Consider the following 144179-nt stretch of genomic DNA (forward strand, 5'->3'; position numbering starts at 1 on the left):
CCCACACCCCGCCCTCCTCCCCTTCCATCACCCCTAGTTTGTTCCCCAGAGTTAGGAGTCTTTATGTTCTGTCTCCCTTTCTGATATTTCCCACACATTTCTTCTCCCTTCCCTTATATTCCCTTTCACTATTATTTATAGTACCCAAATGAATGAGAACATACAGTGTTTGTCCTTCTCCAATTGACTTACTTCACCCAGCATAATACCTTCCAGTTCCATCCATGTTGAAGGAAATGGTGGGTATTTGTCATTTCTAATGGCTGAGTAATATTCCATTGTATACATAAACCACATCTTCTTTATCCATTCATCTTTCGATGGACACCGAGGCTCCTTCCACAGTTTGGCTATTGTGGACATTGCTGCTAGAAACATTGGGGTGCAGGGGTCCCGGCATTTCATTGCATCTGAATCTTTGGGGTAAATCCCCAACAGTGCAATTGCTGGGTTGTAGGGCAGGTCTATTTTTAACTCTTTGAGGAACCTTCACACAGTTTTCCAGAGTGGCTGCACCAGGTCACATCCCCACCAACAGTGTAAGAGGGTTCCCTTTTTTCTGCATCCTCTCCAACATTTGTGGTTCCCATTTTCCCCATTCTCACTGGTGTGAGATGGTATCTCATTGTGGTTTTGATTTGTATTTCCCTAATGGCAAGTGATGCAGAGCATTTTCTCATGTGCATCTTGGCCATGTCTATGTCTTCCTCTGTGAGATTTCTTTTCATGTCTTTTGCCCATTTCATGAGAGGAGAACACAGGCAACACCCTTTTTTAACTCAGCCACAGTAACTTCTTGCAAGATACATCCACGAAGACAAAAGAAACAAAAGCAAAAATGAACTATTGGGACTTCATCAAGATAAGAAGCTTTTGCACAGCAAAGGATACAGCCAACAAAACTAAAAGACAACCTACAGAATGGGAGAAGATATTTGCAAATGATGTATCAGGTAAAGCGCTAGTTTCCAAGATCTATAAAGAACTTATTAAACTCAACACCAAAGAAACAAGAAATGGGTTAAGGACCATCCTGCTAAAAGATGAAAGGGTCAACTAGGAAATTAGAGAAGAATTTAAAAGATTCATGGAAACCAATGAGAATGAAGATACAACAGTTCAAAATCCTTGGGATACAGCAATAGCAGTCCTGAGGGGGAAATACATTGCAATACAAGCGTCCATCCAAAAACTGGAAAGAACTCAAATACAAAAGTTAACCTTGCACTTAAGGGAGCTGGAGAAAAAAACAGCAAATAGATCCTACACCCAGCAGAAGAGAGTGAATAAAGATTCAAGCAGAACTCAATGAAATCGAGACCAGAAGAAAGGTGGAACAGATCAACAAAACCAGGAGTTGGTTCTTTGAAAGAATTAGTAGGATAGATAAACCATTAGCCAGCCTTATTAAAAAGAAGAGAGAAGACTCAAATTAATAAAATCATGAATGAGAAAGGAGAGATCACCACGAATACCAAGGATATACAAACGATTTTAAAGGATTATTATGAGTAGGTATACACCAATAAATTAAGCAATCTAGAAAAAATGGACGAATTTCTGGAAAAACACAAACTACCAAAACTGGAACAGGAAGAAATAGAAAACCTGAACAGGCTAATGACCAGGGAGGAAATTGAAGCAGTCATCAAAAACCTTCTAAGACACAAAAGTCCAGGGCCAGATGGCTTCCCAGGGGAATTCTATCAATCATTTTAAGAAGAAACCATACCTGTTCTACTAAAGCTGTTCGGAAAGATAGAAAGAGTTGGAGTCCTACCAAACTCGTTCTATGAGGCCAGCATCACCTTAACTCCTAAACCAGACAAAGACCCCACCAAGAAGGAGAATTATAGACCAATATCCCTGATTAACATTTATGCAAAAAATTCTCATATAGGTACTAGCCAATAGGATCCAACAATATTTTACGAAATTATTCATCATGACCAAGTGGGATTTATCTATGGGATGCAAAGCTGGTTCAACACTTGTAAAGCTATCAATGTGATTGATCATATCAGCAAGAGAAAAAAGAACCATATGATCCTCTCAATTGATGCAGAGAAAGCATTTGACAAAATACAGCATCCATTCCGGATCAAAACTCTTCAGAGTGTAAGGATAGGGGGAGCATTCCTCAGCATCTTAAAAGCCATCTACGAAAAGCCCACAGCAAATATCATTCTCAATGGGGAAGCACTGTGAGCCTTTCCCCTAAGATCAGGAACAAGACAGGGATGTCCACTCTCACCACTGCTATTCAATATAGTACTAGAAGTCCTAGCCTGAGGAATCAGACAACCAAAAGAAATAAAAACATTCAAATTGGCAAAGAAGAAGTCAAATTCTCCCTCTTTGCAGATGACATAATACTGTACATAGAAAACCCAAAAGACTCCATGGGATATTACCCTCCTTAAAAGGAAGAAAATCCCAAAGTTTGTGATAACATGGATGGCCCTGGGACCCATATGGTTAAGAGAAATAAGCCAGGCATAGGAATACAAATAATGCATGAAGTCAGTTATATGTGGAGCATAATCGTCAAAGACATAGAAGCAGAAAGTAGTTAGGGCTTGGGAGGAGGAACAAAATGGGGAAATGTTGGTGATAGGGTATAAAGTTTCAATTATAGAAATTAAATATGTTCTGGAAAGCTACCCTGTAACTGTTAATCAGACCCGAATACAACATTTTAGTATATGCTTGAAAATCAGTGAGAGGTGCCCAGCCAAAGGCAAGATGGCATGGGGTGGGGTCATCAACTCACCTGGTCCCAAATACTTACCTACATGACTTTGAAACCATCCTGAAAACCTACAAATTAGATCTGAGATTTAAAGAGAGAACAGCTGGAAGGCTTTAGAAAGAAGGGTTTTCACTTCTAACAAGATAGGAAGTCAGAAAAAATTAAAAAAGTAGAAAAGAATCAAGTGGGGAGGGGCACCAGAAGGAGCCAGACTATAACCTATGGAGAAAGCCTCCAGGAAAGGAAAGCGCATCCTGGAGAGAAGCTGGAACTTTAAAAAAAATCTGCACCAGTTTCATCTCGGTTGGAGAAGTGTTCAGCAGGGAAGTCAGGCAGAACCGCAGGAGGGGCAGTGGAGCCTCCAGGTTCCCTGAGTCACAAATAGAGGAAGTGCCCCTAGGGGAAAGCGCACCACATACCTAGGGCTGATCTCAGTAAAGGGCTGGAGTGCACACATAGTGGGGCCTGGTGGAGAGGCCAGTTGGTCAGGCGGGGGCTCAGGATGGATGGGTCTGCGCCCTGTTGCCTTTGGGTCCAGAGGCTCCAGGTGTACAAGCCCTGGATCCCAGGGGACCTAACGGACACACCCCAGGATCCCGCACTCCCCCCGGGATGTAAAGAGGCAGGGAGGGCACAGGACAGCGAGGACTCTCCTGTCGCTGGGTGCCCCAAAGCTGTGCGGACCAGTGCCCCCACCTCCAGGGAGCACCCAGGCCAGTGTAGACTGGGAGACTGAGATAGGTACTGGGTGAGCTGACTCCAGAGCTGGAGACCTGACTGTTGCCAGTGTTGTTTTCATCCTTATGTCACTTTGTGCCTGGAAGAGGGAGGCCGCCAGGGGACAGAGTCCTTACAGAACAAACAGCTTCCACTAAGCCTGGTACCTGGTAAGGGGCGGGGCAACTCTCCCCACGTGAGAAACAGCACAGAAGCCCCTCCCCAAATGACCAGCCCGAAGGACAGGGAAGAAGCAGTTTCTTGACCAAGCAGCACTGGAAAGTCCAGGGGAAGTCAGATAGGTTTACAGTATATAGAAGTAGAGGGTGCCCTTCCTATTTTTTTCTTCCTTTTTCCAGTACAACTGATTTTATATCAGACTGTAAATTTCCAATTTTTTTCTTATTTCCCACCTTAACTACAGTATTTTACTAGCTCTTCATTTTTAAGTTTCTTCTTTTTGATTTTGAAATTTCTACAATTACGGTTTCTAGATATATTTTCCATTTCTAGATTACCTTCAACATCCTAAACTTAATTGGGGGAGAAATACAAGATACGTTTGTTTGTTTGTTTGTTTGTTTGTTTGTTTGTTTGTTTTGTGTGTTTTGTTTTCTCTGCCTCATTTTCTTCTGCAATGGCGGAAGTTAATGCCCTCTAAATCATGACCAGCAGCACCCAGAAACAAGCTGTATACCATGCTCGTTCATTCGGTGAGATTTCTCATTCCCAATATGCCCCCCCTCTTTTATCCTATTCATGGTTTGGGGGTCAGTGTTGGGGCCCTCTACAAGTATATCTGGTACATATAAATTTGGGACTGAGAATCTTCAATATACAGAACTAAATATGCACTGAACAAAGAAGATCAACCTCTTGGACTCCTCAGGGAGGCTATAATCTCCCTGAACTGCAACTTCATCACCACCACCAACTCTGAGTCACCCCTCTTTTGTATTTCTTCTAATTGTTTCTTTTTCCTTTATTTTCATCTTTCTTTTATTTTTTTCTCTTTTATCTTTTTTCCATCTTCTTCTTTGGGATTATTGGCCCTTTCTTTTTAACTAATTTGTTTTAGGGAGGAGGGCAAGATGGCGGAAAAGTAGAGTCCCCAAGTCACCAGTCCCCACCAAATTACCTAGATAACCTTCAAATCATCCTGAAAATCTATGAATTCGGCCTGAGATTTAAAGAGAGAACAGCTGGAAAGCTACAGTGAGAAGAGTTTGCACTTCTATCAAGGTAGGAAGATGGGGGGGGGGGGAGAAATAAAGAAACAAAAGGCATCCGGGGGTGGGGGGACCCGCGAGGAGCCGGGCTAAAGCCAGGGCAAGTGCCCCCAGGACAGGAAAGCCCAGTCCCGGAGAAGCAGGAGCTGCACCAACCTTCCCAGACGGAAAGGGGCTGGCAGGGAGTTAGAGCAGGACCCCAGGAGGGCGGGGATGCCCTCAAGCTCCCTGGGACACTAACAGACACCTGCGCCACGAGGAGAGTGCGCGGAGCTCCCTAAAGTGCTGCAGCGCGCGCATAGCAGGACCCTGGAACAGCTTGGGGCGGGGGGGGCGGGGCTCGGGCAGAGGCTCTGCAGAGGGGGATGCACGGCCAGGAGCGAATCCAACAGCGCAGGCCCGGGAGCACAGGGCGCCAGGGATACAGCTCAGGATCTGGCCTCCCCCCTGGACAGGCAGAGGCCAGGAGGGCCCAGGACAGCAAGGATTCTCCTGCCCCGAGCTCAGCAGATCACCGGCCCCACCCCGGAGCATCCAGGCCCCTGCAGAGGGAGAGCTCGGTAGTTACTGCAGGAGCTGAATCCAGGGCTCCAGAGATGGCCGCCGCCACTGTGGTTGTTCATCCCGGGGCCTCACGTAGTAAATAACCCCCACTGGGCCCTGCACCAGGCAGGGGGCAGAGCAGATCCCCCAAGTGCTAACACCTGAAAATCAGCACAACAGGCCCTTCCCCCAGAAGACCAGCTAAGCAGACAAGTTCAAGGGAAGTCAAGGGACTTAAACTATACAGAATCAGAAGATACTCCTCCATGTTTTTTTGTTTGTTTGTTCGTTTTGTTTTTTCATTTCTGTTTGCTTCCCCCACCGTTTTCTTTCTCTTTTTCTTCACTTTTTCTTTTTTCTTCCTTTTTTCTTTTTTCTTATCTTTTTTTTTCCTTCTTTCTCTCATCTATTTTCTCCTTTTCCTGATACGACTTATTTTTTGCCACTCTGCACTGAGCAAAATGACTAGAAGGAAAACCTCACCACAAAAGAAAGAATCAGCAACAGTCCTCTCTCCCACAGAATTACAAACTTTGGATTACAATTCAATGTCAGAAAGCCAATTCAGGAGCACTATTATACAGCTACTGGTGGTTCCAGAAAAAAGCATAAGGACTCAAAAGACTTCATGACTAGAATGTAAATCTAATCAGGCAGAAATTAAAAATCAATTGAATGAGATGCAATCCAAACTAGAAGTCCTAACGATGAGGGTTAACGAGGTGGAAGAACGACTGAGTGACATAGAAGACAAGTTGATGGCAAAGAGGGAAACTGAGGAAAAAAGAGACAAACAATTAAAAAGACCACGAGGATAGATTAAGGGAAATAAATGACAGCCTGAGGAAGAAAAACCTACGTTTAATTGGGGTTCCCGAGGGCGCCGAAAGGGACAGAGGTCCAGAATATGTATTTGAACAAATCCTAGCTGAAAACTTTCCTAATCTGGGAAGGGAAACAGGCATTCAGATCAAGGAAATAGCTAGATCCCCCCCCTAAACTCAATAAAAACCGCTCAACACCTCGACATTTAATAGTTAAGCTTGCAAATTCTAAAGATAAAGAGAAGATCCTTAAAGCAGCAAGAGACAAGAAATCCCTGACATTATGGAGAGGAGTATTAGGGTAACAGCAGACCTCTCCACAGAGACCTGGCAGGCCAGAAAGGGCTGGTAGGATATATTCAGAGTCCTAAATGAGAAAAACATACATCCAAGAATACTTTATCATGATGACACTAAACTCATATCATTTAATAGTAACTCTGAACGTGAACAGGCTTAATGACCCCATCAAAAGTCGCAGGGTGTCAGATTGGATAAAAAAGTAGCACCCATCTATTTGCTGTCTACAAGAGACTCATTTTATTTTTTTTAAGATATTATTTATTTATTCATGAGAGAGAGAGAGAGACAGAGAGAGAGGCAGAGACACAGGCAGAGGGAGGAGCAGGCTCCACGCAAGGAGCCCGATGCGGGACTCCATCCCGGGACGCCGTGGTCACGCCCTGGGCCGAAGGCGGCGCTAAATTGCTGAGCCACCCACGCTGCCCAAGAGACTCATTTTAGATAGAAGGACACCTACAGTCTGAAAATAAAAGGTTGGAGAACCATTTACCATTCAAATGGTCCTGAAACGAAAGCAGGGGTAGCCATCCTTATATCAGATAAACTAAAATTTATCCCAAAGACTGTAGTGACAGATGCAGAGGGACACTATATCATACTTCAAGGATCTATCCAGCAAGAGGACTTAACAATCCTCAATATATATGCCCCGAATGGGGGAGCTTCCAAATATATAAATTAATAATCAAAGTTAAGACATACTTAGATATAATACACTTATTCTTGGTGACATCAATCAAGTGCTTTCTACACTCGATAGGTCTTCTAAACACAACATATCCAAAGAAACGAGAGCTTTAAATGATACACTGGACCAGATGGATTTCACAGATATCTACAGAACTTTACATCCAAACTCAACTGAATACACATTCTTTTCAAGTGCACATGGATCTTTCTCCAGAATAGACCACTTACTGGGTCACAAATCGGGTCTGAACCAATACCAAAAGACTGGGATCGCCCCCTGCATATTCTCAGACCATAATGCCTTGAAATTAGAACTAAGTCAAAACAAGAACTTTGGAAGGATTTCAAACACATGGAGGTTAAGGACCATCTTGCTAAAAGATTAAAGGGTCCACCAGGAAATTAAGGAAGAATTAAAAAGATTCACGGAAACTAATGAGAATGAAGATACAACAGTCCAAAATCTTTGGGATGCAGCAAAAGCAGTCCTGAGGGGGAAATACATCACAATACAAGCAGTCATCCAAAAACTGGAAAGAACTCAAATACAAAAGCTAACTTACACCTAAAGGAGCTAGAGAAAAAACAGGCAATAGATCCTACACTCACAGAAGAAGAGAGTTAATAAAGTTTCGAGCAGAACTCAACGAAATCGAGACCAGAAGAACTGTGGAACAGATCAACAAAACCGGGAGTTGGTACTTTGAAAGAATTAGTAGGATAGATAAACCATTAGCCAGCCTTATTAAGAAGAAGAGAGAAAAGACTCAAATTAATAAAATCATGAATGAGAAAGGAGAGATCACTACCAACACCAAGGAAATACAAACGATTTTAAAAACATATTATGAACAGGTATATGCCAAGAAATTAGGCAATGTAGAAGAAATGAATGCATTTCTAGAAAGCGACACTACCAAAACTGGAACAGAAAGAAATAGAAAACCTGAACAGGCCAATAACCAGGGAGGAAATTGAAGCAGTCATCATAAACCTCCCAAGACACAAAAGTCTAGGGCCAGATGGCTTCCCAGGGGAATTCTATCAAATATTTAAAGAGGAAACCATACCAATTCTAGTAAAACTGCTTGAAAGATAGAGATGGAGTCCTTCCAAATTCGTTCTATGAGGCCAATATTACCTTAATTCCAAAACCAGACAAAGACCCCACCAAAAAGGAGAATTATAGAACAATATCCCTGATGAACATGGATACAAAAATTCTCAATGAGATACTAGCCACTAGCATCCAAAAGTACATTAAGAAAATTATTCACCATGACCAAGTATGATTTATCCCCGGGACACAAGGCTGAATCAACACTCATGAAACAATCAATGTGATTCATCATATCACCAAGAGAAAAACCAAAAACCACATGATCCTCCCATTAGATGCAAAGAAAGCATTTTTCAAAATACAGCATCGATTCCTGAACAAAAATTTTCAGTGTGTAAGGATAGAGGAAATATTCCTCAACATCTTAAAAGCCATCTATGAAAAGCCCACATCAAATATAATTCTCAATGAGGAGGCACTGGGAGCCTTTCCCCTAAGATCAGGAACAAGACAGGGATGTGCACTCTCACAACTGCTATTCAACATAGTACTGGAAATTCCTAGCCTCAGCAATCAGACAACAAAACGACATTAAAGGCATTCAAATTGGCAAAGAAGAAGTCAAACTCTCCCTCTTCGCCGATGACATGATACTCTACATAGAAAACCCAAAAGCCTCCACCTCAAGATTGCTAGAACTCATACAGCAATTTGGCAGCATGGAAGTATACAAAATCAATGCCCAGAAGTCAGTGGCATTTCTATACACTAACAATGAGACTGAAGAAAGAGAAATTAAGGAGTCAATCCCATTTACAATTGCACCCAAAAGCATAAGATAACTAGGAATAAATCTAACCAAAGAGATAAAGGATCTATACCCTAAAAACTACGGAACACTTCTGAAAGAAATTGAGGAAGACACAAAGAGATGGAAAAATATTCCATGCTCATGGATTGGCAGAATTAATATTGTGAAAATGTCAATGTTACCCAGGACAATTTACACGTTTAATGCAATCCCTATCAAAATACCATGGACTTTCTTCAGGGAGTTAGAACAAATTATTTTAAGATTTGTGTGGAATCAGAAAATACCGCAAATGGCCAGGGGAGTCTAATAAAAGAAAACCATATCTGGGGGCATCACGATGCCAGATTTCAGGTTGTACTACAAAGCTGTGGTCATCAAGACAGTGTGGTACTGGCACAAAAACAGACACATAGATCAATGGAACAGAAGAGAGAATCCAGAAGTGGACTTAGCTTTATGGTCAACTAATATTCGATAAAGGAGGAAAGACTATCCACTGGAAGAAGGACAGTCTCTTCAATAAATGGTGTTGGGAAAATTGGACATCCACATGCAAAAGAATAAAACTAGACCACTCCCTTGCACCATGCACAAAGATAAACGCAAAATGTATGAAAGATCTAAATGTGAGACAGGATTCCATCAAAATCCTAGAGGAGAACACAGGTAACACCCTTTTTGAACTCGGTCACAGTAACTTCTTGCAAGATACATACACGAAGGCAAAAGAAACAAAAGCAAAAATGAACTATTGGGACTTCATCAAGATAAGAAGCTTTTGCACAGCAAAGGATACAGTCAACAAAACTAAAAGACAACCTACAGAATGGGAGAAGATATTTGCAAATGACGTATGAGATAAAGGGCTACTTTCCAAGATCTATAAAGAACTTCTTAAACTCAACAGCACAGAAACAATCGAATCATGAAATGGGCAAAAGACATGAACAGAAATCTCCCAGAGGAAGACATAGACATGGCTAACATGCACATGAGAAAATGCTCTGCATCACTTGCCATCAGGGAAATACAAATCAAAACCACAATAAGATACCACCTCACACCAGTGAGAATGGGGAAAATGAACAAGGCAGGAAACCACAAATGTTGGAGAGGATGTGGAGAAAAGGGAACACTCTTACACTGTTGGTGGGATTGTGAACTGCTGCAGCCACTCTGGAAAACTGTGTGGAGGTTCCTCAAAGAGTTAAAAGTAGACCTGCCCTGACCCAGCAATGCACTATTGGGGATTTACCCCAAAGTTACAGATGCAGTGAAACTCTGGGACACCAGAACCCCGATGTTTCTAGCAGCACTGTCCACAATAGCCAAACTGTGGAAAGAGCCTTGGTGTCCATCAAAAGATGAATGGATAAAGAAGATGTGGTTTATGTGTACAATGGAATATTATTCAGCCATTAGAAATGACAGATACTCACCATTTGGATGTGAGGTACTCACAATGTGGATGGAACTGGATGGTATTATGCTGAGTGAAATGAGTCATTCAGAGAAATACAAACATTATATGTTCTCATTCATATGGGGAATATAAATCATAGTGAAAGGAAATATAAGGGAAGGGAGAAGAGATGGGTAGGAAATATTAGAAAGAGAGACAGAACATAAAGACTCCTAACCTTGTGAAATGAACTAGGGGTGGTGGAAGGGGAGGAGGGCTGGGGTGGGGGTAATGGGTTACAGGCACTGAGGGGGGCACTTGACCAGATGAGCACTGTGTGTTATTCTGTATGTTCGCAAATTGACACCAATAAAAAATAAATTTATTATTAGAAACAAAAATGAATAAAAAAATAAAAATGAATTTCTTCCAAAAGAATTAATAAATTTTTTAATAATTCATTTTCCACTTTAGTGGTCCTTTTATTTCATTCTCACCTTTGTTTCCAAATTCTGGTCTCTCACCTTGTCAGAATTATCTACTGTGAAATTTACTTAGGCTGTGTTTGATATTGTTGACTGAGCCTTCCCATACAACCACTTTTCATTCAGAAAAAATGACTAGAAGAAAGAATTCAGCACAAAACAAAGAATCTGAATCAGTACTCTCTGCCACAGTTACAGAATTTGGTTTACAATTCAATGTCAGAAAGCCAATTCTGAAGTACAATTATAAAGGTGGCTCTGGAAAAAAGCATAAAGGATTCAAGAGACATCGTGACTACAGAATTTAGATCCAATGAGGCCAAAATTAATAATCAACTAAATGAGATGCAAACCAAGCTGGAAGTCCTAGTGATGAGGGTTAATGGGGTAGAAGAAAGAGTGAGTGAAATAGAAGACAAGTTGATCGCAAGGATGGAAGTGAGTTAAAAAGAGAAAAACAATTAAAAGAACATGAGGAAATGTTAAGGGAAAGAAATGATCATCTCAGAAAGAAGAATTACATATAATTGGGGTTCCAGAGAACCTTTCCTTCCCTTCCTTCCCTAAGGGAGGGAATCAGGAATTCGGATCCAGGAGATAGAGAGGTTCCCCCCCCCCGCCCGAAAATCAATAAAAACCATTCAACACTTTGACTTTTAATAGGGAAACTTGCAATTTCCAAATATATAGAGAAAATCCTTAAAGCAGCAAGAGACAAGAGATCCCTAACTTATATGGGGAGAAATATTAGATTAACTGCAGACCTCTCCGGAAAGACCTGGCAGGCCAGAAAAAGCTGGCAGGATATGTTCAGGGTCATAAAAGAGAAGAACATGCAGCTAGCAATACGCTATCCAGCAAGGCTCTCATTTAGAATAGACGAGAGATAACGAGCTTCCAAGATAGGCAGAAACTGAAAGAATATGTCACTACCAATGAGCTCTGGAAGAATATTAAGGTGGACCTTGAAAAAGAAAGAGGAAGCCTAAAGAAATAAGCCACGAAAACAGGGACTAGAGAGGTATTATGATGACTCTAAATTCATATGTTATAATCGTTACTTTGAGCCTGAATTGGCTAACTGATCCCATCAAAAGACACAGGGTTTCAGACAGGATAAAAACGCAGGACCCATATATTTACTGTCTACAAAAGATTCATTTGAGACCTAAGGACACCTCCAGCCTGAAAATGAAAGGGTGGAGAAAAATTTACCATTCAAATTGTCATCAAAAGAAATCTGGGGTAGAATACTCATATTTGATAAATTAAAGACTATCCAATGGACTCTAATAAGGGATGAAAAGGGACACTGTATCATACTTAAAGTGTATATCCTACACGAACACCTAACATGTTGAATATGTATGCCCCAAAAGTGTGAGATGCCAAATATATCAACCAATTAATAGCCAAAGCAAAGTCACACTTAGATAATAATACGCTAAAGGTAGGAGACTTCAATGTGACACTTTCTGAAAATGAAAGAGGGAAGCACAGCATCATGAAAGAAACAAGAGGTTGTTTTATGATAAATTTATTTTTTATTGCTGTTCAATTTGCCAACTTACAGAATAACACCCAGTGCTCATCCAGTCAAGTGCCCGCCTCAGTGCCCGTCACCCATTCACCCCCACCCCCTGCCCTCCTCCCCTTCCACCACCCCTAGTTCATTTCCCAGAGTTAGGAGTCTTTATGTTCTGTCTCCCTTCCTGATATTTCCCACACACTTCTTCTCCCTTCCCTTATATTCCCTTTCACTATTATTTATATTCCCCAAATGAATAAGAACATATAATGTTTATCCTTCTCCGATTGACTTACTTCACTCAGCATAATACCCTCCAGTTCCATCCACGTTGAAGCAAATGGTGGGTATTTGTCATTTCTAATGGCTGAGTAATATTCCATTGTATACATAAACCACATCTTCTTTATCCATTCATCTTTTGATGGACACCGAGGCTCCTTCCACAGTTTGGCTATTGTGGACATTGCTGCTAGAAACATTGGGGTGCAGGTGTCCCGGTGTTGCATTGCATCGAAACAAGAGTTTTAAATGATACAGTGGACCACAGAGATTTCACACATACATACAGAACTCTCCACCCAAATGCAGCTGAGTACACATTCTTCTCAAGTGCCCATGGAACCTTCTCCAGAATAGACCACATACTGGGTCACAAAACAGGTCTCAAACACTATAAAAAGATTGGGATTGTCCCCTGACTATTTTCAGACCACAATGCTTTGAAACTGGAACTCAATGACAAGGAAAAATGTGGAAGAAACTCAAATACATGGAGGTAAAAGAGCATCCTACTCAAAGATGAAAGGGACAACTAGGAAATTAGAGAAGGAATTAAAAGATTCATGGAAACTAATGGAAATGAAGGTATAACTGTTCAAAATCTTTGGGATACAGCAAAAGCAGTCCTAAGAGGGAAATGCATTGCAATACAATCATCCCTCAAAAAACTGGAAAAATTAAGTACACAAGCTAACCTTGCAACTAAAGGAACTGGAGAAAGAACAGAAAATAAAGCCTACACCAAACAGAAGATGAGATATAATAAAGATTCGAGCATAACTCAATGAAATGGAGACCAGAAGACCTGTAGAATAGGTAAACAAACCCACGAGTTGGTTTTGAAAGATGATAAGGTACATGGAACAGTAGATAACCTTATTAAAAGAGAAAAGACTCAAATTAATAAAATCATGAATGAAAGAAGGGAGATCACAATCAATACCAAGAGAAAACAAATGATTTTAAAAACGCATTATGAGCAGGTATACACCAATAAATTAGGCAATCTAGAAGAATTGGATGCATTTCTGGAAAACTACAGATTACCAAAACTGGAACAGGAAGAAATAGGAAACCTGAACAGACCAAGAACCAGTGAAGAAACGAGGCAATAATAAAAAACCTCCAAAGATACAAAAGTCCAGGGCCAGATAGTTTCCCAAGGGAATTCTATCAAACTTTTAAAAAAGAAACAATACCTATTCTACTAAAGCTGTTCCGAAAGATAGAAAGAGTTGGAATACTTCCGATCTCGTTCTGTGAAGCCTGCATCACCTTAATTCCAAAAGTAGACAAAGGCTCCACCAGAAAAGAGAATTCTAGACCAATATCCCTGGTGAACACAGATGCAAAAATTCTCAGCAAGGTCTAGCTAATAGAATCCAACAGTACATTATGAAGATTATTCACCATGACCAAGTGGGATTAATCCCCAAGGTTCATGGCTGATTCAACACTCATAAAACTATCAACGTGATAGATCATATCAACAAGAGAAAAAACAAGAACCATATGATCCTCTCAATAGTTGCAGAGAAAGCATTTGAAAAAAATACAGCATCCTTTCCTAATCAAAAACTCTTGAGAGTGTAGGGATAGAGGGAACATTCCTCAGCATCTTAAAAGCCATCTATGAAAATCCCACAGCAAATATCATTCTCAATGTGAAACAATAGGATCCTTTCCCCTAAGATCAGGAACAGGACCAGGATATCCACTCTCACCAGTGCTAGAAGTCCTAGCTTCAACAATCGGACAACAAAAAGAAATAAAACACACTCAAATAGAGAAAGAAGAAGTCAAACTCTCCCTCTTCACAAAGGACACTATATTGTACACAGAAAGCCCAAAAGACTCCACCCCAGATTGCTAGAACTCATACAGCAATTTGGCAGTGTGGCAGGATACAAAATCAATGCCCAGAAATCAATGGCATTTCTATACACTAACAATGAGACTGAAGAAAGAGAAATGAAGGAGTCAATCCCATTTGCAATTGCACCCAAAAGCATAAGACACCAAGGAATAAACCTAACCAAAGAGGTAAGGGATCTATACCCTAAAAACTACAGACACTTCTGAAAGAAATACAGGAAGACACAAAGAGATGGATAAATATTCCATGCTCATGAATTGGAATAATTAATATTTTGAAAATGTCTTTGCTACCTCTGACAATGTACACGTTCAATGCAATCACCATCAAAATACCATGGATTTTCTTCATAGAGTTGGAACAAATCATCTTGAGATTTTTGTGGAATCAGAAAATACTCCAAATAGCCAGAGGAATATTGACAGAAAACCAGAGCTGGGGGTCATCAGAGTGCCGGATTTCTAGCTGTACTATAAAGCTGTGATCATCAAGGCAGTGTGGTATTGGCACACATATAGACACATAGATCAATGAAACAGAATAGAGAACCCAGAAATGGGCCCTCAACTCTATGGGTGTCTAATATTCGACAAAAGATGAAAGACTATCCACTGGAAAAAAAGTCTCTTCAATAAATTGTGCTGGGAAAATTGGAGAGCCGCATGCAGAAGAATGAAACTAGACCATTCACTTATGCGTTATAGAAAGATAAATTCAAAATGGACATGTGATGTAAAGGTGAGAAAGCAATCAATCAGAATCCTATAGGAGAACACAAGCAAAACCATTTTTGAACTTGGCCACAGCAATTCTTGCAAGAAACATCTATGAAGGCAAGGGAAACAAAAGCAAAAATTAACTATTGGGATTTACTAAACATAAAAAGCTTCTTCACAGCAAAAGAAACAGTCAAAAAAACTAAAAGACAACCTACAGAATGGGAGAAGATATTTGCAAATGACATATGAGATAAACAGCTAGTATCCAAGATTTAGAAAGAACTTATTAAACTCAACACTCAATAAACAACAATCCAATCATGAAATGGGCAAAAGACATGAACAGAAATTTCACAGAGGAAGAAATAGACATGACCAGCAAGCGCATGAGAAAATGCACCCATCACTGGCCATAAGGGAAATACAAATCAAAACCACAATGAGATACCACCTCACACCAGTGAAAAGGGTGAAAAATAACAAGACAGGAAACAAAGTATTGGAGAGGAGAAAACCAGGCCTGCGAATGGTGGCAAATAATGCAAAGCTTCTCAACCAGCAGTAGGAGAGTCAGTCTCTGGGATGAGGGCATTTAACCACAAATGGATGCACATTGTCCACATCTCTACTTTGTGCTGGGTAGACCCTAATTTTCTACATTAGTCTTGGTATCAGTAATACTCTTTTTTCGGTATTTTTAAGATTGAAGTTCAATTTTCCAACATATAATATAACATCCAGTGCTCATCCTGTCACAGTCCCCGCTCTGTGCACGTCACCCAGTCTCTGCATCTCCCCACCCACCTACCCTTCCACTACCCCTTGTTAGTTTCCCAGACTTAAAAGCCTCTCATGCTTTGTTACACTCTCAGATTATTCTCACTGCTTTTCTCTTCTTTCTCTTTGATACCTTTCATTATTTTTTATATTCCTCATATGAGTGAAACCATATGATGATTATCCTTAAATTGACAAAATTCATTCAGCATAATACCCTCCATTTCCATCCACATCAAAGCAAGTGTTGGGTATTCATCCTTTCTAATGGCTGAGTAATAGTCCATTGTATATGTAGACCACATCTTCTTTATCCATTCATCTTTCAATGGACACCGAGGCTCCTTCCACAGTTTGGCTATTGTGGACATTGCTGCTATAAACATTGGGGTGCACGTGTCTTGCTGTTTCACTGCATCTGTATCTTTGGGGTATATCCTCAGCAGTGAAATTGCTGGGTCATGGGGCAGTTATATTTTTAACTCTTTGAGGAACCTCCACAAAGTTTTCCAGAGTGGCTGCACCAGTTCACATTCCCACCAACAGTGCAAGAGGGTTCCCCTTTTTCCACATCCTCATAAGTCCAATTAATACAGCCTGTGTCTTTGTTTTGATGTAATCAACCATACTATGCCAAGGGGACCATAAAGACTGATTTAACCTTGAATTTTATTATCCCAAGAAGACTTAGTGACACGGTAAGAAGTGGGTATGTGACAAAAGGAATCCTCACTTGAGATGGAATTGGTGGGTCAGAGAGGAAGCTCTCCTTGAACCCTTTTGCAGACCCAGGAGTAAGAAAAAGAAGTATAGCAGCATGAAGAAAAATGTTTTCCTACTATGGCAACAGTCTAACCAATGATCCACTATGATGACTGAGCCAATGAAAGGCCACTACACCTGAAACTCCCAAGTCATTCCAATGGGTTTTGGTTACCAACAGCCTGCCTACACTCTGCACCCACTTCCTCCATAAGGGAGAGATTCTCTTCTCTTTTCTCACTTCTTGCCCATGGCTTGTCATAGTTTCCCTGTGCCTAGTTGCAATTCCTCTGATAGTGATGAGTCTAACCATTTTCATGGTAAAATAACCAGTTCTTCAGCGAGTGAAATAGGATAGTGAAATTCCAGTTTGTCCATTTGGAACTCAACATATTCCTGAGATGTGATGGTATTCTATTCCTTGGATTTCTGGGGTGGACCTGGTAGACAGTATAGTGCACTTAATTAAGGTTTACGATTCAATGAATTTTGATGTATGTAGTGTAATGGAGATTCTTTTTTGTCTCTTTGGTTATTTGCACATTGATTCAACCTCACACCAGTGGCAAATAATGCAAAGCTTCTCAACCAGCAGTAGGAGAGTCAGTTTCTGGGATGAGGGCATTTAACCACAAATGGATGCACATTGTCCACATCTCTACTTTGTGCTGGGTGGACCCTAACTTGGGTCTCCTAAGTGATCAACCTGCCCATTCAATGCCAGCGAGGTGTCTTGTCCTGGGCCCCTAGTAAGGGAAAGACCAAGTGCAGGAAGAGGTGCTTGTAACATGAGCCCAACTAACCTGCAGAGAGAAGAGTGGCTGTAAACCCTCTCAGGGCACACCTGGGTGTGTCTTTGTAATACAATTGACAGTGTAAATAGAGCAGTTTCCTTAGTTCCATAAATTAGTTCTGGGAAGTACTGAAACTGAGAAACTCCTGAATATATAGCAAGCCTGTCAGAGACTGTGGGGGTGGCACCAAATACATCTGGTGCCTGTTATTAGGACCATCTTCTGGGGCATTTGCCCTTATCTTCTGGGGTCTCATGCTAACACAATGCTCAACACAGAATCTACTGGAGTATGCCAAGATGGGGGGAGACAGCAGAATACTTTATGTCAGAAATTGGGGATGCTCACGGACTGACTCACTGACGCATGTGGTTTAGAAGTAGGGATGAGACTGTGGGTAGGAGATACCTTTGATTTCTGTGTGGTCTGAATGTCTAAGATGGTACTGACAAGCAGCTGTGTCTCAGTCATTTGCATACATCCAAAGTTAAAATGAAAAGTAGAGTAAAAAATTTGGAAATGATGGGCCCAACTCGTAGGGAGCTGGGCTAGTGGAAAAGTGTAAGAAAGGTTGAATGATAAGGAAATAATAAGTATGCAATCCCTTGCTCATGATTATCACTAGTAGCTCAAAGGACCCAGAGTGCTGGGTCAGATCTCAAAGTCAGACAAAGCTCAGATTTCCCTCATTCTCAAACCTTCCCCTCAAGGAAATAATAAACTTGGACAACACGGAGCACCTCTGAGACCTCTGGGCTGCTAAAGGCATTCCAGTTTGGGGGGATGACCAAACCAAGAAATTACTGAAAGTAGGAGGTAGGCTGTGATGAAGATGTTGCATTTTAAGCATGGGAATCATCAGGTCCCTGAAAACATTTATTAAAATGGGATGTGAGAGTGACTCATTTGGGGGCTGGGTCCTGAGTTTGGAAGGCTACAGTGTGGAAGGGAATCTTTGGGCTCATACATTACACACATCTCACTGCAGAACAATCACAGGTGGCTGTCAAAGATCCATACACAAGTTACTCTTAAGGAAACCACCCAGGGGTTTTCCTGGGGACTGGACAAAAGGCACTGTTGGTTTTGTGTACTTTGAGGATACGGGGGCTGCATTCAGGGCACCAGAGCAGACAGAAGCGGGCTATCCTCACTTCCTTCTGGAACAGGTGGAAGCTGGAAGGGCTCAAAGCAGTGGAAGCTCTCCTGCTGCTAGGCACCCTTCAGTTTGAAAAATCAGAGCCTCCACACTGGACTCCAGAAGATCTAAGCCAGTATGCGCTTGGAGCCTACAGTTCGGTACACATGGAGCGCTCCTGGCTTGAGGGTTGGGAATGTGGCCATAGCCATTTTTTTATTTTCTTCTTTCATCTGTGAGAGTTGCAGCCTCTATGGAATTAAGGTGTCACAGGACAAACAGCTGTATGTGGAACCTTCCACCTGGCAAAGGACTGGGCATCTCACCCCAGGCACAGGCACATGAGAATCACTGCAGCAGGCCCCTCTCCTCAAATGGACAGCTGGAAGAACAGGGGAACAGGAAGTTTACTGAGCAGCACTGCAAAACTCCAGGGCTGAGGGAAGATAGTATAGAGACCTCAAAGGTTTGTCCTTATAATTCAATTACCTGTCAGGTTAAAACTTTCCAATATTATTTCTCTTTTCCTGCCTGAACTATAATATAATAACAAATCTTTGTTTTAAGACTTTCCTTTTTGTGTTTCATATTTCTACAAGTACCTGTCTTAGATATATTCTTCATTTTCAAATTCCTTTCGATGTACCTAATTGATTTTTATAGATATATGAGTTATGGGTTTGGGTGGGTTGTCTTGTTTCATTTCATAATTGCTGAAGTTATTAGCTTCTAACATACTTATCAAAATACACTCAGAGCCATGTGGAGCCCCATGTTTGTTATTCTTCAGGTTTAACTTCTCTCTTACTTTTGATTCCACCCCTCTCTTTTATTTTGGTTCTGCCTTTGTGGTTGCTGTTGTGTCTCTATGTACATCTTGCCTATTTATATAAATTTGGATTTAGCAACTACTATAATACAGAACATACACTCAAAATGGAAAGATCAACCTCTAGGTCCACTCTGTGAGATTATATTCTCTCCCATGCACCACGGCCTCCCCACCTTTTCTTTTTAAATTTATATGAAGAAATCCGCCCCCCCCCCCTTGTGAGTAAAACCAGGCCTGACCCGGAGACAGCCCATCCAGCACCTTCTTGGAATCTAAACAACGGAAAACATTCTGTTTTTCCGAGATAAGAAAACCATCCCCTACACACACATCCTGACTAGAAAGTCCCTGAACAAGTTCGCGCTGACCTTCAAAGGGATCAATCATGTCATAAACCCGAATCCTATGCTACTCCCGCGTTTTCTTTGCCTTTAAAAGATGCCTGTAATTGCTAATCGGGGCTCTCTTCCTGCTCTGAGGCGGAGAGCCCGTTTGCGCAAACGTTCAATAAACCCTCTTGCTAGTTGCAGCTGCCTGTCTGGGGTCTGAGTCTCTGGGGCGTCCACCGGGACATGTTGGCACCTGTGAGCCAGGGTCCAACATTTGGGGCTCGTCCGGGATCCGAGATGCCTCCAGGCTCAATCCTAAGACCGGTAGGAGGTAAGACCGAGCTTGCTAATGTCATATCTGTCTCGTCCGTTTGTCTCACTGGCCGGGTCCGAATTGTGCCGGGTCTGAATTGTGCCTGCAGGACTCTGTTTTCTGTTTTTGGACCAGTGGGGGAGGCAGACGTGCCCTGAAACCCCTGGTCCCGCTCCGGAGTCGGACTCCGGAGTGGTCTGGAAGAGGGAGGGAGCCCCGGCACTCCTTCCTCTTCAGGGAGGGTCGTTGTTCGCAACCGCTCCCATTCGTATCCGCCGCGCCAGTCCTGTCATTCGTGTGCGTCTGTTTGTTCTGTGTCTTTCTTTCTGTCCTCCTCACCGCTCACCTCTTTTCTACACCCATGGGGCGAACTGTAACCACCCCTTTAAGCCTCACTCTAGATCACTGGAAAGAAGTCGCGGGCCGGGCACACAACCTTTTGGTCGAAGCCAGAAGACAAAAATGGGTCACCTTCTGCTCCTCAGAATGGCCGACTCTCAACGTCGGGTGGCCCAGGAACGGAACTTTTAATATTGGTATTATCTTGCAGGTGAAGGCCCTGGTCTTTCAGCCAGGACCCAATGGGCACCTTGATCAGGTGCCGTACATCATAGTATGGGAGGATCTCGCTAAAAACCCACCCCCCTGGATAAAATGCTTCACCCCTTCTCAGGGGGAGCCGGCCCGAGACCCCCACCCCCTCCCTGTGCCACTCCCCTTATTCCCCGTCCTTCCTCTCCCTCCACTCTTTGCCCCCTAAAATTTCCTGAACCAAAACCTAAGGAGCCGCCTGTGCTCCCAGGGGATCAGGACAGTCTCCTTCTCTTGGACTCCTCCCCTCCCCCTTATGCCCAACCCCCAACGCCCCACCTGGAGGCCCCTACCTCTCCCTCCGCTCGCTCAGCTCCGTCCCCGACTCTACTGGGGTAGAGAGGCAACCCCTCCTTTCACCCCCGCTCTCCAGTCACCTCTGCTTTCGACGAGAGCGGGAGGGGGAGTCGGAAAACGTCTGGACCTCCCGGGCACGTCCCCTCCGATCAGTAGGCGGCCAGATGCAATACTGGCCATTCTCTGCCTCTGACCTTTACAATTGGAAAACTCATAACCCCACTTTCTCCCAAGACCCCCAGGCGCCAACCGGGTTAATTAAGTCAATTCTGTTAACCCACCAACCAACCTGGGATGACTGCCAACAGCTCCTGCAGACTCTCCTCACCACGGAGGAGAGACAGTGCGTCTACCTCGAAGCACGGAAAAATGTCCCCAGGGCAGATGGGAAGCCGACCTAGCTGCTTAATGAAATTGAGGATGTTTTCCCCTTGGTTCGCCTGACCTGGGACTACAACACTGCTGCTGGTAGGGAGCGGCTCCATCTCTATTGCCAGGTACTCCTAGAGGGTCTTAAAGGGGCAGGGCGACACCCCACCAATTTGGCAAAGGTACGTGCTATAGTGCAGAGAAAAGATGAGATGCCAGCAGGTTTTCTGGAAAGATTAATGGAAGGCTATCGTATGTATACCCCCTTTGATCCCTTGGCCGACAATCGCCAACCAGATGTAATCATGTCCTTCATTGGACAGTCGGCCTCGGATATTCATAATAAGTTACAATGGTTGGAGGGACTTCAGGGATACACCTTACAGGACTTAGAAAGAGAGAAAGAGAGAAAAAGAGAGAGAGAGAGAGAGAGAAAGAGAGAGAGAGAGAGAGAGAGAGACACCCAGAGGAAAGGATCCGTAAAGAGCAAGAGGAACGAGAAAATAAAAGAGATAAAAGAAATGCAATAAAGAACTGACTAGGATACTGGCCACCGTAGTACAGGGCTCAGGGCAGAGTAAGTCAGGACAGAGTAAGGACCTGGGAGACAAAAGAAAACCACGGGTTGAACGAGACCAGTGTGCCTACTGCAAGGAAAAAGGACATTGGGTTAAAGATTGTCCAAAGAAGGGCCAAACGCAGGGACCTAAGAAGAAGCCCATTGCCGTTCTGTCCCTAGAAGATAAAGATTAGGAGTGTCAGGGCCAGGAGCCACCCCCCACCCCGAGCCTCAGATAACCCTTAAAGTGGGGGGCCAACCAGTGATCTTCCTGGTTGATACGGGAGCTCAACATTCAGTTTTAACTGAGGCAGAAGGACCCTTGAGCTCTATTTAAAAGATGTATTCTTTTGCCTAAAGTTAAGCTCTCAAAGCCAGCCTATTTTTGCCTTTGAATGGAAAGATCCTGAGATGGGATTCTCAGGACAACTCACTTGAACAAGGCTACCACAGGGATTTAAAAACTCCCCCACCTTGTTCGACGAAGCCTTGCATCAGGACTTGGCTGACTTCTGAGTTGGCCATCCGGACCTCGTTCTCCTGCAGTACGTGGATGATTTCCTCATAGTGGCTAAGACAGAACAGGATTGTGTAAAAGGTACGGGGGCCCTGCTCGAGAGACTGGGAGGACTGGGGCATAGGGCCTCCGCCAAAAAGGCCCAAATAGGCCAGAGACAAGTGACCTATCTGGGATATCCCCTGGAAGGAGGCCAGAGGTGGCTGACGGAGGGCCGCAAAAAGGCCGTAGCCCTGATCCCAGCACCCACTAATGTCAGAGGGCTACGAGAGTTCCTCGGCAGTGCCGGGTTCTGCCGCCTCTGGATACCCGGGTTTGCAGAGCTGGTGGCTCCCCTATATCCTCTCACGAAATCCAACACCCCCTACCACTGGGGAAAGGAGCAACAATTGGCTTTTGACAAAATAAAAAGGGCCTTATTGACTGCCCCTGCCCTGAGCCTCCCAGATGTAACCAAGCCATTTATGCTATATGCTGATGAACGCCGAGGAATAGCCAAAGGTGTCCTAACTCAGAAACTGGGACCCTGAAAAAGGCCCGTGGCATACTTTTCAAACAAAAATTAGACAGCATGGCTGCAGGATGGCCTCCATGTCTCCGAATAATAGTGGCTGTGGCAGCCTTGATTAAAGACTCAGATAAGTTGGCCTTTGGCCAACCCCTCACTGTGGTGGCCCCCCATGCCATAGAGACAGTCATCCGCCAGCCCCCTGATTGATGGCTCTCAAACGCTCGGGTCACCCATTATCGAGCCATGTTACTGAATTCCGAGCGGATACGGTTCAGAACGGCTACATCCCTAAACCCGGCCACCTTGCTTCCAGAAACCAAGTCCCCCTCCCTGGTAATGCATGATTGCCACCAGATCCTAGCCGAGGTCCATGGCACTAGAGGGGACTTGACGGACCAGCCCTTGCCAGATGCTGAAGCAACCTGGTACACCTATGGGAGCAGCTTTCCTGAAATGGTGAACATAAAGCTGGGGCGGCCGTGGTAGATGAAAAAAAAAACTGTCATCTGGGCCAGTGCCCTAAAGCCTGGGACTTCAGATCAAAGGGCGGAGCTTATAGCTCTAACTCAGGCCCTAAAAAAGGCTAAGGACAAAAAGGTCAACATTTATACTGACAGCAGAAAATTGAGTATAATTCACTGTCCTGGGCATCAGCGAGGCAACGACCCAGTAGCAGAGGGAAACAGGATGGCCAATGAAACAGCACGAGCCGCTGCACTAGGCCCACAGGAGGATGGACAGAAGCATTCCCCACCAAAGGAGAAACTGCCCAGGTGGTTGTCAAGAAAATCTTAGAAGAAATTTTCCCCCGGTTTGGACTGCCCAAGGTAATAGGGTCAGACAACGGCCCTGCCTTCGTCTCCCAGGTAAGTCAGTTGGTGGCCAGATTACTGGGGATAAATTGGAAATTACATTGTGCATACAGACCCCAGAGCTCAGGACAGGTAGAAAGAATGAATAGAACAATTAAAGAGACCCTAACCAAATTGACATTGGAGACTGGAACTAGAGACTGGGTCCAACTCCTCCCCTTGGTCCTGTTCCAAGTCCGGAACACTCCCACGTGCCATGGACTAACTCCTTACAAGATTCTCTATGGAGGTCCCCCACCAGTGACGGACTTACTAGATTCTGCTATTGACCCTCTTGCTAATACTCCCCGTTTACAGGACAGGCTAAAGGCGCTCCAGATTATCCAGCACCAGATCTGGAAACCCCTTGCAGCTGTCTACTGCCCTGGAGACACAACTGGCCCACACCTGTTCCAGATCGGTGACTCTGTCTACGTCAGGAGACATCAGTCCAGGACCCTTGAGCCCCGCTGGAAGGGCCCATACACTGTACTACTAACCACCCCAACTGCCTTAAAGGTAGACGGCATTGCTGCTTGGGTCCATGCCTCACACGTCAAGCGTGCCCCATCAACGAGCACCGCTGACGCCAGCCAGGACGGACCGGGCGAGCCACTCCAATGGAAGCTCCACCGCACCCAAAACCCGTTCAAGATAAGACTTTCAAAAATTGTTCAATAACAATTGTTATATTCCTACCTCTCCTAGCGCTTTTCACCCCCGCCAAAGGTAACCCTGATGCCCCCAAAAGGTTAACCTGGCAGGTACTAACGTCTGGGGGTGACGAGGTCTGGTCCACAACTAAGACTGCTCCCGTGGGAACCTGGTGGCCTAACCTATATCCTGACCTATGTATGCTAACCATAGGGGCCCCCCAGCCCATGGGACCTAGAGGGATACTTCGACACCTCTAGGGCCCCCAATCGAGAAAGCACCCCAGGGCGACTGGGATTAGACCCATGGGGAGGATGTGGCACGCCTGACAGAAGGGCCATGCTAAGCACTCTTCCCTTTTATGTCTGTCCCGGGCACCACAGAGACCGTAAGTTAAATCCCACTTGTGGAGGAGAGGAACACTTCTACTGTAAAAATTGGGGGTGTGAGACTACAGGAGACACAGGATGGGAGGCCCTTCTCCTCCTGGGATTACATCACTGTCAAGGCTAACTATACTCACCCAGGGTACCAGGAACTCTGCAATACTACCGCCCCGATTTTAGGGACTGACTTTTACCTGGTGCCCCAGCCGGGAACCTGGTGGGCATGCAACAAAGGCCTCACCCCCTGTGTATCTGCTCAGGTCCTGAGGACTTTTGTGTTATGGTGCAGATTATGCCCAGGGTATTCTATCACCCTGCTGAAACTCTAAAAAATCAGTATGACAGACATCCCACCCGTTTTCGGCGTGAGCCTATCTCCCTAACCCTAGCTGTTATGCTGGGACTAGGGGTCGCAACTGGGGTGGGTACTGGCGCAGCTGCTCTGATCCAGGGCTCACGAGGTTATTTAGAACTCCAGGCAGCTGTAGATGAAGATCTATGGGCACTAGAGCAGTCCGTTTCTAAGTTAGAGCAATCCCTTACCTCACTTTCAGAAGTAGTACTTCAAAACAGGAGAGGCTTGGATTTACTATTCCTGAAAGAGGGAGGACTGTGTGCGGCCCTGGGAGAAGAATGCTGTTTCTATGCAGACCATTCTGGAGTCATCAGGGACTCCATGGCCAAACTCAGGGATAGGCTAAATAAAAGACAAAGGGACCGAGAGGCCCAGCAGGGCTGGTTTAACCAGTCTCCCTTGATGACCACCCTAGTCTCTACCATTATGGGCCCTCTAGTTATCCTGCTCCTACTGCTAACTTTTGGCCCCTGCATCATCAACCGGCTGCTCCAGTTCATCCGAGAAAGATTGTCTATTACCCAAGCTCTGGTATTAACTCAACAATATCGGGCCCTCCAAACTGAAGAAATAAATTTTCCCTAAGATTTTAAGGTTAAAATCAGCCCAAACAAAGAGGAGGGAATGAAGAAACCTGCCCCCCTTGTGAGTAAAACCAGGCCTGACCCGGAGACAGCCCATCCAGCACCTTCTTGGAATCTAAACAACGGAAAACATTCTGTTTTTCCGAGATAAGAAAACCATCCCCCACACACACATCCTGACTAGAAAGTCCCTGAACATGTTCGTGCTGACCTTCAAAGGGATCAATCATGTCATAAACCCGAATGCTATGCTACTCCCGTGTTTTCTTTGGACCTTCAAAGGGATCAATCATGTCATAAACCTGAATGCTATGCTACTCCCACGTTTTCTTTGCCTTTAAAAGATGCCTGTAATTGCTAATCGGGGCTCTCCTCCACCTCTGAGGCAGAGAGCCCATTTGCGCAAACGTTCAATAAACCCTCTTGCTAGTTGCAGCTGCCTGTCTGGGGTCTGAGTCTCTGGGGCGTCCACCAGGACACGTTGGCACCCGTGAGCCAGGGTCCAACATATACTATCCTTGAAATTAGTTTTTCCCTCTTGTGGTCTTTCTGTTTTCTTTGGTTTTGTTTCTCTTTTTCCATTATTTTCCAGTCCTAGATATCTTCAGAATTATCTGGGTGCATTTTACTTAGGTCCTGGTTGATATTTTTGACTCTGCTCACTCATATAGCCATTCTGCACTACACAAAAGGAGGAGAAGTAGAATTGACAAAAACAGAAAGAACCAGAAGTAAAATTCTCTGACACAAACCTAAGGAATATCTATTTCAGTAACATGTGTAACATGTCAAGGGTAAAATTCAGAGACACAATGTTAAACCTAATGGTGGCTCTTCAAAAAAGCAAAGAGGACTCCTGGTATTCCCATACTGCAGAACTGGGAAAATCAGGGTGAAATTAAAAGTACACCCCTGACTTACAGTTTAAACTGGATGCTACCACTTAGGGATAAAGAGGTAGCAGGGACAGTGAGTGATGTGGAAGACAAGTTCATGGAAAGGAAGGAAAGACAGGAAGAAAAAGACAATTCAAGTTCATGGAAAGGAAGGAAAGACTGGAAGAAAAAGACAATTCAGAAATCACAAGGGCATATATCAGGATACAAGTGATATTTGGAGAAGGAATGATATTCATCTTACTGGGATTCCAGAAGTTATGGAGCGCGTGCGAGAGAAGAATAGAGGGCATATTGGAATGAATCATAGCTGAAAACTTTTCTGAATAGACATTCATATCCAAGAGACAGAGAGGAATCCCCCCCAAATCACACAAATGTGATCAACACCTGGACATATAATATTGGAGCTTGAAATTTCAAGTATCAATAGAAAGTTCTTAAAAAAAAATGTTGAGACAAGTGATTATAAACTTCTATGGAGAGAAGTGTCGATTAAAAGCACACCTATTCAAAGGGATCTGGCCTGCCAGAAAGGGCCAGCGAGTTATATTCGGGTACTAAATGAGAAAAACATGTAGCCAGGAATCCTTTACCCAGCAAGTCTGGAATTGGGCAGAAGACATAAACAGACATTTCAGTGAAGAAGAATTACTATTGGCTCACAAGCACCTAACAAAATGCTCCACAACCCTAGCCATCAGGTACATATAACTCTAAACCACAAGGACATACCAGCTCTCACCCCTGAGAATGGCATTATTCACAAGACAGGAAACCACTAATGCTGGCAAGGATGCGGAGAAAGGCGACCACTTTTGTACTTCTGGTGGGAATGTAGGCAGGTGCAATCACTCTGGAAAACAGAATGGAGGTTCCTGTGGAAGATAAAAATAGAGCTAATCTATGACCCAGCAATTGCACTAGTGGGTACTTATCACGAAGATACAGATGTGGTGAAACGACAGGACACCTGCCTCCCAATGATTATTTTATGGCACCAATGTGTAAAATAGCCAAACCATGGAAGGAGCCATGATGTCCTTCAACAGATGAAGGGATAAATAAGATGTGGTATATATATATACACACACTAACAACTTATTATTACTCAGGACTCATAAATGTTGTATACCTATCATTTGCTCGACATTAAAGGATGAGGAGGGTATTCTGCTGAGTGAAATAAGTCAATCAGAGAAACGACAATCATCGTGGGGAGCCTGGCCTGGGACTCAATCGCCAGATCCGAAATCATGCCCTGTGCTGAGGAAATTCCTCAACTGCTGAGCCACCCAGATGTCCCAAAAAAGACAGAATATAAATACCTTTTATTCAGTTATGTCAGATTAGGGATAGGTGAAAATGACAGATAGAAATGGAAGGTACACCTGATATATTTATCCAGCTCAGATAGACAAAGAAATGTAATGTGTAAATAAAGTAGTTAAACAACATGAAACCTGAATTAGAAGGTTGAAAGATTTAACTTTGCTCCAAGAAGAAAATATGGAGAATGGAACAGACACAGCATTTGAAGACAGAACAGTGGAACATTTCCTGTTTTTCAAAACCATGTATGGTTTCTCAGGATTATGGGACATTTTTTGGATGAACATTTTGGAAACCTATACTAGGAAAAGCCTAGTGAACAAGAAACATAATCGAGGCATTTAAATAAATAGTAAGCCGGATATACATGGAGTCCTAAGCTGTCTTCTGTCCTTAGAAGTTCAATACCACATAATAGTTTGTTCGCATAAAGGGAAGAATTCTGATTCTCACCTCCAAGAACAACTGGATGTGTGGACTCAGACAAATCACTTGCCTTCTCCGGACATTATTTTCCACATCTCTCATCGGGAATAATAACACCACCTATCACTTCGTATGGTGTGCCAAAAGGAGATTCAACATAGCAAGTCCTCTAGCAATTCCACCATAATGATGGGCCATATGAATTGACATGAGATCTCCCCCTGCTACCAGACACCAGTGCGTTGCTCTGTGCCAGGAGGAAGTAGGTGCTCAGATTGCTGAAGGCACCAAATCCATTTCTACTGGGCTCTGGGCTCAGAGAGCCAAAGCATCTCCCAGAACTCCATCCCAGCCTGGGATGTCTATGGGGTGTTTCTCCATTCCACTTCCCGACTAGGTGCAAATGGGGCCGTGACCCTGTCACAGCCTCTGTAATGAGCCTCAAGGAGGTGGGCTAGTAACTACTCCTCCAGGGATCGCCTCTCCACAGAGCCTAAAAAGGAACTAGGGAAATTTGAGTGGGAGTGGAAGTACCTCCAACGTGAGAACTGTTATCCAATGGAAGGAAGCTACACAGAGAGGAGAGTGAGGCTCAGAATAGCATCACTACACCTCGGTTTGTGCCTGTGGACACGTCACTCCACCTCTCTGAATAGGGGTTCCAGGACCAGGGGCTCCCTATGGCACTGGTGTCCATGAAATGGTCGAGAAGGCAATGAAGGCTGTACCATACAGTGTGAAATGGATGAATAGACCAGGCACTGCTGTCTCAGTTATAGGAGTGAAGCTCCTACTTTCAACATAATGCACAAGCTCAGCCTGAGAGAGGCCAGTGACGTGTCCAAATTCTCACAGGTAGTATCTTGCTGGATCCAGGTGTGGCCTTAGCTATTCTTGCTGCTCTGCACTGAGACAACCATCAGGGCTGGGCATCCTGGTAGACCAGACAGGGGTCTTCTAGGCCTGAGGAGACTCTTGGGAGGGGTGTGGATGAGAAATAGTTATAGGCTTTTACCCGAGCCTTGTTTTCTCATTAAATCCTAAGAACTCCAAGTGAGTGCTATTGTCCCCATTTAACAGCAGAGGGACACTGGGCTCAGAAAGTTGACTCTCACTTACCAAGAATACAGTGGAGAAGGGCAATTAATATCTCCAGCTTCAGAAGGCCCTTGCCCACAGCCCCACGTAAGTTTTTGGAAGAATGTGATGAGAGGGTATAATACAGGGACATACAGTGAGTCTTTGGCATCAGGAGATCAGTGGGCCTTCCTCAATCTGGAGATGATAAGAAGTCAAAATGCCCGCATCTCTCAGCCTGGGGAGTCGTTACAAGACTCAAAGCTCTAGAGGGGAAAGCTTCATGCCAAACACCCAACCAAGCCACCTCTGGTTGACAGAAGCCTTCCATGCCTTCGTTCAGGTGGAGCACATTGGCTTCAGGATACCACAGGAGTTCCAGAGACAGGTTTATCTTGCACGGCCTTTCTTCCACCCACTCCACAAGGCAGCACACAGAGGCTCATCTGTCTTTCCCCCAGAGGCCACCAGTTGGGCTCCAGCAATCCACACAGGGATCTAGATAGAGCTTTAGCAGTTCATGTGGTCTTGGAGGGTCCTCTCCTCCCTTCCCGGAGGAGAGTGTGTCTCTCACTTCCCTGGATCTTCTGCACCCTGGTGCTCCAGTGTGGGTCCAGGATTTGGGGCCTGTGTGCCTCCCTCTCTCTAAGTGCACTGTCTCCATTGTGCCCCCCTGAGGAGCCTCCCATCCCCCCAGGGAGGACCTCTATTCCCAAGTTCCAACAGCAGATCCATCCTCTTCAATGGAACCATAGATTCCAGGGAAAGTTGTTTCATGGACAGAAAATTCATTCTCAGTCGTTCTGCTCTTGTATCCTCTGACACCCGGTGAACTCCTGACCCTCTCTGACCCTCAATTTCTTTAACTCAGTTCATGTGGTCTTGGAGGGTCCTCTCCTCCCTTCCCAGAGGAGAGTGTGTCTCTCACTTCCCTGGATCTTCTGCACCCTGGTGCTCCAGTGTGGGTTCATGATTTGAGGCCTGTGTGCCTCCCTCTCTCTAAGTGCACTGTCTCCATTGTGCCCCCCTAAGGAGCCTCCCATTCTCCCAGGGAGGACCTCTATTCCCAAGTTCCAACAGGAGATCCATCCTCTTCATTGGAACCACAGATGCCAGGGAAAGTTATTTCATGGACAGAAAACTCATTCTCAGTCGTTCTCCTCTTGTGTCCTCTGACACCCGGTGAACTCCTGACCCTCTCTGACCCTCGATTTAACTCTGCCATGAGTCATTGGACTTTCGCTTTCCACCCCTAAAGCTCAAAGACAAGACTATATTTCATTGGAAGAAGGCCCTGCTGTGGAATAAGAATCAACTACCGGTCAGGGCGTCTCCTCTCAAGGAAACAGGGTTTCAGAGTCCCTGCTCTGTGCTACTCCCTCCTGCTATCTGATCCCCACAGGAATTCCCAGGGAGGTGCTGTGACCCCATTTTACTGACATAAACAGTGAGAGTCCTATGTGAGCAGACTGGAGTGACAGAAATTGATACCCTCCCCCAAAGAGGTTCATCCACCATCTCATCAATAACTGGCACCACTTCCTGGGCTAGGGATGTCAGAAGGGGCCTCAGAGTAGGTTGTGGTGGACAGAGATTGATTGTATGCTCTGTGGCTGTAGTGAAGCCTCACATTGCTCATCTGTCAAATGGGTGGTCAAGGCCATTGTGCTGGTTGTCTAATGCTGTGTAATATACCATACCAATGAGTAGTAAGTAGATGAGATCCACATTTATTTTGTTCTGCTTTTCGAGTTCTGGCTTGAGGTGGATTTCCTCCTGATTCTCTGGTCAGCTGGAAGGGAAGCTCAATGTCTAGGACGGCCTCCATCCTATACCCAGTGTTTTGGAGGTGTCAATGTAGGTGATGGTGGTGTGGTTGGGCCCTGGGAGTCTCTTCATCCAATAGGCTAGCCTGGACTTGTCCACATGGCAGCTGGGGTGTGAGTGCTGCAAGAGAGACCAAGCTCCACAGTGAGACACTTTTCACATGCAGGAAAAACTCTTCCATACACATGAGATTTGCTCATGTCCCAGAGGCCGGAGCAGCTCATACAAACAAGATTTTGTCATGGCATGTGGCATGGGGACAGGGCAAAAGGCATGACCATATGAACGAAAATGATTTGTGGCCATTGTATTCTACCACAGTGATGTGGAGATAGATTTTGAGTGGAGGAAATGTAAAGCGTCAGGGTTCTAAGTAGTAATAAATAGAAGGCAAACAAATATTTACACATACAAGGGATTCAAAAAGTATAAAATTACAAATTCTCTTTCCTATCAAAGAGGTTGAGAGAGACTAAATCACTTCTCCAGATTGGCACAGCTAACTCGTGGAGGAGCTAGAACTTGCACTCAGAGTGTCTTCTGTCAATGCCGGCATTCATAGCTCCTGTCCGCTACAGACCTACCAGCACATTGTAGACCAAAAGCAAATGCACAAGGTAATCAGAGCAATTAATATTCATAATGTAAGATATCGAATATATAACCCCTGGAAATAAATCGTGGAAGGAAATCAGGATCTAAGGGTCTCTTCGTGCCTTTCTCCCTTATTGCAATAGCATGGATAAACACTGTCCTTGCTTCCTTCACGTCCTCAGGTGAAAAGTTTGCTCTGACCAAAGGAAACTGTAGAAGCCTCACAGTCCTTCAGATTCCATTATCCTTTGTGATGATGCTCCAGTTGTCTTATGGATCATGTGCAACAGGAGGAAACCCCAGGCTCTGAGCCTGTTGTCTCATTTTCGCACTCAAAAACCATACAGAGTTTGGAAGAGGAGAAAAGCAGGAGACATCATTTACCCAGTAAAACACCCCTTTTGAGGTCCTTTTCTTCCTGAGGTTTCAAGAATCTCCCTTGTGCCATTTCACTCCATTCATTAGAAGGCCCTTGTGCATCATTTAGTGTCCAATTTACCTACTGAGGGGATCCTGGATGGCTCATTCAGTGAAGCATCTGATTCTTGATTTCAGCTCAGCATGTGCTTTCAGGAGCCTGAGATCCAGTCCCACCTGGGATTCCTCACTGGGCATTAAACTTTCCTGATTCCCTTCCTCCCTCTCCTCAGCCTATTTCTTTGTCAATTTTTAAATTGGAGTTCAATTTGCCAGCTTATAGCATAACACCCAGTGCTCATCCCATCAAGTGCCCCCCTCAGTGCCCATCACCCAGTCACCAGTCCATGACGAACATGACCAACTGCTAATGGGTACTCAGCGTCCATCTCAAAGCACCCTATGATCCCTTATGAATGAAAGTGTTCATCAAGAACATCACAGAGGAAGATCAAATAAATATTGTCAAAGTGAGCTTGAGTATCTTTTAGGAATGAATGCCACTTTCTTGGTTGCTTTTTACACAAATTCTAATGAAATTCATACAGTGTCCATTTGAGGTGAAATACATCATAGTCCTGCTGGAAGAGTGCTGAGTGGTTGCCTCTTGCCACGATTACCTTATTTGAGGGAAGCTATCATTGGCGACACTAAAGCTGGTTATAAAGAGTGTGATGGGGAACTTTCCCCTCAACAAGAGTTTCTCCTGCTTGTTTGAGGAATTTTGCAGTCACCTTCCTGGAAGGACCTGAGAAACACATTCTTTGGGACAAAGAACTTCATCAAGGTGTCCTTTCACTTACTTTGGTGCCATTATCTCAAACAATATGTTCCATCTGGCTTCCGAAAGTCTTTCAGAGTACTAAAGATCACTTTTATTCTAGGTAATACCATCTATTGATTAAAGTTAGTGGTCAAGGAATTCGGCTTGAGATTTAAAGAGAGAACAGCTGGAATACTACAATGAGAAGAGTTTGCGCTTCTATCAAGGTAGGAAGACGGGGGAAAAAAAAGAAATAAAGAAACAAAAAGCACCCATGGGGGAGGGGCCCCGCAAGGAGCTGGGCTAAAGCCACAGAGAGTGTCCCCAGGACAGGAAAGCCCCATGCCGGAGAAGCAGAAGCTTCACCAATCTTCCCAGAGGGAAAGGCGCTCGCAGGGAGTTGGAGCAGGAGCCCAGGAGGGCGGGGATGCCCTCAGGCTCCCAGGGGCACTAACAGAGTTCCTGTGCGCCAGGGAGAGCACTACACCCCGCGGCCGAGCTCCCTAAAGGGCTGCAGTGTGCTCGGCGGGACCCGGGAGCAGCTCCGAGGCTGCTGGGGCGGAGGCTCTGTGCGGAGGGGGCTTCACAGCCAGGAGCGAGATTCCAAAAACCCAGGCCCGGGAGCACAGGGCGCCAGGGAAACAGCCCAGGATGTGGTACTACCCTGGGACAGGCAGAGGCCGGGAGGGCCCAGGACTGCAAGGATGCTCCAGCCTCTGGGTGCCCCAAGCTGAGCAGATCAGCAGGCCACACCCCTGGAGCATCCAGGCCCCTGCGGACTGAGAGCTCCTTAGTTACTGCAGGAGCTAACTTTAGGGCTGGAGAGCTGGCCACTGCTATTGTTGCTGTTCCTCCTGGGGCCTCACAGGACAAACAACCCCCACTGAGCCTCACAGTGACCTCACTGGATAAACAGTTTAAACATCTTTCACTGATCCCTACACCAGGCAGGGGGCTGAGCAGCTCCCCCAAGTACTAACACCTGAAAATCAGCACAGCAGGCCCCTCCCCCAGAAGACCAGATAGACAGTGGAAAAACAAATTATTGACCAAGCAGCACAGGAAAGTTCCAGGGTAAGTCGAATGATTTACAGTATACAGAATCAAAGGATGCTCCTCCTTGTTTTTTTGTTTTTTGATATCTGTTTCTTCCTCCCCTTTGTTTTCTTTACTTCTCTTATTTTTTTCTCCCTTCCTTTTTTCCCTTTTTTTCTTTTCTTTTTATTTTCTTCTTTCTCTACTCTCTTTTTTCTCCTTTTCCAAATACAACTTGTTTTTGGCCACTCTGCACTGAGCAAAATGACTAGAAGGAAAACCTCACCTCAAAAGAAAGAATCAGAAACAGTCCTCCCACAGAGTTACAAAATTTGGATTACAATTCAATGTCAGAAAGCCAATTCAGGAGCAATATTATTAAGCTACTGGTGGCTCTAGAAAAAAGCATAAAGGACTCAAGAGACTTCATGACTGCAGGATTTAGATCTAATCAAGGAGAAATTAAAAATCAATTGAATGAGATGCAATCCAAACTAGAAGCCCTAATGACGAGAGTTAACGAGGGGAAGAATGGGTGAGTGACATAGAATACAAGTTGATGGCAAAGAGGGAAACTGAGGAAAAAAGAGACAAACGATTAAAACATCGTGAGGATAGTTAAAGGGAATTAATGACAGCCTCAGAAAGAAAAATTTACATTTAATTGGGGTTCCCAAGGGCGCCGAAAGGGACACAGGGCCAGAATATGTATTTGAACAAATCCTAGCTGAACACTTTCCTAATCTGGGAAGGGAAACAGGCATTCAGATCCAGGAAATAGAGAGATCCCCCCCTAAAATCAATAAAAACCGCTCAATACCTTGACATTTAATAGTGAAGCTTGCAAATTCCAAAAATAAAGAGAAGATCCTTAAAGCAGCAAGAGACAAGAAATCTCTAACGTTTATAGGGAGAAATATTAGAATAAAAGCAGACCTCTCCACAAAGACCTGGCAGGCCAGAAAGGGCTGGCAGGATATATACAGGGTCCTAAATGAGAAGAACCTGCAACCAAGAATACTTTATCCAGCAAGGCTCTCATTCAGAATAGAAGGAGAGATAAAGAGCTTCCAAGATAGGCAGGAACTGAAAGAATTATGTGACCACCAAACCAGCTCTGCAAGAAATTTTAAGGGGGACTCTTAAAATTCCCCTTTAAGCGGAGATCCAATTGAACAATCAACAAAAACAGGGACTGAATAGATATCATGATGACACTAAGCTCATATGTTTCAATAGTAACTCTGAACGTGAATAGGCTTAACAACCCCATCAAAAGGCGCAGGATTTCAGACTGTATAAAAAAGCAGGACCCATCTATTTGCTGTCAACAAGAGACTCATTTTAGACAGAAGGACACCTACAGCCTCAAAATAAAAGGTTGGAGAACCATTTACCATTCAAATGGCCCTCAAAAGAAAGCAGGGGTAGCCATCCTTATATCAAATAAACTAAAGTTTATCCCGAAGACTGTAGTGAGAGATGCAGAGGGACACTATATCATACTTAAAGGATCTATCCAAGAAGAGGACCTAACAATCATCAATATATATGCCCCGAATGTGGGAGCTGCCACATATACAAATTAATAACCAAAGTGAAGAAATACTTAAATAGTAATACACTTATACTTGGTGACTTTAATGTAGCACTTTCTACAATTGATAGGTCTTCCAAGAACAACATCTCAAAAGAAACAAGAGCTTTAAATGATACACTGGACCAGATGGATTTCACAGATATCTACAGAACTTTACATCCAAACACAACTAAAAACACATTCTTCTCAAGTGCACATGGAACTTTCTCCAGAATAGACCACATACTGGGTCGCGAATCAGGTCTTAACTGGTACCAAAAGATTGGGATCATCCCCTGCATATTCTCAGACCATAACGCTTTGAAATTAGTACTAAATCAGAAGGAGAAATTTGGAAGGATTCCAAACCCATGGAGGCTAAGGACCATCCTGCTAAAAGATGAAAGGGTCAACCAGGAAATTAGGGAAGAATTAAAAAGTTTCATGGAAACTAATGAGAATGAAAATAAAATCATTCAAAATCTTTGGGATACAGCAAAAGCAGTCCTGAGGGGGAAATAAATCACATTACAAGCATCCATCCAAACATTGGAAAGAACTCAAATACAAAAGCTAACCTTGCACCTCAAGGAGCTGGAGAAAAAAACACCAAATAGATCCCACATCCAGCAGAAGAAGAGATTTAATAAAGTTTCGAGCAGAACTCAATGAAATCGAGACCAGAAGAACTGTGTAACAGATTATCAAAACCAGGAGGTGGTTCTTTGAAAGAATTAAAAAGATAGATAAACCATTAGCCAGCCTTATTAAAAAGTAGTGAGAAAAGACTCTATTAAATCATGAATGGAAAAGGAGAGATCACAGTCAAGGAAATACAACCAATTTTAAAAACTTATTTTGAGCAGCTACACATTAATCACATAGGCAGTCTATAAGAAATGGACACATTTCTGGAAAACCACAACCTAGAAAACAGGAACAGGAAGAAATAGAAAACCTGAACAGGCCAATAAGCAGGGTGGATATTGAAGCAGTCATCAAAAACCCTCTGTGATATAAATTCCAGGGCCAGATGGCTCTCCAGGGGAATTCTATCAAACTTTAAAAAAAGAAACAACACCTATTCTACTAAATCTGTTCAGAAAGATAGAAAGAGACAGAGTACTTCAAAACTCCTTCTACGAGGGCAGAATCACCATAATTACAGAACCAAAGACCCCACCAAAAAAGAGAATTATAGAACAATATCCCTGATGAACATGGATGCAAAAATTCTCCACAAGATACTAGCCAATATTATATAACAATATATTAAGAAGATTATTCACCATGACCAATTGGGATTTATCCCCGGGATGAAAGGCTGGTTCAACACTCGTAAAGCAATCAATATGATAGATCATATCAACAAGGGAAAAAACAAGAACTGTATGATCCTCTCCATAGATGCAGAGAAAGCATTAGACAAAATACAGCATCCATTCTGGATCAAAACTCTTCAGAGTGTAGGAATAGAGGGAACATTCCTCAGCATCTGTAAAGCCATCTATGAAAAGCCCTCAGCATATATCATTCTCATTGGGGAAGCACTGGGAGCCTTTCCCCTAAGATCAGGAACAAGACATGGATGTCCACTCTCACCACTGCTATTCAACATAGTAATAGAAGTCCTAGCCTCAGCAATCAGACAACAAAAAGAAATAAAAGGCATTCAAACTGGCAAAGAAGAAGTCAAACTCTCCCTCTTTGCAGATGACAGGATACCATACCTAGAAAACCCAAATGACTCCACCTCAAGATTACTAGAACCCATACAGAAATTCGACAGTGTGGCAGCATACAAAATCAATCCCAGAAATCAGTGGCATTTCTGTACACTAATAATGAGACTGAAGAAATAGAATTTAAGGAGTCAATCTCATTTACAATTGCACCCAAAAGCATAAGATACCTAGGAATAAACCTAACCAAAGAGGTAAAGGATCTATACCCTAAAAACTATAGAACACTTCTGAAAGAAATTGAGGAAGACACAAAGAGATGGAAAAATATTCCATGCTCATGGATTGGCAGAATTAATATTGTGAAAATGTCAAGGCTACCCAGGGCAACTTACATGTTTAATGCAATCCCTATTAAAATACCATGGATCTTCTTCAGTGAGTTGGAAAATATCATCTTAGGATTTGTGTAGAATCATAAAAGAATGTGTATAGCCAGGGGAATATTAAAAGTGAAAACCAGAGCTGTGGATATCACAATGCCAGATTTCGGGTTGTACTACAAAGCTGTAGTTATCAAGACAGTGTGCTACTGGCACAAAATAGACACATAGATCAAAGAAACGAAATAGAGAATCCAGAAATGGGCCCTCAACTCTATGGTTCAGTAATATTCGACAAAGCAGGAAAGACTCTCCACTGGAAAAAGCACAGTCTCTTCACTAAATGGTGCAGGGAAAATTGATCAGCCACGTGCTGAAGAAGGAAGCTAGACCATTCTCTTATTCCAAACATAAAGATAAACCCAAATTGGATGAAAGATCTAAATGTGAGGCAAGATTCCATCAAAATCCTAGAGGAGAACACAGGCAACACCCTTTCTGAACTTGACCACAGCAACTTCTTGCAAGATACATCTATGAAGACAAGGGAAACAAAAGCAAAAATTAACTATTGGGATTTACTAAAGATAAAAAGCTTCTCACAGCAAAAGAAACAGTCAACAAAACTAAAAGGCAACCTACAAAATGGGAGAAGATATTTGCAAATGACCTATCAGATAAAGGGCTAGTATCCAAGATCTATAAGGAACTCATGAAACTCAACAGGAAAGAAACAAACAATCCAATCATGAAATGGGCAAAATACATGAACAGAAATCTCAGAGAGGAAGAAATAGACGTGGCCAACAAGCACATGAGAAAATGCACACCATCACTGGCCATCAGGGAAATGAAAACCAAAACCACAATGAAATACCTCCTGACACCAGTGAAAATGGGGAAAATTAACAAGAAAGGAAACAAAAAATGTTGGAGAGGATGTGGAGAAAGGGGAACCCTCTTGGACTGTTGGTGAGAATGCTGAACTCCTGCAGTCACTCGGGAAAACTGTGTGGAAGTTCCTCAAAGAGTTAAAAATATAACTGCCCTTCGACCCAGCAATTTCACTGCTGGGGATTGACCCCAAAGATACAGATGCAGTGAAACGCTGGAACACCTGCACCCCAATGTTTATAGCAGCAATGTCCACAATAGCCGAACTGTGGAAGGAGCCTCGGTGTCCATCGAATGATGAATGGATAAAGAAAATATGGTATATACCCAGAGGCAAGGAGCTATGTCTTATTGACCTTTTTTCCTGGTACCTTACTTAGTGACTGATACAAATCGAGGTGTTCAATACATGTATGAGCGAATCAATGTGAAAATACCCAGCACGCATTAGAAATAAGAGTCAACAATGACTAATATATATACAATGGAATATTACTCAGCCATTAGAAACGACAAATACCCACCATTTGCTTCGACGTGGAGGGACCTGCAGGGTATTATGCTGAGTGAAGTAAGTCAATCAAAAATAGACAAACCTTATATGGTCTCATTCATTTGAGGCACATAAAAAATAGTGAAAGGGAAAAAGGGGGGAAGGAAAGAAAATGAGTGAAAATATCAGTGAGGGTGACAGAACATAAGAGACTCCTAACTCTGGGAAACAAACAAGGGGTAGTGTAAAGGGAGGTGGGAGGGGGTTTGTGTGATTGGGTGATGGGCACTGAGGGGGGCACTTGGTGGGATGAGTAGTGGGTGTTATGTATGCTATGTGTTGGCAAATGGAACTCCAATAAAAAAGAGAGAAAGAATTCATTCTCAAAGAGGAGTTTTTGGCTGGGGTCAAGATATTCAGAAACTTTTCCATAGTCTCAGGTTGAAAGTAAGTCCCTTTGTGTAAAGAAAACACGTGAGAGGGAAGCAGCAGAGAAACTAAACCATCTTTTGTTTAAAGGAGACTGAACAGGACTGTGCTCACTAGCGGCGCTCTGGCTCCGGGCTGTGTGGGTTGGAAGGAGAAGTGAACACCGGCTCTGGCTCAGGCTTGAGTCCTGTCTCGGCCAGACATTGCGGTCCTGAAGGTGAGGACCCTGAAGGGGACAGGCCCTGGAAGAGCATGGTTCTAGGAGACATCTCTATGTAGTTGCCTGGAAAGTTTCTACAAACAGGGACTTTAAAGAAAGTATCAGGTACTAACTAAGCAGGTTTTCCAACCACACCAACAAGGCTGATAACTCCAAAATTGTCAGAGAAGGGTCCTGTAGTAAAATACAGTAACCTGGTAAAACATTCTTTAAAATTTGAGAAAAACTGTTAACTGGGATTCTTTTCCCCACACAAAGTTGAGGGGCCCCAAGGTTTATGGCGCTTACCTTTAGGAGTCCGGTGTGCACAGAGTTCTCATCCATAACATATCCACATCGCACAGCGAGGAGCCCAGGTGCCTCCTGGACACTCACCCCACCACACACACAGGGACACACACTCCAGAGCTACTGCAGTCAGAACAGGTACTCCTGACTCCGCCAACACACCTCACCTTCCCTCCTTCCTTCCTCAAGAATGAGGCTGCTCTGGGGGTGATTCACCCTCACCCTGAGGCCTAGGGTTCCTCTCCTGCAGCCTCACAAGGTCTGAGTGATGACATCCATGGGTTCACAGAGACTAAAGCTTCTCTTCAAAAGGGGTATCTTTGGGATTCCTGGGTGGCACAGCAGTTTCGCGCCTGCCTTTGGCCTAGGGTGCGATCTTGGAGACCCGGGATCGAATCCCACGTGGGATCCCGATGCATGGAGCCTGCTTCTCCCTCTTCCTATGTCTCTGCCTCTCTCTCTCTCTCTTTCTCTGTGTGACTATCATAAATAAATAAAAATTTTAAAAAAGGGGTAGCCTTCCCCAGGACTAGTCCTGTAACCTACCTCAGTCACCAAATGGATGTAGGACTATCCTGGCCACTGTATAGGATGCTCCAGCTATCCACAAGACTGGCGCCCGCCACACCTCCCTCATTTCATTTTCAACCCTGCTAGCTCAGCCCCTTCATGTACTGCCTCCATCCTGGCCCAAATGAGGCCAAACTTGATGTGCACCTGGCAGGTTCATAAGGTGCTCTGAGTTTCAGTGGGATGGGAGTGGGTGCTTCCACCTGCTGTCTTGTCCCACCTTACTTAACCCATCGACCAATCCTCAGATTAACCTGCCAGGTGACTGTAGCAAATGAGGTGCCCTTGGAACTCCAGAAACTTGGGCCCTTACCCCTTAATAGTTTAACCAATTCCCAATTTAGTTCCCAATACAACTATATTGTAATTAATGTGATTATCCTTGGATCCAAACCTAGGTTCCTCCCATCATCATCTCCTTGGCCAAGATCCCTATAAAAGGATATCCAGTGATGTGTAAGCTATAGGTATTAGGAGTCATTTTTTTATTTATTTTTATTTTTTTATTTATTTTATTTTTTTAGTCACTTAACCATTTTTTAATAATAAATTTATTTTTATTGGTGTTCAATTTACCAACATATAGAATAACACCCAGTGCTCATCCTGTCAAGTGCCCACCTCAGTGCCCGTCACCCAGTCACCCCCACCCCCCGCCCACCTCCCCTTCCACCACCCCTAGTTTGTTTCCCAGGGTTAGGAGTCTTTCATGTTCTGTCTCCCTTTCTGATATTTCCCACTCATTTTTTCTCCTTTCCCCTTTATTCCCTTTCACTATTTTTAGATGAATGGAAAAAGAAGATGTGGTGTATGTATACAAAGGAGTCATTTTTTTAAAATGATATTTATTGTCTGTATTTTCTGTTGATTGCTTCCAAGTTTCTGTCATTCTTTGAATTTTTTTAAATCACCAATTCGTTTTTATAATTGCATTTTTTGCATTTATATCTTTGATGCACACACTGGATACCCATTTCATTTTTAAATTTTTTTAGTTTAGTTCCAGTTAGTTAGCATACAGTGTTATAGTAGATTCCACTGGACACTCATTTTAATTAAGAAACCTTTTCTTGAATAATCCTAAGCTTGCCTGCTGCTTTGAAGTCCTATCATAATTCTACAGAAAACTGCGTGCTCCCTTAGCCATAATTCCAAACTCAATTCTTCATTGTCTAGTGTGCCAACAACACAATGTTTTGTTTGCTCTATCTGGAAAATATTCTAAAGACTAGAGAAGCCAAATGAAAAAGCATGTGAAAATCCGTGACTATTTATTCAAATGAATTTTAGAGTTATTGCGTTAAGATCCACAATATAATAGATCCTATTGACCTGTTACTTTGAGGTTGGATTGAATTTAGACAATAATTTACTTCTTCTGAGTTGCAGAGCCCTCACTAAGATTTTCCTGTAAAACCCTTGTGCTCATAAGTGCTTCCAAGGATGATGTTTGTGTGTGTCCAGGTTGCTGTATAGATATCACAGTAGAAAATGGCCAAGGTTCCTGCTGGATAGTGGCCATAACTAGTGAGTATTCTGGTTTGTTTAAGATTTTGGTTTCCCTGGACGCCTGGGTGGCTCAGCAGTTGAGTGCCAACCTTCTGCCCAGGGCGTGATTCTGGAGTCCTGGGATCAAGTCCCTCATCAGGGTCCCTGCATAGATTGTGTCAGGCTTAATCTGTTTGATAGTGAAATAAAATAGAGAGGCTAGGCAAAAGTTGGTCTAAACAGGCTTTTAATGGAATGCACTGTTTGTCAAGGTTCCATAACCTGCAAGGGAGGGAGAGAGCATGGACGTCGCGGTCAGGGGACTGCAAGCGGGCTTTTTAAGAGAGGAGGGGGAAGGGGTTGTCTGTCTGTAGGGGATGATAGATATTAGTGTCTGTTGTGGGTGGAATCAGTATCCTTATGCTTTTTTAAGGGGTCTGGGTAAGGTACAGTTTCGGTTGCCTGCATAGGTCCTGTCTCCCACTGATGACCTGTCCTCAGGTGATCTGCTGGCGATTGGAGAGTTCTGAGGTGCGGGCATCAAGGTCAGGAATCCAATGCCATTTTGCTGGTGGCTCCCAATCCCCCTTGATCCTGCCGGCCCAACAGATCCTGCTTCTCTCTCTACCTGTATCTCTACCTCTTTCTGTGTGTTTCTCTCATGGATGGATAGATAAAGTCTTTAAGAAACAAGATTTAGGTTTGCTTGTTGGAGGGCAACCCAGATGAAAGGATGTAGGGAGAAGAGTAGGAGGTCAGAGGAGAAAATTCTGGAATACTAAATCAGATGAGTTGCTCCAAGAGATCACTTGTGAGCTTGTTGAATGTCCTGCCCTGAGGCTAACCCAGTATTCAGATATAAAAGGCTCTTCATAAAGATTTCCTGAAGATGCATTAAGCACACCTGGAATACATCTTTTGGGAAGTACCTACTACCCCTTCATGGCACTTGGAACTCTTTCTGGTAGGTCTTTCATGTGTTGAAAAAAGTTGTACCACTTCCTGCTCACTGGTGTTCCAGGACACGCAATGAATTTGTTCCTGAGCGTCATAGAGTCTACATCACTGTTTATGGTTGTTCTTGACCAGCAGAATTTAAGGGCCTTAAGGAAAGGGGCTTAGGTCTGTTCTTTCCCTGATCCTTCTCCAGAAGATATGATAGTGTCTGGCCAAAACTATTGCTCAATTCACATGTCAAAAGAGAATAGATGGATGCAATGAATGGTTCAATTTGATGATGAATCCAATGGGAAATATGACTGATTTATAACTCTTATAAACACCCCAAAATGCCAGAGTGGATCTGATTACCATGAGGTTCCTGATGACTAGCAGGAATATCCCAGTGTTCTCTCTGGGCAAAAAAAAAGGAAGGGGAGGCGCACCTACCTGGCTCAGTTGGTCAAACATCAGACTTTTGATTTGGGACTTGGGACCTGATGACTTGCAGGAATATCCCAGTGTTCTCTCTGGGCAAAAAAGGGAAGGGGAGGCGTACCTACCTGGCTCAGTTGGTCAAACATTGCACTCTTGGTTTGGGAATTGGGACGGAGCTGTGCATCAGACTCTGAGCTCAGCATGGATTCCTTTGAGATTCCATCTCCCTCTCACTTACCTTTTCGTTTGCCCCTCCCCCTGCACTCACTATTTCTCTCTCTCCCTCTCTCTCTCTCTTTCTCTCTCTCTCTCTCTCTCTTTAAAATAAATATATAGGCACCCTGGGTGGCTCAGGTGCTTTTGCACTGCCTTTAGCCCAGGGTGTGATCTTGGATATTTCAGACTAACTGCACTGAGCTTGCTTCTCACTCTGCCTGTGTCTCTGCCTCTCTCTCTCTCTCTCTCTCTGTCTGTCTTTCTCTGTGTGTGTGTGTCTCTCTTGTGAATAAATAAATGAAATGTTTTTAAAAAAGATAAATATTTTTTAAAAAACGGAGGGGAGGACAGTGGGAGAGAAGGTGGTAACTTTTAGCTGTAAAATTGGGGATACACAGGCAAAATGCGGAGGATAACTAAATGTAATTTGGAAAGTATTTTGTGAATATCTTGGATCTACACCCATATTTATATGAATTTACGTATGTATGTATTTACACTTGCTTTGAGAAAACACAATCACGCGACAAATAAACCTAATGAAAGCCAGATGATGAAAGAGATCAATGAATCTGGAGGTGAAAAAAATACAGACTAAAAAAAGAGGTTTTTATTTTTTAAGAAAGCAAGGTACTTGTTTTCTTGCCAAACCACACTGCATCATAATTAAGACAAAAGGAAAGTGCAGAGACCCTTTGAGAGAATGAAAAAATGATCAAAGAGAGGGAAAAGGGATGATGAGAACATAATTAGCATGCGTCTGCATATTATAGTGAAACTTGGGTAAAAGGAATGGTATTCTATACCACCGTACATAAAATCACCTTGACAACTAACTTTTTTTATTATAGATTTATTTTTTAATGGTATTCACTTTGCCAACATATAAAATAACAACCAGGGCTCATCCGCTAAAGCGCCCACCTCAGTGCCCCTTCCACCACCCCTACTTCGTTTCCCAGAGATAGAAGTCTCTCATGTTCTATCTCCCTTTCTGATATTTCCCACTCATTTTTTCTCCTTTCCCCTTTATTCCCTTTCACTATTTTTTATATTCCCCAAATGAATGAAATCATATAATGTTTGTCCTTCTCCGATTAACTTATTTTATTCAGCAAAATACCTTACAATTCCATCCAGGTAGAAGGAAACGGTGGGTATTTGTCATTTCTAATGGCTGAGCAATATTCCATTGTATACATAAACCACATCTTCTTTATCCAGTCATCATTCGATGGACACCGAGGCTCCTTCCACAGTTTGGCGATTGTGGACATTGCTGCTATAAACATCAGGGTGCAAGTGTCCCCGACGTTTCATTACATCTGTATCTTTGGAGTCAATCCCCAGCAGTGCAATTGCTGGGTCAGAGAGCAGATCTATTTTTACCTCTTTGGGGAATGTCCACACAGTTTTCCAGAGTGGCTTCACCAGTTCACATTCCCACCAACAGTGCAAGAGGGTTCCCCTTCTTCCATATCCTCTCCAACATTTGTGGTTTCCTGCCTTGTTAATTCTCCCCATTCTCACTGGTGTGAGGTGGTATCTCATGTGGTTTTGATTTGCATTCCCCTGATGGCAAGTGATACGGAGCATTTTATCATGTGCTTGTTGACCACATCTATGTATTCCTCTGTGAGATTTCTGTTCATGTCATTTGCCCATTTCATGATTGGATTGTATGTTTCTTTCCTGTTGAGTTTCATGAGTTCCTTATAGATCTTGGAAACTAGCCCTTTATCTGATAGGTCATTTGCAAATATCTTCTCCCATTCTGTAGATTAAATTTTAGTTTTCTTCACTGTATCTTTTGCTGTGCAAAAGCTTCTTATCTTGATGAAGTCCCAATAGTTCATTTTTGCTTTTGTTTCTCTTGCCTTCATGGATGTATCTTGCAAGAAGTTACAGTGGCCAAATTCAAAAAGGGTGTTGCCTGTGTTCTTCTCTAGAATTTTGATGGAATCTTGCCTCACATTTAGATCTTTCATCCAATTTGGGTTTATCTTTATGTTTGTTGTAAGAGAATGGTCTAGCTTCCTTCTTCTGCACATGGCTGATCAATCTTCCCTGCACCATTTAGTGAAGAGACTGTGCTTTTTCCAGTGGAGAGCCTTTCCTGCTTTGTCAGTAATCTGAACCATAGAGTTGAGGGCCCATTTCTAGATTCTCTATTTCGTTTCATTGATCTATGTGTCTGTTTTGTGCCAGTAGCAAACTGTCTTGATAAATACAGCTTTCCACACAAATCCTAAGATGAAATTTTCCAACTGACTGAAGAAGGTCCACTGTACATTGATAGGGATTGCATTGAATGTGTAAATTGCCCTAAGTAGCATTGACATTTTCACAATATTAATTCTGCCAATCCATGAGCACGGAATATTTTTGCATCTCTTTGTGTCTTCCTCAATTCCTTTCAGAAGTGTTCGATAGTTTTTAGGGTATAGATCCTTTATCTCTTTGGTTAGGTTTATTCCTAGGTATCTTATGCTTTTGGGTGCAGTTGTAAATGGGATTCACTCCTTAAATTCTATTTCTTCAGTCTCGTTATTGGTGTGCAGAAATGCCACTGATTTCTGGGCATTCATTTTGTATGCTGCCACACTGTCGAATTTCTGTATGGGTTCTAGTAATCTTGACGTGGAGTCATTTGGGTTATCTAGGTATGGTATCCTGTCATCTGCGAAGAGGGAGAGTTTGACTTCTTCTTTGCCACTTTGAATGCCATTTATTTCTTTTGGTTGTCTGATTGCTGAGGCCAGGATTTCTAGAAGCACAGAAGTTACTGTGCTGAGTGCTATGATGAATAGCAGTGGTGAGAGTAGACATCCATGTCTTGTTCCTGATCTTAGGGAAAGGCTCCCAGTGTTTCCCCATTGAGAATGATATTTGCGGAGGGCTTTTCATAGATGGCTTTACAGATGCTGAGGAATGTTCCCTCTATCCCTACACTCTGAAGAATTTTACTCGAATGGATGCTGTATTTTGTCTCTTGCTTTCTCTGCACCTATGGAGAGGATCATACAGGTCTTGTTTTTTTTCTTGTTGATATGATCTATCATACTGATTGCTTTACGAGTGTAGAACCAGCCTTGCATCCTGGGGATAAATCCCACTTCGTCACGGTGAATAATCTTCTTAATATATGGTTATATACTATTAGCTAGTATGTTGTTGAGAATTTTTGCATCCATGTTCATCAGGAATATTGTTCTATAATTGTCCTATTTGGTGGGGTCTTTGTCTGGTTTTAGAATTAATGTGATTCTGCCCTCGTAAAACTTTTTGTTTTATAATAAATTTGTTATTTATTGGTGTTCAATTTAACAACATACAGAATAACACCCAGTGCTCATCCCATCAAGTGTCTCCCTCAGTGCCCGTCACCCATTCACCCCCAGACACCACCTTCCTCCCCTTCCACCACCCCGACTTCGTTTCCCAGAGTTAGGAGTCTTTATGTTCTGTCTCCCTTTCTAATATTTCCCACACATTTCTTCTCCCTTACCTTATATTGCCTTTCACTATTATTTATATTCCCCAAATGAATGAGAACATACAATGTTTGTCCTTCTCCGAATGACTTATTCACTCAGCAAAATACACTCCAGTTCCATCCACGTTGAAGCAAATGGTGGATATTTGTCATTTCTAATGCTTTAGTAATATTCCACTGTATACATAAACCACATCTTCTTTATCCATTCATCTTTCTTTTTTTTTTTTTTTTTTTTTTTTTTAAATTTTTTATTTATTTATGATAGTCACACAGAGAGAGAGAGAGGCAGAGACATAGGCAGAGGGAGAAGCAGGCCCCATGCACCGGGAGCCCGACGTGGGATTCGATCCCGGGTCTCCAGGATCGCGCCCTGGGCCAAAGGCAGGCGCCAAACCGCTGCGCCACCCAGGGATCCCTCCATTCATCTTTCGATGGACACCGAGGCTCCTTCCACAGTTTGGCTATTGTGGACAACGCTGATAGAAACATCGGGGTGCAGGAGTCCCGGCGTTTCATTGCATCTGTATCTTTGGGGTAAATCCCCAACAGTGCAATTGCTGGGTCATAAGGCAGGTCTACTTTTAACTCTTTGAGGAACCTCCACACAGTTTTGCAGAGTGGCTGCAGCAGTTCACAATCCCACCAAGAGTGTAAGAGGGTTCCCTTTTCTATGAATACTCTCCAACATTTGTGGTTTCCTGCCTTGTTAATTATCCCCATTCTCACTGGTGTGAGGTGGTATCTCATTGTGGTTTTGATTTGTATTTCCCTGATGGCAAGTGATGCAGAGCATTTTCTCATGTGCGTGTTGGCCATGTCTATGTCTTCCTCTGTGAGATTTCTCTTCATATCTTTTGCCCATTTCATTATTGGATTGTTTGTTTCTTTGGTGTTGAGTTTAAGAAGTTCTTTATAGATCTTGGAAACTAGCACTTTATCTGAAACGCCATTTGCAAATCTCTTCTCCCATTCTGTAGGCTGTCTTTGAGTTTTGTTGACTGTATCCTTTGCTGTGCAAAAGCTTCTTATCTTGATGAAGTCCCAATAGTTCTTTTTTCTTTTGTTTCTTTGCCTTCCTGGATGTACCTTGCAAGAAGTTACTGTGCTGAGTTCAAAAAGGGTGTTGCCTGTGTTCTCCTCTAGGATTTTGATGGAATCTTGTCTCATTTAGATCGTTCATCCATTTCGAGTTTATCTTTGTGTATGGTGCAAGAGAGTGGTCTAGTTTCATTCTTCTGCATGTGGATGTCCAATTTTCCCAGCACCATCTATTGAAGAGACTGTCTTTCTTCCAATGGATAGTCTTTCCTGCTTCATCGAATATTAGTTGACCATAAGGATCAGGGTCCACTTCTTGGTTCTCTATTCTGTTCCATTGGTCTATGTGTCTGTTTTTGTGCCAGTACCACACTGTCTTGATGACCACAGCTTTGTAGTACAACCTGAAATCTGGCATTGTGATGCCCCCCAATAAGGTTTTCTTTCTTAAAATTCCCTGGGCTATTTGGGGTCTTTTCTGATTCCACACAAATCTCAAAATAATTTGTTCTAACTCCCTGAAGAAAGTCCATGGTATTTTGATAGGGATTGCATTAAACGTGTCAATTGCCCTGGGTAACATTGACATTTTCACAATATTAATTCTGCCAATCCATGAGCATGGAATATTTCTCCAACTCATTGTGTCTTCCTCAATTACTTTCAGAAGTGTTCTATAGTTTTTAGGGTATAGATCTTTTACCTCTTTCGTTAGGTTTATTCCTAGGTGTGTTATGCTTTTGGGTGCAATGTAAATGGGATTGACTCCTTAATTTCTCTTTCTTCAGTTTCATCATTAGTGTATAGAAATGCCACTGACTTCTGAGCATTGATTTTGTATCCTGCCATGGTGCCAAATTGCTTTATGAGTTCTAGCAATCTTGGGGTGGAGGCTTTTGGGTTTTCTAGGTATGGTATCCTGTCATCTGCGAAGAGGGAGAGATTGACTTCTTCTTTGCCAATTTGAATGCCTTTAATGTCTTTTTGTTGTCTGATTGCTGAGGCTACGACTTCCAGTACTATGTTGAATAGCAGTGGTGAAAGTGGACATCCATATCTTGCTCCTGATCTTAGGGGAAAGGCTCCCAGTGCTTCCCCACTGAGAATATTTGCTGTGGGCTTTTCGTAGATGGCTTTACAGATGTTGAGGAATAATCCCTCTATCCTTACACTCTGAAGAGTTTTGATCAGGAATGGATGCTGTATTTTGTCAAATACTTTCTCTGCATCTAATGAGAGAATCCTATGGTTCTTGGTTTTTCTCTTGCTGATATGATGAATCACATTGATTGTTTTATGAGTGTTGAACCAGCCTTGTGTCCTGGGGATAAATCCTACTTGGTCATGGTGAATAATTTTCTTAAAGTACTGTGGATCCTATTGGCTAGTATCTTGTTGAGAATTTTGAATCCATGTTCATCAGGGATATTGGTCTGTAATTCTCCTTTTTAGGTTGGTTCTTTGTCAGATTTTTGGAATTAAGGTGATGCTGGTCTCATGGAATGAATTTGGAAGTACTCCATCTCTTTCTATCTTTCCAAACAGCTTTAGTAGAATAGGTATGGTTTCTTTAAACGTTTGATAGAATTCCCCTGGGAAGCAATCTGGCTCTGGAGTTTTGTGTCTTGGGAGGTTTTTGATGACTGCTTCAATTTCCTGCCTGGTTATTGGCCTGTTCAGGTTTTCTATTTCATCCTTTCCCAGTTTGGTAGTTTGTGGCTTTCCATAAATACGTCCATTTCTTCTAGATTGCCTAATTTATTGGCTTATAGCTGTTCATAATATGTTTTTAAAATTGTTTGTATTTCCTTGGTGTTGGTAGTGATCTCTCCTTTCTCATTCATGATTATATTAATTTGAGTCTTCTCTCTCTTCTTGTTAATACGGCTGGCTAATGGTTTATCAATCCTATTACTTCTTTCAAAGAACCAACTCCAGGTTTTGATGATCTGTTCCACAGTTCTTCTGGTCTCAATTTCATTGAGTTCTGCTTGAATCTTTATTAACTCTTCTTCTGCTGGGTGTAGGATCTCTCTGATGTTTTTTCTCTAGCTCCTTTATGTGTAAGGTTAGCTTTTGTATTTGAGTTCTTTCCAGTTTTTGAATGGATGCTTGTATTGCAATGTATTTCCCCCTCAGGACTGCTTTTGCTGCATCCCAAAGATTTTGAACGGTTGTAACTTCATTCTCATTAATTTCCATGAATCTTTTTAATTCTTCCTCAATTTCCTGGTTGACTCTTTCATCTTTTAGCAGGATGGTCCTTTACCTCCATGTGTTTGAAGTCCTTCCACACTTCTTGTTGTGATTTAGTTCTAATTCCAAGGCATTATGGTCTGATAATATGCAGGGGACGATCCCAATCTTTTGGTATCGGTTCAGACCCGATTTGTGGCCCAGTATGTGGTCTATTCTGGAGAAGGTTCCATGTGCACTGAGAAGAATGTGTATTTAGTTCAGTTTGGATATAAAGCTTGTAGATGCCTGTGAAATCCATCTGGTCCAGCGTATCATTTAAAGCTCTTGTTTCTTTGGAGGTGCTGTTCTTAGAAGACCTATCGAGTGTAGCAAGCACTAGATTGAAGTCACCAAGTATAAGTGTATTATTATCTAAGTATTTCTTCACTTTGGTTATTAATTGATTGATATTTTGGCAGCTCCCACATTCGGGACATATATATTGAGGATTGTTAAGTCCTCTTGCTGGATAGATCCTTTAATTATGATATAGTGTCCCTCTTCATCTCTCACTACAGTCTTCGGGGTAAATTTTAGTTGATCTGATATAAGGATGGCTACTCCTGCTTTCTTTTGAGGACTATGTGAATGATAAATGGTTCTCCAAACTTTTTTTTCAGGCTGTAGGTGTCCTTCTGTCTAAAATTAGTCTCTTATAGACAGCAAATGGATGGGTCCTGTTTGTTTTCCAGTCTGAAACCCTGCGCCTTTTGAGGGGGTCATTAAGCCCATTCACATTCAGAGTGACTATTGATAGATATGAGTTTAGTGTCATCATGATATCTATTCAGTCCTTGTTTTTGTGGATTGTTCCACTGGACTTCTTCTTAAAGGGGAATTTTAAGACTCCCTCTTAAGATTTCTAGCAGAGCTGGTTTGGAGGTCACATATTCTTTCAGTTCCTGCCTGTCTTGGAAGCTTTTTATCTCTCCATCTATTCTGAATGAGAGCCTGCTGGATAAAGTATTCTTGGCTGCATGTTTTTCTCATTGGGGACCCTGAATCTATCCTGTCAGCCCTTTCTGGCCTGTCAGGTCTCTGTGGAGAGGTCTGCTGTTACCCTAATACTCCTCCCCATAAAAGTCAGGGATTTCTTGTCTCTAGCTGCTTTAAGGATCTTCTCCTTATCTTTGTAATTTGCAAGCGTCACTATTAAATATCGGGGTGTTGAACGGTCTTTATTGATTTTAGAGGGCGGGATCTATTTCCTGGATCTGGATGCTTGTTTCCCTTCCCATATTAGGCAGTATTCTTGAATACATAATGGAAACAAATTAAATGGCAATCACCTGGATCTAAATATTAATAGTATTTTCACTAAAGCCTGGTGACAAAACATGAGAAACAACTAACTCTGAGAAATAAACAAGGGGTAGTGGAAGGGGAAGTGGGTGGGGAGTTGGGGTGACTTAGGTGATGGGCACTGAGGGGGGCACTTGGCGGGATTAGCACTGGGTGTTATGTTATAGGTTGGCAAATTGAACTCCCATAAAAAACTTTTTAAAAAACCTGGTGAGAAAGTAAGAAGAAATGCAGTTGCGGTATACGATGAATCACCTTTCATAAGAATATGCCTTGCTCTGTTTTTTTTGTATATTTTTATACAAAATATAGTGTAAATTTCCACTACCCCTTGTTTGTTTCCCAGAGTTAGGAGTTTCTCATGTTCTGTCACCCTCACTAATATTTCCCACTCATTTTCTCTCCTTTCCCCTTTATTCCCTTTCACTATTTTACAGGAAAACACTGGGAGCCATTCCCCTAACCATATGATCCTCTCATTAGATGCAGAGAAAGCATTTGACAAAATACAGCATCCATTCCTGATCAAAACTCTTCGGAGTGTAGAGATAGAGAGAACATTTCTCAACATCTTAAAAGCCATCTACGAAAAGCCCACAGCAAATATCATTCTCAATGGGGAATCACTGGAAGCCTTTCCCCTAAGATCAGGAGCAAGACAGGGATGTCCACTCTCACCACTGCTATTCAACATAGTACTGGAAGTCCTAGCCTCAGCAATCAGGCAACCAAAAGAAATAAAAGGCATTCAAATTGGCAAAGAAGAAGTCAAACTCTCTCTCTTTGCAGATGACATGATACTCTACATAGAAAACCCAAAAGCCTCCACCCCAAGATTGCTAGAACTCATACAGAAATTCGACAGTGTGGCAGCATACAAAATCAATGCCCAGAAATCAAAGGCATTTGTATATACTAACGATGAAACTGAAGAAAGAGAAATTAAGGAATCAATCCCATTTACAATTGCACCCCAAAGCATAAGGTACCTAGGAATAAACCTAACCAAAGAGGTAAAGGATCTATACCCTAAAAACTATAGAACACTTCTGAAAGAAATTGAGGAAGACACAAAGAGATGGATAAATATTCCATGCTCATGCATTGGCAGAATTAATATTGTGAAAATTGCTCTGTTTTTAGTATTGACGCAAGACTTAACATCTAAATGTTAATGAGCTGTCATTTAAAACAATGGAATATCAAGATTTCAATTATTTATTTCACACACGGTATATCAGTTGTGCACAGAAGTGTTTCAAATTTTTTTCCAGGCCTCTAAATCTGACAATCCTGAATAATTTTCCCAGAGCTGCCTTCATCTTCCTTATTTCAGAGGCTATAGTTCAAGGGGTTGAAAAGTGGAGTTAACACAGAATCCCTGCTGGAGTTCCTGCTGTGGAGCTTCCATATACAACCATGATAGAGCCATGAAACAGGGACACCACAGCCAGATGGGAGCCACACGTGGAGAAGGCCTTATGCCGACCTTCTGCTGAGGGGACCCTGAGCACAGCTCTGATCACCAAGGTATAGGAGCTGGTAATGAAGAATAAGGTGGAGAAAATGAGGACTGAGTTATAGATGGCACTGATGATCTCAGTAGTAGGAGCTGGCACACAGGACAGCTTCATAAGAGGTCCTGAGTCATACAGGAAGTGATCAATCTTATTAGAACAACAAAATGGGAGCTGAGAGATGAGGTAAATAGGCAAGAGGAAGTATAAGAAGCCACATACCCAGCACCCAGCTCCTATTCTGATGCAGCACTGAGCAGTCATGACAGTGAGGTAGTGCAGGGGCCTGCAGATAGCAAGAAGCCTGTCAAAGTTCATGGCAGACAAGAAGAAGGTCTCAGCGGTGCCCTCGGAGAAGAAGAAGTAGAACTGAAGGAAGCAGCCATAGAAGCAGATGGTCCTGGTCTCAGACAGCAAGTTGGCTAGCATTTTGGGGACAGTGGAGGTGATAAAGCAGATCTCCAGGAAGGAGAAATTGGCCAGCAGGATGTACATTGGAGTTTGTAGGCGATTGTCACACCTCACAGCACAGATAATGCACAGATTTCCAGTCAGTGTCAGAATATAAGTTCCACAGAAGATTGAGAAAAGGAGAATCTGAATTTCCCTGGTGTAAGGGACACCCAAAAAGGATGAATTCACTCACAGAGCTAGAACAATTATTTACGTTGGAATATTCTTTTTTTTAAGCTGCAAAAATAACAGATTTCCATATTACAGACAGCCTTAAAGTATTGTTCATTAGCCAGATTCCTTGCTTAGGGACAGATCATTCTGTGTGACAGTAAATAACAAAGTACTATAATCCATTCAGTGATATTCCCATGATTTTCATATATTCCTACGTCTGTTCTGAACATAGTAAATAAAATAAAAAATCTTCTGTCATCCTAATGTTTATAATCAAAGTTATTTTGGAGTGACAGTAGTCAAGTGTGCCAGATATACAATTTTTAGGTTGAGCAGTGAATGAAGAAGGAATGAATAAACACAGCTAAATAATTGTAACATAGAAAGATATTGATATTATTGATATTTAATATTCTTGCTCTATTTGTGAGAGAAATATATCGAGCTTATTTGGGGACAATATAAATAGATACAGATGTTTGTAATTTGACTGATTTTAGTTTTATTGTGTTTGGTTATGTGAAATATTCCTATATTCATTTTAGAATGATTAAATAAAATCTATTATTAAAATAAAAATCTACTAGACATCATGCACTTCAATACCTCTCTTCGGTAAAAATACACTCAAAAAGAGTTACAGTCAATCTGCCTTATTTTACAAAGAAAGTTAAGGAGCTAAGTTCTATTATACTGTTCTTACATCAAACTTTGCCATATACATCATAATCAATTCCTAATCTATGTGATGCTTTTCATGAAGTTCAAAATTGATATGAAATACTAGTAGACAGCAAAGTCAAATATGCATCATTTATAAAGCTACATCAAAGTTGACTGTGCTCACAAAAGCTGTTCCTCAAATTTTGCAATCTCAAGCAGGAATTAAATTTCCTTGTCTTCGATCCCCTACAAGTAACAGAAAGTAACAATAGAGGCAGTCCATCACTTGAAGTTCCATTGAACCAGAGTGTAATCACACTCACTTATTGGGATTTTCCCTGACCTAGGGGCCCCAACTCCTACATAGAGCTCTACATATGGGGAACTGGCAAACTACTTGAAGAGTTCTAATACATTTTAAAGTAACATTTGCTTATAAGCGCTCAGGAAAAAACTAGGCTTTGATTCTGGAGGAAGAATAGTTTCATAATTCACATATTAAGTGGAATTTAAACTAATATAAAACTAGAGAGGGTTAGATGGAGGAAATAGAGGAGCTTTATGAGTCAGGTGAGCTTTACGTTACCTGAAGATACCAGATGAGTATCAGAAAAATCTGCATTTTGAACACCATCTTCTATATCAGAATGAGAACTCTCATCTCAGATTTCAGAGAAAAACAAATATAATACAGTGGGGATGCATGGAACTGCTGACCCTTTCAGGAGAAGAACATGATGAAATCAGTCATGGACTTCTTCAGGCTTTCTCTTTTATAGTTCTCTTGCTTACATAAACTGACAAAGCAAGAGGAAACTTGACAGTTGAAAAGAGAGTCATAGTCTCATGATTTACAAAGAACCAAATGAACAGCTGATATATTAAGCTCTTTTACCTTTCCGTGAAGATCATCTTTGGGGAGTGGCTCTCTAGAGAAGGAATTTATAACACACAGTGGCCCCACTGAACCCAGTTTCCTATTCTGCTCCTTACTCAGCATGCTGAAATTTGTTTCAAATTCAAACATGTTTCCTACTTTAACTCAATAATTGTTATTTGGAACAACAAGAGAAATACAAACACATAAAATGATTTCAGCAGGCATATTTGCTGTTTAGGTGTGATAAGAAATAATCCCTCTGGTGATAAAGGAAAAATGGTGACTCTGGCAATGAGACCTAGTTCCAAGCTTAGAGAAAAGTCTATGGGAAATAGGTTAACACAGAGACTAGGAGTGTGTGCACTGACACATATTAAAGACTCTTTTCTTTTGTTTCATACTATTCATCCTAACTGCAACTTGTTTGCCCCAGCCCAAGCTCATCACCGTTTTGATATATGTATTCTTTAGGTATGAGTAAAATTGTTTTAAGTAAGAAAGACATCTATGAAAACTTCCTATGTATTTAATTACAATTTGATAATACCTTTTAATCGTTTCATGGTATAACATTAGTATATATGGATATACAATCTTTTACATGATTATTCCTTAATTGTTGAGCCTATGGGTATGATAGTTACAAAGATACCTAATATAGGGGATCCCTGAGTGGCTCAGTGGTTTAGTGCCTATCTTTGGCCAGGGCATGATCCTGGAGTGGGCTTCTCCCTCTGCCTGTGTCTCTGCTTCTCTCTCTCTGTGTGTCTCTCATGAATAAGTAAATAAAATCTTAAAAAAACAAAGATACCTAATATAAACTAAAACCATATTCTATCATAAAAACTCCAAATAATACAATATGATCAAGTAAAATTTGCTTCTTTAATGGTCCATCACTATGTACACATGAAAGTATATACTGAAATAACATATTATATTTACTGATTAATAGAGAAAATCATAGGGGTATTTGGGTGCCTCCGCTGGTTAAGCATTGATCTATTCATTTTAGCTCAGGTCATGATCTTTCACTTGACATTTCATTGAAGGAAGGTTTAATGACATTCACTTATTGGAATTTTCCCTGACCTAAGACCCCCAACTCCTACATAGATCAGTACACATGGGGAACTAGCAAACTACTTCAAGAGTTCTAATACATTTTTAATGTAACAATTGTTTATAAAATCTCAAGAAAAAACTGGGCTTTGAAGCTGGAGAAAGAATATGTTAAGTTCTGCATCAGGCTGTGTGCTCAGCACAGAGTCTGCTGGACATTCCCTCTCCCTGTCCCTCTGTTATTACCCCCTCCATCACTTACTATCTCTCTCTCTAAAATAAATATTTTTTAAATACAGAAAAACATAGGAACACTTAATAGTGGCAAACTTCATTCTTGATAAAATAAAAGAGAAATAAAAGGAATTTAACTTAGTAAAGAATCTCTTTACCAGAAATGATTGGTGAAATTATTGTCTAATAGCAAAACACAAAAATCGTTCTAATTAATCAAATAAAAAAGAAAATGAATGTCCTGAATAAAGAGACACCTAAGAGTTTGAAGCTGTCAACATGGCAGGTATTTGGGGAAATGATAATGAAAGAGGAGAAAACTGAAAAGAAAAAGCCTAAAACCTATATAAAAGTAGAAAAAAAATCAGAAAAATATAAGTAATGAATAGAAACCCCAATCCTGTTCAAAACCACAATAGACAAATAGACAAATCATATGGCTTATGTGTAATATTAAACTATTTGACAAAGTTAGTGCAAGTGGGAAAATAGAATCAAAAGATCCTGTTTTTTCCAATTGTTTAGCAAATTTTAAATAAAATTTTAAGTAAACTTTAATACAAATCCATATATGGAATGCATTAAGATAAAATTCAAAAAAATCAAATGCAGGGAAAATTACATTCAAGCTGATAAAAGAGCCCTAATGGGAAGCCAGGGAATAGAAGGGAAGGGAGAAGAAAGGGGTAGGAAATATCAGAAAGGGAGACAAAACATAAAGACTCCTAACTCTGGGAAATGAACTAGGGGTGGTGGAAGGGGAGGAGGGCAGGGGGGTGGGGGTGAATGGGTGACGGGCACTGAGGGGGGCACTTGACAGGATGAGCACTGGGTGTTATTCTGTATGTTGGCAAATTGAACACCAATAAAAAATAAATTTATTATTTAAAAAAAAAACATATTTACCATGGCTACATGAGAAAGCTGCCATGATACAATATATCCTACCATGATATGAGTGTTGTAGATGTTTTCTTTTTTATATTTTTCTGTATTTTTCAATTTTCCTTTAAAAACAAGTTTAATTTAGGAAAAAAGAAATATGATTTGAAAATTTTAGGGGATCCCTGGGTGGTGCAGCGGTTTAGCGCCTGCCTTTGGCCCAGGGCGCGATCCTGGAGACCTGGGATCGAATCCCACATCGGGCTCCCGGTGCATGGAGCCTGCTTCTCCCTCTGCCTGTGTCTCTGCTTCTCTCTCTCTCACTGTGTGCCTATCATAAATAAATAAAAAATTTAAAAAAAAAATAGAAAAAAAAAAGAAAATTTTAGATTTCTAAAGATCTGGAGGATATAGATTCCTGAATGGAAACAATTAAGTTTTATAAATTAAAAATGCAATTTCAGGATAGAAGCAAACTCAAAATTGGTCTGATATTTTGCTCTTTGAAATGATTCCCCAACAGTCTGTCTTATTAAATTTTTTATTCAAATATCTTTTTGCTCTAAGTGTTGGCTGAAGCAATATGAAGGCAAGATGTACAACTCTTTATACAGTTCTCATTAGTATTTTCTAATTTCATCAAACTATTTCTTTTGTTGTTCGTTGCTACTCATCATATACTGTTTACAACCTTTTCAATTGTCTGCAAACAAAATCCATTGCTTTCAAGACAGTGTACTTCTTAAATGCTTTTAGTTTTAATTGCAATATTTTTCATTTTGAATTTGCTTAAGCTACATATTTTGTATTCAAGCAGCTGTTCACGAAATAAATATTCATGTTGAGTTAAAAAAAATAAAATAAAAGCCGCCAAAACCAAAGGCAAGCAGGCAGTTCCAAATACCAATGCTGGGGGAGGAAGATACCACAACACGTTTTAGAAGCCCTAGAAGCTCCCATGAGGTTGAGTGACAGAGATCTCCCCTTGTAAAAAGCCAGTCGCATAGAATGAGATGGTCCTTTTTTTTTCAACTGCCCAAATTCCAGCAAAAAAAAAAAAAAAAAAAATCAAAAGCTATACAAAGAAACAGGGAAGCATGACCCAATTAAAAGACCAACATAAAATCCTAGAACTAACCCTAAAGGAAAGCATTATCTATGAAATGCCTGATAAAGAATCTTTAATAGCTGTCATAAAGATGCTCAGTGGAAAAAAAAAAAAAAGATGCTCAATGAACTAAAAGAAAACGTAGATACACAATCTAAAGAAATCAGGAAAATGATACATGAACAAAACAGCATATCAACAAAGAGAAAGGAACTTTTAAAAAAAACAGCCAAACATAAATTCTGGAACTGAAAAATATAATAACTAGGGGTCACCTGGGTGGCTTAGATGGTTAAGTGTCCAACTCTTGATTTTGGCTCAGATTATGATCTCAGGGTTGTCATACTGAGTCTCATGTTGGCCTCTGCACTAGATATGAAGCCTGCTTAAGATTTCTCTCTCTCTCCCTCTGCTCCTCCACACCCTGCTTGCATTCTTTCTCCCACTCTCTCTCTCTCTCTCTCTAAAATAATTTTTAAAATTCCTATCTCTTTCTATATGTATATATGTATGCATATGGTAACTAAAGTGAAAAATTCATTAGAGGGGCTCAATATCAGACTTGAAAGTAAGAGGAAGTCTGTGAACTAGAAGACACATCATTTTAAATTATGCAACCAAAGGTGTAGAAGACCAAAAATTTAAGAGAACTTTAAAAAGCCTAAGGACCTTATCAACACCAGTAAGTGAACCAATATATGCCTGTGGGAACCCAGAAAGGGGCTTAGCTTATTTGACAAAATAATGATCAAAATTTTCCAAAATCTGAGCAAAGTAATGGACATTTGGATCAAAAAAAAAATTAAAGTACTCCAACTGAAGTAAATCTGAACAGAACTACATTATAATCAACTGTCTAAAATCAAAAACAAAAAAGAAATCTTCAAAAAGGAAAGAGAAAAGCAATTTGTCACATACAATGGAGCTTCTATAAGAATATTAATTATATTTACCATCATTAACTTGCACACTTGCACAAAGGGAGCAAGTGTATTTATTCAAAGTGCTTAAAAAAAGAAAAAATACCCACTATTAATCAAGAATAGTCTATCAATTAAAACTATCAAAACTAAAGGAGAAGAAATGTGTTGAAAATGTTGGCACAGGAAGACATGAATACACCTCTTCCCACAGATACAACAAATTTACAGCTATGTATGGAATAATTTTCCTTTTAGAGAGGTCTGAAAATTAGATAAACACACACAGCAAAAGACAAAAGAGAGGCATCCAGGAGGATAGAAGAGAGACAGCCACAGGTTTAGGAAAACTATACCCCAGAGGCAGTAATCCCAAATTTGGGGGGGGGGGGGAATAGAGAACTCTCCCTCAAGGGGTGAAGGGAATGTACATCATATCAGGCACCCAGTCCTTAGGGTCCAACACTGGAAATAAAAGATGACAAAATGTCCTCTTTTAGACATCTATGGGGATGAAAACTAGGAGAACTGCAGAACAGTAAAGAATGGATACCCAATATTAAAGGGCTTGTATGCAATCCCTCTCACCCTGTAATCCAGCGCAAAAGCAATCCCTAGTTCATAAGCAAGGGAGACCAATTTACTAATTTTAAAGCAGCTGCTGGAGAGGCAGGAACTTGAAGGGACTTTATACAGGAATGGAAGCACTCATTGACAGTATTTTTGCAACCTCACTCTAACTTGTTATGGAAAAAGCACCTGAGAGATGCCATTTTTTTGTGCCTTCTCTTTTAGTCTGCTAGCATTGGAGGACAAATTTCATCCACCCTGGACAGTAAGCTAGCTGCAACCAAGATGGGTATGCATTTGGAGTCCTGCCCCTTTTTTCAGCATTCGATACGTAAACAGAAGGGCTAGAAGAGTGCCCTGAACCCTGCCCATGCCATGTAGTAGCCAAGGTACCACTTGGAAAAGCAAATGACTTAAATCCTGCTCTTCCTGTGCAGTACCGAAGTATGATAATGGCCAGACAAGTGTCCCACACCCTGACTTCCTTGTGCAAGTGTGGCCCTATCACAGAAGGCAGGCATACACAGCCCACACAGAGTGCCTGGCTCTGGTGATCAAGGGAGATTGCACTCTCACCAATGTAGAAAAAAACTTGTACACAAAACAATTCTTTCAGGACTAAGAGAAGTAGTGACTTCACCTAATATATACAGACCAGCAAAGAGTGAGAAACAAAACAAGGACATAGAGGACTATGTTCTAAACCAAAGAATATGGAAAAATCCCAGAAAAAGACCTTAATGAAACAGAGCTAAGCAACCTGCTTGATAGAGTTCAAAGTAATAGTCATAAAGATGCTCACCAATCTCAGGGGAAGAATGGATGAACACAGGAAGAGCTTAAACTGTAAGGTAAAAAACATAATAAAGTACTAAGCAGAAGTTATAACTGAACTGAAAAATATACTAGAAGGGTTCAGCAGCAGAATGGATGAAACAGAATAAATCAGTGAGCTGGAAGACAATGCAACGGAAAACATTTAAAGCATCAAAATAAAAAAAAGAGAGAGTTAGATATACTATATCAGGAAGAAAGGCAAGACAGCAGAAGAGTGTAGGACCTCGCTTCATTTGAATGGATGAAATTCATTCAATGGATGAAATTCATTTCATTTCATGAAATTCCCTTGAATTTACTTAGATAACTATCAAAGCTTTCTGAGCACCCATGAATTCAACCTGGGGTGTGAGAAAAGAATATCTGGAACTCTACAAGTAAAAAAGTGACCACTTTTTGCGAGGTAGTAAGTGCGGAGAAGTGAATCTGAGAGGGGATATCAGAAGATAAATGGCAGGGGCAGGGAGCCTCTGTAACCTGACTACTGGAAAGTGGTATTCCCCTGGAGGACAAAGTGAGAACCCTTAGAAATCTCTCCAGCGACAGATATCCCTGCCTGAAAGGTGCTTAGGTGGTGAAATGGGCAGAACTCTAGGTGGGACGGTGGGGGTCTCAGTATCTTGGAGTCACAGAGTTAACAGGAGTGCCTGAGCTGGTGGAGTTCCCAAGCACTGGGAAGGGGAAACTGGTTGGAATTGGTGAGCCCAAGACGGGGCTCTCAACTTAGTTAACCATAGACCCTGAGCTGGGGCCCAAGTGGATTCAATGGCCACCCTCCACCTGGGGAACCTGCATAGGACTGGAACGCTAAGACCCTTGGCCATCCCATGGGAGGAGCAGAGTGAGTGCACAAGCCACTGACCAATAGCTTTCATGGCAAGAAGGCATGTAAAAGACAATTCCTACCATTTGCTTCAGCGTGGATGGAACTGGAGGGTATTATGCTGAATGAAATAAGTCAATCGGAGAAGGACAAACATTATATGGTCTCATTTATTTGGGGAATATAAATAATAGTGAAAGGGAATAAAGGGGAAAGGAGAAAAAATAAGTGGGAAATATCAGAAAGGGAGACAGAACATGGAAGACTCCTAACTCTGGGAAACGAACTAGGGGTGGTAGAAGGGGAGGAGGGCTGGGGGTGGGGGTGACTGGGTCGCGGGCACTGAGGGTGGGCACTTGGGATGAGCACTGGGTGTTATTCTGTATGTTGGCAAATTGTACAACAATAAAAAATTAATTTATTATTAAAAAAATAAAATAAAAGACAATTCCAGGAGGTCCTCCACCTTCCCTTAAGAGGGGTGGAGCAAGTATGGGGGCATTCCCGTGGCCACTCAGTGTCAGCATCCTGCAGAGTGCAGTGGGATGGGGCACTCCAACTTGCCCCAGGGAGGACTGGTGTGGGCATGCACTGCAGGAGTCTGTGGCCTGTGGCACAGGCAAAATTAAGAACCGTGTGTCCCTTTGAGTTTGCTGAAGAGAGGGGAATATGATCTTTCAGCTCTGGGGATAGGGATGTGAGCTCTGCTAATTTTGTTTGGATTCAGTGTGGAAATCCTTCAGGGAAGAAAATCCAACTGAGGACAAGCTTACAGTGAGCCTGGTCCCCTGACAAGGGGCAGTGTGACTGTGCCCAGGCAAAGACACTTGAGAAGCAGCACAGACATCCCCTCCCCCAGAAGACAAACTGGAAGACCAGGTGCACAGCAAATTTACAGATGCTACAAGACCATAAAACGCCAGGCTAAGGGAAAATAGCATACAGAATTGGAGGTTCTTTCTCATGATACATTTATTTTTCATTTTTTTAAAGATTATTTATTTATTCATGACAGACACAGAGAGAAGGAGGGAGAAAGAGAGAGAGAGAGAGAGAGAGAGAGGCAGAGACACAGGCAGAGGGAGAAGCCGTCTCCACGCAGGGAGCCCAAGGCGGGACTCAATCCCGAGTCTCCAGGATCATACCCCGGGCCAAAGGCAATGCCAAACCGCTGGGCCATCAGGACTGCCCTTATCTTTCAATTTAAAATTTTCCATTTCTCTTTTTGTCTTTCCCTTTTCAACTAGTATCTTATTTTATCAACTCGTTGTTTTTAGATTATAACTTTCATTTTTTACATTTACATTTTTTAGAAATACGCTTCATTTTTGGCTTCCTTTATTCAATTTTATTTTTGTATATTTATAAATTCTGCTTTCTTTACAATTTTGGGATTTAGTGTCTTTTATCACATAGACCAAAACTCAGGAACAAGTGGATTACCCTGTTTTGTCCACCCTGTGAGATTATATTCTCTCTCATCCCTAGTTTTTTCTTTTGCTATTTATTTATTTTATTTATTTATTATTTTTGCTTTTCTTTTTTGCTTTCTGACCTCGTCAGATTTGTCTAGTGTGTATTTTGCTTGGGTTGTGGTTGACAATTTTAAATATATTTTTATTTATTTATTGAGGAGACATACAGAGAGAGGCAGAGGCATAGGCAGAAGGAGAAGCAGGCTCCACGTGGGGAGCCCGATATGGGACTCAGTCCCTGGACTCTGGGATCACACCCTGAGCCTAAGACAGATGCTTAACCCCTGAGCCTGGTTGATATTTTTTATTTTGTTCACTTGTTTATACATTCTTCTCTGTATAAAATAACTCAGAGGAGGAGTTCACAACAAAAGATAGAACCAAAGGTAGTACTCTCTGCCACAAATCTAATGGATATGAAATTCACATGAAACATTATAAAGAAGTGATCCTATTAGACCACAAAACAAGTCTCAATAAATTTAAGAAAACTGAAATTTAAGAACACTATAAAGCATCTTTTCTGACCACAACAGTAAAGGGTAACAAAAGCGAAAATAAACGAATGGGATTACATCACATTAAATACCTTCTGTACAATAAAGGAAACCACTAACAAAACAACAAGGCATGTTACAGAATAGAAGACGTTTATAAAACAATGTGTTTAATTAAGGTTTGATATGCAAAATGTATTAAACAACACACCACTCAATAACAAACAATAAATAAAACAATTAATAAAGCAGCAGGTGATTTGAACATTTCTCCAGAGAAGACATACAGATGGCTAGAAATACACAGAAAGAGAGGGTGAACATCATTAATTAGTGAAATGATAATCTAAACCACAATGAGATATCACTGCATACTTGCTGGAATGGCCAGTATAAAAAAAGACAAGAATAACAAGTGTTGGAGACAATATGGAGAAAAGGGAGCTCTCTTGCACTGTTGGTGGACATGTAAATTGGTGCAGCCACTATGGAAAACAGCATGGGGTATCTTTGCAAAATTAAAAATAGAGCTACCATATGATCCAGTAATTCCACTTCTGGGTATTAATCCAAAGAAAACACACTAAATTGAAAAGATATAGGTACCCTATATTCACTTCAGAATTCTTTACAGTCGCCAAGATATGGAGGTAACTCAATTGTCTATTAATAGATGAATGGATATATATACATAACAGTATTACTCAGGCATAAAAATGAATGAATATCACCATTTGTGACAACAGGGGTGGATCCAGAAGGTATTATGCTAAGTGAAATAAGTCAGACAAAGATAAATACCGTATGATTTCACTTACTTGTGAAATCATAAAAACCACTGAAATAGACAAAAAAGAGACTCTTAAATGAGAAGAAACTAATGATTGCCAGGGGGAGGAGTATGGAGGATAGATGAGACAGATGAAGGACACTAAAAGGGAGCAACTTACAGTTATAAAATAAATGTTATAGGGAAGAAAAAGATATCTTAAAAATATAGTCAATAATATCATAATAATGTATGATGACAGATGGTAACTGCATTTATTGTGGTAAGCATTGAGTACCGTATAGAATTGTGAATTAAGATGTTGTGATCTGAAGCAATATAACATTGTATGTCAATTATATATCAATAAAAATAAAAATTAGAAACAAAAAAAAGGAATAAGAATAGAAGAAGCAAGGTACTTCAATGTAACATTTATGGAAAGCCACAGCTAACATTACAGTGCTGAAACACTAAATCTTTCGATCTGGATCAGGAATGAGGGGAAAATGTCCATTCCCATCACTTCTATTCAACATAATACTGGAAGTATAATCCAAAGCAATTATGCAAAAAGGAGAGAGAAAAAGTATCCACATCAGAAAGGAAAAAATAAAATATGTTTGTACACTACATGATCTTTTATGTAGAAAATCACAAAGATTTCATCAAAACTACTTTTGAACTAAGAAACTAATTCAGCAAATTTGTAGGACATAAAACCAACACACAAAAATCAGTTGCACTTGCTATGATAAGCATTGGGTGATGTATATAAGTGTTGAATCAGTAAATTTTACACCTGAAACTAATATTACACTGTATCTTAACTGGAATTGAAATATAAAAAGGAAAAGAAAAATCCCTTGTATTTCTATAAACTAACAATAAAGAGCCCAAAAAGGAAATTTTTAATAATAAATTTATTTTTTATTGGTGTTCAATTTGACAACATACAGAATGACGCCCAGTGCTTATCCCGTCAAGTACTCCCCTCAGTGCCTGACACCCATTCACCCCCACCCCCCGCCCTCCTACCCTTCCACCACCCCGACTACGTTTCCAGGAGTTAGGAGTCTTTACGTTCTGTCTCCCGTTCTGCTACTTCCTACCGATTTCTTCTCCCTTTCCTTCTATTCCCTTTAAATATTATTTATATTCCCCAAATGAACGAGACCATATAATGTTTGTCCAGCTCTGATTGACTTATTTCACTCAGCATAATACCCTCCAGTTCCATCCATGTTGAAGCAAATGGTGGGTATTTCTCATTTTTAATGGGTGAATAATACTCCATTGTATACATAAACTACATATTTTTTATCCATTCAACTTTCAGCGAGGCTCCTTCCACAGTTTGGCTATTGTGGACATTGTTGCTAGACACATCGGGGTGCAGGAGTCCCAGCGTTTTATGGCATCTGTATCTTTGGGGTAAATCCCTAGCAGTGCAATTGCTGGGTCGTAGGGCAGGTCTATTTTTAACTCTTTGAGAAACCTCCACGCAGTTTTCCAGAGTGGCTGCAACAGTTCACATTCCCACCAACAGTGTAAGAGGGTTCCATTTTCTCCGCATCCTCTCCAACATTTGTGGTTTCCTGCCTTGTTCATTTTGCCCATTCTCACTGGTGTGAGGTGGTATCTCATTGTGGTTTTGATTTGGATTTCCCTGATGGCAAGTGATGCAGAGCATTTTCTCATGTGCTTGTTGGCCATGTCTATGTCTTCCTCTGTGAGATTTCTCTTCATGTCTTTTGCCCATTTCATGATTGGATTGTTTGTTTCTTTGGTGTTGAGTTTAATAAGTTCTTTATAGATCTTGGAAACTAGCCCTTTATCTGAAACACCATTTGCAAATCACTTCTCCCATTCTGTAGGTTGTCTTTTAGTTTTGTTGACTGTATCCTTTGCTGTGCAAAACCTTCTTTTCTTGATAAAGTCCCAATAGTTCATTTTTGCTTTTGTTTCTTTTGCCTTCGTGGGTGTATCTTGCAAGAAGTTACTGTGCTGAGTTCAAAAAGGGTGTTGCCTGTGTTCTCCTCTAGTATTTTGATGGAATCTTGTCTCACATTTAGATCTTTCATCCATTTTGAGTTTATCTTTGTGTATGGTGAAAGAGAGTGGTCTAGTTTCATTCTTCTGCATGTGGATGTCCATTTTTCTCAGCACCATATATTGAAGAGACTGTCTTTCTTCCAGTGGATAGTCTTTCCTCCTTAATCGATTATTAGTTGACTGTAAAGTTGAGGGTCCACTTCTGGATTATCTATTCTGTTCCATTGATCGATGTGTCTGTTTTTGTGCCAGTACCACACTGTCTGGATGACCACAGCTTTGTAGTCCGACCTGAAATCTGGCATTGTGATGCCCCCAGATATATTTTTTTTTAATTCCCCTCGCTATTCCGGGTCTTTTCTGATTCCACACAAATCTTAAAATAATTTGTTCTGTCTGAAGAAGTCCATGGTATTTTGATAGGGATTGCATTAAACGTGTAAATTGCCCTGGGTAACAGCGATATTTTCACAATATTAATTCTGCCAATCCATGAGCATGGAATATTTTTCCATCTCTTTGTGTCCTCCTCAATTTCTTTCAGAAGTGTTCAGTAGTTTTTAGGGTATAGATCCTTTACTTCTTTGGTTAGGTTTATTCCTAGGTATCTTATGCTTTTGGGAGCAATTGTAAATGGGATTGACTCCTTAATTTCTCTTTCTTCAGTCTCATTGTTAGTGTATAGAAATGCCATTGATTTCTGGGCATTGATTTTGTATCCTGCCACACTACCAAATTGCTGTATGACTTCCAGCAATCTTGGGGTGGAGGCTTTTGGGTTTTCTATGAAGAGTATCATGTCACTGGCAAAGAGGGAGAGTTTGACTTCTTCTTTGCCAATTTGAATGCCTTTAATGTCTTTTTGTTGTCTGATTGCTGAGGCTACGACTTCCAGTACTATGTTGAATAGCAGTGGTGAGAGTGGACTTCCCTGTCTTGTTCCTGATCTTAGGGGAAAGGCTCACAGTGCTTCCCCATTGAGAATGATATTTGCTGTGGGCTGTTCATAGATGGCTTTTAAGATGTTGAGGAATGTTCCCTCTATCCCTACACTCTGAAGAGTTTTGATCAGGATTGGATGCTGTATTTTGTCAAGTGCTTTCTCTGCATCTAATGAGAGGATCATCTGTTTCTTGGTTTTTCTTTTGCTGATATGATGAATCACATTGATTGTTTTACGAGTGTTGAACCAGCCTTGTGTCCCGGGGATAAATCATACTTGGTCATGGTGAATAATTTTCTTAATATACTGTTGGATCCTATTGGCTAGTATCTTGTTGAGAATTTTGAATCCATGTTCATCAGGGATATTGGTCTGTAATTCTCCTTTTTGGTGGGGTCTTTGTCTGGTTTTGGAATTAAGGTGATGCTGGCCTCATAGAACGAGTTTGGAAGTACTCCATCTCTTTCTTTCTTTCCAAACAGCTTTAGTAGAATAGGTATGGTTTCTTCTTTAAACGTTTAATAGAATTCCCCTGGTAAGCCATCTGGCCCTGGACTTTTGTGTCTTGGGAGGTTTTTGATGACTGCTTCAATTTCCTCCCTGGTTATAGGCCTGTTCAGGTTTTCTATTTCTTCCTGTTCCAGTTTTGGTAGTTTGTGGCTTTCCAGAAATGCGTCCATTTCTTCTAGATTGCCTAATTTATTGGCTTATAGCTGTTCATAATATATTTTTAAAATCGTTTATTTTCCTTGGTGTTGGTAGTGATCTCTCCTTTCTCATTCATGATTTTATTAATTTGAGTCTTCTCTCTCTTCTTTCTAATAAGGTTGGCTAATGGTTTATCTATCCTATTACTTCTTTCAAAGAACCAACACCAGGTTTTGTTGATCTGTTCCACAGTTCTTCTGGTCTTGATTTCATTGAGTTCTGCTTGAATCTTTATTAACTCTTCTTCTGCTGGGTGTAGGATCTCTCTGATGTTTTTTCTCTAGCTCCTTTATGTGTAAGGTTAGCTTTTGTATTTGAGTTCTTTCCAGTTTTTGAATGGATGCTTGTATTGCAATGTATTTCCCCCCTCCCAGTACTGCTTTTGCTGCATCCCAAAGATTTTGAACGGTTGTATATTCATTCTCATTAGTTTCCATGAATCTTTTTAATTCTTCCTTAACTTTCTGGTTGACCCTTTCAACTTTTAGCAGGATGGTCCTTAACCTCCACATGTTTGAATTCCTTCGAAACTTCTTGTTGTGATTTAGTTCTAATGTCAAGGCATTATGGTCTGATAATATGCAGGGGATGATCCCAATCTTTTGGGATCAGTTCAGACCTGATTTGTGACCCAGTATTTGGTCTATTCTGGAGAAAGTTCCATGTGCAATTGAGAAGAATGTGTATTCAGTTGAGTTTGGATGTAAAGTTCTGTAGATATCTGTGAAATCCATCTGGTCCAGTGTATCATTTAAAGCTCTCGTTTCTTTGGAGGTGCTGTTCTTAGAAGACCTATTGAGAGTAGAAAGAGCTAGATTGAAGTCACTAAGTATAAGTGTATTATTATCTAAGTATTTCTTCACTTTGGTTATTAATTGATTTATATATTTGGCAGCTCCCACATTTGGGGCATATATATTGAGGATTGTTAAGTCCTCTTGCTGGATAGATCCTTGAAGTATGATATAGTGTCCCTCTCATCTCTCACTATAGTCTTCGGGGTAAATTTTAGTTGATCTGATATAAGGATGGCTACCCCTGCTTTCTTTTGAGGACCCTTTGAATAGTAAATGCTTCTCCAATCTTTTATTTTCAAATTGTAGGTGTGCTTCTGTCTAAAATGAGTCTCCTGTAGACAGCAAATAGAATGTTCCTGCTTTTTTATCCAGTCTGAAACCTTGAGCCTTTTGATGGGGTCATTAAGCCCATTCACGTTCAGAGTTACTATTGAAAGATATGAGTTTAGTGTCATCATGATATCTATTCAGTCCTTGTTTTTGTGGATTGTTCCACTGAACTTCTTAAAGGGGAATTTTAAGAGTCCTCCTTAAAATTTCTTGCAGAGCTGGTTTGGAGGTCACATATTCTTTCAGTTCCTGCCTGTCTTGCAAGCTCTTTATCTCTCCTTCCATTTTGAATAAGAGCCTTGCTGGATAAAGTATTCTTGGTTGCATGTTCTTCTCATTTAGGACCCTGAATCTCTCCTGCCAGCCCTTTCTGGCCTGCCAGGTCTCTGTGGAGAGGTCTGCTGTTACCCTAATATTCCTCCCCATAAACATCAGGGATTTCTTGTCTCTAGCTGCTTTAAGGATCTTCTCTTTATCTTTGGAATTTGCAAGCTTCACTATTAAATGTTGAGGTGTTGGATGGTTTTTATTGATTTTGGGGGGGGATCTCTCTATTTCCTGGATCTGAATGCCTGTTTCCCTTCCCAGATTAGGAAAGTTTTCAGCTATGATTTCTTCAAATATGTATTCTGGCCCTCTGTCCCTTTCGGCGCCCTCGGGAACCCCAATTAAACATATGTTTTTCTTCCTCAGGCTGTCGTTTATTTCCCTTAATCTGTCTTCATGGTCTTTTAATTGTCTGTCTCTTTTTTCCTCAGCTTCCCTCTTTGCCATCAACTTGTCTTCTATGTCACTCAGTCGTTCTTCCACCTTGTTAACCCTCGTCGTTAGGACTTCTAGTTTGGATTGCATCTCATTCAATTGATTTTTAATTTCTGCCTGATTGGATCTAAATTCTGCACTCATGAAGTCTCTTGACTCCTTTATGCTTTTTTCTAGAGCCACCAGTAGCTGTATAATAGTGCTTCTGAATTGGCTTTCTGACATTGAATTGTAATCTAGATTTTGTAACCCTGTGGGAGAGAGGACTGTTTCTGATTCTTTCGTTTGAAGTGAGGTTTTCCTTCTAGTCATTTTGCTCAGTGCAGAGTGGCCAAAAAGAAGTTGTATTGGGAAAAGGAGAAAAAGAGAGAAGAGAAAGAAGGAAAGAAAAGAGAAAAAGAAAAAGGAAAAAAAGGAAGAAAAAAAGGAAAAAAGAGAAGAAAAGGAGAATGAAAAAGAAAGAAAGGGGAAAAAAAGGGTGGGGGAAGCAATCAGAAATCAAAAAAAAAAAAACATGGGGGAGTATCTTCTGATTCTGTATATTTTAAGTCCCTTGACTTCCCCTGGAACTTGTCCGTCTTGCTGGTCTTCTGGGGGAGGGGCCTGTTGTGCAGATTTTCAGGTGTTAGCACTTGGGGGAGCTGCTCTGCCCCCTGCCTGGTTCAGGGTTCACTGGGGGTTGTTTACCCCGTGAGGCCGCAGGAGGAACAACCCCAGTGGTAGCAGCCAGCTCTGGAAATCTGGATTCAGCCCCCGCAGTAACTCCGGGGCTCTCCGTCTACAGGGCCTGGAGGTTCTGGGGCGGGGCTGCTGATCTGCTCAGCTCGGGGCAGGAGCGTCCTTGCCGTCCTGGGCCCTCCGGGCCTCTGCCTGTCCCGGGGGAGGCCGGATCCTGGGCTGTGTCCCGGCGCCCTGTGCTCGGGAGCCTGCGCTTTGGGTTTGCGCTCCCGTCCGCGCAGCCCCCTCCGCGGAGCCGCCGCCTGAGCCCCTCCAAGCTGCTCCGGGTCCTGCCGTGCGCGCTGCAGCCCTTTAGGTAGCTCGGCGCACTCTCCTGGGTGCGCGCGTGTCTGTTAGTGTTCCAGGGAGCCTGAGGGCATCCCCCCCTCCTGGGGTCCTGCTCTAATTCCCTGTGAGCCCCTTTCCACTCGGGAAGATTGGTGAAGCTCCTATTTCTCCCGGACGGGGCTCTCCTATCCTGAGGACACTCGCCCTGACCTTAGCCCGGATGCTCGCTGGGCCCCTCCCCCTTGGAGGCCTTTTTTTTTCTTTATTTCTTTTCCCCCGTCTTCCTACCTTGATAGAAGCGCTAACTCTTCTCACTGTAGCATTTCAGCTGTTCTCTCTTTAAATCTCAGGCCGAATTCGTAGATTTTCAGGATGATTTGAAGGTTACCTAGATAATTTGGTGGGGACAGGTGATTTGGGGACCCTACTCTTCCTCCTTCTTACCCCTCCTCTCTGGATAGAGAATCTTAAGCAGGCTCCAGGCACAGCACGTGGCTGTTGCTTGGCTTGAACTAAGATCCTGATGTCATGATCTGTGGCAAAATTCAGAGTCAGAAGCTTAACTGACTGAGACACAGAGGCTCCTTAAGAGCTCGATCACTTTGTTATAAAATTGTATTTCCATGTATGGGTTGAACTGAAGTTTCTCTTTCATTCGTTTATAGAGGGACAGCCTAGTTGTCTCTAGTTTACGTGATCCTAAATAAAGCTGAATATTTGAAAAACAAACTTGAATTTTTTTGGGAAAAGACAGGTTTCATGGACTAATCATCTGAATCAGTTTGGATTAGACCCATTAGAAAACAAATTTCAAATGGATGTAAAATGGTGGGGTAGAGGTCCTCATGTCAGCTAGTCCCCTAAATTTAGCTACATAACTTTCAAGCCATCCTAAACACCAGTGAATTCAAGCTGAAATCTAAACAAGAATGGCTGACTCTGTAAATAAAAAGTGAAAAAATTATGCACAGTGGAGTGTGGAGAAATAAAATGGAATGGATTTATCAGAGGATAATGGGCGGAGTGGGGGTGGGAGCACATGTAAGCCAGCTGCATGAAAGTGAAAGAGCCTTGAAATTCAAAATCTGGACCTTTAGAAATCTGCTCCTCAAGAGACTTTCCTCCCTAAAATGGGCTCATTGGTGAGATGGTGCAGAACCACAAGTAAGTTAGTGGGATCTCTATATTCCCAGAGTCCCGAAAGTACCCATGTGCCTGAGCCAGCAGAGTTCCCAAGTATTGGTTCAAGAAAATGGGTTTAAATCAGCAAGCCTGGGTTTAGGTTGTGGAGCCATCAACCACGATCACCGGCCGGGCCAGATGACCGTGGTCCATGTTGGGTCCATACAGGGGACTGGAATACATCCTCCCCATTCATCTGGGAGAGGCAGAGTGGGTGACCATTGGCGAAGTTGAACCTTCTCCTTGCAGGGGGGCAGCAACCACAAAAAGGGACAAACCTCCACTTCCTCCAGGAAGAGGGGATGAAAGCAAAAACAGCAAAGACTCTGCCTGAGGAAACCTAAACTTTGCATATTTCGGTGTCCCCCCCATGCCTACGAGGGGGTAATTGGAGTCGGCAGGCAATTTGGCATCTCCAGATTTGTCAATCATCGCATCACTCATCTCTGGGGCTGGAGATCGATGTGTGGTCTTTTTTCCTCTCATCCCCAAAAGAGGCATGAAATGTTCTAGGGAACAAAATCCTCACAGAGCAAACAGCTTACAGTGATACTGGCCCCCTGACAAGGTCGGTGAAGCTACCCAGGCAGAGACACCTGAGAATATGTGCAGCAGGCTATTCCAGGGACAATCACCTGGAAGAACGGGTGAACCGCACATTTCCTGACCAAACAGAACTGGAACTTCCACAACTGGGGGAACATAGCATAGCTACTCAAGGTTTTCCTTTTATGATTCATTTTTCTTTCAAGATAAAATTGTACTCTATTTTTTCATATATTCCCAATTCACCTAATTTCTTATTTAATCAACTCTTCTTTTTGAAATCTTTCCTTTTTAACTTTTATATTTTAATGACATATTTTAATATCACTTGTGAAATGGAGAGCATAGGAAAAGACATTTCTCTAAAGAGGACCTACTTGTGGCCAAAAGGCACGTGATAGAATGCTCCACTTGTGAACAGGAAAATACAAATCAAACCCACAATGAGATACCAAATTACACTGGTGAGAATGGCTAAATTTAACAACTACTGTTGGCGAGGATGTGGAGAAAGGGGTACCCTCTGACACTGACGATGGGGATGAGACGTGGAACAGCCGCTCTGGAAAACAGTGTGTAGGGTCCTCAGGAAGCTCAAAATAGAGATTCTGATACAAAGTGTTTCCTCTCAAATACCACCCTTGTCTCCCCAGATATACTCCCGTCTAGACAGCAGAAGTTGGTTGCTGTGCAGCTGCATTCACTGTGAAAGGACTATGATGTCACACGTTCCCATGGTGATGAGAAATATATCTCTGCCTTTCTTCCCAACTCTACTCTTTGAGCTGAGCAGTTCAAAGTTGATATTCAGTGAGTTCTCAGCTCTCTATCTAGCATCTTTGATGATGGGCAATCTAATTGTTGCTCCTGCGAAGGTATGTTCAAAAGGATCTTCTGAAGATGTCTTTGTTACCAACTGGATAGTTAACTGTTTTTCAAACTATTTTTCTTATTGTTTAATGTTTCCTCTCCCCAAATTGTCATGCGGAGTCATACCTATGTGTTTTTGTTAGTTCTAGTCCTCCATTTCTATTTTTTTGTTATTCTACCAAACTAGCTGTCTTAATATTGTGCCTCCATTTCGAAAACATGTCTTACTTCCTATTATATCCTGCATCCCTCACGATCACCTGGAAGAACAGGTGACTCACACCCCTCACCTTTGTCACCACAAAGGTCCTCACAGGGGGAAATATGGCCACATCTATCTCCAGGTTTTGGTACTGTCCCAAATTATATATTCAAATTATTCATTTCAGAAATTAAGTGTGAATCCAGAAAGGTTGATATGGAGGATATTTGACATTGTTTTATCAATGGTTTACAATGTCTTCCTTATTGTTTCTCCCAAAATGGGTATGTAGTTCTGTATTTCCAGGGACATGTTGCTACCTTCATCTAAATGGTTGCCCAAAGTCACCCTGTGAATATGAGTGTCTATGTTTCAATTAATGTCACAAACACACATTACTTTTTACACTTTGGGCATTTTCCAAAGTTACACTTTTTGTAGATACTAGCTTTATTCTAACCCTCATCCCATTTCTCCCCATGTAAGGTGTAAACATGGTGAAAATATGATATTTTTCTCAACTATGTAACAAATAGCCAGTCTACTTGCATTGAAACATGTATATATAATTAGTTAATTATACCCGATCCCGGGTCTCCATGATCAGGCCCTGGGCTGAAGGCAGGCACTAAACCACTGAGCCACCCAGGCTGCCCAAGATTTCCTTCCTCTTAACGTGGGTTAGTATTTCATTGTAGAGATTAATTTTTTTCCTTTTGTTAATCAATAAACATGAAGTCTTTTCCTTTTTCTTGGGTGTTGTGAAAGGTGCTGTAGAATATGTGAAGATATCTCTGTGAAATTCAGAATTCAATTATTTTTGACCTATTTGCCAAAACTCAGATTGCTAAATTATATGACAGATCTTTTTAAATATGGGGGGGGGGGACTCCATGTTGTTTTTCGTCATGCTTTTTCAGTTTATATTCTCTGTTGGCTTCTTTAAGAATATGGCAACTCCAAGGCCTTTCTACAGCCCACTATGACTCAGGTTTCTCTGCAAGTCAATGATGTGTAATGGGGTCAAAAGTTTGAACTCTGATAATGTTATCACTCATTTGGGATGGTCTTCTAACATAAAGATGTCAACAGCTCTTTCTATGGTCATCCATTTCCCAGGATCTACAGTCAGAAACCCAAAACAAAAACTATTTTGAAACCAATTGTGTACACCTGGACTGAAAAGTGGGCGAAAATATTTCAAGTTTGCAGAAAAGAATAATTCATCCATAAAAGGAGTCAATGGAAGGTAGCATGAAAATTCATTCATTAAATTGACTCAAGAAATATTGTTCTAGGGGCACCTGGCTGTTTCTGTCAGCTAAGTTTCTGCCTCCTAGTTTCAGCTCTGGTCATGACCTGAAAGTCATCAGATTCACCCATATTCAGCATGGAGCCTGCATAGTACCTTCTTTTCCTTTCCCTCAGCCCCTCTCCTCCTTACACTTTCCCTTTTGCTCTCTATACAATAAAAAAATCAAAGAATCTTTATTCAATTTTGCTCAGGGTACCATACTAAAGACAAATATACTAAGCCATATTCTTTATTTTTCATGTGTGAAAATCTTAATTTAAATGGCCAGTCATTAGTTTATACCAAAATAGTAAAGTCGCATTAAGAACTCTTATTTAGTCAGATTTAATGGTAGGTGTTGTTAAGCTAACATTTGGACATATTAGTCCATGTTAAATATTAGCAAATAAACCTCTTATGTTTTAATAAATAGAACATATTACTGACTTTAGAGTTAGGGGGTGTCACAATGCAGCATATAATATAAAATATCCCTATCACCTTATTCTTTGGGGCACAATTTCCAGAATTATTCACAACTACATCAGCGTGAAACATTTATCACAAAGTACAGAGCGATGTAGAGATATTATTATCATTGATGTAGACAACTTATATTAAGGACTGCTCTGCATTTGGGTGTGTTTTATATATGCATAATATTAGTATCCCACGACCTAGGGATGATGACCTGAGCCAAAGGGAGACACTCAACTAAAGAAACCACTCTGGTGCCCACATTATTACTGCTTTTAAAATCAGGACAAGATGACACACAAGGTTACATTAGTTTCAGGTGTACCACACTTGATTGAACTTATGGTTATTGAAACTGTGCTCACCCCAAGCATAGAGACTATGTGTCCCCATAGAGCACTATTACCATTCCATTGATCATATTCCTTATGCTGTACCTTTCACCCTGTGACTTTTTTAATGAATATGTTGAAGCCTATCCCCTCCGCTCTTTCTCATAACTATGGCTATTTGTAAATGGTATACATTCAGTATTTAAATCTCTCCCACAGGGGCAGCCTGGGTGGCTCAGCGCTTCAGCGCCGCCTTCAGCCCAGGGCGTGATCCTGGAGCCCCGGGATCGAGTCCCACATCGGGCTCCCTGCATGGAGCCTGCTTCTCCCGCCGCCTGTGTCTCTGTCTCTCTCTGTTACTCATGAATAAATAAATAAAATACTAAAAAAAAAAATAAATAAATAAATAAATCTCTCCCACAATGGATGATTTTTAAAATAACATATTAGTGAAAAAATGCAGTAGAGTAATAGACTGAATAGAACAGAATATAACGATTGCCTAACATTGAAAACACCTACCAAAAGACCGCTGAAATCAAGTGCAAAACCATACAAAAAAGAGGACAGCATATGTGGATCTACAGAGGCAGAAATGGTTTTGGAAGACATCAAGAAGGTAGCAACATTTAGCTGGGCCTCAAAACAAGCTCTATAAGCGAAGGTAACCTATCTTTGGATTCGCTGTGCACATAGGTTGTATTTTACATTGATTATTTCATGTTACTTAAAGTTGTCATTGCTTTTTTTAAAAAAAAAAGTTTTTATTTATTTGAAAGAGAGAGACAGTGAGACAGCAAGAGAAAGCATGTACAAGGGTAGGGCAGAGGGAAATGTGGAATCACAACCCCACTGAACAGGGTGCCCAAAAAGGAGATGGATCCCAGGCCTTTGGATCTTGGCCTAAGCTGAAGGTTTTTCCTCATCCAGCAATGATGACGGCCTAGCAGTAGCTTCCTTTATGCTTATTATCCAGTCATTACCATCCAGTCTTCCCCTGTATCCATATAAACACTGATCTCACTAATACCTGAGCACCACAAACAAAGTACTGATAGTTATCCTGTGTACTCCTAGATGTTGCCTAGGCTGTGGTACCAGGTGTTGTCCACCAAAACTCAGTGAATAACTCTCCACCCACTTCTGAGCTAAGTCTGCCCCATTTTGCCTGAATTAGAAATGCTGCTCTCTTGGTTTTCCTCTTTTTGATGTGAATACACATATAATAAGGAACAGTGTATTTTTTGGTGTAAATACTATTTTGGTGGTGTGTTGGAAGGGAAGGATGTTAACTCTGGGGTAGGGGACATTTACTCAGAAGCACTTTCTCCACCTTGAATTCTGAATTGGGAAATTCTTCTTCAGTCAACTTGAGGGATCAATCCCCAGAAAAAGCTCATGCTTTCTCCATGGGTGTAATCTGTGCTTCGTTTGGGGGCCCATTGCATTACTACTGTTGTTCATTTGGAGTTCAATACTCACCAGGAGAACCTATGACAAAGTATACACATGAACCGACCCCCCAATTTATCCTCTTATGTGTAACTGCAGATCATCTCAGAAAACATCTAAACTGGTATGTATTCTGGGATCAGTCTCTTTCTTGGAAAAATCTCAAATAGTAAGGCAGATAGGGCAACCTTGTTGTACTCAGTCTGGACAGACACCCAGATTCCATGTTCTGAAGCTTTGGGTGTGTGAGATAGGCAGCTTTTCTAGCTAAGAAAACAGGCCCATGTTTCTACAATCCTAGAGAGCCAAAGTATTATCTCTGTGTGGAGTGGGTATGAGTAAAATAGGATTGGGGAGGTGCCTTGTTGACTCTATACAGTGTGTGAGAGTGCGAGTGTATGTGTGTGTGAGAAAGAGAAGATCAGGACAGAGGAAAATAAAGACAGAGACACAGAGAAATGCAGAGATAGGGAGAAGGAGAGTGAAGGAGTGAGGTAGATTCTGCAGCAGATATGTCCCACTGACACCACTCGATGGACTTAGTCAATATTCTCAAAAGAAAAAAACCTCATTACACAGCATATTTTAGAGTCATAAGACCATGGGTGGCCAAACTGTGCATATCAGCCCATTCTGGCTAACCAATTGCTTCATATTCTCCAGTCCTCCATTTATAATGAGCAAGAGTCCCAAAATCACTCTTTAATTTTCATCAAGCTTTAGTATTTGAGAGAAAGAGAGCAGAACAGGGTGAGAGGGGCAGAGAGAGAGAGAGAGAGAAACACACCCTTTGCTGAGCAGGGAGCCCCACACTAGGCTTGATTTCAGGTGCCAGAAGGCTGACCTGAGCTGAAGGCGGACTCTTAAATGCCTGAGCAACTCAGGCACCCCTCCCTGAGTTATTCTTGAGTGGCATGAAAATGTACTGATGGGTACTCTGCGTCCTTCTAGATGCATCCTATGATTCTTTGGTCATTACACTCTTCCAGAAGATCAGAGTGGAAGTGAAATTAATTTTGTCAAGGCGAGCTTGAGGATCTTTAACCGAGGAACGAGTGTCACTTTCTTGGTTTCTTTCCACACAAATTCCAGTGAAAATCAGACAATGTCCATTTGGGATGATACACATAATCTTCCAGCTTGGAAGAGTGTGGAGTGGTTGCCTCTTGTCAAGCATTACCTTATTCGAGAAGATGTTTATGTTGGCGACACCAAAGCTGGAAATAAACAGCAACAGTTTCTCGTGATTGGTTCAGGTTTGTTCAGGAACCAGTCTCTTCCTGTCTTTAGTCAGGAGAACCAATGTGATTCTGGGTTCTCACTGGAATTAGGATCACAGATGTAGAGAAAAAAAAAACAAAAAAATTGTGTGAAAAATCACAGAGGATGACAAAGCATGAGAGACTCCTACCATGGGAAACAAATAGGGGGTTGTGGAAGGGGAGTTGGGTGGGAGGATGGGGTGACTGGGTGATGCACAGAGGGGGGCACTTGGGATGAGTGCTGGGTGTTATATGTTGGCAAATCAAACTCCAATAAAAAAAATATACAAAAAAGAAACCACCGGAAAACCAATCGTCCAGGTGGAGACCCATGGTCAAGTTTTTAGAAGCAAACATGTGGCATTCAGATAAGGAGTTTGTGTCCATGGAGATAAGAGGAAGGGCAGGGACATGGACTCCAGTGCTCAGTGAGTTCGGCAAAGGGATGGAGGCTGATTCCAGAGTCAAGGTGCTCTTTGCAGCTCCCTTTAAAAGGCCCACAGGAAATCATTTTGAGGGTTACCCTGAAATGGTCTTCGATTTCTCAGGTCCAAACTCTATCTGTGTCCTCACACTCAAGGTAATAGGACCACTGCCCCTGATGGTCACTGCAAAGTCATCAACAAAACCTCCCTCATTCCTGTCTCCACAGAATTCAGCCCTGAGCAGCCCCTGTTCTAAAACCCCTGGCCTGGGATCCAGGTCCATTTTGGAAAGTTCCCTGCTCAATTTGTCTGGGATAAGGGAGTCCCACACTAAACTAGGCACCTACCCAGGCTCTAGCCTGCATCGGGAAGGAAAGGAGTATGCTCCTGAAGAGACTAAGGCGCCCCCTCCCCCCGCTTCATTCATCCGAATACAACCAGAACATATGTGTGGAGTCATAGTCTTCTCCTCTGCTTACAAGCAGCCCCTGCTGGGATTCCTCTAGGACCTGAATGTGGAGCTTCCTGTCTGAGTGATGCCAGGACCTCACGGAGTGCCTGCCACATGATAGGAGCCCACAGACCAAAGGAAATGAACAGTCATATCAGGCCAGCAAATTCCACTGTAGGAATCCCCAGGGCAGGGAGGTCACAGCTTCCTCATTTTTGGATCCTAGACCTGAGCTATCCAAGGTGACAGCCAATAGACAGACCGTGGATGCCGACACAGACCCAATCCTAGGATCCGCTCCCAGGGCCGCGCAGCCCCCTGTGCAGGGAGCCGCTGCGGAGCTGCCCCCGGGCCCCTCCTGCGCGCGCTGCAGCCCTTTACCGCGCTTGGCCCACGGGGTGCGACGTGCTCTCCCCCGGGTGCACCTCCTCTGTGAGTGCCCCTGGGAACCGGAGGGTCCACTGCCCCTCCTGGCATCCTGCCCAAGTTGCCTGCGAGAGCCTTTCTTTCTTGTAAGATTGGTAAGGTTCTCGCTTCTCTAGACTGGGCTTTCCTGTCCTGGAGGCTCTTGCCGCCTGGCCTCCCGGACTTAGCCCGGCTCCTCACGGCCCCTCCCCCACTGGATTCTTTTTTTATTTTTTTTTCTGTCCTCCTACCTTGATAGAAGCACAAACTCTTCTCATGTAACATTCCAGCTGATCTCTCTTTAAATCTCAGGCCGAATTAGTAGGTTTTGGGGATGATTTGAAAATTATCTAGGTAAATTGGTGGGGACAGGTGATTTGGGGACTCTACTCTTCTGCCATCTTGCCCCGCCCCCCCCAAGTTTTTTTATAAATTAAATGAGATTCTAAATAAGTATTTATGGAGTTCTAACCATGGATGAAGCACTTTGCCTGTGGTTTCTCTTAACTTTACAACAAAGAAAATAGAGTATATTAATAACGTATTCTCAGTATAAAACTGAGCATTACAAAATTTAATGAAATTGCCACAAGAATTGTAAGTATTATACTGAGAATAATAGCCTCCCTCTAACTTCAAAATCGATAGTTTTATAATAGACTGATTTTCTATCTAAATTTTAATAACGTTCATAAATTTGTTTCCCACCCCTTCCTGTATATGTTCTCAATAAATAACTCTTTTCATCAAGAGGATAAAACAATTACCCATTTATTTGAAGGTCAAAGTTGTCAGCCATATCAGTCTCCTTTTCTTCTGATTTAAAAGAAGACTTTATCAAGCCAACTGAAAAAACTGAACCCAATTATCAAGGTGTACAAGCATTAGAGTAACTCAAGAGGGTAGGGAACTCATGTATGAGACTCAAATGATTCTCTGTGGTGCCTTGCAATATTTGTTTACCAAGTAATAAACGTAAATGAAAATGTTTTCCACAGTGACTGCATCCATTTACCTTCCCAAGAGCAGTGCACAAGGATAATATTGTGCGGTGACTAGGGGTGGCTACATATATTGTGACGAACACTAAGTAATGTATAGTTCTGCTGGGTCAATATGTTGTACACCATAAAATAATATAACATTGTTTATTATACTTCAATAAAAAAGTAAATGATAAGAGCATGAGCCAATAAAATTTTAAATTTAATTCACTCCATCAAGAAACATCATCATTGGAGATAATAGATGAAGGCAAAAGAAGAAAGCAACTGGTAGTAAAGAAAACCACCATAGACAACTGAGTCTCATGACTCATTAATAGGAAAATGATGATTGTAGTAACTAAGAATGTTTTCCTCCTGAGTTGTGTGTTACGGAAATTTTGTGTTTATGATATCTATTAAGAAGATTCAAATTCCTTTTTTTCTTTTATTTTTTCCTCACCAAGGAGATGTGATTAATTTTACCATTTAGTCTCGAGGTTACATAATATTCCTGAGGGATTATGACTAAAGTAGAGGAGATCCCAACACTACACTGAGATGGATACAGTAATCTATGAGAATGTTTAGCTTTCTGCTTGGACAAAAAGGGTAGAATGTCTTAATTAGCATGCAGGATAAATGAATCTTTAGATTGAAGTAACAGTCATTGATTTGAAGTTTAAATAAAAGGGACTCCTGGGTGGCTCAGTGATTAAGCGTCTGCCTTTGACTCAGGGCATAATACCAGAGTTCCAGGATCGAGTCCCACACGGGCACCCTGCATGTAGCCTGCTTCTCCCTCTGCCTGTGTCTCTGACTCTCTTTCTCCCTCTGTCTCTCATGAAGAAATGAAATCTTAAATAAAACAAACAAACAAATAAATAAATAAATTGATAAATAAATAAATAAAAATTTTAAAAAGGAAGTTTAAATAAAGGTGGAGTGTTATGCATGGATGCTGAGTAACCAAATGGAAAAATGATTCTGAATGTTTCTCTTATGACTCTCAGCCCCATATTAGCTCTCCTACAGTCCTCTCTCTAAAGGATGGACTCCCTTGCAAACTTACTCCTATCAGATTCTATCAGTGGCAGGCTCTAAGATGATATTGGACAACAGGAAAAAGGGAGAAACTTTACATTCCTCTGATTCAGGCTCAGGCAGCAGCGGTATTGACAACATGTACTCCAGAAATACATTGGGAAGCTCAGGAGCATCAGTAAGTTTAAAAGGTCCAAGGCTCCTAAAGTGTCACCAAGTGCACGAGCTCTTATCTTCTTACCTGGTAATAGGATAGAGGTTTCAACATCAGTGATGGTGACACTGACCTGGTAGCATTGATGGGTTCTGGGTAATCTCTTCCTCTTGCTCACCCAGCCTTCAAGGTAGTAGTTGTTTCTACATACAGTCGGCAGAATTATTTTCTCCTTTCTCCTCTTCATTTCTGAGATGGAAATTTTTATTTTTAACTTTCTATTGAGCCATTCCTTGAGTATCTCGAAGTCATCTTAAGCCCAAAATGTAAAAACTAAATTAGTTACCTACCTTCCCAAACCTGTTATTTTTCCTGCATTTCCTACCTAAATTAATAAGATCTTGATCAGATTAATGGTCCAATCCAGAAGCCAAATTGTACATCCTTTTACATATATAGGTGCACTTAATGGTGTCATTCTTCTGATGCTCTGTTCACTTTTACTCATTTCCTGTTTTACATCTCTTGAGATTGCAGAATTGCTACAGATGTATGTTCAAGTTCACTGGTTCCTGCTTCTGAATGTTCCCATCAACGGGTGAGCTCCTCTAATGACTTCCACATTTGAGTTACTATACTTTGCAACTCTGGAATCTCCATTTTTAGAAACTATTTCTATATTTTTTGATACCTTCTTCTTGATAAGATAGTGTCATATCTTCCTCTATATCTTTTGGCATGCTTTCATTTAATTCTCAGAATATATTTATAATGGCTACTTTGAAGGTTTTTTTTCCTGCCAAGTGCAACATTGGAGTCCCCACAAAAGCAGTTTCTACTAACCTTTAATTTCATATGTGAGATATAACTTTGTATTTCTTCATGTCTCATCAGTTTTGGCTCAAAATGGACATTTTTTAAAGTTTTATTTTTTAAAGATTTATTTATTTATGATAGAGAGAGAGAGAGGGAGGGAGAGAGAGAGAGAGAGAGAGAGGCAGAGGGAGAAGCAGGCTCCATGCCAGGAGCCCGACACGGGACTCGATCCCAGGACTCCAGGATCATGCTCTGAGCCAAAGGCAGGTGCCAAACTGCTGACCCACCCAGGGATCCCCTCAAAATGGACATTTTTAGAAGATTTCATTTATTTATTTTTGAGAGAGAAATAAAGAAAGTGCATGAGAATAGGGGAGCAGCAGAGGGAGCTGGAGCTCCCCACTGAGCAGGGAGCCCTACACAGGGCTCAATCTCAGGACCCTGGGATTATGATCTGAGCTGAAGGCAGACAATTAACTGACTGAACCACCAAGGCACTCCAAAACTGGACATTTTAAATAATATATTATAGCACTTCTGGTTACTGATCCCTCTTCTTACATTGATGTTAGTGGAATTTTTTGATTGATTGATTGATTGATTGATGATTGATTGATTGATTAGTTCTTTGGTTGAATGAACTCAAGTGTATTGCCCCTCCTGTGTGTAGCCTATCATGTCCCTGCTCAGATTTTTTTTCTTGTTTACAATCAACTTGGTTACTGTTGGGATATCATAAGCCACTTACTGATCAGTGGTTTTGCTTAACTCTCCTAGGCCAAGTAGAATTTTATCCAAAACTAGTAGACATATGTGTGGCTTAGAGGCTGATAACACAGTTCAGAGTTTACAATTTTTGCCCCATATTTATTCAGGGACTAATAGCTGGATGCTCTCTCTCTCTAGTGTTTGCTGAGAGGAGCACAGACTTCGGCATTCACAGTGTCTTCCAGACTAAGAAGATTTTATATGACTTTTTTTTAAGTTGGTTTCCTAGAAATTGCCCGTGGTTTGGTGTTGCTTATTTTTTAGACAATATTTGGCTAGAAGTTGTCCTTAATATTTTTGTGTCATCGAGGCTTCCACCCTTTGTTGATAAAACTATGTGTGGCTTGAAGAATCTTTTCATTTCTGCTCCATGACTGTCTGATTTCTCCTAAGTGGGTGCAGCCACTGCATGCACACAGCCTGACTTATGGGGATAAGGTTGCCTGTGAGCCCATCACTGTTTCTATCTTTTAAACTTCTGTTTGCTATGAGCCCATCACTGTTTCTATCTTTTAAACTTCTGTTTGCTATGCAATGTGGTTTGTTGATACCTGCATAACACTGCTATGAGTGTTTTTTAACTGCCCTTCACCAAGAGCTCCACTATTTCTGAAATACATTGTTACATGGAACTCTCAAAGCTCTGTTCCAAAAAAAGACATCCTCCATAAGATAGAGCTATGGAGTTCTTCATCCTTACAGTGTGCCTGTTCTTCTATGTGGGGCCCGTGTACCTCTACACAGGAGCTGAGGGCAGGGGAAGCCCTCTTCCTAAGTGACACCCCCCTGTCTGAGTGGGCACTAAAGAAAGTAAAGGTCCTGGTCATCTCAACTCACTCCTTCTGGCATGAACTTCCAGTCTAAGTAAGCTGGATGATGGGGGTGCTGAGAGAGGCCATTGCATTCTCTGCCTGCCATGTCTAGCATAGAGTTGCCATCGTCATTATTATTTATTGCTATGCTAAGTACATTTAACATTAGAACCACCCTCTCAATAAATTTTTAAACACTGGAAGCCTGGGTGGCTCAGCGGTTTAGCACTGTCTTCAGCCCAGGGCATGATCCTGGAGACCTGGGATCAAGTCCCACATTAGGCTCCCTGCATGGGACCCTGCATGGGACCTCTGCCTGTGTCTTTGCCTGTGTGTGTGTGTGTGTGTGTGTGTGTGTGTGTGTGTGTGTGTGTGATGAATAAATAAATTTAAAAATCTAAAAATAAGGGATCCCTGGGTGGCTCAGCGGTTTGGTGCCTGCCTTTGGCCAAGGGCACGATCCTGGAGTCCCTGGATCGAGTCCCACGCCAGGCTCCCAGCATGGAGCCTGCTTCTCCCTCCTCCTGTGTCTCTGCCTCTCTCTCTCTCTCTCTCTCTCTCTCTCTCTGTCTATCATGGATAAATAAATCAATCTTTTAAAAATCTAAAAATAAATTTAAACACAAAATATAGTATTTTTACCTATAGGGACACTGTTGTACAGCAGAAAATCCAGAGATAATTATTCTTGCATAGATGAAATTATATACCCATTGAACAGCAACTCCCCATTTACTCCTCTGCCCTGCCTGTGGCCACCACCATTCTATTTTCTGTTTCCATTAGTTTGTCTGATTTAAATATCTTATATAAGTGAAATCTCTGTCCTATAAGTAGTTGTGAAACAGGTAAAGATAGGCTCATTATTTGCTATGTACACCTAGAATAGAACATCTTCAACACTTACCGTTCCAGGGTAAAACCTAAGAGCACATGCTAGACTGGATCATGAAGAGGAGGAATCCTTATTTTCTTCACCACACTTGCCTAGAGCAGAGAACCCTGAGTAGAGCAGAAAAGGGCTTCTACAATATGGAACTGGGAAAGGAGACATGGGGTGGGGTGGGGGGGCTTAATGCCAGACTCACTGTTTTTAAGATTTAGATTTCCTTAAATGATTGTTTCTATATTTTCTGTATGACTTGGAAAATTTCTGGAGACTCTACATTATTATTTTCTGTAAGTTTCCTTAGTGAAGTGTTTGTTTTGTTGGAGAGAGAGTTCACCAGGCTCCTCACTCTACCAGTCCAGAAATTCTTACCTAATTTAATTCTAATGTAGAGAGAATCTACATACAGTATTATGGAACTCACCGCTTACTCTGTTCAATGTGTCATTATTCGTGCAAACTCTGTTACCAAATTTTTACATTTCTACCTGAAAATTTAATCAGAACCTCTTCTCCATTACCCTCCATGACCTTAGGTTAGACTTTCAACATTTTTCCCCTAGATTATTAAAATAGCACAGTAATTACTTTACAGTGCTACTTTGAATACTTGATTATTTTCAGTCTCTACCATTTTGAAATCTCCTCATTAACTACAGAATATGTTCAAACTACTTTGATATTTAAGACCCTTCAAAGTTCTTATTCTAACCTTTCTCTCCTCATCAAAAACTCTCCTTCTTCACCACCCAAGTTATCACATACTTCAAATGTATTAATTGTCACTATGTCAGAATACTCTATGCTTCCATACCTCCCTGCATATAATTATATCTGCTTAGAATTTTCTTCTTGTTTCTCTGTACAGCTAATCAATGCCTATCATTAAAGACACAGTTGCTTCTTTGAGGAAAGGTAGCCTCTTTTAGGAGATAGTTGCAAACTCTATTAAACAAAGTTTGCCTTATGTCATACCTGTATCATCACGCTTAGAAATGGGTTATTTGGGGTCAGTATTGAAAAACTAGATTCTGATATCCTTCAAGACAGGTTCCTGACATACAAGTCACAAGAAAGTTTGAGACTTGCTGAGTTCAATACCTATTTCAAGGCCTCACTTTAGCCACTTGCGATCTAGTTGTAAAGAGATTCCTTATATCTTAGAGCAATATCTGCACTATAAGAACTTATGCTGCTAGAAAACAAATTTAAATTTAGAACACCAAAATTTTGTCTCCAGAATTTTCTTTAGAGGAAATCAAAGGATGGTATATTCAACACTAGTGAGTTGAAATACTTTAGAGAATAGGAGGGAAACTCACTCAATAAATTAGCCAAAAGTAAGAAATTAAATAAAGAGTGAATGCTAAATACAAATCCTACCACCAAGGAATATACAGTAATGTAATAGAAATTGGGAATATTAAGCATGTGAGGACAGGAGGGGAATGCTTGAGACATCACAGAATTTTACCTTGGCCAATAATAGAGGGTGCATATTCATTCAAGAGAAGAACTATCACTGTGGACAGTACAGGACCTGGAGGAGTATTAATTGGGTCAATATTTATTGTTGAACCAAAAGAGAAAACTGAATTAAACAATCATTACAATTTATTTTAACCCATTGCCCCAGAGGAGGATGAATACATTTTAAGCTGAATGTAACCAATTCATGAGGTTGAGGAGGGAAATGTGAATGAGTAGATATTTATGTGTCTTTATTTGAAAAGATAAGTAAGCTTCATTAATATTTAATAATCAGACTATTTTTAGCACTCTAAATTAATCTGTATAATACCTGCTCATATTACATATGATACTTAAATTTGTCTGAAAAAGTATGAGTTAACCAAAAGACAGAGGGATTTAGAAGACTTCTCTTTGCAGTTATTTTCTTTGAACATATTTCTATGTATCATAGCTTATGTGTGCCAAAATTGGGAGAACTGTATGCTGAAGGACTATGTTAGCTTATTTTAACCTGATTTGTTCTCCAGAAATTTATAATGAGCTTAAATATATTTGTGTTAATAAGCATTGCACTGAATATAATATAGTTATTAAAACTCACATGTGATTATAAAATGATAGAGCTGACAATTTTACCATAACATGAACTCCTTGTCAGCTAAATCACAAAGTAAAAGTACAAGTTACCAGACTGACAATAAGCTGGCTGAAAATATTCGAAATTATTAAGAAACGTTATTTTACTATTTGGATTTTTTCCACTATTATTAACATTGAACATAACAATTTATACTGTACCTTGATATATTAGCTGGTCATTATGAAAAGCAAACCATTCAAAGGGTAAATATAAAAATATAAAATAAAACTATAAATCTTTTGCAGTATTAAAACCCACCAGTCAATAAATGAAGGGTTTAAATTTTTCACTAAATGTAATAAAATGTTCTCAGATGTTTCTTAATAGCAAAAGCACAAGAACCACATTCTATTGCAAGAATACTTCTGTTCTCAGCCACTATAAAAATGGCTTACATAAGCGATGTGGCAATATATAAAATGCACCTCTTATAGCAAACAATATCAAAAAGTACACAGAAAATTATTTCTTTTTTTAAAAGATTTTATTTATTTATGAGACACAGAGAGAGAAAGAGACAGAGAGAGAGACGCATAGAGACACAGGCAGAGGGAGAAGCAGGCTCCATGCAGGGACCCCGATGTGGGACTCAATCCCAGGTCTCCAGGATCAGGCCCTGGGGTGAAGGTGGCGCTGAACCACTGAGCCACCTGGGCAGCCCAGAAAATTATTTCTAATGATTTGTAAATTTAAGGTAGAATCAAATTTGTCTTATGGGAAGGAATTTTGCATTATACAAAAGTATGGATGATTTTAACATCTATATATAATAATTTTTCACCCATTGTATTGACTGCAGTAATAAATGTGATGTCTATGACTAAAACCACATTAAGCCCTGGGTTAAGTCATGAATTTGACTGAAATTAAATAAGAACTTCATATAAGTGACAGCAATATAAGCCAATGTGAAATTCATTCATGACACTCTTTATTGGCAAGTTATTCAAACAAACTTTGAAGTCAATGGTGAAAAGTACACCAAGATCCTCAATTATGATTAAGTTTTTAAAAGCAATATCTCATAGAACAACAGTTGATGATAACTGATAGTAAAAGGGGCAATGTGAAATGAAACCATTTTGTGCCTTATAGATATTTGAAAATTACATAAATAAAAAGCAGTTATTAAGTATTACTGAGCATAAAACAGTTGTACTATCAATGTATAATTTGAAATTTTAAATGAAAAAAGAAATTTTAAATCATTTATCATAATTTATTTTAACTTTGTCTTTTAACATTTCTACTCCTGAATATATTAATATTGTACATAATACATGCTGTCAGTAGTAAATTTATAACATATGGATATCTGTATTTATGTTGAGGATGTTATGTTCGGAGAAGTCTGGAGATAATGTATCTACAAAATTACTCAAAGCTGTTCAAAGTAAGGTAAAAGGATAGTTTGGAGTAATGAGAGGGAAAAGAAGTGTCCATTAATTCAAATACCTCTACAATTCCTATAGCACAACCAACCAACCAACACTCTCATGTCTATTGTAATCAAGACAATGCTCAGAGAGAACCACAGCATGTCCAGGGTCAGAAATAAAGTGTAAACACTTCTCCTGGTCATGCTTGGGCAGCAGCCTCTGTGCTCTAACAACTCCCACTGCAATTTGGATTCCCAGAGCTCCAACTCATCTGCCGCCAAAGTGACTCACATTTTTACATAAAAAAGCAGAAGATGGTATATATATTCATATACAGAGAATCACAGAGAGTGAAAAGCAGATTTTCAATTTTGATTAACCACTTGAACATATCTCTCTTCATACTGTGCCTTTAGAACAGGTAAGTGGAAACATCATCAAAAGCTCATTCATTACAGGTTTAACAAACTGAAGACACTATTTTAATTAATTTTCTGTTGGCTGGAAGGAAAAAGCTGTTGCTTTTGAAACATCAAGTCCTCTCTCATTGGGAGATCACATTACTATTTCACAACGACCCAGAACCAAGAATTTTTATACAAATTTAAAGGATATATGCTCTCAAAATGATATTGAAGAGTAAAACTTGGCAGTAGATGATCAGTGATTAAAATTAATGAATAAAATTAAGAAAAGCAAATTATGGGCATTCGGTTAACTCATACTAGCATTGAAAACAATGTAATCACTAGAAACTCAATTCTTTCTTTTCATCATTTCAGGTGCTGACAGCACATGTTATTAAACACATCATAATGAGAGCTCAAGGAGGAGCAGGAAAGGGAAAATTAATGACCAGAACTAGATAGATAAAAAAATCTCTGTATAAAACTATTACACCATAAATATAAATGAGATCTTAAATAAAAAAGAGAAGTCCTGGGGCAACTGGGTGGCACAATTAGTCAAGTATTCATCTCCTGATTTGGCTCAGGTCATTATCTCCAGGTCGTAAGATTGAGCCCTGCACAGAGCCCCACATGGGGCTCCATGCTAGAGGCGCGGTCTGCTTGGGACTCTCCTTCTGCCCCTCCTGCTGCCCTCCCTCCCTCTCTTAAATAAAGAAAGAAACCAAATGGCGAAGTTCCTACAAGATGCTCATATGCAAAGGAATGAATGAAAATGTGAATAATTCAGAAGACCCAAAGATGAGTATTTAAAGTAGTACAGAGGAGGAGGAGGGGCAAGATTGCAGAAGAGTCGGTCCTCAGAGAAGGTAGGACGACGGAAAAATAAATAAATAAAAAGCATCCAAGGGGGAGGGGCCACATGAGGAGTGGGCTAAGGCCACACGGCGAGAGCCCCCAGGACAGGAAAGCCCCATCCGGGAGAAGCAGGAGCTTGACCAATCTTCCCCGACGGAAGGGCGCTCAAAGGGAGTTAGAGCAGGAACCCAAAAGGGGCGGGGATGCCCTCAGGCTCCCAGGGGCACTAACAGACACCTGTGCCCCGGGAAGAGCGCCACACCCCACAGGCGAGCTCCCTAAAGGGCTGCAGCACCGCGGCGGGGCCTGGGAGCAGCTCAGAGGGGCTCGGGCGGAGGCTCGGTGGAGGGTACTGCAGCCCTGGCAGTGGGATTCCAGTGGTGGAGGCCCTGGAGCCAAGGGTGCTGGGGGCACAAACCAGGATCCAGCGCTCCCCCACCCCCCCGGGAAAGGCGGAGGCCAGGAGGGCCCAGGACAGCCAGGATGCTCCTGCGGCTAAGGCAGTCCCGAGCTGTGGAGATTGGTGTCCCCCGCCCCTGGAGTATCCAGGCCCCTGCAGACTGAGAGTTCTGAAATTACTGCAGGAGCGGACTCCAGGGCCAGAGTTGGCCGCCGCCACTGTGGTTGTTCCTCCTGGGGCCTCACAGGGTAAACAACCCCCACTGAGCCCTGCACCACGCAGGGGGCTGAGCAGCTCCCGCAAGTGCTCACACCTGAGACTCAGCACAGCTGGCCCCTCCCCCAGAAGACCAGCTAGACGGACAGGGGACAAAAAAGTTATTGACCAAGCACTGCTGCAAGGGAATTACAGTATATAGAATCAGAGGATACTACCCCTTGTTTTCTGTTTCTGTTTGTTCCCCCCCCCCCTTTTTCCTCTTATTTTTTATCTTCTTCTTTTCTTTTCTGTTCTTTTTTCCCTTCTCTCTTTTTCTCCTTTTCCTACTGCAACTTGTTTTTGGCAACACTGCACTGAGCAAAATGACTAGAAGGAAAAATTCACCTCAAAAGAAAGAATCAGAAACAGTCCTCTTTCCCGGAGAGTTACAAAATTTGGATTACAATTCAATGTCAGAAAGCCAATTCAAAACCACAAGTATGAAGCTACTGGTGGCTCTAGAAAAAATCAGAAAGGATTCAAGAGACTTCATGACTGTAGAATTTAGATCTAATCAGGCATAATTTAAAAATCAATTAAATGAGATGCAATCCAAACTAGAGGTTTTAACGACGAGGGTTAACGAGGTAGAAGAGCAAGTAGGTGACATAGAAGACAAGTTAATGGCAAGGAGGAAAACTGAGGAAAATAACAGAAAAACAATGAAAAGATTATGAGGTTATGTTAATGGAAATAAATGAAAGCCTCAGAAAGAAAAATCTACATTTAATTTCGGTTCCCAAGGGCGCCAAAAGGGATAGAGGTCCAGAATATGTATTTGAACAAATCATAGCTGAAAACTTCACTATTTTGGAGAAGGAAACAGGCATTCAGATCCAGGAAATAGAGAGATCCCCCCCCCCAAAATCAATAAAAACCACTCACCACCTCCAGTTTTCATAGCGAAACTTGTGAACTCCAAAGATAAAGAGAACATCCTTAAAGCAACAAGAAAGAAGAAATCTCTAACTTTTATGGGGAGAAATATTAGATTAACAGCAGACCTCTCCAAAGAGACCTGGCAGGCCAGAAAGGGCTGGCAGGATATATTCAGTGTCCTAAATGAGAAGAACCTGCAGCTAAGAATACTTTATCCAGCAAGACTCTCATTCAGAATAGAAGAGATAAAGGGCTTCCAAGATAGGCAGACACTGAAAGAATATATGACCATGAAACCAGCTCTGCAAGAAATAGTAAGGGGTATTCTGTAATAGAGGAAGTCCAAGGGAACATTCCACAAAAACAGGGACTGAATAGGTATCATGATGACACTAAGCTCATATCTTTCAATAGTAACTGAATGGGCTTAATGACCCCATCAAAAGGCAGAGTGTCAGACTGGATATAAAACCAAGACCCATCTATTTGCTGTCTACAAGAGGCTCATTTTAGACATAAGGACAACTACAGCCTGAAAATAAAAAGTTGGAGAACCATTTAACATGAAAATGGTCCTCAAAAGAAAGCAGGGGTAGATATCCTTTTTTTATAATAAATTTATTTTTTATTGGTGTTCAATTTACCAACATACAGAATAACACCCAGTGCTCATCCCGTCAAGTGCCCCCCGCAGTGCCCGTCACCCACTCACCCCCACCCCCCGCCCTCCTCCCCTTCCACCACCCCTAGTTCATTTCCAAGAGTAAGGAGTCGTTGGTTCTGTCTCCCTTTCTGATATTTCCCACACATTTCTTCTCCCTTCCTTTAAATTCCATTTCACTATTATTTATATTCCCCAAATGAATGAGAACATATAATGTTTGTCCTTCTCCAATTGACTTACTTCACTCAGCATAATACCCTCCAGTTCCATCCACCTTGAAGCAAATGGTGGGTATTTGTCATTTCGAATGGCTGAGTAATATTACATTGTGTACATAAGCCACATCTTCTTTATCCATTCATCTTTCGATGGACACAGAGGCTCCTTCCACAGTTTGGCTATTGTGGACATTGCTGCTATAAACATCGGGGTGCAGGTGTCCTGGCGTTTCATTGCATCTGTATCTGTGGGGTAAATCCCCAACAGTGCAATTGCTGGGTCATTGGGCAGGTCTACTTTTAACTCTTTGAGGAACCACCACACAGTTTTCCAGAGCGGCTGCAACAGTTCACATTCCCACCAACAGTGCAAGAGGGTTCCCTTTTCTCTGCATCCTCTCCAACATTTGTGGTTTCCTGCCTTGTTAATTTTCCCCATTCTCACTGGTGTGAGGTGGAATCTCATTGTGGTTTTGATTTGTATTAACCTGATGGCAAGTGATGCAGAGCATTTTCTCATGTGCATGTTGGCCCATGTCTATGTCGTCCTCTGTGAGATTCCTCGTCATGTCTTTTGCCCATTTCATGATTGGATTGTTTGTTTCTTTGCTGTTGAGTTTCATAAGTTCTTTAAAGATCTTGGAAACTAGCCCTTTATCTGATACGTCATTTGAAAATATCTTCTCCCATTCTGTAGGTTGTCTTTTAGTTTTGTTGACTGTATCCTTTGCTGTGCAAAAGCTTCTTATCTTGATGAAGTCCCAATAGTTCATTTTTGCTTTTGTTTCTTTTGCTTCTGTGGATGTATCTTGCAAGAAGTTACTGTGGCTGAGTTCAAAAAGGGTGTTGCCTGTGTTCTCCTCTAGGATTTTGAGGGAATCTTGTCTCACATTTAGATCTCTCATCCATTTTGAGTTTATCTTTGTGTATGGTGAAAGAGAGGGGTCTAGTTTCATTCTTCTGCATGTGGATGTCCAATTGTCCCAGCACCATTTATTGAAGAGACTGTCTTTCTTCCAATGGATAGTCTTTCCTCCTTTATCGAACATTAGTTGACCATAAAGTTCAGGGTCCACTTCTGGGTTCTCTATTCTGTTCCATTGATATATGTGTCTGTTTTTGTGCCAGTACCACACTGTCTTGATGACCACAGCTTTGTAGTACAACCTGAAATCTGGCATTGTGATGCCCCCAGCTATGGTTTTCTTTTTTAAAATTCCCCTGGCTTTCGGGGTCTTTTCTGATTCCACACAAATCTTAAATTAATTTGTTCTAACTCCCTGAAGAAAGTCCATGGTATTTTGATAGGGATTGCATTAAACGTGTAATTTGCCCTGGGTAACATTGACATTTTCACAATGTTAATTCTGCCAATCCATGAGCATGGAATATTTTTCCATCTCTTTGTGTCTTCCTCAATTTCTTTCAGAAGTGTTCTATAGTTTTTAGGGTATAGATCCTTTACCTCTTTGGTTAGGTTTATTCCTAGGTATCTTATGCTTTTGGGTGCAATTGTAAATGGGATTGACTCCTTAATTCTCTTTCTTCAGTCTCATTGTTAGTGTATAGAAATGCCACTGATTTCTGGGAATTGATTTTGTATCCTGCCATGCCACTAAATTGCTGTATGAGTTCTAGCCATCTTGGGGTGGAGTCTTTTGGGTTTTCTACATAGAGTATCATGTCATTGGCGAAGAGCGAGAGTTTGACTTCTTTTTTGCCAATCTGAATGCCTTTAATGTCTTTTTGTTGTCTGATTCCTGAGGCTAGGACTTCCAGTACTATGTTGAATAGCGTGGTGAGAGTGGACATCCCTGTCTTCTTCCTGATCTTAAGGGAAAGGCTCCCAGTGCTTCCACACTGAGAATGATATTTGCTGTGGGCTTTTCATAGATGGCTTTTCAGAGGTTGAGGAATGTTCCCTCTATCCCTACACTCTGAAGAGTTTTGATCAGGAATGGATGCTGTATTTTGTCAAATGCTTCCTCTGCATCTAATGAGAGGATCATATGGTTCTTGGTTTTTCTCTTGCTGATATGATGAATCACATTGATTGTTTTACGAGTGTTGAACCAGCCTTGTGTCCCGGGGATAAATCCTACTTGGTCATGGTGAATAATTTTCTTAATGTACTGTTGGATCCTATTGGCTAGTATCTGTTTGAGAATATTTGCATCCATGTTCATAAGGGATATTGGTTTGTAATTCTCCTTTTTGGTGGGATCTTTGTCTGGTTTTGGAATCAAGGTGATGCTGGTCTCATAGAACGAATTTGGAAGTACTCCATCTCTCTCTCTCTCTTTCCAAAAAGCTTTAGGAGAATAGGTATGGTTTCTTCTTTACATTTGATAGAATTCCCCTGGGAAGCCATCTGGCCCTGGACTTTTGTGTCTTGGGAGGTTTTTGATGACTGCTTCAATTTCCTCCCTGGTTATTGGCCTATTCAGGTTTTCTATTTCTTCCTGTTCCAGTTTTGGTAGTTTGTGGCTCTCCAGAAATACATCCATTTCTTCCAGATTGCCTAATTTATTGGTGTATATCTCTTCATAATATGTTTTTTAAAATCTTTTGTATTTCCGTGGTGTTGGTAGTGATCTCTCCTTTCTCATCCATGATTTTTTTAATTTGAGTCTTCTCTCTCTTCTTTTTAATAATTAATAAGGCTGGCTAATGGTTTATCTATCCTACTAATTCTTTCAAAGAACCAACTCCTGGTTTTTTGTTTTTTTTTTTCTGTTCCACAATTCTTCTGGTCTCGTTTTTGTTGAGTTCTGCTCGAATCTTTAACTCTCTTCTTCTGCTGGGTGAAGCATCTATTTGCTGTTTTTTCTCTAGCTCCTTTAGGTGGAAGGTTAGCTTTTGTATTTGAGTTCTTTCCAGTTTTTGAATGGATGCTTGTATTGCAATGTATTTCCCCCTCAGGACTGCTTTTGCTGTATCCCAAAGATTTTGAACGGTTGTATCTTCATTCTCAGTAGTTTCCATGAATCTTTTTAATTCTTCTTTCACTACCTGGTTGACCCTTTCATCTTTTAGCAAGATGGTCCTTAACCTCCACGTGTTTGAAGTCCTTCCAAACTTCCTGTAGTGAAGCACCATGTAGGGCTCTCTGTTCAAAAGGGAGTCTGCTTCTCTCTCTCTCTCTCTCTCTCTCTCTCTCTCTCTCAAGTAAATAAGTAAAATATTTTTTAAAAGAATTAAGTAAATACCTTAGGCAGACTAACCTACTTTACATTGGCACTAAATGGTTGATATATTTTAATGGTAATATTTAAAATGTGACTGGCCTTGGGGAAATTATCCCAGGGACATTAGAAGGAACTACTGTTAATTAAACAATCCTTTTATCTCATAGGGGAGAATACAGAATTTTCATGGAACTGTTTATATTTTCTTACGTTATAATAACTGCAATTCAATATTTCTCAATAATATTCTCAATAATATTTAATATTTAATATTAAGTATTAATAGTATTTCTCAATAATAGAAAATTTGTGGTAGGTCTATTGGGCACACTGGTCTCTCTCCCTCCCTGATTTTGTCTTATTTTATTGTTCTTTCCATTCCCCTATTTTCATTTTGTTTGTTTCTTAAATTCCACATATGACTGAAATCATATGATATTTGTCTTGTATTTGATCTATCTTAATTCATACCTGTACCAAATAAATAACTATGCATCACATAAAGGAGATAGCTATAAGTTGGTTAAGGTAATCGGTGGAAAATGGTGCATTGCTAAATTCATGCATCAGGCTTTTGTTGTTTTTCTAAAATGTTATTTATTTAGTTTTAAATTTAATATTATTTAAATTCAATTTGCCAAATATAGTATAACACCCAGTGCTCATCTCATCACATGCCCTCCTTAATGCCCCCCACTCAGTTACCCTATCCTCCCACCTATCTCCCCTTCTGCAACCCTTTGTTTCCCAGAGTTAGGAGTCTCTCATGCTTTTCTTCCTTTCTAATTTTTCCCACTTAGTTTCCCCCCTTCTTTTATCATCCCTTTCACTATTTCTTATATTCCACATATGGGTGAAACCATATATGATAACTGTCTTTCTTTGATTGGCTTACTTCACTCAGCATAATACTCTCCAGTTCCATCCACGTCAATGTAAATGGTAGGTATTCATTCTTTCTGATGGGTGAATAATATTCCATTGTATAAATAGACCACATCTTTTATATGTTAATGATTTATTTATTTCTTTGACAGACAGAAAGGGAGAGAAAAAGGGAGGGGCACCATGCTGAGCATGACCCTAAGATCATGACCTGAGCCAAAGTCAAGAATTGGATGCTTAACCCACTGAGCCGCCCAGGAGCCCATCTTTAAAAATTATAAATAAATAAATAAATAAATAAATAAGTAAATAAATAAATAAATAAGTAAATAAATAAATAAATAAATAATCTCAATCAGAAAACTGAAAATCAGTTTGTTCAACCATATGGTGAATTTCAATGGAATTATTTCTAAATTATCTGTTCCTAAATGAGTAACACTGTCTCAACACAAACAAAATTCAGGTAAATACACTATGTAAGCTCATTGTATGTGTCCAAATGCCACTTTACAATAGTTTAACTTCTTACCAATTTCTAAAGTCACATTGTACAAGGCTTTCCCTGAGTATATATTACTGCCATCTTGTGGATAGTTCATCATACTATTTTGACCAAAATTTTTCCAGTAACTTTCCTGAAAACAAATCAATGATTTTTGGATTTGCCTGAAAACAAATCAATGATTTTTTTCCTATATATATATTTTTTTCACCTATGAAGCAGCAGGCACTGTGCTAAGTAGCAGTTTGAAAGTTAGACACAGATTCCCATTTCAAAAAGATTACATAGTAATTCTCATTTGATGAAATTAATTTTGAAAGTGTGAAGAATGAAGATATGTGAGCAAGAAAGAGTGTCTAGTACCTCTTGAATAAAGTTAAAATATGACCTTACTTTTGTCTAGGATTTGATACATAGATTTCAATTTCAGGGACTCATGGGTGGCTCAGCGGTTGACCATCTGCCTTCAGCCCAGGGCGTGATCCTGGAGTCCTGGGATCAAGTCCCATGTCAGGCTCCCTGCAAGGAGCCTGCTTCTCCCTCTGCCTGTGTCTCTGCCTCTCTCTGTGTGTGTCTCTCATGAATAAATAAATAAATAAAAACTTTTTAAAAAGATTTCAATTTCAGATTTTAATGTATGACCTAATTCAGAGAATATCAATCTGTTAGAGGATGACAAACACAAATTAAACTCATCTGAAAGTGCTGTGTAAATGTGAAAATTATGTAAACATCAAAGGTGTGTAAAATACTATTCATGTGCTTTAAAGTGAGGGATATAGCTTTTACTTTTTTTTTAATTTGAGTATAGTTGACATACATGCTTTATTTTTTTAAGTAAACTCCCAACCTGGGATTTGAACTCATGAACCTGAGATCACGAGTAGCAAGAGTAGCATTCCAAGAGTCATTTCTAAGGATTTACATGATTAGATTGAGCTAACTCAGATTGCTCAGAATAATCTCTCCAGCTTAAAGTCTCTAGCATTTTTATACCTACAAGATTGCTTTTTTCCATATAAGGTAACATATTCACAGATTTTTAGTATTAGAGTATGGACATCTTTGGGGAGCCATTATTCTTCCTGACTATTGATTTGTCAAAAAGTAATCCAGAATTCATAAAATTTCTAATTAAAGTGCAATTGAGTATTATTTTTAATAACACCAAAAAATAATGAATTAACTATTCATCCCTAGAATTAAAAACAAACTAGCAAATTAAACCAAATGAAAACGGAAGGAAATAACCTACAAAGAAAACATCAGAGATTAATGAAATGTGCAGAGGAGCGTATTAGTGGAGCCAACAGCGATTCTTTGAAAAGAATTAAAATTTGGCAGTACTCCGTCAAGATATACTCAGAAAATTAACTGAATAATATTCTAAAAAGCATGATGAATAATACATTACAAAAATAAATAATAAATAAGAGGTATCTCCCCTCAGGTAATCCAGTAAAAGAAGAATAAACATCAAATAAACGTAATAATGTAGATGAATAAAATTTTAAAAACCTGAGGGAAAAAATATAATTTTCTGAGGCTGACTCCAGAAGAAATAGATAACTGTATCAGACAAACAATTTTTAAAGAATGAATAAGGTGGTTCAGTCAGTTAAGCATCTGCCTTTGGCTTGAGTCATGACCCCAGGGTCCTGGAATCAAGCCGGGTGCTGGGCTCCCTGCTTGGCGGGGAGGTGTTTCTCCCTCTCCTTCTGCCCCTTCCTTTTTTTTTCAATTTCTATTTATTTATGATAGTCACACACACACACACACAGAGAGAGAGAGAGAGAGAGAGAGAGAGAGAGAGGCAGAGACACAGGCAGAGGGAGAAGCAGGCTCCATGCACCGGGAGCCTGACGTGGGACTCGATCCTGGGGCTCCAGGATCGCTCCTTGGGCCAAACGCAGGCGCCAAACTGCTGCACCACCCAGGGATCCCTGCCCCTTCCTTCCTGTGCTCTTGCTCTCTCTCTCATAAATAAATAAATAAATAAATAAATAAATAAATAAATAAATCTTTAAGAAAAAAAAAAAAACCAATGAATCAGTAGTCTAAGACTTCCCCTTCAAATTATAGAACCAGATGTCTTCACCAGAAAATTCTACCAAACAATTGAAAACAAATACATACACACAATCAAGTCTTTCACAAACTGTTTTTGTGTGTAAATAATAGAAGAGATGCTAATATTCCAAAATTATTGTATAATTGAATCACTATTGACACCTAATTGCAATAAATTCTCTAGTAGGAAGGGATATTACCAATTTTATTATTGAATATCGTAAAAACCTCATGTTCGGTATTAGAAGAAATAATTCAGTAATGCATGAAAATGATGACATATAATGATCAAATTTGACATTAGAAAACCAGTCAATGTAATTTACTATTTGAAGAGATTAAAACATGGAAAATCATGTGATCTTTTCATTAGGTGAATACAAAGAGTTTGTATTTCACAGTCATTCTTTATAAAAACTCTCAGCAATCTATTGATTATAATTATTTATTATCATGTCACAAATTAACTCAAAACTTACAACAATAATAAACATTGATTACTTCACAATTCCCATGTTTCTTGAATTTCAGTTTATCTGAGAGGTTTTGGCTCAGAGCCATTCATTAGGTTGCACTCAGACATGCCCTCACTTGTATGTGGGATCTGAGGAAACTGAGCTCATGGAAACAGAGTAGCCTGGTGGTTTCCAGGGGCAGAGGCAGGGCTGGGTGGGGAGGGAAGGCACCACAATTGTATTTTGAAACCAGTGGGGTCCCATCTTCTCATTAAACTTCTTAAAGGCATCAATCTTCCTCTCGTGGGTATCCCTCTAACTGGTACACTTAACTGTGAAAATGGAGTATTATTTTAGACATCCAGTGGGAATCATGCTATTCAGAAACCATCAGAGCTGGCTTCAAACATGCTATTCTGAGGATGACTTCATCTTGAATTAAAAATATTCACGTAAATATTCACCAAGGACAAAGATGATTAATGGCAACAATAGAGGAGTGCTATGTGAGTTTCTGATTGATCTCTGGGGTTTGCTGCTCCAAAGATGTAAATTTCTTTTGACTACAAACCCCAGAAGGTACATTAAACACTTCAGGTGAAAAGGGTACCTTAAAGGGATTTTGACCTCTCTCATAATTAAGATGAGACAATAAATAAACAAGAAAACAAACAGGAAATTTCCCCATAAATTCCCCAATTTCCTGAGGAAATTCCCCCCTCAGGGAGGTGGGAATCTAGTTATCCAGAATTATTTTTCTCTTATCTAATAGCTAATCTAAATGTAGATAAAGTATTGTGGAAAAATTAGGAATCTGGAATAAATGGAGTTGGATTCTAGTAGTAATTGGGACAAAAAAGAAGTGTGCACATGGGCTTATCATTTTACATTGCAGATATTTCTTATTGAAAATTCATAAGAATTCCATCCTTATGTCACAGACTCTTTTATTTTCATTTTATTTTATTATTTTATTTTATTTTATTTTATTTTGTCACAGACTCTTTTAAAGAGGCAAACACCAGGCAAACAACGCACACACCATTTACTGTTCCCAGGATGAGCTATATTGAACTTAAAACATCAGATACCTATCATATTTTAGAGGAAATAAAACAAACATCTAAAATAAGAGATTCATTAATTCTTTTAAATTATTCATTTTAATTTCACAATCCTACTTTCTAAGTTAGCATTACTGCATAATGCTAAGGCATATTATTTTAAGTGCATCTTCAATAATTGCCATAGTTTACTTCTTGACACTATTTCTTGATTCAATTCCCAATAGGAAAGTAGTAATTCAATTAGAAATTCTCAGCAATAATACATCTAGAAAATCTCAAAATAGTTGGAGTTAATAACATCTAAAAATCCATGAATCAATGTGAGAATTTAAAAAAAGAAAAAAATTAACTGAATGTTTTTACAATAAATTATACTGGGGAAAAAATTCAAGATAACTGAGATGAAGCTAAAGGTACATTGAATTTGTCAATGATTTATTGATATTTACTGATATGATACCAAAAGCATGGAGAGCTAAAGAAAATATAGGCAAAATGACCTTTATAAAAATTTTAAAATCTTTTGCTTCAAAAGGCATTATCAGCAGAATAAAAAAGGCAGTTCCCCAAGTGGCTGAATATATTTTCAAATTACAGGGCAGCCTGGTGGCTCAGTGGTTTAGCGCTGCCTTCAGCCCAGGGCCTGATCCTGGGGTCCCAGGATCGAGTCCCACGTCAGGCTCCCTGCATGGAGCCTCCTTCTCCCTCTGCCTGTGTCTCTACCTTTCTTTCTCTCTGTGTGTCTTTCATGAATAAATAAATAAAATATTAAAATAAACAAATTGGGGGATCCCTGGGTGGCGCAGCGGTTTGGCGCCTGCCTTTGGCCCAGGGCGCGATCCTGGAGACCTGGGATCGAATCCCACATCGGGCTCCAGGTACATGGAGCCTGCTTCTCCCTCTGCCTGTGTCTCTGCCTCTCTCTCTCTCTCTGTATGACTATCATAAATAAATAATAATAATAAATTTTAAAAAAATAAAATAAAATAAAATAAACAAATTACATATCTGATAAGTGATTAGTACTCAGATTATATAGGGAACTCCTAAAATTCAACAACATTCAAAAAGCATAAAACATGCCTCAAAAATGGGCAAAGGAGTTCATAGACATATACAAATGATAATATACAAATGAGAATCACATGAAAAGATACTCAGTAGCACTAATCTTTAGGGAGAAATATATCAACCCTACTGAGATATACCATCACAGCCATTATGATTATTTTTTTAAAAGAAAGGAAGTGTTGGTGAGGATGTGGAGAAATTGGAACCTTGTACACTTTTGATGGGAATGTAAGGTTGTACAGCTGTGGAAAACAGTATACACAGATGTTCCTCAATTTATGATGGTTCAACTTACTATGTTTTGAGTTTGCCACCATGCAACAACAATACGCATTCAGCAAAAACTGTACTTTAAATGTACATCTTTTCCCAGGTGAGGGCAACGTGGTATGATACTCTCTCCTGACGCTGGGCAACAGCAGGGAGCTGCTGCTCCCAGTCAGCCACACGATCCTAAAGGTAATCCATCAATACCATTACATCAGTACTGTACCCAGACAACCATTCTGATTTTCACTTTCAGTACAATATTCAATAAGTTACATGAGATATTCAACACTTTATTTTAAAATAGGCTCTGTGTTCTATTATTATGACCAATCAGGCTAAATCTTCTGAGCACACTTAAGGTAGGCTGGGCTAAGCTATGATATTCAGTAGATTAAGTATATTAAATGCATTTTCATCTTCTGTTATTTTCAACTTATGACAGGTTCATCAGAATGTAACCCCAACATAAGTAGAGGAAGATCTGTATACTGGGTTCTTAAAAAAAATAAAAATAGAACTACCATATGAACCACTTCTAGGTATATCCTCAAAAACTTTAATGCAGGATCTCAGACGAGATCGGGCGCGTTCAGGGTGGTATGGCCATAGACAAGGGTATTATGCTGAGTGAAATAAGCCAATTGGAAAAGGACAAATATTATATGGTCTCATTCATTTGGGGACTATAAAAATTAGTGAAAGGGAATAGAGGGGAAGAAGAGAAAATGAGTGAAAATATCAGTGAGGGTGACAGAACATGAGAGACACCTAACTGAGAAATGAACAAGGGGTAGTGGAATGGGAGGTGGGCGGGGGGTTAGGATGACTGGGTCTGGGCACTGAAGGGGGCACTTGGCAGGATGAACACTGGGTGTTATGCTATATGTTGGCAAATTGAACTGTAATAAAAAATAATAATTAAAAAAATAAATAAAAGCAGGATCTCAAGGTTATATTTGTACATATATGTTCCTAGCAACATAATTCACAATAGTTAAAACGTGGAAGCAATCAAAGTGCATATCACTGGAGGAATGGATAAGCAAGATATGATACATACATACAACGGAATATTATTCAGTCTCAAAAAGGAAGGAAATTTTGACATGTTACAAAATACATTAACTTGGAAGGCATTTTGCTAAGTGACATAAGCAGTCACCAGACAGAAAGACAAATCCTGTAGGATTCCACTCACATGAAGTAGTTAAAATTGTCAAAACCATAGAGATAGGGACGCCTGAGTGGCTCAGCAGTTGAGCAACTCCCTTGGGCCCAGGGCGTGATCCCAGAGTCTCGGGACCAAGTCTCACCTCCGGTTCCCTGCAGGGAGCCTGCTTCTCCCTCTGCCTGTTTCTCTGCTTCTCTCTGCATCTATCATGAATAAATAAATAAAATCTTAAAAAAAAAACTAAAACCATAGAGATAGAAAGTATCATTTGGTAGTTGCCAAAAGCTGGGAGGTAAGAGAAGAAGGCTAGCAATGGGTTGGGAGAAAAAATTCGAAAAACATTTATCTATTAAAAGCTATCTACAACATATTAAAAAGAACTTTTACAATTCAAAGAATAAAGGCAAAAAAAAGACAAAGCAAAACAAAACAAAACAAAAAAGCAAAATCAAAACCAAAACAAACAAAAAAAAACAAAGCCAATAAACTAAAACTTTAACAGAAACATTGCCAGACAAGATATATGAATGTTAAACAATCAAATGAAAAGATCCCTAACATCACAAATCACCAGGGTAATGTTAGTTAAGTCCATACATATCCACTAGAATGACTAAAGTTAAAAACACTGAGAATACCAAGTGTTGATAAGGATTTGGAGCAACTTGAAATTTCACATATTGATGGTGGTAAAGCAAATATATAACCAGTGTGGAGTATCATTAAAAAAATACATACTAAATCAGTAATCTCATCCCAAATATTTTATTAAAGGAAATGAAAATATATGCCACTGCAAAGTTATGCATACAATTGTTCATATCAGGTTTTTCTTTAAACGTTAAAGAAAGTAAATCAAATTCAGATTCAATAATTCAATAAGTGGATAAACAAGTCACAGTACATCTATGTAATAAAATACTACTTAGCAATGAAAAAAGCAAGCTGCTGATATTAACATTTTATTAACATAAAAAAACTCCAAAGCATTATGCTAAGAGAAAGATGTTATTACAAAAAATATCACATGATTCCATTTGTATGCAGTTCTAGAAAATTTATAATGACAGAGCTGTTAGTGGTTTGTAGAGGCGAAGGATGAAATAAGGGGGTTGATTGTGAAGGTGTATGAAAATCTTTTTGGAATATGGATGTATTCTCTATCATGATTTGGTTTTTTATTTTTTTAAGATTTTTTTGGGGAGAGAGAGAAAGAGGAAGAAGGAGCATGAGCAGGGAGGAGGGTAGAGGGAGAGGGAGAGGGAGAAGGAGATCTCCCCTCTGAGCAGGGATCCAAAGATTATGACCTGAGTCAAAGGCAGATGCTTAACTGACTGAGCCACCCAGGCACCCTTATATCATGATTTGATGATTTATTTATTTTTTTGAGAAGGAGGTAGGGACAGAGGGACAGGGGCAGGACCTTTAAGCAGACTTCCCACTGAGTGCAGAGCCCAACATGGGATTTGATCCCAGCATCCTGAGACATAACCTCAGCTGAAACCAAGAGTCTGACGCTCAACTGACCGAGCCACCTAGGTGCCCCCCACATTGATTTAATGATGGTTTAATGAATGTATACATCTACCATAACCCATTAAATTGTATGTTTACAATTGGTGAATTTTATTATATGTATATTCTATCTCAACACAAAATGTTTTAGAATTTCAAGGTATATACAAAAAAAGAAAATTTCTAAGTTACCAAGATTGCAAGATACTCATTTAATTTTATTACAGCATGCATTTTTGCTATAAGCAACGAACAACTGAATAACAGCACTAAAAATACCATCTAGTAGAGCACTGAAAGATTTAAAAGCCTACAGTAAATTTACCAAAACATGCACTGAAATCTGCTTTGTTGAAATTATAGAAAGCCTAATAAATAGATTTACTAATTTAATGAATTATGATTATTAAGATATTGAGTTCCCCCAAAGTGAACTATAAAGTTAATCCCATTTGAATTAAAATTCCAGTCTTGTAAAAGTTGAAAAGCTGATTCTATTATTTTCATGAAAAGCCAAAGAATACAGAATAGTCAAAATAATTATTTTAAAGAAAAAGTTTGAGGAATTACACTTGTTTCAAGACTTAGTATAACACCACAGCAATCAGAAAACTGTTGTATTGGCATACGAGTACATCAGAGCAGCAGAAAAGAGAGTTCAGAAAGACTGCACATGTATGATTTATTGATTTTTACCAAGGATGAATTCACTGGACAAAGAGAATTCTTTTAAACAACTAGTGCAGGAACAATTAGCCATAAAAAACAAATAAAATGCCCTGGATCCCACCATATGCTATGCACCCTAATTGACTTAAAGGGGATCACAGACCTAAACAGAAAACCAAAACTATTAAACATATAGAAGAAAACACAGCATATCTTTGAAAACATGGAGAAGGCAAGGATCCCTGGGAAAGGACAAAAGAAACACTAATTATTTTTTTAAATGATAAGTTTGACTTCATCAAAATCTAAAATATGTGTTCTTCAAAGGACATCATGTTTAATATGAAAAGGCAAAATATGGGTTAAGAGAAAATATCTATGATTCATACATCTTGACACGAGACTTTTATCCTGACTATAACTTAAAAATTAAAAGGCAAACATATCACCAAAAAAATGAATGAAAGAACATGCATTTATTTGACCACTAATGGCCAATGAGTTCATGGAAACATACTAATTTGACATTATTAGTATGGAAATTAAAGTTAAAATCATTATGTAATCTCACTTTCCACAGAGTAGACTGGCTAATAGCAAGAAGATAAATAAGTATTGGCAAAGATGAAGAGCTATGGAACTCTCCTACCTTTCTGAGGGCTGTATAAAACATTTTTTCAACTTCAGATTTAGTTAAAATGCATAGATAAGGGGGCACCTGGGTGGCTCAATTGGTTAAGTGTCTGCCTTCAGCTGGCGTCACGATCTCAGGGGCCCTGGGATCGAGCATCATATTGGGTTCCCCGTTCCTCAGGGAGTCTGCTTCTCCCTCTGCCCCTCCCCACACTCCTCCCTGTGCATTTTCTCTCTCTTAAATAACTATTTTTAATCTAAAAATTAAATAAAAAATAAAATGCATAAATAAAGATGCCAATGTAATAAGAACATTATTAAATAGAAATATTCTTATCTTGATAAAAATGAAATTTAGAACTAAATGAAACTATTCTTAAACTGTAATTAATTAATAAAATAGCTTCTATATAGAAAGCATATTAAAAGGAACAAATTAAAAAAAAATAAAAGAAACAAATTGCCAAGTTCACCATCATAATAGATGATTACATATCTCATTAAATATTTTAAAAATAAAGGAGACAAGAAATCAAAAAAATGTAAAAAGTGCAAGTAACAAGATTGATATATAATTAGACATATATAAATGGCACATGTATAATGTGTGTGTATCCCCAAAACAAAAGAATAGTTTCTTCTTCAGCACATGAGGAATGATTACAAAACAAACAAACCAACATAAATTAGGCAATCAAGTTAGATTCATCACAATTAGAAATACATATCATGCAGATAACATTCTCTGAAAATAGTCAAAAACTAGAAAAGCTCATTGACAGTTCCCTCATATTTGTTTGTTTGTTTTACAAGCTTATTACAAGCATCTTGACATAAAATCATTAGAACAGTGTAACATGTCTCTCTCTCTTTTATCCAGAATTGTTGATAGCAAATCAATCCTTATATAATCATACATTTTTGAGGTTCTGGAATCACTGCACAGGATTCTCTAATAGATTACATGCTAAAGTGACAGGGTTCATGAAAAAGAAGTTACTGCGTTATTGAGGACCATAATCTTTGAGGAAGAGTATCTTATGGGAGTGGTCTGGAGTCCGCTTGCCCAGCACGTGAGGTGCATTCCAGGGTCGAGGGCCACCCCAGGGCTGGGCCTACCTGGAAGCTGTGGGAGCAATGTGGGACAAACCCCATGGAGCAATCAGCCATAGGAAGGACCTGGAATCCCAAACGGTCTCTCCACCTACCAAACAATGCCAATTAAGACACATTTCACTGAACAGGAGAAAAAAATGTAAACCAACAAGGCTCAGGTCCTGCTCCATTAGGGATCTCGACTGGCCCCCCACCCTGGGTGGCAGCCTTCACCCAGTGCATGAAAACACAGGTGGGATGCAGAGAACACAATGGACAGCATCCCGCATTACCCTTTGGCCATCAGGTGTCCTGACCCACGGCTGTGAGAGTGAAGGGGAATGTCTCTGTGGTGAGCAGGTCCCCCAGGCAGGGTATCTGGGGTACCTGTGGGACTCAGGTGGCCTCACAGAAGACAGACACACCACCCTGTGCTGTCCACTAAGTGCCCTCAGCCTGGACAGTGGTTATGCTTGCTCCTCAGGCAGCCGGCCTAGTACTAGAGCCCCTGCTGTTGGGGGCTGCATCAGGGCTTCCTGCCAAAGCGGGTGGAAAGAGTCAAAGTAAAAAGAAAAGATAAGCCAATGCAACGTTTCACTTTGCCATCTGAATGGTGGGCCATGGTGGGCCCAGGTCAGGCGCCCTGTCCCCAAGGGGGTGTAGGCCAGGCTCAGCACTTGGCCAGCCTCACTTTCATCTCCTCCAGAAAGTTGCTCAGCAGAGTCTGGTCGCTGCATTCCCATCAACAGATAGGGGCTTTTCCCCTTCACCAAGAGGCAGGCACGGTGGCCCTGGATGGAGCAGCTGTACATGCAGATGCAGAAGTCTACTCCACCATGAAAAAATGGAGATGAAAACAGACCTTTGCAAGAAGATTCTAGAAGGACATACTAATGCCATCAACCTTGATTGAGCTTATGCTCACTCAGGTCTACAAGTTGCAGCAAGTTGGCAAAGGTCTTACTGTAGCAGAGCATTGTGACCAAGTACCAGGTACAGCTTAAGTGCAGCATGAAATCTGGCTTCTCAGGAGTCGACCGTTCATCACTGTTGGTGATGGATAGGGTCCCCTTGAGCTTCTGAGCCATGGACAACAGTCCCTTCATACTTGTAAAATGTTTATCTGTTACTAAGTAAACCACTGGTCAAAAACTATTAAATGTGTTTAGAGCTCCACAATAATGAAAAAAGTATGAATCAAATATTTTTGAATTAAAAATGAAATTGTGAAGAACACTTTTCCCTACTGGATTACAACACTTGGGTATGACCTTTTGCTTTTAGCCATAAAGTATAGTCAAGATACTATTTAATTTTCCATTATTGATAATGGTTCCATGATTATGTAAAACATTAACATTATGACAAACAGGATTTTTAAGGAAACTCTTTTTTTACTATTTTTTCAACTTATCTGTAACTTTCTAGTAGAGCATTCATTTGTTGTTTATTTATTTAAAAGATTTTACTTATTTTAGAGAAAGCACATAGCGGGGGAAAGGCAGAAGGAAAGAGAGCATCTTAAGCAGGCTCCACTCTGAGCGCTGAGCCTGACACAAGGCTCCATCTCCCAATCCTGATATCAGGACCTGATCTGAAACTAAGAGTCAGAGGCCTAACTGACTGTGCTCCCAGCCCCCCCCCCCTTTGGGAGAGACTTTAAAGTAACTTTAAATAACATGTCAATGGCTGTAATGGAAATTAAAAAATAACATGGAAGATCACAAATTTAATTTTAGGAGTAAAATGGGAACTCTAAGAAAAAACATTGAAATGCTAGAATTCAATACAGTAGCCTAGATGAAGAATGCCTTTGATATTCTCATTAGCATACTTCCCACATCTCGCCAAAACTATAGGCATGAATGAACATGAAGAAAAATCAATATAAACTATTGAAAATGAAGTGCAAAGAGACATTTTTAAAAGAGAGAGCAGAATAGCCAATAACTGTGAGACAATATCAAACAGTACAACACACGTGTAATTGAAATCTCAGATGAGTTACAGATAGGTTTGCAGGTAACTTTGATAAATAAGGCTCCTGGGTCGCTAAAAGTTTTCCAGAATAAGTGACAAACACCAAACCAGAGATCTACAAAGTTCCAAGAATACCAACCAGGACAAATAACAAAATATACTGCACATAGATGTATCATATTCAAAGTTCTTAAGATCAAAGACAAAGAGAAAAGCATGAAGGCAGCCAGAAAAGTGAAAGGAGGGCATCTATAAAAGAAATAAGGATAAGAAGAATGGAAAAACAGAAAAGTGTTCATAAGAAACCATGCAAGCAAGGAAATAATAGAATAATATCTTTAATTTGCTGAGGAAAAAAAGAAAAAGAAACTACAGACCTAAAATTCTATACCCAATGAGAAAATCCTTCAGATATAAAGGAGAAAGACTGTCTAAGATAAAAACTTAAAAATCCATTTCCCAGTTTAAAAAAAATGTGTAAGGAAGTATTTCATATGAAAGTAATATAATACAGACCCAAAACTTGAATCTACAGAAAGAAATTAAAAGTTTCAAAATGGGAGGATGGGTAACTGGATGACAGTCATTGAGGGCATGGATGATATGAGCACTGGGTGTTATACTACATGTTGGAAAATTGAATTTAAATTGAAAAAGTTTCAAAATGGATTAAGTGAAGGTACAATAAAATCTGATTTTTTCATTTTAAATTTCCTTAAGGATAACTGTTTAGTAAACTACACAGCTCTTGGGTCAAATCTGACCAGCCACAAGTTTTTATATGTTTGTGAGTTAACAACATTTTTCACTTTTAAATATGTAATTTTGAATGATTGGAGAAAATCAAAAGAAGAATATTTTACGACCTAAGAAATCCATATGTCTCAAATTTCAGTGTCAATAAAGTTTTGTGGGAACTCTGCCAAGCTGATTCATTCACGTTTATCTATGGTTGTTTTCTTGTTACAGAGTTCAGAAGTTGCAAAAGAAGGACACCTGGGGGCTCTGCGGTTGAGCATCTGCCTTCAGACCAGGGCGTGATCCCGGGGTCCCGGGTTTGAGTCCCACATTGGGCTCCCCGCAGGGAGCCTGCTTCTCCCTCTGCCTGTGTCTCTATGTTTCTCTGTGTGTCTCTCATGAATAAATAAATAAATCTTTTTAAAAGTTGCAAAAGAAACCCTGCTACATGTACATTTCCTCCATATATTTGTATCTGATACTTTTGTGTCTTTATCTTTCCACATTTATTCGGCACATTGCTTATTGAAGACCTTTGATAAAGGCGAAATGCCTAAAATGCACATTTCCTTTCTTTAGATAACATGATTCTTTTATTGCTTTGAGAATTTACTGTAATCTGGTTAGATCATTTATTGGTAAATTCTCATTTTCAGTATATTTGAGTCCCTCTTTTGGGAAATATGAATTGCTGAGGGATGGATAGCAGTGTGATGGCCAATATTCTGGTATGCGAGTGAGGGAGGAATCCTGAAACATCTCACATTTGTTTAAAATATTGTTTGAACTGCTTGATCTTTTGGTATGAAGCCCACTTATGTTCTGTGCTGTCTTCAAATCTAGAAGTCCTTTGTTTTACACTTCCTGGGAAATAAATTTCAAATCTGTGGTGTGGAGAAGCAATCGTCCAGCATTACCTATGTGGGGGAATGAAAGGAAGCAGAATGTCATCTCAGAATATGCCTCCTTCACACAAAAAGTATTTTGAGGTAAAGGCAATTAAGAAATAACAAACACAGAAAAAGCTCTCTCTTTTTGCCTAAAGAAATAAATTCTTTTCCTGGGGACAGATTCTTTTTTTTTAAGATTTTATTTATTCATGAGAGACACAGAGAGAGAGGCAGAGACACAGGCAGAGGGAGAAGCAGGCTCCATGCAGAGAGCCCGACGTGGGACTCAATCCCGGGACTCCAGGGTCACGCTCTGGGCCAAAGGCGGCGTGGAACCGCTTGGCCATCCAGGAATCCCCCTGGAGACAGATTCTTATTAGCCCAGAGATGGCACTAGAAAAATCTGCAAATACAGCTTACTCCATTAGTGTTTCACGACATATATTTACCTTCTCTCAGTTTGCCACTGTGGGAGCCTAAAACTGCTTTCCTCTGCCCATTTCTCTGTAAATTTACTGTTGTTTGTTAAGGATGCTATATAAGCTGGAATTCCAAACTGCCTTTTCAAGTTTCTTTTATTTTATATTTCTTCCATGTGTTGTGCACTGCACACATTAATAAAATGTTTTTTCTCTGGTCAATCTGTCTTTTTGAGTCCCAGATGAAACCCAGAGATGGGCTGAAGTAAAGCTTTGACTTCCCTAAAGAAGGTTCCAGGCTGAAATTGCATATTTGCAAGCAATTCTTGGAAGTTGTTAACTCATTAATCGCAAAATAAACGTGGCTTAAATAAACTATAAATTAATTTATCTTTCAAAAAGTCATGTCCTGAGATAAACAATGCAGGAATTGCGTATAACTTGTACATTCATTAGGGAGATTTGCTGTAACTCGTTGCTCTCCACCTTTTCAAAAGGAGGATTCCACTATGTAGTTGATGACAACACTGTGATATTTTCCAGCTTCTTCCTACCAAGAGCTGTAGGTCACTTCTCTCTATTTTGAACCTAGGGTGGCCTTAGAATCACATCAACTCTCATAGCTGTGTCCTCCCATCCCAAGGTCTTTATAATTACTTTTATTTCAGTTGCCTTTACTTTATTAAAGAGGATCACATATAGAATCCAAATAATTTATGTCCACACACCCCACAAGGAGGTAAAGCTTAACTCCCCATTCCTTAAGAAGCTACACTTAGTGATTTGCTTTCCAAGAGAACAGTATGAAAAGAGAGAAAAAGTCACTCTAGAGAGGAAAAGCTTGATAAGTACTCCTTAGGCAGGTGACAAAGGTTAACGATGTCAGCAGTGCCGATGGTACACATCCTTTGTGCCTTTGAGATAGTGTGTTGAGGCCTTCACCTGTATTGCCTTCCTTCCAAAAATCCAAAATCCCAGTCTGGTCATAAGAAATTTTCAGACAAACCCCAATTGAGAGTCATTTTACAAAATAACTGACCAGTACTCCTCAAAACTCAGGATTATCAAAAACAAGGCAGGTCTGAAAAACTGTCACAGTGTAGAGTAAGCTAAAGATGCATGAGAATAAAATGGAATATGATATCCTGAGAGTTTTCCTGAAAAAGAAAAAGAACATTAAGAAAATGCTAAGAAATCTGAGTAAAGTATGGACTTTAGTTATTAAAAAAAAAAAAACAAATTCTGCATGTAATATTTTGGGACTGACTTTCTCTCCTTAATATATTATTGCTCAGATTCTCTCACTGTGGATATATCTATAATTTTTTGATGCCTAATCTGTTGTGTAAAAACATCAGTTTTAATTGATCAAAACTCCTATTGATTTCTGGAATTTTTATCTTGTTAGCTTTGCTGTCATCAATATCCTTACACATATGTTCTCCACTACATGTGTAAGATCTTCTCTTGGGTATCGGTTTGGGAACAGAGTTTGGTGTCATAAGATCATAAATAATGCTATAAGACGTAATGACAAATGCCCCAAATTTATTTACACTACCAAATGTAATGTAAAATAGAGCCTGCAGACCAGTTACAGACTCAATATTACTTTTTCATTGTTTCCCCCAAGAGCCTATTCTGTACATTTTTATAATCACCACCATGAAATGTTAACACTACAAACATACTGCATAACTGTTTGTATAATGTGTGTATATATATATACCGTGCATATATAACTGCATAACTGTATAATGTATGTATATGTATAATGTTTCTATATATATAGGATTTTTATTCCATGTGTAAATTAAAAGGATATGATAAAAAAGAAAATTTTTACATTGAAAAATAAGAAAAATAAGAACCAATTTTTTGCCCCCTTACAGAAAATACCCTCCTGTTGAAAATGTATGCTGTGGACCTTGTGTTCTCTAGCATTGAGATGGTCAGACTTTTTCATTTCTTTCTGATTAAATAGGGAGTGTCTCCTGGACTCGCAGGACTGCTGGCCACTGTGGCTCTAGGGGCTAAGTCAAGTATATGGCTTTTTCAGGATCTTTGGGGGTGCAGACGGAGTGTTTCCTGCTTAGTTCCTGTGTCAGCAGGACAATTGATGAACTGCTGCTGGGGCAGGCTGGAACCCTGTTGCAGAACTACTCAGAATCTACAGTCTGACCCATTTGGTGGGCTCATCTCCAGGGGCCCTCAGACTCTGGCCAGGAGGGACTCGATCTGGTTTGGCAGCTCCTTCGGGTCCACAGCTAAGTGGCGGTCTGCATGCCTCTTAACCAACCCGTGGATGGACATGATTCCCTCTGAGTGCCCTTCCATAAGGTACTGGTCACAGAGTCAAGTCAAAGGGGCTGTATTTGAGTCCTCAGGGGTATGGAGCTGATTCCAGCACTGTAGCTGGGACCCCGTCGTCAAGTCAAGCTGCTTGGGTGTAGGCCTGTGATCTCAAAACGGTTCTCTATGGTCTTGGGCTGCTGCACCAGGGTTGCACAGTCTCCTACCTGGATCCCTACCTCCCATGAGGGGGGGCAGTTTTGTCTACGGATGGATGCCAAATTATCATTCAGGAATATAGAAAGATGATGGCTTATTTCATCATCTTCTGACATCACTCTTCCTTACTTTCTTCTTTGTAATTTTTGAATGATGCTTTTCTATTGCATAATCCAAAAAATTTTATAATTTTCCACTTTGAGATCATATACCTCTTTTGCTGAATTAGCTAAACCCTTGAGAATCTTGGATACACATATAATGGTGCAGGCTTTTAATTAAATATTTTAGTTGTTCGCAACAGTTCTAGAGATATGAAATTGATTTTTATGTTGGTCCAGACATCTATATAAACACTTCTTTCATTTTTTCTTTGGAAATAATCATGTTTAATAAACAGTTTAATCCTACTCTTAATCCCTTAACTTTAAACTTATTATCACGTTGCTCTTACTAGGTATAATAAAATGGTGAACTGCATTAGGGATAACGGAGATTTTGTCTTTTTCTTAATTTTAAAGAAAATACGTCTACATATTCCACTTTAGAATGTGTGTTCATTCAGTTTTTATAACTATAATTTGACAGATTGATGTTTTCTGATTTCACTGTTTTTAAAATCATAAAATAGAGTAAAAACAAATATTCTTTTATCTATGAGACAATATTGTTTTTATATTTAATCAACAATAAAAAGTTATCATCTAAATAAGTCAAGTATATTGGAATAAGAAAAATCATCTAAAGAATCCTTAATATTAAAGTAAACAGAAAAATTATTTTTATAATACTGAAAACAAATACAAATCACATGGAAAACTGTGTAAAAGTTTTAAATATGTCATTAAAGTAAAAACAAAAAATTATTTAATCAAACATTCAACATATAAGTTCAGAAACAAAAATGTAATAGAACAAGAAGATCTTAAGTAAATGAGTTAAAATAATTATGCATATATACAAATGTATATACAGATGTTACATTAATGAATCTAATTAATGAGTATGTATCAAATTTATGAGTTGCAATTTTAGATACATCTAAGCAAAACAAAACTAGAAAAATAAACCTATGCAACAATTAGATATTACACTATAAACTATCTTAAAAATAACGACCAGAAATTCAAAATTCTAATGGCATGAAGTCAAACCCATGGCAAATTTAATTAAAGAATATAAATAGGATAAAGTTCTAAAGATTATTACAAATCATAGCTAACCACAGACATTGAAAGAATTAAATTATTGTAAGATGTGATTTTATGTCACTCTATGGCAATAAATTTTCAAATCTAGAGAAGAATAAGGATTTTTCAATCAGTATACAGGTTGGGGAAAATGATCCCAAAATATAAATAGACAGTAATGAGACCAACAAGCAAATAAGCATGAGTGATACTGGAAAGATTATCAAACATTTGTAACTAAGACCCCCATGACAAGACAGTTTTATAGCAACCACATCACTTTTATTTATTTTTTATTTAAGAATCATTCGTTTTTGGATGATAGAAGGATATTATTAAGGATATTATTGGTGTAATACTTTGTATCAATTTGTATAATTTAGAAAAAGCCAATAATTTACATTGCCATATCACTGTGAGTATGCATTTGCGACAGATTGGACAGCGGCAAGCTTGGTTATGATTTGGAGAAAACAAAGAGCATAAAACGTTCAGTAATGTCTCTCTCACATGTCTCCCTATACGTGGGGAGACATATAGATGGATATGTAAATATTTACACATATCTATATTTGTAAATATAAACAATTTATAGATATAATAAACTACAGGTATATATTAATTTAGTACACTGTATTTTTAAATTGTAACTTTGCATACACCTAAGAAAAATAAAACATAAACAGCAAACCTACATGGTAACTAGATATCACACCATGGAATAATTTGGTAGGATTATGAAAAATCTATGTTGATTTTTAAATTCATTCCTAAAGAATCTATTGATGTTATAAAGATAAAATAACCTTTGATTTTCCAAACTTTTAGATGGCTTTACTTGAAACTATTCTATAACACATTATTGAAAATATTGCTTTTAGTCTAACATACAGTTTTATACATGGCTGGCATCAATGAAAAGATACTTTTCTCAACAATACCCTTTTCACAGCATTTTTCACCTCCTTATTCCTTAGACTATAAATCAGTGGATTCAACATAGGGATGATAAGAGTGTAGAACACAGCTATAATCTTGCTTTTCTCTGGGGAGGAGATGGCCCCAGGCTGGGCGTACATGAAGAACACGGTCTCATAGAACAAACTCACCAGAGTGATGTGAGGGCTACAAGTGGAGGTCTTACCTCTGCCATGGATGGAGGGGATCTTCAGGACAGTGGAGAGTATGTAAGCATAGGAAACCAGGATGACACTTGTAGTGACAATGATGAGGGAGGAGAGAATGAACAGCACCATCTCGTTCACAGACCTGTCTACACATGAGATCTTGATCAGGGCTGGGACATCACAGAAGTGGTCCAGTCGGTTTTCTACACAGAAACGCAAGCTGAAGGTGAATCCTGTCTGGACCATGGAGTTGATGCCTCCACATATGTAGGAGCCAATTACTAAGTGAACACAAACCTGTTGAGACATACGGACAGGATAGAGGAATGGCGAGCAAATGGCTGAGAAGCGATCATATGCCATCACAGCCAGAAGAAAGCCTTCAGTCCCAACACAGAGAGCAAAGGAAAAGAACTGTGCTGCACGGCCATTGTATGAAATTTTCTTGTCCTTGGACAAGAAAGTAGCCAGAGCTTTAGGAGCAATGACTGTGGAGTAGCAGAGATCTAAATAGGACAAGTTTCTAAGGAAGAAATACATAGGCGTATGAAGTCTGGAGTCCATCCTGATGACAATTATCATGCTGATATTTCCCACTACGATGACCATGTAGACCAGCAAGAAGAATAAGAATGAGATGATCTGTATGTCTGAAGCTGTTCTGAAGCCCAGTAGAATGAACTCAGTCACTTCTGAGGAATTCCTGTTCAGCTTTCTTCATAGCTGAGATCTATCTGAGAAGATGAGGGGGTGATCATGAAGCCTGTAGAATGCCTTTCGACTCCTGAAGTTCTCAATGAGAGAAAAAGTGCTAAGAGGTGTCCTTGGCAACGTATCTGACAGAAGAGCCTTATTTTTCTAATATATTTCTTGTCCTCATGCTGTGGGGAATGTAGATGGGCAGGGATGTCTGGGACAGTGATGACATCAGCCATCCTATGCCCTTTGCTCCAAGCTATGGAATCAGGTCCACTGAGTCTAAATTATACCTCTTTCAATCTAATAGATCTAAGATAACTACTTGAACTTCCAATGCCTTGAAATCTTTTCTCAGATGGAAGATACTAATAATACCTACATTAGAGGACCACTGTGAAGGTAACATGAGAGAGTAGGAAAAGAAACATTTCAGCTACTAGCACACCTTAAAAGCATAATAAATATTAGCCAAATAAATAAATCAGCAAAAAGGCACCTAAAAATTATTTTTGCATTAGGAATGGAAAAATGGGTGAAACACAGATCATTTCCTTCCCCACCACAAAGGCAGTTAATTTGGTTCTCAAAACATTCCACTATTTAAAAGACATTAAGAGGGATGCCTGGGTGGCTCCGTGGTTGAGCATCTGCCTTTGGCTTGGGTCATGATCCCGGGATCTGGGATCCAGTCCCACATCGGGCTCCCGGTAAGGAGCCTGCTTCTCCCTCTGTGTCTCTGCCTCTCTCTGTGTGTCTCTCATGAATAAATAAAATATTTAAAACATAAAAAATAAAAATAATAATAAAAGGCATTAAGAAACATGAGGTCACTGCTTCATGAAGGTTAATGAAGCATCAGTCTCAAAGTCACGTGAAATGATCAATCAGACTCCTACATGAACATGCTCTGTTCAAACTCTACTTCCTACTTCATCTACTTTGAATCTCTGCTCTCTGATTCTGGTACCTCCACGCCCATGCTGCAGCCAAACTCCAGCAAGTCTTTTTTCTTTTCCTGTCAAATGCTAACATCTTAGTTATGGAAATTATTCTGTTTACATAGAGAGACATAAAATGGTTGAAGTACAGGATTAACTTCTCTAACAAGAAGTGGTTTCTCTCCCTACATATATTGCTAATTTAATTGAAGACATTATAAATAGAGAAAAAAATATCAATATTACATAGGTTTTGTTTTTTTGCTTTCTTAAATGACTATCCATCCTAATAACAATAAAAAGACAAAGGAGCACATGGATAAAATATTAATAATTCTAAGTGTAAATAATATTTATTATCAGAAGAAATTAAATCCATAAAAGAAATTTCATGTTAGAATTGTGTAGTTCCATTACTTTACTTAATTTCTGAACTGACAAAATTTTGTTTTCCTTTCAAGGAACTTATTGAAGTCACATTTTTATTTAGAAATTTTCATAAAATTAGAGTCAGAGGTGAAACTGATTCAGCTTCTGTTACTCTTTTTTGTGTATGTGAAGTCAAAATGTATTTTTAGTTAAAAGTACGGCACTTCAATTCATATAAATCTGAGTTTTATTCTTGTCCTGCCACTCACTGATTGACTAATCTTGGGTAAATTGCTCAAATTCCACAATCCTCAGTTTTCTCATTAGCAAACTGTGTCTTAGGACATTTACCCCACTGGATTGTTGTTATAAAGATTAAATTAAATGATGTGCATAAATTAAATGAAATATGTAACATCTGAGAAGAAAAAAGTGCTCAATAACTAATGGACCTATGAAAGATTGAACAGAAAAAAGAATGTTTGCTAAATTGAGAAAAATGGTCTTCAAAAAAAATTGATTTTCAAAAACCATGTACCTTACTTGGGATCCAGCAGATTCCAAAGCATCACTGAAGAATGTTAATAGCCTTTTAAAAAAGCTTTGAGGAAAGTGTAGTAAATTATAAAAATGCTTCATAGTGTATGTAGACTTATTCTACTGAGTACACTCAATCAGTAGATTTTTTTTATTTCTAAGTTTCATGTACCTCATTTTTACTTATTTGAACCAAAAGAGAATCTTAGTTTGGGTCTTCAGTTGGAAACTCAAGAAATATCTTACTCTTTATATTCTGCAAAGACTGAATACAAAAACAAAACAAAACAAAAAAACAAAAAATGTTATCTGCCATAAGTTTCATCTAGCCACATAGTTTATTCTTAAACACAAGATGGGAGATTAGAAATACATATATGTAAATGCATAATGTTTATGAAAAGTAAGAAGGCCCAGGAGGTCAATTAGGTCAGATTTTGCCAAACTTCCCCCTACCTCAGAGTCACCTGGGGAGGCTTTGTTTTGCTCTGCTTTAATACTGACTCTTGGACCACATCTCATTCTTAATTCACCTGAATATTGAAAATTATCTATTAGTGAGATGAGTGTAGAGAAACATTTGTTTATATTTTAAGATTTCCATCTGACTAAAAACAAATCAGTCCCTATGTAGAAGTTTGAGGATCAGTGAATTTGGTCTTCTTCTTACTTCCTGGAAGAATAGTGATTTTCTCCATCAAAGTCAATCAAAATTATGGTTAATTATAATGTTTCCTCTAAAAGTACACTTTTGACCCTTCATTGCATTGTTTTAAAATACTACCCCCAAGAATTTCTATCTTTATCTAAAACAAATATGTAATAAATACAACCCATTTCTTGCTTTTCTGTTGCAATGGATATTTATTTATTTATTTATTTTTATGTATGATAGTCACACACACAGAGAGAGAGAGAGAGAGGCAGAGAGAGAAGCAGGCTCCATGCACCAGTAGAGGGAGAAGTAGGCTCCATGCACTGGTAGAGGGAGAAGTAGGCTCCATGCACCGGGAGCCTGATGTGGGATTCGACCCCGGGTCTCCAGGATCATGCCCTGGGCCAAAGGCAGGCGCTAAACCACTGCGCCACCCAGGGATTCCTGCAATGGATATTTAAAGTAGATTGTTACAGGTTTATTTAAACCAAGTTCACTTTCACTTCCAAGGTATTCCTTTACTTTCTTGACATTTCCACTCTCTACATCTACTTTTATCGTGGGTTCTAAAAGATCATATAAATAATGCCATAAAAGTAGAAAGTATATTTTATATAAAGCAAAATGTCTTGGTCTGGAATATTTGAAGAAGCTCTGAGATTTTATGAAACCTCAATAATTTTAAATAAAATTCTGCAATTTAAATGACATATGTTTAATGATTTATATCAAATTCTAAAAACAACTCCTAATCTAAAATTATTAGCAATAAAAGTTACAAGTGAAGGGCACCTGGGTGGCTCAGTGGTTTTGAGTGCCTGCCTTTGGCTCAGGTCCTGATCCTGGATTCCTGGGATTGAGTCCCACATCAGGCTCTCCACAGAAAGTCTGCTTCTCCCTCTGCCTGTGTCTCTGCCTCTCTCGGTGTCTCTCATGAATAAATAAAGTCAAAGAAAGAAAAAGAAAGAAAGAAAAAAATATTACAAGTAGTACACCTACAGGTCAAGAATAATTGGACATTGAAAGCAAAGAACACATGTGATGTTTTTTACCCTACATAGTTGCAAATTAACTTTTAATATGCATTATTCAGTTAATTAATATCAACACAATACATGGTAAATGTCATATTAAATTTATTTTTCTTTTTTATACATTTGTTGTGTATATAAAATAATATTTTATAAAATACCTTATAATAGCTACCAACTATTTTAAAATTCTATAACACTCCTACTATACTGATGTAGTTATACTTGTGTATTCTTGCATAATATATTCATTATCTCAAACTGTTCTCATTTTGACTTTTTACTTAAATCCATTAATTTGGGGGTACTTGTTTATTAAACTCTACTAGTACTCATAATCTCTCCTCAATGCCAGGTATCAAACATATTTAAATTTCTTATATTTGCATATACTGTTCACAATCTCCACGTTTAAAAATTTTTTCCAATCACATATGTTCCTCATTTGGAAACTAGAGATAACAATAGTATCTTCTCATAGAGTTGTTGTGTGGAAGATGACGGAAGAGTAGGGTCCCCAAGTCACCTGTCCCCACCAAATTACCTAGATAACCTTCAAATCATCCTGAAAATCTATGAATTTGGCCTGAGATTTAAAGAGAGAACAGCTGGAATGCTACAGTGAGAAGAGTTCACGCTTCAACCAAGGTAGGAAGACGGGGAAAAAGAAATAAAGAAACAAAAGGCATCCAAGGGGGAGGCGCCCCGCAAGGAGCCGGGCTAAGGCCTGGGCGAGTGCGCCCAGGACAGGAGAGCCCCGTCCTGGAGAAGCAGGAGCTTCACCAATCTTCCAGGATGGAAAGGCGCTCGCAGGGAATTGGAGCAGGACCCCAGGAGGACGGGGATGCCCTCAGGCTCCCTGGGACACTAACAGACACATGTGCCCCGGGGAGAGCGCCACACCCCGTGTAGAGCTCCCTAAAGGGCTGCAGCACATGCACGGCTGGACCCGGGAGCAGCTCGGAGAAGCTCGGGCGGTGGCTCCGCACATTGGGGCATGCATGGCCCCAGAGGAGCTCAGAGGGGCTCTGGCAGAGGCTCCGCGCGGAAGGGGCTGTGGGGCCAGGAGTGAATCCAACAGTGCAGGCCTGGTAGCACAGGACACCGGGGACACAGCTCAGAATCTAGCACTCCCCCCCGGGACAGGCAGAAACCAGGAGGGCACAGGACAGCAAGGACACACGTACCCCAAGCTGAGGAGGTCAGCGGCCCCCTCCCCGGAGCATCCAAGCCCCTGCAGACTGAGAGCTCCGTAGTTACTGCAGGAGCTGAATCCAGGGCTCAAGAGCTGGCCACCACCACTGTTGCTGTTCCTCCTGGGGACTCACCAGATAAACAGCTTAAACATCTTTCACTGAGCCCTGCACCAGGCAGGAGGCTAAGCAGCTCCCCCAAGTGCTAACACCTGAAAATCAGCACAGCAGGCCCCTCCCCCAGAAGACCAGCTAGATGGACAGGTAAAAAACAAATTATTGACCAAGCAGCACTGGAAAGTTCCAGGGGAAAAGGAGGGACTTACAGTATACAGAATCAGAGGATACTCCCTCTTGTGTTTTTGTTTGTTTGTTTGTGTTTTGATTTCTGTCTGCTTCCCTCCCTTTTTTTCTTTTTTTCTTCTCTCTTTTTCTTTTTTTCTCATTTTCTTCCTGTTTTCTTTTTTGTTTTTCCTTTTCTTTACTTCTTTCTCTTCTATCTTTTTCTCATTTTTCCAATACAACTTGTTTTTGGCCACTCTGCACTGACTAAAATGACTAGAAGGAAAACCTCACCTCAAAAGAAAGAATCAGAAACAGTGCTCCCTCCCACAGAATTACAAAATTTGGATTAAAATTCAATGTCAGAAAGCCAATTCAGAAACACTATTATAAAGGTATTGGTGGAGCTAGAAAAAGCATAAAGAACTCAAGAGACTTCATGACTGAAGAATTTAGATCTAATCAGGCAGAAATTAAAAATCAATTGAATGAGATGCAATCCAAACTAGAAGTCCTAACGACGATTGTTAACAAGGTGGAAGAACAAGTGAGTGACATAGAAGTCAAGACAAGACATTATGTGGAGAAATATTAGATTAACAGCAGACCTCTCCACAGAGACCTGGCAGGCCAGAAAGGGCTGGCAGGATATATTCAGGGTGCAAAATGAGAGAAACATGCAGCCAAGAATACTGTATCCAGCAAGGCTCTCATTCAGAATGGAAGGAGAGATAAAGAGCTTCCAAGACAGGCAGTAACTGAAAGAATATGTGATCTCCAAACCAGCTCTGCAAGAAATTTTAAGGGGGACTCTTAAAATTCCCCTTTAAGAAGAAGTCCAATGGAACAATCCACAAAAACAGGGACTGAATAGATATCATGATGACACTAAATGCATATCTTTCAATAGTAACTCTGAATGTGAATGGGCTTAATGACCCCATCAAGAGGCGCAGGGTGTCAGACTGGATAAAAAAGCAGGACCCATCTATTTGCTGTCTACAAGAGACTCATTTTAGACAGAAGGACACTTACAGCCTGAAAATAAAAGGTTGGAGAACAATTTACCATTCAAATGGTCCTCAAAAGAAAGCAGGGGTAGCCATCCTTCTATCAGATCAACTAAAATGTACCCCGAAGACTATAGTGAGAGATGAAGAGGGACACTATATCATACTTAAAGGATCTATCCAACAAGAGGACTTAACAATCCTCAATATATATGCCCCAAACGGTGGAGCTGCAAATATATCAATTAATAACCAAAGTTAAGACATACTTAGATCATAATACACTTATACTTGGTGACTTCAATCTAACGCTTTCTACCCTCGATAGGTCTTCTAAGCACAACATCCCCAAAGAAACAAACGCTTTAAATGATACACTGGACAAGATGGATTTCACATATATCTACAGAACTTTACATCCAAACGTAACTGAATACACATTCTTCTCAAGTGCACAAGTCAATCCCATTTACAATTGCATCCAAAAGCATAAGATACCTAGGAATAAACCTAACCAAAGAGTCAAAGGATCTATACCCTAAAAACTATAGAACACTTCTGAAAGAATTTGAGGAAGATACAAAGAGATGGAAAAATATTCCATGCTCATGGATTGGCAGAATTAATGTTGTGAAAATGTCAATGTTACCCAGGGCAATTTACACGTTTAATGCAATCCCTATCAAAATACCATGGACTTTCTTCAGAGAGTTAGAACAAATTATTTTAAGATTTGTGTGGAATCAGAAAAGACCCCGAATAGCCAGGGGAATTTTAAAAAAGAAAACCGTAGCTGGGGGCATCACAACGCAGGATTTCAGGTTAGACTACGAAGCTGTGGTCATCAAGACAGTGTGGTTCTGGCACAAAAACAGACACATAGATCAATGGAACAGAATAGAGAACGCAGAAGTGGACCCTGAACTTTATGGTCAACTAATATTCGATAAAGGAGGAAAGACTATCCATTGGAAGAAAGACAGTCTCTTCAATAAATGGTGCTGGGAAAATTGGACATCCACATGCAGAAGAATGAAACTGGACAACTCTCTTTCACCATACACAAAAATAAACTAAAAAATGGATGAAAGATCTAACTGTGAGACAAGATTCCATCAAAATCCTAGAGGAGAACACAGGCAACACCCTTTTTGAACTCAGCCACAGTAACTTCTTACAAGATACTTCCACGAAGGCAAAAGAAACAAAAGCAAAAATGAACTATTGGGACTTCATCAAGATAAGAAGCTTTTGCACAGCAAAGGATACAGTCAACAAAACTAAAAGACAACCTACAGAATGGGAGAAGATATTTGCAAATGATGTATCAGATAAAGGGCTAGTTTCCAAGATCTATAATAACTTATTAAACTCAACAGTAAAGAAACAAACAATCCAATCATGAAATGGGCAAAAGACATGAACAGAAATCTCACAGAGGAAGACATAGACATGGCCAACAATATCTCATAAACATGAGAAAATGCTCTGCATCACTTGCCATCAGGGAAATACAAATCAAAATCACAGTGAGATACCATCTCACACCAGTGAGAATAGGGAAAATTAACAAGGCAGGAATCCACAAATGTTGGAGAGGATGCAGAGAAAAGGGAACCCTCTTACACTGTTGGTGGGAATGTGAACTGGTGCAGCCACTCTGGAAAACTGTGTGGAGGTTCCTCAAAGAGTTACAAATAGAGCTACCCTAGGACCAGCAATTGCACTGCTGGGGATTTACCCCAAAGATACAGATGCAGTGAAACGCCGGGACACCTGCACCCCGATGTTTATAGCGTCAATGTCCACAGTAGCCAAAGTGTGGAGGGAGCCTTGGTGTCCAACAAAAGATGCTGGATAAAGAACATGTGTTCTATGTATACAATGGAATATTACTTAGCCATTGGAAACCACAAAGACCCGCCATTTGCTTCAAGGTGGATGGAACTGGAGGGTATTATGCTGAGTGAAGTACGTCAGTTGTAGAAGTACAATAATTATATGGTCTCACTCAAACAGGGAATATAAAAAATAGTGAAAGGAATTTTAAGGTAAAGGAGAGGAACGAGTGGGAAAAATTAGAAATGGAGAGAAACATGAGAGACTCCTCTATCTGTGACATGAACAAGGGATAATGGAAGGGGAGGTGGGCGGGGGGTTGGGGTCACTTGGTGCCAGGCACTGAGGGGAGCATTTAATGGAATGAGCACTGGTGTTATACTATATGTTGTCAAACTGAACTTAATAAAAACAAATGAAAAGAAAAAAAAAAGACTATTCACCTCCAAAGACTGCACTCTTTTCATATATTCTATAAATGTCTCTTTTTACTGGGTTTCCCTGTAGCATTTTTAGTTCTCTAGCCAGCTACTGTGTCCTTATCTGATTTTGAGCTTAACTACAGGAATTAATTATACCTAGGGATCTTCATAAAGCAAAATGTACATCAAAATTCAATAAATATCAATTTGATGAATTAATCTTAAGACATAAACAATAGAAATGAATTATCCTTATTTTTGCTTCATTTTCATTACAGTTTTCTTTTCAAAAAGAATTTTCAAGTATTATTTAAGCCATGGAAAACTGTGAAATATGTGTGTCATTCATTGAGTCTCTAGACTATTAAGAGTGACTCGACTGTCACCCTTAGGACTGTGTGCACTGCCAAGTATCTGATTCTCTCACACAGCACTCAGAGATTATTTCAGTAAATCTGATATTTTATTCTTTCTTCTTATATCAGACTTTGTTACTTCTACCAATTTTATACATATTGTATAACACTGGTCACTGGCTCAAGATAAACAATACAAACCAAACATCATCCTCGGAGTACCAGCAACAAAGCTGAAATATATTTTCCCTAAACTTGAAATACACAGAAACCATGATCATTACCCAATAAAGATGAAGTACAGAGAAAGCCATTCCACTTCAAAATCAACAGGCAGGCGAATATCATCCAAATGTATTCTTCAGCTGTAAGGCTATGGGATTCAATAAATAAACTTTTTGAAATTAAGTATTTCAAAATCATTGGATGCATTCTTTGCATTGCTGCCTTCCCAAATTGTCATAATATCCACATCTTTCAGTTATATCACTGTTAAGATAAAATTAAATAAAAATATTTTTCCCCAGGATCTTTCTCAGAGCTTCTTTGACATCTTTGTTTCTCAGGGAGTAAATCAAAGGATTCAACATGAGAGTGAATAATGTATAACATAAGGGGCCACTTTACTCAGCTCAGGGAATCTGTCAGGGATGAAATACATAAAAATGATGGCACTGTACAGGACGCTCACAACTCCTAGGTGAGAGCTGCAAGTGGAGAAGGCTTTCTTACATCCCTCAGTGGATCTTATCTTTAGAACTGTGGACACAGGGATCCCTGGGTGGCGCAGCGGTTTGGCGCCTGCCTTTGGCTCAGGGCGCGATCCTGGAGACCCGGGATCGAATCCCACATCAGGCTCCCGGTGCATGGAGCCTGCTTCTCCCTCCGCCTGTGTCTCTGCCTCTCTCTCTCTCTCTGTGACTATCATAAATAAATAAAAAAAATTAAAAAAAAAAAAATTAAAAAAAAAAAAAAAAAAAAAAAGAACTGTGGACACAATATACATATAGGACACGAGAATGACAATGATGGTAGGCAAAATAATAATGCTGCATAAGGGAAAGGAAACTATCCTATGAAAGTAGATATCAGAGCAAGTAATCCTTTGAAGTGGACGGTCATCACAGTAAAAGTGGTCGATGGCACAAAGTAAATGTCATACTCGTCTGAAGAACCGAGCTGATGCAGCCACAAAAATAGGAACCAGCCACCAACTGAATGCAGAGGCTCGTTGACATCTGGACAGAGTAGAGGAGTGAGTTGCAGATGGCAATGAAGCAGTCATAAGCCATGGCAGCCAGGAGAAACCCCTCAGCCACAATGAAGAGGGGAAAGAAAAAGAGCTGGGTCACATGCCTGCAAAGGAGATGGACTTGCTCTCAGACCAGAAGTTGATCATAGCCTTGGGTGCAATTACAGAGGAATAGAAGAGGTCAATGAAGGAGAGGTTGCCCAGGAGGAAATACATCGGTGTGTTCAGCCTGGGATCACTCAGGATAATGGCCACCATCCCAACACTCCCCAGCAGGATCATGGCATACACAGGCAGGAAGAGCAGGAAGAGGAGAATGTAGAGCTCGGGGGAGACCCTGAAGCCTACAAGAATGAAGCCAGTCACGTCTGAGTGATTGCTGGTTCTCCTGTCACCCATGGCAGAAACTGGCGAGAGGCACAGGGAAAAATACACAAATGAACCTGGGCTTTGAGCCTACCTACAAATAATCTCTTACAGTATTAGGATTTATAAAGTTTTTCTATAGTCATTATTTATTAACCTTGTAAATCACTGTGATTTGAATTTAAGCCAATTGCAACTCATGATGAAAACAAAGGCTCGTTTTATGTCTGTATTTTCTATAAGCAGTGGAATTAGATCTTTCTTAGTTTCTTTCTTTTGCTTCCTGCTGTCCAGTTTTCCCAACACCATTTGTTGAAAGGGAATATAAAGGAAGGGAGAAGAAATGTTGGGAAATATCAGGAAGGGAGACGGAACATAAAGACTCCTAACTCGGGGAAACGAACTAGGGGTGGTGGAAGGGGGGAGGAGGGCGGGTGTTGGAGGGGAATGGGTGACGGGCACTGAGGTGGACACTTGACGGGATGAGCACTGGGTGTTTTTCTGTATGTTGGTAAATTGAACACCAATAAAAATTAATTTAAAAAAAAAAAAAAAAAAGAAAAAGCTGTCAAAAGGCCAAACCCAAAGTGTCTGCGTGGCACAGCATTTTTGTAGGGGTTTAAGGCAGTTAAAGGAATGCAGGGTCCATAAGATTTCTCTATTACATGCAGACTCAATGGTGTCAGCTATAGACATTATCTCAGTGTTTGGAGGTTGTGCAAGTGGGTTTGATTCCTGTTTCATAATGTGCAGGAGTGCTCTGTTCTTTCTAGGAAAGAATGCATGATCTAAACAAATAAAATGTAAAGACTATTATGTTAAAGGGAGGGCCTGAGGCTGCTTCAAGTATAGTAAGCATTTGGTTTACCTGTTGGTTCATTTAAATAAGTATCCAGGAATTTGGAGTAACCATTGTACTTGGAAAAGATTTCACTCCTGTGGACAAAACAAATGAGCAAAGGAAAAAAATTTAACTTTTTACCGTATATTTGTGTATCTTTAACAATAGTAAATGATACAATAGACTAGTGTCTACATATATTTTATGCATTCATGACGTACCTAATGTTTTCTTCTTTCTGATATTTCTAGGCTGCAAAGGTTGGGATGCCTATTGTGGCTCAGTTTGTTAAGCATCTCACCCTTGATTTCACCTCAGGTCATGATCTCAGTATCTTAAGATCCAGTTATGTGTGGGGCTGTAGCTGCATGCTGGGCATGGAGCCTGCTTGAGGTTCTCTCTCTCTCCCTGTCTCTCTGACCCTCCCTTCTGATGCCCACATACGTGCATGTGCACTTTCTTAAAAGCAACAACAGAATCCCAAAAAACTTGTTTTTCTTTTTCTCTTATTAATCTGTTTTTTATTATAGAAGATAGTTTTCGTCAAGAACCTAGAAGAATAGAGGGAAATTTTCTTTCCTCCCCTACATAATCAAGTTAGAATGATGTCGTATACATTAAACCAATTTTTCATGCATCTTTGTTAAATAACAGGTTCACATAAGGTATTATTTTAACTAATATTTTGGCCTACATACAAACATCATTAAAATAGAATTGCAACAATGTTTGTAATGAAACATGAGTATGTTTATGGAACATTATTCAAATTATTGACTTTTATCATTAATAGACTAATACACTGTTAGTTTAAAATAGCTGCTGTGTTTTAAAAATCTCCCCCAGTGCACTCTGCATTATGTAGCCATGTACTTGAGTAACTTCATGTCACCCAAAGAAACAGTAAAAATATCTTAATATACTTGTTCAGACAGGATCTATCATTTTAAGGTCATTAAATAATCCCAAATTTCATTTAATTTAATCTACTTCTATATCTTATGTAATTCCTTGATTAAGTAGCAACTAAATATAAGTCTAAAATAATTTATATAAAACAGATATTATGCACGTGATTTCAGATCAATGCAGTGAGAAATAAGATGATACAGGTGGGAGCATGGGATATTGCTTCAGTTGGACCTGAAATACAGAATCTGCAATTTCAGAAATAAATCTCACATTTTCCTGTAAGTGAAAATCATGCAAAAAGTTGTCTTTATCATCTCTGTATTCTCAGAACCTAAGTTTGAGCCCAACAAATAATAAGCACCTAAAAAGTAGTTATTGTGGGGAACCTGGGTGTTTGAGCATCTGCCTTCAGCTCAGGTCATAATTGTAGGGTCCTTGGATTGAATCCTGCATCAGGCTCCCCCCGGGAGGTCGCTTCTCCCTCTGCATGTGTCTCTGCTTCTCTATGTGTCTCTCATGAATAAATAAATAAAATCATTTTTAAAAATTAAAAAAAATAAAAGTAGTTGTTGAAAAGTAAATAAATAAAATTAAAAGATTTTTGAATTAATTGATGAGTAAATAGCAATAATTCTAATCATGATCAAGTTTCCTATATCATCATTCAGTAGAAAAATGTGAAACCATAAACACAAGCCTCACATCTCTTATGGTGTAGAATGATAGAGACCTCAGCCTCAGTCTAAATCATCATGGTGAATTCTTAATATTTTCCCTAAGATTGGAGAAACACACACTGATCACAACTTGGTCTGTTGCCCTTCAGATATTGCTAACCTCTATTACCCCATTACTAAGTTTATTTTTGTGAATTTACAAAATATTAGAAAATTGTAAATGATTCTAGGAGCACTTGGGTGGCTAGTAGTTGAGCGTCTGCCTTTATCCCAGGTCATGACCCTGGGTCCTGGATTGAGTCCCACATCGTGTCCACACAGGGAGCCTGCTTCTCCCTCTGCCTGTGTCTCTGCCTCTCTCTGTGTCTCTCATGAATGAATAAGTAAAATCTCAGAAGAAAAAGTTTAAATGATTCTATATATTTTTCTATTCTAATTTCGGGCCACTCTCACCTAAGTATTCTATTCTAAATTGTGTACTAATTTGGACTATAGTTTAATGTCCGTGTCCTGAGAACGCCAGTCACCAAAGTACCTTCTGTTTATTCATTCACCTAACCCCCCTGAGTCCATTGTTAATGGAGCAGATAAAATTAGGCCTAGCCTGAATAACATCACTAAGATCACATCATTCTGTCCACTAAGCTTGGAAAGACAATATGTTAGCCTTTGTTTCAACTATAGCTTATTTCATTTTAAATATCAATATAATACTTTTTAAAATGACAATAGTTAGGGTATGCTAGACCTCAGATCCTTGGAGAAATTTGGGTTGATGGACAGAAATGGATTAAAAACCTTTTTATAAACAAATAGAGGACCTCTCGGAATTATTTTTGATGATCAATATTTTGGGTATTTGGTTAGAGACCCAAAATGACAGAGGAGAAACAGATTGCAAAGGCTTTTGAAAAATCCCAAGCATTTATATTTAAATACATCAAGGAAATAGCATTGACTAAACCAGGCATATTTACCCTCAAGTAAGTATGTCCTTAACAGTTTCTTAGAGCAATATATTTTTGCTTATATATGTTTATGCTTTATATAAATATTCCTAATTATGCACAATGCTATATATGAATAAAACTGAACCACATAATTTATATGGAATATATAAATGCAGAAAAAATTTAAACTACTTCAATCTTTTTGACATTTTTGTTTTATAGAACAGATGTTTTATGATTGATATAACTACATATTCATGATTTTTGTGTTCATCTAGATATGCTTAGATAACTTTTAATAATCATTTAAATATCAATTTCAGGACACAAACTGTATTATTTTTGTGCAAGATTCCAAACAATTTAATTGATATATCTTAACAATGAAGAGATATCTTTATGCTTTCGTTTGACACAGTGTGACTTTATACTCAGTAAAGGTTAGCTTCCATCATATAAAGGCAGAATCCAAAAAGACCCATATCTGATGACCACAAAGAGGGAGACAAAGATGATGGAAAGTCAGAATCATTCCGTGCAGCAATGAGGCAGGTAAAAGATTTTAGTAAGTTCAGTAACATATTAAATTATTGGCTAATCCTCAGAAAATATTATTCCTTATGAAAGCTCTGAAACTGCTGAAGGATAGAGAAAACAATGGAGACATTTCAGCCTTAGCCAGGCTGTCTGGATAAAGTATGTTTAAAAATGGTCTTAGATGACAGCACATCTAAAGCTTTTACGGCAAATAATAACATTAAACAGGAAAAACAAACAAATCCTGAACAACACCCAGGGCTGTGTTAGAGCCAAAAAGAAAAGAAAAAATAATAGTAGCTTTGGCCTCCCAAAACATACCTTGAATGTTAACTATTCCCTTTTATCATCCCTCAAGAAAGAAAGGGTAATGTGCGAAGAAGTATCTGAGTTATTTGAGAAATAAGGAAGAACATTAAGAGTCTATAAAAACAAAATTAGGACTTAAAATAAAAATATTGCTTTATATAGGAGAGTGTCAGGATAGGTAAAGCGATAAGTAAAAATATACATAAGAAAAACATATTAACAATCTTAGAAGAGACTGTTAGAACAGATCAGTCATTAACACAGGAACGTCTTAGGGCATAGCCCTTGGAATTAGATTAACTGTGTCTGTATACTATTATCAGGGACACTTTACCGGGTGCCTAAGTAGTGGTCCTATAGATTGTAGAAGTTTGAATAGGGAAAGAGAAAGAAATATTAGGCCAAAAGAGAAAAGTAAATATCTGAAGAGGAAAGCAACAACAAAAAGTACCTTCAAAGAGTATGATGGGATGCTAGGAGCAAGCTCATGGATTTACTAAAGGAGGTTTGGGTCTCAGAGGTTTTAATCTCCATTTGTGTGTTTTCACGAATATCCTGAAATATTCAGAAGATAGATTTATAATGAGATATGTGAAAATACTATTAAAGAAATACAGAAACAATGAACCAACATATGATACCATAAATAAATTTAGAAGTATTTTGTCTCTTTTTAGTACAAAACTACTTTTCCCTTAAAGCAAAAGACAGCAATGATTTTTGAAAAGTGTGTGTGCATGCTTGTGCGTGTCCCAGTTTCTTTTCTGTCTCATCTTTTTTGCATATATTTTCAGCTAAAACAGAGAATACCATCATAAAGGAGGAAAATCATGAGAAATCACACAAAGGTAACAGAGTTTATTCTTCTCGGGTTGACTGATGACCCAAAGTGGCAGGTTGTACTTTTCATATTTCTTCTTGTTACCTACATGTTCAGTGTGACTGGGAACCTGGTCATTATCATCCTCACCCTAACAGATCCCCACATGAAGACTCCAATGTATTTCTTCCTTCGAAACTTCTCATTCCTAGAAATGTCATTCACCTCTGTTGCAATTCCCAGATTCCTTGTCACTATTGTGACGGGAGACAGAACCATTTCCTACAATGACTGTCTGGCTCAGGTATTTTTCTTCATCTTACTGGGGGCGACAGAGTTTTACCTCCTGACTGCCATGTCTTATGACCGCTACGTGGCCATCTGCAAACCTCTGCATTACATGACCATCATGAGCAGCAGAGTCTGCACCCTTCTTGTCTTTAGCTCATGGCTTGCAGGATTCCTGATCATCTTTCCACCAGTAATCCTGGCGCTGAAGTTGGATTTCTGTGCCTCCAATATAATTGATCATTTTATCTGTGACTCTTCTCCAATTCTACAGCTTTCTTGCACAAACACTCACTTTCTAGAACTCATGGCATTTATTTTAGCGGTGGTAACACTTATGGTCACCTTAACACTAGTTATGCTCTCCTACATATACATCATCCGCACAATTCTGAGAATTCCTTCCAGGAGTCAAAGGAAAAAAGCCTTTTCCACGTGTTCCTCCCACATGATAGTAGTCTCCCTCTCTTATGGAAGCTGCATCTTCATGTACATTAAGCCTTCTGCAAAGGAAAGGGTGAGTTTAAACAAAGGAGTAGCTGTGATCATTACCTCAGTGACTCCTCTCTTGAATCCTTTCATATATACATTAAGAAACCAGCAGGTGAAGCAAGCCTTCAAGAACATGGTCCACAGAATGGTCTTTTCTTCATATAAATGAATGTCATTATGAAAAAATGTATACATACCCTGAAAACAAAGCGGAATGGAAATCTTTGGATTTTACTACGTAAATTCTTGAAACCCTTCATTTCGTTCTTTCACTTAAACATTCTTCTATATCATTAATGTCCCTTTTCTTATTAGCTGAAAGTCAGGTCTTATCTATTTTAAGCTATATAGAAAATGGCCAGTCTTCACCCGTGTAACTAAATTTTAGATGTCAATAACCTTTATTGCTTCTCATATCAAAGCAGGTAGCTGATAAATTCATACAAAAAATTCAAATTGCTGTACTATAAGAAGCCTACCTGAAACCACAAACATGAAATTTATTTTATATAAGTAAAACTGTGTATCTTAAGTAATATCTCTAAGATTTCTCCTGTCACCAAGAAAAGAAAATCTTTTGCTGTAGATTTTCCTATTTTGCCAATCATGTTTTTAAAAGGAAAACCATGGTCGATAAAGGAAAAATAAGCTACCCTGAGAAAATTCATTTTTATACTCAGATAATTTCAATTGTTAAACATGGTCTTTTTTACTGACATGAAGAAAAATGACAAAGTCAGAATCTAGAATGCTATGAGATGCAGACTTCAAAGAGTATCTTGGAAATGATGACACATGACTTATTAGCTTTCCTTTATCAGCAAATCTCCATACTGTCTTTATCTTTCCATTAACTCTTTCACAGCAGGTCTTGCCTCCCTCACCCTTACTCAGGAGAGTGACTCCTGCAGGTAATGGTAAAAAATGTGTAACGTCTGGTTCCTGTAGTCAGGGAGCCCCTCAGCAGCAATGAATCCCTAAACCAAATTTTTTGTCTTAGGACAATAGTTAGGAGTCTAACTAGATGCTACTGTGGTAGCATCCATAGTCTCTAAGTGCAGACTCTTCTGGTTGCTCATAGACAAGATTCCTCCATGAGCACTCACCTGTTTCTTATCATTTTGTGTTCATGGAATGTTACACTTTTTTCAAGCAGATTTAACACAATAAAACCATGAAGGGAAAGGTAAATAATCTTATTTGATTATACATTCATCAATGGAGTAATTTGTAAAGAAATGAAACAATGAAGGTTTGTTTTTGTAAGGCTGTATCAAGTAAGCAGAAGAGCAAAAGTTAAAATCAGGAATGTGGAAAAGAATATGCAAATGTTAACTAAATGAACATATACTGTATGTGTGTGGTATATATGATAGACTGCAATGTAGGAAGACAGGATAGAGAAAGGGGAAAATAAGAGGATAAAGGAAAGTTGATCCTCTCAATTGACAAAAACTTCTCTGAGGAAATTGATTCTAACATTCACATTGTCAGTAAGATGTGAAAATCCCTATAAATCTTTCCAAAAAATATTAAATGCTTAAATTGAAATATTATTTTACAGTGTTATGAAATAATGAATTTTTACTGCAAATGTAATTTTGGTAAGAAAAGTATGAGATATATGTTGGAGGTCATGGTTTTAGAGGCTTTCAAAAAGTATTTCTGCTCATATTTCACGCTCACACTAATATTTCAAAAATACATTTCCTTTTTTTAAAGTACTAGGCAGATTATAAATAAGCATTAATAATATTATTTTAAGTAATCCACTGATTACATAGCTGAGTGATCTATTGATTTGTAGCATTTTTAATGAGGGGCAAGTATTCCCAGTTGAGAGTAATATACAACCTGAATGAGGCAAAAGGTTATATCATTAACCATGTTACCAGAGTCCACAATATAATAGACTATGGCTTTCACAAACAAATAAATGACTGAATGGATGAATAAGCAGTTGGCTCTGGCAATAATAAAAATAAACCGTTTTTAGTACCATCTTTTTCTCCAGATTCCTAAGGCGTCATTCTCACTGCTATGTGCCTTGTTAGTTTCCATTTTCCAGAAGATATAGATCCACAACCGTATTTATGTCTTCTGTGGTTTCACTGGCATTCCACTTCTAGAGTCTTTACTATTCTACAGTCTTTAATTGTTTAACAACAATTTACTTTACAAATTTCAAAAAGGACCAATGGGCAGAACTAGAGGGAGAAGCAAACTCCGCACTCACCAAGGAGCCCAATGCAGGGCTAGATGCCAGGACCCCAGGACTATGACCTGAACCAAAGACAGACACTTAACCAACTGAGCCACAGAGGCACCCGATACATATTTGTATTTAAGAATATGCATATAACATATACAAATACATACACATATTTGTGTTTGTGTGTATAGAATCACAAACATTTTGGAACTTGAATTAAAGCTTTACATAATATTTGAGAGCAGTATCTGTACTTGCACACATGTGTTTCTGTCAGAGTACAGCATACTTTATTGATGGTACAAGACAGGATAGGGCTCCCTGAGCCCCACTCCGTCTGCAAGGGGTCTCGATAGAAACCATGTAGGGGACAGGAGATTCTCAGTGTGTTGGGGGATGAGTTCGGGAAAGGACTTTCCACCAGCTGAGGGTCTCTCACCTTTTCTTCTGATGTCAGTGGGGCTGGTGGTCCAGGGGGTTCTTACTCTTTGGAGGCCGTGTGGGCCATAATGTCCAATATCATGTTGCTGTAGCCAAATTCACTATGGCACAAGGAAATGAGCTTGGTAAAGTCACCATTGAGGGCAATGCCAGCCCCAGCATCAAAAGTAGAAGAGTGTCTACTTTTAGTGTCACTGTTAAAGTCACAGGAGACAACCTGGTTCTCAGTGAGGCTTAGGATGTTCTTGAGGGTGCTCTGTGTTGCCTACTTCAACACTTTCCTGATGTCATAACTTTTGTCAGCTTTCTCCAGGCAGCAAGTTAGCTGCATCACTGACCCATTGAAGGTGGGGACATGAAAGACCATGCCAGCGAACTTCCCATTTGGCTAGGGATGACCCTGTCCACAGCTTTGACAGTGCCAGTAGAAGCAGGGATGATGGGGATCCCTGGGTGGTGCAGTGGTTTAGTGCCTGCCTTTGGCTCAGGGCGCAATCCTGGAGACCCGGGATCGAATCCCACATCCGGTGCATGGAGCCTGCTTCTCCCTCTGCCTGTGTCTCTGCCTCTCTCTCTCTCTCTCTCTCTCTGTGACTATCATAAATAAATTAAAAAAAAATTTAAAAAAAAAAGAAGCAGGGATGATGTTTTGGGCAGCTCCTCAGCTACCACACCATGTTCTCCCAGGAGGGCCAGCTACGGTTTCTGGGTGGCAATGATGACATGGACTGTGGTCATGAGTCCCTTCATGCTGCCAAGGTGGTCATGAACGACCTTAACCAGAGAAGCCAAGTAACTGGAGGTATTTCTGACACTCTGGAGGGAATTGTCATTCTTCCCATGCTTCACAACCATCACAAACACGAAGGCATCAGAAGAATGATGGGTGGAGAGGATGACACTCTTGGTGCCACGCTTCACATGAGCCCCAGACTTCTCCATGGTAGTGAAGTGAATTCAGCAGCAGTACCATCCCATTTGATGTTGGCAGGTTAGATGGAGAAGGGATTTCAATTGATTACAATTTTCTTATTCCCAGTCTTTACTGTGGCATTGCTATTGCTATGGGTGGAATCATACTGGGACATGTAGATCATGTGGTTGAGGTCAATGAAGGTGTCATTGATGGCAACGATATCCACTTGGCCGTAGTTCAAAGTAGCCCTGGTGACCAGGTGCCCAATATGTCTTAGTCGGGTTACTCCAACCTTCACCATGTCTCTGAGACCGGGCACCACATAAGAAGATGTGGCTTTCTGACAGAAGAGGAGGAACAGAGACACCTTGCATTCGCGTACTTTTGAAATGAATTAGGAATTTTAGTACAAAGGATGTTTCACTTCTAAATAAGGAGAGGAACTACTCATCTGTATATTCAAAAAGTCATACATTGCCATGACAATAGTAAGCACATTAATACCTTCCTCACCCCCTTGCTGAAGTTTAATATTAAAAATTACCATTCCTAATTTCAGATATAACTCCTAAAAGTGTTTCCAGACATCAGCCTGCATTTTCATCCAGTAACAAGTAGTCATAGAAGGCTTTTAGCATAGAGAAAAATAACTGCATGTGAGTAAAACCATATGAAAATTATCTTTTTCTGATTGAGTTATTTCACTCATAAGACCCTCCAGTTCCATCCATGTCGAAGTAAATTGTAGGTATTCATCTTTTCTGATGGAGGAGTAATTTTCCATTCTCTCTCTCTCTCTCTCTCTCTCTCCCATATATATATATAAATAACACCAAAATTCTTTATCTTTTCCTCTGTTGAAGGACATCATGGCTCATTCCACATTTGGGCTAGTAAGGAGGGCATATGATGAGATGAGCCCTGGGATTTATACTACATCTTGGCAAATTTAATTTAATAAAAAAATAAAACTAAAAAAAGAAAAATTCCTCTGGTTGCAATGCACACAATACGTTAAAGGGAAATCAGGGTTTGCAAGGTTGCATCAGACAAACAAAAAATAACAAGATCCCTTCAGTAGATGTATGGATAAATAAACTTTGATTTATTTGGTACATCGAGACAAGAAATAATTAGGAATATTAGAGCAAAGAAAGAAATCATTTAAGGGGAAAATATAAAAACACTGAAAGAAAAAAAATATCTGAAAACTAATTATCGAGGAGGGGCAAGATGGCGGAAGAATAGGGTCCCGAAGTCACCTGTCCCCACCAAATTACCTAGCTAACCTTCAAATCATCCTGAAAATCTACGAATTCGGCCTGGGATTTAAAGAGAGAACAGCTGGAATGCTACAGTGAGAAGAGATCGCGCTTCTATCAAGGTAGGAAGACGGGAAAAAAGAAATAAAGAAACAGAACTCATGCAAGGGGGAGGGGCCTCGTAAGGAGCTGGGCTAAGGCAGGGGCGAGTGTCCCCAGGACAGGAGAGACCCGTCCCGGAGAAGCAGGAGCTGCACCAACCTTCCCGGGAGGAAAGGCGCTCCCAGGGGGTTAGAGCAGGACCCCAGGAGGGCGGGGATGCCCTCGGGCTCCCTGGGACACTAAAAGACACCTGCGCCCAGGGAAGAGCACGCCACACCCCGCCGCCGAGCTCCCTAAAGGGCTGCAGCCCGTGCATGGCTTGACCAGGAGCAGCTCGGAGGGGCTCGGGCGGGCGGCTCCACAGAGAGGGGGCTGCCGGGCTGGGAGCACGAATCCAACAATGCAGGCCCGGGAGCACTGGGCACCGGGACACAGCCCAGGATCCGGCCTCCTCCCAGGACAGGCTGAGGCCAGGAGGGCCCAGGACAGCAAGGACGCTCCTGCCCCAAGCTGTGCAGATCAGCGGCCCCGCCCCCGGAGCATATAGGCCTCTGCAGGCTGAAAGCTCCATAGTTACTGGGGGAGCTGACTCCAGGGCTCCAGAGCTGGCCGCCACCACTGGGGTTGTTCCTCCAGGGGCCTCACGGGGTAAACAACCCCCACTGAGCCTCACAGTGGCCTCACCAGTAAACAGTATAAACATTACTCACTGAAGCCCGCACCAGGCAGGGGGCTGAGCAGCTCCCCTAGTGCTAACACATGAAAATCAGCACAAAAGGCCCCTCCCCCAGAAGACCAGCTAGACGGACAAGTACAAGGGGAAGTCAAAGGACTTAAAATATACAGAATCAGAAGATACTCCCCTGTGTTTTTTTTTAATTTCTGTTTGCTTCCTCCACCTTTTTTCCCTTTCTTTCTTTTTCTTTCTCTTTTTCTTCTCTTTTTTCTTTTTTTCTTCCTTTTTTCTTTTTTCTTTTTCTCTTTTCTTTCCTTCTTTCTCTCATCTCTTTCTCTCCTTTTCCCAATACAACTTGTTTTTGGCCACTCTGCACTGAGCAAAATGATTAGAAGGAAAACCTCACCTCAGAAGAATCAAAAACAGTCCTCTCTCCCACAGAGTTACAAAATTTGGATTACAATTCAATGTCAGAAAGCCAATTCAGAAGCACTATTATAAAGCTACTGGTGGCCGTAGAAAAAAGCAAAAAGGACTTAAGAGACTTCAAGACTGCAGAATTTAGATCTAATCAGGCAGATATTAAAAATCAATTGAATGAGATGCAATCCAAACTAGAAGTCCAAATGACAAGGGTTAATGAGGTGGAAGAACGAGTGAGTGACATAGAAGACAAGTTGATGGCAAAGAGGGAAACTGAAGAAAAAAGAGACAAACAATTAAAAGACCATTAAGATAGATTAAGGGAAATAAGAGACAGCCAGAGGAAGAAAAATCTACGTTTAATTGGGGTTCCCGAGGGCACCGAAAGGGACAGAGGTCCAGAATATGTATTTGAACAACCCCTAGCTGAACACTTTCCTAATCTGGGAAGGGAAACAGGCATTCAGATCCAGGAAATAGAGAGATCCCCACCTAAAATCAATAAAAACCATTCAACACCTCAACATTTAGAGTTAAGCTTGCAAATTCAAAGATAAAGAGAAGATCCTTAAAGCAACAAGAGACAAGAAATCCCGGAATTTTATGGGGAGGAGTATTAGTGTAACAGCAGACCTATCCACAGAGACCTAGCAGGCCTGAAAGGGCTGGCAGGATATATTCAGGGTCCTAAATGAGAAAAACATGCAACCAAGAAATCTTTATCCAGCGAGGCTCTCATTCAGAATGGAAGGAGAGATAGAGTTTCCAAGACAGGCAGGAACTGAAAGAATATGTGACCTCCAAACCAGCTCTACAAGAAAATTTAAGGGGGACTCTTCAAATTCCCATTTAGGAAGAAATCCAGTGGAACAATCCACAAAAACAAGGACTGAATAGATATCATGATGCCACTAAACTCATATCTTTCAATAGTAACTCTGAATGTACGGGCTTAATGACTCCATCAAAAGACGCAGGGTTTCAGACTGGATAAGGAAGCAGGACCCATCTATTTTCTGTCTACAGGAGACTTATTTTAGACAGAAGGACACCTAAAGCCTGAAAATAAAAGGTTGGAGAACCATTTACCATTCAAATGGTCCTCAAAAGAAAGCAGGGGTAGCGATCCTTATATCAGATCAACTAAAATTTACCCCGAAGACTGTGATGACAGATGAAGAGGGACACTATATGATACTTAAGGATCTATCCAACAAGAGGACTTAACAATCCTCAATATATATGCCCCAAATGTGGGAGCTGCCAAATATATCAATAATTTAATAACCAAAGTTAAGACATACATAGATAATAATACACTTATACTTGGTGACTTCAATCTAGCACTTTCTACCCTCTATAGGTCTTCTAAACACAATATCTCCAAAGAAATGAGAGCTTTAAATGATACCCTGGACCCGATGGATTTCACAGATATCTACAGAACTTTATATCCAAACTCAATGGAATACACATTCTTCTCGAGTGCACATGGAACTTTGTCCAGAATAGACCACATGCTGGGTCACAAATTGGGTCTGAACCGATAACAAAAGATTGGGATCGTCCCCTGCATATTCTCAGACCATAATGCCTTGAAATTAGAACTAAATCACAACAAGAAGTTTGGCAGGACTTCAAACACGTGGAGGTTAAGGACCATCCTGCTAAAAGATGAAAGGGTCAACCAGGAAATTAAGTAAGAATTAAAAAGATTCATGGAAACTAATGAGAATGAAGATACAACCGTTCAAAATCTTTGGGATGCAGCAAAAGCAGTCCTGAGCGGGAAATACATCGTAAGAGAGGCATCCATTCAAAAACTGGAAAGAACTCAAATGCAAAAGCTAACCTTACACATAAAGGAGCTAGAGAAAAAACAGGAATTAGATCCTACACCCAGCAAAAGAAGAGAGTTAATAAAGATTCGAGCAGAACTAAACGAAATCGAGACCAGAAGAACTGTGGAACAGATCAACAAAACCAAGGTCTGGTTCTTTGAAAGAATTAATAAGATAGTTAAACCATTAGCCAGCCTTATTAAAAAGAAGAGAGATAAGCCTCAAATTAATAAAATCATGAATGAGAAAGGAGAGATTACTACCAACACCAAGGAAGTATAAACGATTTTAAAAACATATTATGAACAGCTATACGACAACAAATTAGGCAATCTAAAAGAAATGGACGCATTTCTGGAAAGCCACAAACTACCAAAACTGGAAAGGGAAGAAACAGAAAACCTGAACAGGCCAAAAACCAGGGAGGAAATTGAAGCAATTATCAAAAACTCTCAAGACACAAATTCCAGGGCCAGATGGCTTCCCAGGGGAATTCTATCAAACGTTTAAAGAAGAAACCATACCTATTCTACTAAAGCTGTTTGGAAAGATAGAAAGAGATGGAGTACTTCCAAATTCATTCTATGAGGCCAGAATCACTGTAATTCCAAGACCAAACAAAGACCCCACCAAAAAGGAGAATTATAGACCAATATCCCTGATGAACATTTGCTTATACTCTAAGCACAGGTACCATGCAAAAATTCTCAACAAGATACTAGCCAATAGGATCCAACAGTACATTAAGATTATTCACCATGACCAAGTAGGATTTATCCCCGGGATGCAAGGCTGGTTCAACACTCGTAAAACAATCAATGTGATTTATCATATCAGCAAGAGAAAAAACAAGAACCATAAGATCCTCTCCATGGATGCAGTTAAAGCATTTGACAAAATACAGCATCCATTCCTGATCAAAACTCTTCAGAGTGTAGGGATAGAGGGAACATTCCTCGACATCTTAAAAGCCATCTACGAAAAGCCCACAGCAAATATCGTTCTCAATGGGGAAGCACTGGGAGGCTTTCCCCTAAGACCAGGAACAAGACAGGGATGTCCACTTTCACCACTGCTATCCAACACAGTACTGGAAGTCCTAGCCTCATCAATCAGACAACAAAAAGACATTAAAGGCATTCGAATTGGCAAAGAAGAAGTCAAACTCTCCCTCTATTGCATAGTCAATAGTTAATCACTATATTGTGAGACAGTTCAGTAGTGGAAGACAAGATTAACATATCGCTTTAAAAAATTCCATTACCTTCTGCATCTGATTACTGATAATAAAAGACACAGCTGTTCTAAACTAAACACACTAACAGGTTTAAAGTGCCAATTTGGAATTTTACATAAAAGTTACTCCTCATTTCCTTTGGAATACTCTAAAATTATATTCTAAGCACAGGTACCAATAACTTAAAGAATTTTTTATACTAACTTGGATTATTCTACTCATTGAAGAAAAGATGCACTTATTTCTCCATGAATTCAAGATTATTTTTAAACAGTACACATCCTGAACTAATTGTAATTACCCCAGATGTTTTCCATAAAAATGGTCACACATTTGAACATGGTTTCTTTAGCAACTGCTCTATATCAAATTTACTGCAAAGAGCATCAGAATTATGAAGTAACACTGTATCAGATTTGTTATGTTCAAACTACAAATGATAATGAAGCTTGAGCTTATAATTTATTTTGACAAGTATTCAGCTAATCTGCAGCTGTATGTATTTAATCCAAGGTCACCATAAGGAAATTCAATATTTTTATGATAAATCTTCAATAATAACTCACCTAAAGGAAGTCAAAGTAACCATAATTTGTGAATAGCATGTAAATGTAACTATATAGTTTTGGCTTTTTTGTTTGTTCTTAAAACATAATATACTACAATCAACTTAAAATATCTCGAGTAGGGGTGCCCGGGTGGCTCAGTGGTTGAGCGTCTCCCTTTTGCTCAGGGCATGACCCCAGAGTCCCGGGATTGAGTCTTGCAACGGGGTCCCTGCAGGGAGCCTGCTTCTCCCTCTGCCCGTGTCTCTGTCTCTATCTCGCATGAATAAATAAATGGAATCATTTTTAAAAATATCTTGAGTAAAAGAACTCCATTCTAGTAATTTAACACACTTGGATAAATACTTTTTAAATATTATAAGATATAACAATGACATTATGAGACAATTACATATTCAATGTCAGTGAAGATATTAATGTATTGGTGATAAGAAAGAGCACTGAAATATTTTAATGTGGCCATTATCTTTACTTAATATATAAAACTTGGAGAGGAAATGTTAATGTAGAATATCAAAGGAGTCCAAAGCGTTCCAGTCTCTTTCTCTTGTTTTCCTAAAATAAACATATTTGTCAAATTAGCTGAGCTAATTTTTCTAAAGAAAAAGAGGTTCACTAACATTTACAAATACTTAAAGAGTCCTTGACACTAGGTCTATATTTTGAGATATACCGCTTGAGGAAAAACATATAAAATATGTACATTTTAATGCTTTAAGACTTTTCTTTGTTAGTTCAGGTACAAATGCAAATAAAATACTCTACAGCTTTGTAGCTTTGTAGTAAAGGTTTCTCTGTCAGGTCATTTAGTTACAACAGCTTTTCTGGTCCTTCTGGAAACAAGTTATGATCAATGAAAACTATGAGTTTGCTGCTTACACTTTGGAAAGAAACAGAAGAAGCAGAATTTCACATCAAAATAATAAAGAAAAATCAAATTTACTGTGGAATCTAATAAAGCTTAACTCTGCCTATAATGTGGTAAAACTATGTTATGTAGAAACATAATCATGGGATTTTCTGGTTTGTAACCTAAGTCAAGGTATGTAGCCAATAAACCAAATCATCTGATAATGAAACTGTGAATTGTTTATATAGATTTCATAAGACTATCAGTCTTTGTAAACTTAATTACTGTGTATGTAATGATTTATTCAAGCTATCTTAATCTTTATCATATTTAATTATCAAGGAAGGAGTTTATTGCTTGGAATTGCATAGAACTACATGCTGTGATATATCAACTACAAAAGTACAATGCACACCTTAAAAATGATTTTTAAATTCCTTTCCCATACAAGATTATATTTAATTGCTTAATTTTTATTATAACCAGATATGCATATTTATTTTGCATTCTTTTGTG

At 40.1% G+C, this 144179-nt stretch overlaps 2 protein-coding genes and 3 pseudogenes across 2 annotated transcripts; 1 reads left to right on the forward strand and 4 right to left on the reverse strand.

The window, feature by feature from the left end:
- Nucleotides 1-53184: 53184 nt before the first annotated feature.
- LOC112928961 (olfactory receptor 11H6-like) lies at nt 53185-108613 on the reverse strand (annotated as a pseudogene).
- A 7533-nt stretch (nt 108614-116146) lies between these two features.
- On the reverse strand, nt 116147-117079 carry LOC112928962 (olfactory receptor 9S13-like; the record flags this gene model as incomplete). Its single annotated transcript, XM_026010866.2, has 1 exon — nt 116147-117079. A coding segment is annotated over one exon (933 nt), but the record flags the coding sequence as incomplete, so codon positions are not given.
- Nucleotides 117080-126196: 9117 nt separating this feature from the next.
- Nucleotides 126197-127385, reverse strand: LOC112928963 (olfactory receptor 9K2-like; annotated as a pseudogene).
- A 4982-nt stretch (nt 127386-132367) lies between these two features.
- On the forward strand, nt 132368-133306 carry LOC112928884 (olfactory receptor 6C75-like). The gene has a single exon (XM_026010757.2). It carries the CDS (start codon nt 132368-132370, stop codon nt 133304-133306), a length of 939 nt encoding a protein of 312 aa, XP_025866542.2.
- Nucleotides 133307-135830: 2524 nt separating this feature from the next.
- LOC140595271 (glyceraldehyde-3-phosphate dehydrogenase pseudogene) lies at nt 135831-137007 on the reverse strand (annotated as a pseudogene).
- Nucleotides 137008-144179: the final 7172 nt, after the last annotated feature.

Source organism: Vulpes vulpes, chromosome 14, assembly GCF_048418805.1.
Source record: "Vulpes vulpes isolate BD-2025 chromosome 14, VulVul3, whole genome shotgun sequence".
In the NCBI taxonomy this organism is placed as follows: domain Eukaryota; kingdom Metazoa; phylum Chordata; class Mammalia; order Carnivora; family Canidae; genus Vulpes; species Vulpes vulpes.

Coding starts and splice junctions, on each gene's coding strand:
- LOC112928884 (XM_026010757.2), top strand. CDS start 132,368: ATGAGAAATCACACAAAGGTAACAGAGTTTATTCTTCTCGGGTTGACT.